Here is a 129,035-nt window from a genome sequence, read left to right as displayed (position 1 = left end):
GGCGAGCAGCTTCCCAAATGTGGGGGGCATTTTTCAAAGACCAGTCTTTGACATACCCTGTGCTGCCGGAGGATGCATCTAATTTATGACAAGGGTCACACCTTGTCATAGATTTGGTGCATCCTCCGGTATTTTGTGCGGAATTTAATCCTACATTTCAATTCTCATTTACGTAAATGATAGTGAAAGTGAAGGCTGTAAAACAGAAACTATTGAAAAAAAAATGAATAAAGAGCAACTGAAAAAAATATTTTTATCCCAAAACAATTAAAATGCAAAGATAAAAAAAAAAATAATCCTCTGACGGTGTCCATAGCCTTTACCTATTTTATAACAGTGTAAGATCATGTGAGAGGCAGATGCTATATCTTTCCTTGTAGCATCCTGTTCTGTATGCGCAGTGTCAGGATCACCCTGGGGCTGTTGTCCAGAGCAAACAACCGTAAGCAGGTGAGTCACATGGGACAAAAGATGGGAATGAACCTGAATTGTGAAATGCAGGACACAAGGACACATAGGTGCTGTTTTTGCTTTTGCTACTGGTGCTTTTTTTATTTTGTTGCATTTTTTTTTGTTTTTTTATTCAGGATTTTGAAGCAATGATATGAAAAAGGTATTTTTTTTTTACCTGTATTTTTGTATCAGTTAATTACAGCATTGTAAAACATTGATAAGGGTGACTTCACATCACCGCTATGGCTGGGTTCATACGGGCGTTGCGGGTGTGTTGCAGGAAAAGATGTGGGTGCGTTGTGGGAACATGCGTGATTTTTCCCTGCAAGTGCAAAGCGTTTTAATGCGTTTTGCACGCGCGGGAGAAAAATCGGCCTGTTTGGCACCCAGACCCGAACCCGGACTTCTTTACAGAAGTTCAGGTTTGGATTAGGTGTTCTGTAGATTTTATTATTTTTCCTTAGAATGCTTAGTAAAATAGTGATAGAGGGGTTAATTTTTTCTTTTTTAATTAAATTATCTCACCTTAATCCACTTGTTCGCACAGCCCGGCTTCTCTTCTGTCTTCTTCTTTGAGGAAAAGTACCTGTGGTGATGTCACCACAGGTCCTTTTCCTCCTGGACAGCAAAGAAGAAGACAGAAGAGAAGCCGGGCTGTGCAAACAAGTGCATGAGGTGAGTTAAATATTTATTTATTTTTTTAACCACTCTAGCCCTATTTTACTTAGCATTCTGTTGTAAGAATGCTATTATTTTCGGAAAATAATAATTATCGGGTCCCCATCCCGATCATCTCCTAGCAACCATGCGTGAAATTCGCACCGCATCCACACTTGCTCACCTCACGCATTGCACCCGTGCGGAAATCTCGCCCGTGTGAAAGAGGCCTATGGATTCCATTATTGCTTTCCGTTATAACATGGTATACAATAGAATCCATAAGACGGAAGTCAAAATGGAATCCTTTAAGAGGCATTCCATTTTGATCCATCATAATAGAAGTCTATGGGAATCATAACGGATCCCTCTGGTTTCCGTTATGACGGATCAACACAGAATTCCTCTTAAAGGCTTCCGTTTTGACTTCCGTCTTATGGATTCCGTTATTTTCCGTTATAACCATGTTATAACGGAAAACAATAACGGAATACATAACGGTGATGTGTACTCACCCTAAAAAATGTATTTTTTATTTTATTTTTGTTCAGTTTGTGTGAACGTGATTGAGAGATTTGAGTTTTTTTTTATACTGTATGTTGTGTAGTCTTCATAGAAGGCTGATATTTTATTTTGTGAAAAAATTATATAGATATAGTGGCTCACCCGACTCCCACTATAGAGTCTCAGAAGGTGCACCTCAATTGGCTAACCCACTGCAAACTAATGCATATCATAAAACAAATATATAATGATAGGCACACCCCCATCTCGAAATTCAATATCAATCAAATAATAGTTGTATATAATATATGTTAATTTATTTATTTAGTGTTCAATTAATAATTCCAGAAGGGCCTTAATGGATAGACTTACAAAACAAGCTGTAAAAATGTATTTAATACAAATAAAATAACAATAAATTGAATTGATAACAATATATAATATCATAGGCATGTATTTTAATTCATTGTAATCTCTGATGATGTTACTTACAGTTAGGCCTCATGCACGCTACCGTTCCATTTTTTGCGGTCCGCAAATTGCGGATCTGCAAAACATGGAAGCCACCTGTGTGCCTTCTGCAATTTTCAGAACGGAACAGGCGGCCCATTGTAGAAATGCCTATTCTTGTCCGCAAAATGGACAAGAATAGGACATGCTATATTTTTTTTTGCCGGCACATATAATGGAGCAACGGATGCGGACAACACGCAGAGTGCTATCCGCATCTTTTGCAGCCCCATTGAAGTGAATGGGTCCGCACCCGAGCTGCGAAAACTGCGGTTCGGATGCGGACCAGAGAAACGGTCGTGTGCTTAAAGCCTTAGGTTCACCTTAACCCCTTAGTGACCACCCATACGTGTTTTTACGGCGGTCACTAAGGGGCCTTAGGCTGGGCCGCCGCGTTTTTACGGCGGCCCGGTCTAAGCGCTGCACGGATCCCCCGTGCAGCAAGGAGCACGGACCCGGCTCTCACATGAGAGCCGGGACCCTGCTCTATCAGCCCGGACCGGCAGAAGTGCCGATCCGGGCTGTTTAACCCTTTACATGCCGGGCGCAATGGCGCCCGCTGCATGTAAAGTGGTGACAGAGGGAGCGGACTCCCTCTGTCTCCCATCAGCACCCCGAAAATAAGATCGCGGGGTGCTGATGTGTTCGGAAGCTTACCTTGCTTCCGATCAGGGCCCCGAGACTGTCTTCCGTTATCTCCAGCAGGCTGTGCCTCTCTGGCGCCACCTGCTGGTAAAGGTTTGAATAGCATTGCTATTGAAATGTAATGCCTTATAGAGATAATGCATTAATTTTAAAAGCAATCAAAATACTGTATATTATAGTCCCCTTGTGGGACTTTTAAGTAGTACATTTTTTTTTAAAAAAATACACATTTATTAAATAAAATAAATTCCATAAAATAAAAAATATGCTTTTTTTCCATTGAAAATACGCTTTTCAATGAAAAAAATTGCAAAAAGATAATATCCCCCATATGTTTGGTATTGCCGCGTCCGTAACGACCCGGACTACATAAATATTACATAAATTGGTGAACGCCGTAAAAAATAAAAATAAAAAAAAAACAGAATTTCTAATTTATTCTTAGTTTCCACCGAAAAAAACGTAATAACAAGCGATCAAAAAGCGCCATTTACTCCAAAATGATACCAATGAAAAATACAAGTTGTCCCTCAAAAATCAAGCCCTCACACAACTCCATAGAAAAAGAAAAAAAAAGTTATGGGTCTTGTGAAGTGGCAATGCAAAATCATTTTTTTGGTTAATAAAAGGGGTTTTATTGGAAAAAAGTAGTAAAACGTAAACAAAATTATAAGTATTTAGTATCACTGTAATCGTACTGACCCAGAGAATAAAGATATTATGTTATTTGTACCGAAAAATGAACGCCGTAAAATTGATAATGTAAAAACGCAGTGGCAGTTTTGCTATTTTCCCCCATCTCCCTCCCAGAAAGAGTTAATAAAAGTTAATCAGAAAGTTATGTGTACCCCAAAATGGTGCCATTAAAAACTACAACTTGTCCCGTAAAAAACAAGCCCTCATAAAGCTATATAGATGAAAAAATTAAAAAGTTATAGCTCTTGGAACGAGACCATGAAAAAAGGAAGAAAAACGCTTGGTCATAAAGGCCCAAACTGGCTTGGTCACTAAGGGGTTAATCACTTTGATGATGTCACTTATAATTGTCCCCTATTTATGTAGTCTGCAAATTGTTAAACAATATGGGACGATGTTCAAGTCTATAGATACCTCTTAGTCATCCAAATAGGGAATCGGAGAAATATGGAAAAATGGGAAAAAAATGTGGAAAATTATACAAATATAATAGTCTCTTACCTAGTCATTCAAGTGATAAAATCAGTGTGTCCCACTGTAGTAAGAATATTCCTATGGTATTATGAGTAATATAAGGTTTTGTATAGAAGCGACAATGTTTGGAAACAAAAAATGTATATTAAAAATGATAATTAGAGATAAGCGAATCGAATCTAACGAAGTGGAATTCGATCAAAAATCATACTAACTTGGGCCATTTGCTCACGATGGGCCAGCCGCCGCCAATCTTGACTGAAGATCTCGCCTGACATCCTGTGCGTAGCGATGTATGGCGTTGCAAGCAAATCCGTTCCATCTCCATTCCGCTTTGGAGGCGGACACCAAAACGCTGCTTGTTGTCCGTCTGACGAAACTGAGCCAAACGATGACACAATAGAAAATGGATCCGTCCTCCATTGACTTTCAATGGTGTTCAAGACAGATCCGTCTTGGCTATGTTAAAGATAATACAAATGGATCCGTTCTGAACGGATGCAGACGTTTGTATTATCTGAACGGATCCGTCTGTGCAGATCCATGGTGGATCCGCACCAAACGCGAGTGTGAAAATAGCTGCCCATACTAACGGCAGTATAAAGTAGAGACAGGTGAGTTGATTTCAGCGATCTATCATTTATAAGTTATAAGTAAGGGTTGCCGAGAACCAACATCACAAACATTGCAGACTGGGCCTGGAAAAGAGTCATGGCCACCAGAGAAGAGTCATAGCTGGTCACGTGTGATGTTGAGGCCCTTTACACGTCGTTATGCCACAACCATGGGATCAGAGCCTGCCAATACTTTTTACGTATGGCAGATTTAGATCCAGATATTATTGCTTTTGTAACGGAGCTTCTGGACTTTATTTTGAGACATAACTATTTCACATTTAAGGACCGCCTCTTCCTGCAGCTCCGGGGAACAGCGATGGGGCGACTTGTGCGCCCTCTTATGCTAACCTGTTCCTCGGACTGTGGGAAAGAGAGATAGTCCAGAACCTCCCTAATTACGGCTCTGTGGTCTCGTGGTCGCGGTATATCGACGATGTTCTTTTCATCTGGCAGGGCACGGAAAGCCGGCTCTTGTCCTTCCTCCAGCAACTTAATAACAACATTATTTTACATTAACATTAATATTAGGCTAACATGGCATTATAGCCAAGATAGGATGGAATTTTTGGACATCCTCATTTCTAGGGAGAGGGACGGCCGGGTCTCCATGGACCTAATCAGAAAGCCCACCTCCACCAACACCTTGCTACATGCGAAATCTGCACACTAACCGCAGACAGTGAGGGCCATTCCGGTCAGGCAATTTTTGCGCCTCCGACGAGTTTGTTCCAATGATTAAAAATTTGAGACACAATCTGGGGAGCTGTCTAGGAGGTTCCGTAATAGGACCTAAATTCAGGCTGACATCAAGAAGGGCTATACAGGGGCCAAATCTGCAAATAGGGACTCCCTCCTAACTAGTAGTAGATCTAAAATTGACAATACTGGTTGCCGTTTTATTACCCCTTTCAACATGCAGTGGCGCAAAATACGCGAAATTCTATCAAAACACTGGCCAATACTGCTCTCGGATAGTGACCTGCGGGCAACTCTTCAGGATTATCCCCAGGTGACATGGCGACGCTCAAAAAATCTAGGTGATTTGCTTGCCAGCAGCTACTATGTATCCCTTCACCATCTTACATTTTTGGCAGCAAAGGGCCAAAGTGGGGCTCCTATCCGTGTAATAATTGTCAGGCGTGTAGATATATGATCTGGTCTTCTACATTCGGGGACTCCGAGGGCAGACGTGAATACCAAATTGTGCAACATATCACAAGCAGGACTGCCTCTGTGATTTATCTTATCACCTGCCATTGTAAGCTCCTTTATGTTGGGATGACCACCAGGGAGTTGCGAGTTAGGATTTTAGAACATGCAAGCAAAATCCGGCAGGCAGCCACCACTACACAGGAGGAGGGGAGCCAGTTCCAACCCATAGCCCTACATTTTAGGGATCACCACAGGGGGGACCCTCGTGGGCTACAATGTATGGGCATTGATAGGGTGTCTTTGGGCTGCCGTGGAGGGGATGAAGAAACATCTTTTGCAGCTGGAGACAAAGTGGATTGTGTTGCTTAAGAGTGAGAACCCTAAAGGTCTCAATGAGATGGCTAGCTTCAGGTCCTTTCTATAAATTGTGCTTTTTATTTTACTACAGTACAGACCAAAAGTTTGGACACACCTTCTCATTCAAAGAGTTTTCTTTATTTTCATGACTATGAAAATTGTAGATTCACACTGAAGGCATCAAAACTATAAATTGACACATGTGGAATTATATACATAACAAAAAAGTGTGAAACAACAGAAAATATGTCATATTCTAGGTTCTTCAAAGTAGCCACCTTTTGTCATGTTATTTGTATTCTCACAGTATACTTGATTGCTGTGATGGTGTGGTCCTTTTGGAGGCTTTCTTTGTGTCATGATGCAGAATAGAATATGCCCTATGGAACAACGGACACTGTTTATGGGGTTGTGCATATATCGCTAATGGTGAAGGCTATAGGGGGCTCTATACTATGCTGCTCTGCCTGTATATATTACCCTGATATGCTGTACGATTGAGCTGACTATTGGCAATTTTGATCTTTGTGCCCCCCATATATTGTCCTACATATGTGGTTATCTCTCCACTGTCCTCTATACATTGTCTCCACCTGGCCTATGCGCATCGCTCCGGTGCGCTGTCTGGCTGGCATTGTAGTGACGCTCCTATACCTGGCTGTCTCAGGGCTGGCCGACGTGCGTGTCATGTGATCGGACGCGGGGAGGTGTGGCTGCGTGATGTCAGATGCGGCTCCCTCCCTCCTCCTGGTCTGGTCATGTGACACGGTGGGCGTGCCTTGCTCTGTAGGCTGGGTGGCGCATCTTTATGATGTCATCCCTGCAACACTGGGCGGATGCGCTAATCAGCTGCCAGCTGTGGACCACACCATTTAAGGATGAACTCAGTTTGTTACTTTACCTCCTGACGAAGCCTCTCCAGGTGAAACGTACGTCGAGGTGCAGCTTTTGGTCACACGCTCTGGGTCCAGCATATCATGGGTAATACATGTTTTGTTGTTTTGCACAGTTAGTTGTTACATTTCCTTTTATATCTCTATTACCACCTGCACTTGGCACACTTGCCTCTGTCTGTATTGTACAGTTCAATGGCTATGTGCGGCCATCCCAGGTTTTTGGGTGGGCTAGTTGGCCTTGTGCTATTTGTACATTTTTTCATTTATCTTTCTGTGCATGCAACATACCTACCAGTACATGTTACTTTGAGTGAACCTACAGTTCTCACAATTTTCACATGCTGATGAATACCTAGGGCTGTGACATCTTTGGGTGTTTGTGAGAGAGGTTGTATTTGACCGCCTTACATGAGGTCTCCCCCCCCCCCCCCTGTACACTTGAGCCTTATGTTTCATATATTGTTTGTTATGTGATCATGTCTTAATAAATTACATATATTTTATATGTGCGTCTCCCACTTTCCTTTGGGGTTATTGGTTTTGTTCAGTCGGTAGTGATTTGAGTCCATCGTCTACGTAGAAGTCCTTTTCTACAAAGTCTCTGGCATCTTTACCGTACTCGGATTCTCCCTCTAATGCAGTGTGCCGAAGGCCGTAAGTTGCCATGGCAGGTGAAGGGCTGTTTCCAAATACGTGTACCCTCATTCGATATTCCGCCATCTCTGCGTTGGTGTCATTATTCTTGTACCACAGAAACCTGAGGAAATTCCGGTGGTCCTCTCTGACTACGAAACAGTGGAACATCTGTTCAAAGTCGGCGGTGATGGCAACGAGCTCTTTTCTGAACCTCATCAGCACTCCAACTAGGTTATTTGTCAGATTAGGACCTGTGAGAAGGACATCATTAGATACACCACGATGTTTGGCGCTTGAGTCAAAAACAACCCTAATTTGATTAGGTTTCCGTGGGTGATACACTCCAAATGAAGGCAAGTACCAGCACTCGTCGTTCTTCCCTAAGGATGGAGCTGGTTCTGCTTGGTTGCTACAGAATATTTTGTTGATTAAGGCAACAATGTGTTCTCTCATCTCAGGCTTAGTTAAATCTAGACAGAGCTTGTTCCCTATTGTTCAGGAGTCTAACCCTGGTAGCTCGGAAGGGTAATGGAGAAACCCAGTGATTGGTTTAGTCTTTAAGGAACTCATTGTCCATTATCTTGATAAATTCTCTGTCTTCTACTGACAAAGCTACTTTATCATCGTCCTTGCTTGTGTGAAAGACTAATCTTCCCAAGTTGTCGACAAAGAAGAGAGGAATGTCGTCAGGTGGTTGTATGAGGTCTGGAGGCTTCTCTTTCACCTCATAGTGATGAGGGCAAGGCTTAAAGGGAGTCTGTCACCACATTTTAGCATGTTAGACCGTTAAAATAGGGTTATGTGATCCAGCCAGAACATAAAAACTGTACCTTTGTGGTAGAAAACGGACTTTTCAATTTGCAGAAAACGAACTTATAAGATTATCTTCTGAGCCCTCTCAAGTGCCCAGGGCGGTCTCTCAATCCTCGGAGCCCCAGGCAGGCACCTCCTAAACGGCTGATAACTCCGCCCTCCGTGCGCCTCTGCCCGCCCGTTTACTCCCCTCCCCTGTCCCTTTCCACTGTGGCTGTGCGGTACAAATCGTAGCGGGCGCATGGGCAATGCGATGCCCGCTCCTGGCAGAGCATCGCAATACCTATTGCGCATGCGCCCGCTACGATTTGTATCGCACAGCCGCAGTGGAAAGGGACAGGGGAGGGGAGTAAATGGGCGGGCTGAGGCGCACGGAGGGCGGAGTTATCAGCCGTTTAGGAGGTGCCTGCCTGGGGCTCCGAGGATTGAGAGACCGCCCTGGGCACTTGAGAGGGCTCAGAAGATAATCTTATAAATTCGTTTTCTGCAAATTGAAAAGTCCGTTTTCTACCACAAAGGTACCGTTTTTATGTTCTGGCTGGATCACATAACCCTATTTTAACGGTCTAACATGCTAAAATGTGGTGACAGACTCCCTTTAATGCAAGTTGTGCGTCCATCTCCATGCACGTACGTTTTGAAAGAGCGGATGGTGCATAGTCCAGTCTCTGGGCGTATGGTGCATAGTCGGGACCAATACACTGTTGACGCACCTTGTGTACCCTTAGATTGTCTCTGCCAAGCAGGAGTTGAATCTCGGCGTTGTTGTCCATAGGTGGGATAACGTTGGCTAGGTGCCTTAGGTGTGGTTGGTGAAATGCAGCTTCCGGGGTAGGAATTTCATCCCTATGGTTGGGTATTTGATCGCATTCGATCAGCGTCGGTAGAGGTATTTCTGTATTCCCACTGACGGAACAAGCGATGAATCCTTGTGCCCTCGTGCCGCTAGTCTCTATGCGACCCGAGCAGGTGTTTAAGATGTAGGGTTCTGACGGTCCCTTTATTCCAAAAGCTTCAAAAAATGTAGGTCCTGCTAGGGAGCGGTTGCTTTGGTCGTCAATGATGGCATACATTTTTACTGCCTTTTCTGGTAGCCCCTCTGGGTAGACCTTGATTAGGCATATGCTGGCACAACATTTCTCATTCTGGCCCTCCCCACATACGTCCAAGCATGAGCAGGAAACAGCAGTGGCTGCGTTAGCGTGATTCTGGGGCTCCCCGCCATGACTTTGAGCAGGACTGGTGGTGACAACAGCCGGTGAATCCCTTGTGAGTGGAGTTGGGTGCATAGCTGAGGCACGTCTTTCACTATTACACTCCTCACACTTGATAATGGATTTACAGTCCTTAGCCATGTGCTCCAATGAAGCGCAGCACCTGAAACATACCCCAAGCTCGGTGAGGACTTTCTTGCGCTCCTGTATGGTTTTGGATCTAAATCCTCTGCATTTGTTCAGTGAGTGTGTTTTTTTTAATGAATGGGACATTCACGATTGAAGGCCTTGTTTCCTGATGAGGAAGTGTACTGTTTACCAGTGGGTACTGCAGATGATGGTAGGTTAGTCTTTCTAACATTCACGCTGCTCTTAAAGTCTCTGTGTTTATGCACAATACTTTCATACCTTGATGATGGTGTCACTGAAGCTGTAGTATTGAACTCCAGGAAGTCGAGGCTGGGGTCATTCCTCATCTGGGACTGTTCGTTGATGAACCTACAGAAATGAATAAATGGGGGAAAAGTGACGTCATGCACTCTTTTGTACCTTGAGACTGATGCCGCCCACTTCTCTTGCAGGCTGTATGGTAACTTCACGACAATTGGGTTCACCCCATGGGCTGTATCCAGGTAGCACAGCCTGGACAGACGAGGATCTCTTTTGGCGAGCTCCAGTTCCATGAGAAAATCACTTAAATCCTGAAGCTTATGGACATCCTTGAGACTGATCTTAGGGACGTTCTGCAGTCTCCTGAATAGTGCCTTCTCTATTGCTTCTGCACTGCCAAAAGGTGCATTTGAGTCTCTGCCAGGCTGCAGCGAGACCTGCTTCTGCTTGTCCCACATAGACAGGTCTAAGGCTCTTGATGCGATTTGTGGAGCCTGGGCCCAGCCAGTTGATCAAGAGGTCGAGCTCCTGCTCTGCGGTTAGGTTGATGTTGGCGATGGCGGATTTATAGGTTGCCTTCCAGGCTCTGTAGCTCTCCGCACGGTCATCAAAATTTGAGAGACTAGTGTTAATTAGCTCTCTGCTCACCATAAACCTGGCAAACTCAGACATATCTGATCTCTCACTGCTTGTTGCCATGACAACTTGTGATGCCCCTGGGGCGTATAGGCTGCGTGGCGTGAAAGGGTGAGATGCTTCCGTGTAGAATGATGTTGCTGCAGGGTTGAGCTGTGGTCTAGCCTCTGTAGATTCTGATGACTGCTGCTTGAGCTGTGGAGGTAGGCCAGAAAACACCTGGTAGCCATCTTGCTGTAATAGCTGTCCTTGAGAGGGCGCATCTGGGCAACTGTTATTGGATTGCTCGGGTGCTGTGGGTGTCACTGGCACTGCGGGTAGAGCTGGCTTGGAGGTTTCAGTGTTATTGGCTTGGACAGTACTGCACACTGGGGGTGGTGCAGATAACTGTTTCAGTACATAGTTGCTGGTGCGATCAACTGGATCGTCTATCTCCTCTGGTGGTAAGCAGACTGAATCAAGGCCTTGGCTCAATGCTTGCTCAAGTAGTCTTACTTTTGCTAATGCAATTTCCTCTTCCCTCTCTGATTCAAGGATCTTTATTCAAGCCTCTGCCTCTGCCTTCTTGGCTTCTGCCTCCACTTCTGCCCTCTTGGCCACCGCCTCTGCTTCTGCCTTCTTGGCTTCTGCCTCCGCTTCTGCCCTCTTGGCCACCGCTTCTGCTTCTGCCCTCTTGGCTTCTGCCTCCGCTTCTGCCCTCTTGGCCGCCGCCGTCTGTGCTTCTGTTCTCGCAAGGACTTCTTTTTCGGTGAAGGAACGCCTCACTTTGGATAGCTCTGCATTTATGCGAGCCTCTAGTAATCTGTCGCTCAGGGCGGAGCTTCTAGAGCATGATGATCTGTAGGACCGCGAGGAATGTTTGGATGAATGCGATCTGTGTGATCTAGTTTCTTGCAAATCAGAGATGCAGAGTTCCACTTTATCTTTAGCATCCAGCACCATGGCGTCTCTTTGTCTGTCTATTGATTCTGCCTTGCACAATTCTGACGGGGGCTTCTTCAATATTAGAGTCTTTTAGAAAAGTTATATACCTTGTGGACAGTCTCTTGTATCTTTCATGGGCTGCGTTCAGCCGCCCGACGGCAACTTGTTAGCTGGTGGCATCGCTTGAGGAGGACTTAAGTCCTGATATGGAGGGAGGAAACTCGTTCCCATAGCTCTTCAGGTTGTCACATAGCTCATCTTTCCTGGTGTGATAGTTTTCCATGATCTTTATAGTTGGTTTGAGAGAGCGCCTTGGTCGTGTGACTTGGTCCACTGGAAGTGTGGGTTCTACCTCCTGCTCTTCGTAATGATCAGTATCAGGTTGCATTTGCTTTGTTTTATAACTGGGGAACTGTACGAGGTCATTTTCGGCCATTTTGATTTAAGGTGCACTGTCTCTTTAAGAAAATGAACTTTTTAATTGGGGGCTGAAAATTGCAGTGTGGCTCGGATGAGGCACCCCGATGAGGTTCCTGAAGTGTTTTGAGTGAATTGCGGGGTTTTAGTTTGAGGGAGGCCCCGTGTGTGTGAACAGTTCTTATATCATGCGAGCAAGGGTTAACATAGGATGTAGAAAATGGCTTGGCGAGTAGTGGAGGACTTCCAGGCGAGAATATATCTACTGCGGACACGCCGTGCTTCCCCTTGGGCTTATGGGACGTGCACTGTTGCCGGGCAGATTTGCTGCGAGTGGGCCTGTTGCAAGGGAGGTTCCTGAGTGTGGCACTGGGCTCTGAGGGAATCTGTAGCCGGGCATTGGACATTGAGACGGGTATTGACTGGGGTATAAGGCAGTATTTGACTGTTCTGTCCCCACATAAAGGCGAATGAAGGTGTAACTGATAATGACTTTGTGACTGTCCTACCTTCGTATCCAAGCAGTGGAGCAGACCGGACCGGCAGATGCTCAGGTTAGATGGATCCAGACGAAGACATGAGGATGCAATCAAACGTGGGTTTATTTGATCCGGAGCAGCAACATACGGTTATACAATACAGGGATGCAGTAGCAGAGTAGATGCTGTCATGGGGATGTCTTTCCTGAGGCTAACTGCTGGTCAAAAACTGATGCCTTCACAAGCCAAGGTGTGTGTCTCCAGTCACACAGGAGTGTAGCACTGAAAAATGGCTACAGGAAGTGACAAGGACCAAGGCTGCTAAAACCACGCCCAGCAGAGAAAAACTTTATAGACAAGAACAAGGCGTGCAGCATACGAATTCCGGCCAGCAGATGGCAGCAGAGAACAATACACAGAAACAACATAGTAAAAGAAAAGATATAATAATACAGTGCATGAATTAAATTTGAAAGAAACGGCACAACCTGTGGTGACGTCACTGCGCTCATCACATGGTCCATCACATGATCTATCACCATGGTGATGGATCATGTGACAAACCATGTGATGAGTGCAGTGACATCACCACAGGTCCTTTTCCTACTGCACAGCAAAGATGAAGACAGAAGAGAAGCCGGGCTGCGCTGCATAAACAAGTGGATTAAGGTGAGTTAAATTTTAATTTAAATTTTTTTTAATCCCTCCAGCCCTATTTTATTAGCATTTTGTATTAAGAATGCTATTATTGTCCCTTATAACCATGTTATAAGGGAAAATAATAAAGATCGGGTCCCCATCCCGATAGTCTCCTAGCAGCCGTGCATGAAAATTGCACCGCATCCACACTTGCTTGCGGATGCTTGCGATTTTCACGCAGCCCTATTCACTTCTATGGGGCCTGTGTTGTGTGAAAAACACACAAGTAGACCCTGCTGCGATTTTCACGCAACGCACCCGCACTGAAGTTTTGTCCGTGTGAAAGAGGCCTAAGGCCCCTTTCACACGGGCGAGTTTTCCGTGCGGGTGCGATCAGTGCGGCGAACGTATGACACCCGCACTAAATCCTGACCCATTCATTTCTATGGGGCTGTGCACATGAGCGTTGTTTTTAACGCATCACTTGTGCGTTCAGTTGAAATCGCAGCATGCTCTATATTGTCCGATTTTAACGTGACGCAGGCCCCATAGAAATGAATGGGGTGTGTGAAAATCGGATGGCATCCGCAAGCAAGTACGGATGCCGTGCGATTTGCACGCACGGTTGCTAGGAGACGATCGGGATGGAGACCCGATCATTATTATTTTCCCTTATAACATGGTTATAAAGGAAAATAATAGCATTCTGAATACAGAATGCATAGTAAACCAGCGCTAGAGGGGTTAAAAAAAATAAAAAATAATTTAACTGTACCTTAGTCCACTTGATCACAAAGCCCGGCATCTCCTTGTGTCTCCTCTGCGCTGAGCGGCTGAACAGGACCTGGGGTGAGCTGCTCCATTAAATATCGGTTAAGGACCTTCGATGACGTCACTCCGATTATAGCACTATATTAGCTAAATTGCTCTATATTAGTTTTTTTCGAATATTCGCTATATTGCTATAACTTAGTTTTTTTGAATATTCGTAATATTCTAAAACAAGAATATATAGCAATATAGCGAATATTCGAAAAAAAATAATATAGAGCAATTTAGCTAATATAGTGCTGTAATCTTCTTTGTCTAATAGTTGTAATTTTTTTCTCATCTGAAGTTCAGATTGGAAAAAAATTACAACTATAAAAAAAAAAAGATTATAGCACTATATTATCTAAATTGCTATATATTCGTTTTTTCGAATATTCGTAATATTCTAAAACAAGAATATATAGCAATATAGCGAATATTTGAAAAAACAAATATAGAGCAACATTCGCAAACACTACTAAAGTCAAGTATATTGCAGCCTTCTTATTGGCCCACAAGCTAGAAGCAGGGAGGGATCATGTGTACTGATAAAAAATAAAAATCTAATAAAAAATAAAAAAGGAAAAAAATATTCAAAATAACAAATATATATAACTATTCAAAATATTCGTAAATTTTCGAAGTACCTACATTCGCGATAAAAATTCGAAATTCGAATATTGGTGATCAACACTAGTCACTGTCTCACACTATGTATTATAGAAATAGAGAAATTGAAACTTGGAAATGTGCAATTTTTTTACAAATTTTGGGTGAATTTGGTATTTTTTTATAAATAAAAATGATTTTTTTTTTACTTCATTTTACCAGTGTCATGAAGTACAATATGTGAGGAAAAAACAATCTCATAATGGCCTGGATAAGTCAAAGCGTTTTAAAGTTATCAGCACTTAAAGTGACACTGGTCAGATTTTAAAAAAATGGCCCGGTCCTTAAGGTGAAATATGGCTGTGTCCTAAAGGGGTTAAGGACTATTGTGTGTGACAGCAGCAATATATGCTTGTAGTGCAACCAGCGCTAAATTGTTCAGTCTTACCCTGGGATCACACCTGAGCGTTTCTGAGACGCGCGTTTTATGCGCGTATTTGTCGTGCGTTTTTATGCGCGTTTTTTGCAATAGTAAACGCGCATTTGACGCGCGTTTGTGTGATTGACTGCAGTGTTGTCCAATGAGTCTATGGGCCAAAACGCGCGACAAACGCCCCAAAAAAAGCTCAAGAACTTGTTTATGCGTCGGGCGTTTTACAGCGCGTTCAAACGCGCTGCAAAACGCTCAGGTGTGAACTAGGGCGATAGGGAAGCATTGGTTTTCACGTGTTGAGCATTTTACAGCGCGTTTGAACGCGCTGTAAAACGCTCAGGTGTGAACTTAGGGTTAGGGAGAGCTGTGCATATGAAGGGACAGACAGTGTAGGAAGTGCTATTGGAAGATTTTTATTAGAAAAACTTTTCAGAGACCCAAAAGTCCTTTTAAGGTGTGACAGCAGCAATATATATTTTTTGCGCATCCTGCACTAAATAGCGTCTAATAGGCCGCTGCGGACAGTTACATTTATCCATGTCACTATCTCCTGACCTGAGTATAGTGTGCGCATCCAAAAAATATCTGTGACATCCGGTGTACTTTTTTAATAGACAGTGTCCACTGTGGACAGTGTCATTACCAGTGCCACATCTCCAGTGTAACGTGTGCGCCTAAAATTTTTATCTGTGTTACTTTGGACAGTGAACTTACCGGTGCTACCTCTCCTGTATAACGTTTCCTCATCCCAAATACCCGTGACATTCCCTGTAATTTTTTATTAGCTGCTGGTGCTGACAGCATTGACATTATCTGCGTGATATCTCCTGTGTGATGTTTCCACATCCCAAATACCTTTATAAAAAAAATTGCGCATACACTTCCAAATCCTACACGCATATATCACATTTAAAATGAATAAGGCAAGCAGTGAGGGACGGGGAAGTGGCCGTGATGGTGCACGCAGAGGCCGTGGCCCTGGGCGCTGTGAAACTCTGCCTGCTGCCAGAGTACAAGAAAAACAGTCATCCACGATACCTAGCTTCATGTCCCAGTTTGCAGGGCGGTGCAGGACACCACTCTTGAAGTCAGACCAGTGCAACCAGGTGGTCAGATGGATTACAGCAGATAATGCTTCCAGTCTTTCACCAAGTCCAATCTTGATATTTCTTCCTCCCGCTATGGAGAGTCTGGCTAAATAAGTGATCCCACACTCGGATATTCTGAGGACCTCTTTTCCTCACCATTCCTTGATTTGGCCCTCTCACCAAGCACGCTTGAAAAGAGACAGATCTTGTGCCCTGATTCCCAAACTCTTGAGCATCCACAGTCACAAGAAGATGATGGTGGGGAACGGCAATTAATGTTTAATGAGGTAGCTGATGATGAGACGCAGTTGCCAATAACTCAACAGCAATTACTGTCTCACTTCTGTGTCTACTCAAACGCTCACTGGTCACAATTAAAGACGATGCTTTGCGTGTGGAATAGGTGGAAATGGGCGAAGACATTACACAGGGTGATAGCCAGACCACCGTCAGTTCGTCTTCTCAGCGCGAATTGGATGATGAAGAGGAGGAAGAGCAAGAGACGGTTGCCTCCGCTACAGAGGGTAGTACCCATGGAAGTTTAATTCCATCTGTTTAGCGTGGGTGGGCAGAAGAGGAGGAAGAGGATGAGGAGATTGAGAGTCATCCTCTTGATGATGACAGCGAAGTCTTGCCTGTTGGTACTCTGGCACACATGGCTGACTTCATGTTAGGCTGCCTTTCCAGCGACCTGCGCGTTATAAGCATTTTAAACAACAAGGATTACTGGTTGTTCACCCTTCTTGACCCCCGCTACAAAGAGAACTTCTCATCTCTCATTCCTCTGGTGGAGAGGACGAGCAAAACGGTGCAATACCAGAAGATCCTTGTTGAAAAATTGCTCCAAAAATTTCCATCTGACAATGCTGGCAGAGTCCGTACTTCCTTGGGCAACCGAGGAGGGGAGACAAGGGGAACACACACCAGTTCCAACAGAGGCAGGGCAACACTCTCCAAAGCCTGGGACAGTTTTATGACACCCTGCCCACACCCTCACCCTGATGTGCGGCCTAGCGTCACAAGGAGGGTAAAATTTTGGAAGATGGTGAAGGAGTACATAGCAGACTGTGTCAGCATCCTCAATGATCCCTCAATGCCTTACAACTACTGGGTGTCCAAGCTGGACACGTCGCACGAACTGGCACTCTACACCTTAGAGGTGTATATATTTTATAGGGTCAGCTCAGCTGCAGGCCCTCACATGTAATGTTTTACAGGGACAGCTCACCAGCAGGCCCTCACATAAAAGGTTTTACAGGGTCAGCTCACCAGCAGGGCTGCACCTAAATCATTTTTACAGGATCAGCTCACCAGCCAGCCCTCTTATATAATATTTTACAGGATCAGCTCACCAGCAAGCCCGCAACAATAATCTTTTACAGGGTCAGCTCACCTGCAGGCCCACGCTTATAATGTTTTACAGGGTCAGCTCGCCTTCAAGCCCTCGCGTATAATTTGTTAGAGGGTCAGCTCACCAGCAGGCCCTCACCAAGTCCAGTCTCACTATCCAAGAGTCTGGTCAACACAATCCTCACCGCCGGGGGTTGTAGTTATCACGGAGAAGTCTCGTTCGTTATCGAAATTAACCAGAAAAATTGCTCCACCAACTAAGAACGTCCATGCACCACCACCCACAGAATCGAGAAAGAGCTATCAATCTGTCTATTCTTTCCGTGTCCAGGCTGGGTGAGGTATCCCGTGTTGAGTCAAATTAAGCCACAGGCTCGACTCCTGGTGGTGCCCTTCTGTCAATTAGTTTAAAGGGAATCTGTCACCTATTTTGACCATATAAAACCGTTAACATAGCAATGTGGAATAAAGGACCTTCTTACCTACACGTGTCTTCTTTTTTTTATTCAACTTTTCATTCTTATAAAAAAGCGATTTTTCTGATATGCAAATGAGGTTCCAAGGTGCCAGAGGGGTGTTATTACTCTGCTCTAGTGCCCAGTAATGCCCCCCTGCAGTGCCCAGCCGGTCTTTCTTCCAAGCCCAGCACGCCTCCTAAGAAATAAATGTCCTCCCACATACTTGCCGAACGGCGCCGCCCCCTCCCCACTACGTCATTTCATGTATTCATTGCACCATCGTGCTTCCTCCTCTCTTGGCCTATGGAGCCGCCCCCTCCCAATTACATCATTTCATTTATTCACTGCATTGGGCGTTCCTTCCTCCTCTCTTGGCCTACGGTGCCGCCCCCTCCCCATTACGTCATTTAATTTATTCATTGCATCGGCCCTCCCTTCCTCCTCTCTTGTCCTCCGAAATCCCACGCAGGCGCAGTAACGGTGAGTGCCTGCACGATTCTCCTGTTCCAGAGGGCAACAGCCTCTGATTACGTCACTGGGCTCGACGCATGTCCAGTGACACTATTGAGGCTGTTGCCCTCTGGAACTGGAGAATCGTGCAGGCGCAGGCACTCACCGATACTGCGCCTGCGCGGGATTTCGGAGGACAAGAGAGGAGGAAGGGAGGGCCGGTGCAATGAATAAATTAACTGACGTAATGGGGAGGGGGTGGCACCGTAGGCCAAGAGAGGAGGAAGCACGATGGTGCAATGAATAAATTAAATGATGTAGTGGGGAGGGGGCAGCGCCGTTCGGCAAGTATGTGGGAGGATATTTATTTCTTAGGAGGCGTGCTGTGCTTGAAAAAAAGGCTGGCTGGGCACTGCAAGGGGGCTTTACTGGGCACTAGAGCAGAGTAATAACGCCCCTCTGGGCACCTTGGAACCTCATTTGCATATCAGAAATCGCTTTTTTATAAGAATGAAAAGTTGAATAAAAGAAAGAAGACACATGTAAGAAGGTCCTTTATTCCACATTGCTATGTTAACGGTTTTATATGGTCAAAATAGGTGACAGATTCCCTTTAAGTTTCAGCTTAGCATAGTAACCCAAAAGTATCCCCGGAACCCAAAGACTTTGGTTTCCCGGAAGCTGCTCGGCGGGTCTTGGGAATAATGCCACCGGATCGTTTATGGTCGGAACTATGACGGTATTTGATCGTCTTTGAACCTCCGACTTTCGTTTTTGATTAATAAAAACATTCTTGACAAATGCTTTGGCTTTGGTTCGTCTTGCGATGGTCCCAGAATTTCACCTCTAGCACAATACGGATGCCCCCGGCCGTCCCGCTTATTTATGGCGCCAGTTCCGAAAACCAACAAAATAAAACCAGAGTCTTATTCCATTATTCCCAGCTGAAGTATTCAGGCGACCCAGCTGGCTTTGAACACTGTAAATCAGCTAAGCAGCAGGCTTTCTCCCATAAGCTTTTAAATGGTCAGCTCTGCAGCAGGCACTCTCATATTATTTTTTAGAGGGTCAGATCATCTGCAGGCCCTCGCATATAATTTTTTAGAGGGTCAGCTCGCCAGCAGGCCCTCACCTACAATCTTTTACAGGGTCAGCTCACTTGCAGGCCCTCACCTAATTATACCTAATAGGTAATTTGCGCGCATGCTGCCTTGCTTGGAAGTGGTAGCCATAGCTGTTTCTCAGACTCCCTCTCCGGAATCAAACCCTGATTCCCCGTTACCTGTGGTCACCGTGGTTGGCAATGAAAATAACATCGAAGGTTGATAGGGCAGATATCCAAATGGATCGTCGCCTTTACGGGGAAGTGCGATCCAGCCCAGGTTATCTAGAGTCACCAAAGCGTCAGCCGACCCTCGCCCATAATGTTTTAGATGGTCAGATCAGCCATATCAGATGTCATTTAACTATTACAATGTCCATGTCATAAACAGTATATAGGAAGAACTGAGACCCTTTAAGAAAAGGGTAGCCGAACACATTTCAAACATTACAAAAGGCTATATGAACAACACTCGGTCTCCAAACACTTCAAGAACCATCATAATCAAGATCCATCAGCACTTACATATGTGGCCTTTGGGAAAATTAGAAGACACTGGAGAGGGGGGAACCATATAGCAAACATGTCGAGAATTGAATCTAGGAGAATCTTCGAATTTGATACTATGATCCCTAAAGGCTTAAACGTGGAAATGGAACTTTTCGGTTTCCTGTAAAATTGGGGTGGGTGCCCTCTGAGGATGGGACTTCGAGTGTCTGACTGCTTATCAGCACCTCGTTCTCCTCTCCTTGGAGGGCTCTCATCCCTATTTACTACTATCTACTATTTACTACTTCATCACCTTTCCATTATATGCACATGCATATCTACAATATGAGTAATAAGAGCAATATAATAGTTGATCACATTATCTCCCTCATGAATATTTCCTATTATTATCATTATTTGTACTATATTTTCGGACTAATACACAAAACCCACACTGCTGTCTATGCAGTCTATTGAAATTATTATCAAATTTTGTATGCATTATATACACATATATCTATATATCTTATCATATATATATTTAGATATCTATCGTTGACCATGGTTATATTTTTATGAATATATTGATATAATTATATTTTTATGTTTTTTATATATATATATACATATTTTTTTACATTTTTATTTTATTCTTATTTTCATTTTTTTTCTTATTCATGTGTATACAGTAAGGTCCATAAATATTGGGACATCAACACAATTCTAACATTTTTGGCTCTATACACCACAACAATGGATTTGAAATGAAACAAACAAGATGTGCTTTAACTGCAGACAGTCAGCTTTAATTTGAGGGTATTTACATCCAAATCAGGTGAACGGTGTAGGAATTACAACAGTTTGCATATGTGCCTCCCACTTGTTAAGGAACCAAAAGTAATGGGACAATTGGCTTCTCAGCTGTTCCATGGCCAGGTGTGTGTTATTCCTTCATTAACCCAATTACAATGAGCAGATACAAGGTCCAGAGTTCATTCCAAGTGTGCTATTTGCATTTGGAATCTGTTGCTGTCAACTGTTTGTTTCATTTCAAATCCATTGTGGTGGTGTATAGAGCCACAAATGTTAGAATTGTGTTGATGTCCCAATATTTATGGACCTGACTCTATATATATATCTATACCTCCATTTTATATGTTCCTTTTCCGATACATATTTGAAATATGAGAGTTTATATCAGGTGATTTATATAGGAATGCTCGGTCCACAAACTAGATAAAATCCGGTCCAGTGTTTAATTACATCCGTTACGGACCAATAACCTCCGGACCTTTATATACATCTACCAAACAAGATAGCTAGCAATACCCACTGAGGAAGGAGCACGCATGCTCTGAAACGCGCTTGAGGGACTACGATAGCCAGCACGCCACATATGATGAACAGAGACTGAAAGTTTTATCTATGCAGCGTATGCACTAACCATCAGCCGAACAACGATCTGAGATATTCAAAAAGTACTACTCCCCCACCTATTTCTTAATCAACTAGAGGGTAAGCTGAACCCCTACACAAGCCCGGCCCAACCCTGAACAATCCACCACGTGGGACGCCACGTGGGATGCCGAGAGCAGGGGGATTTGTGATTAAGCCGCACCGCCAACAGGACAGGGGGACTCGCAGTCAAGCGGACCGCTAACAGGAGAAAGAACATCACGGAGGAGAGTGAGCATCTACAGATCAGCGAGTGGTAATGTATGAAACATAGTATTACATGTTTCAACATTGAATGTCACCACTTTTAGCTATATGTGCCAATACTGGATGTCAGATTCTGTGATTACATGACCACGGTTTATATACTAAAGGAGTGACTTTAACTGAGGATCGAACACAGGATAAAGCCGACAGCTCACTGAGCAATATTAGAACTCCTTCATACCTGAATAGGATATCTACATATATGAACTTAAATATTTATTTATTTATTTAACTTATATACAGTGACTGCGCTCTTGAGGAGGATTGAACATAGACATTTCTTCATATATTTTACAATTTTTTCTACTTTTCCATTTTTTGCACCTGCACTTTTATTAGATATACATTTATTTATTTACACTCTCTTGGTCTGGACCAAATTTAGAGAATTGATTGATTTGTGTTACACCCATCGAATCATTATTACTATTGTGAACTGCTGCCATCTAGAGACAGCTATGTGTATTGCTATTTTCACTGACACCTTTTTGAATTAATATGAGGTGCAGAGATTTCTGTTAACACCAGTACCATTACCGTCTATTAGTATTACCAACACTGTGCTTCTAGTTACGCCATTCTTCACAATACTATTATCCACGTGGGAGTCTATACTAGTATTATTTATTGTGTAATAGAATGTATTATATTTTATAATTGATAAGAATTTTTAACAATTTTTCCTTTTTATGCAATTTGGTGTACTGATAAATTATTGAGATACCTTTAATCCTTGCGACACCAGATATTAGTATGCCATCCATCTTTTCTACTTTTACTGTTTATACATAATATATTGGCGACGGGTACGCCTAGGATTGAGCACCTATATCCTACGGTCTGAATTAAGTGAGCTGCCAACTTTTTATCTGATTTACTATAGTTATACAGTGCCAACATTACAACCATTGGAATATTCTCTAGATGTTATTCACGCTGTTTACTTGGGCATTGATTTTTAACCTAATCTTTTAAGTATTGTTTATCTCGGCAATGACTAATAATCCAGGATCTGGGCTTTGCTGGAGAGGAACCACTGGGCCGCTACATCCTGTGTGATTGACAGCTGACCCACAGGGGTTTGAAACAGTGATGGCCAGTTCGCAGTGTTCGCCAGCGAACTCATGCAGGCTGCCATCTTGACTCACAAGTCTGGCGATGCACAGGTAAGCCATTACCTGTGCCTGTGCCGTGAGCCGGTCTGAAATCAAATGCGGTCACCGGGAGCAGGCAGTTTCGAGAACAGCTGCCGGGGGCCTTCATCGGGCTGTTCTCGGAACTGCTTGCTCCCGGTGACCGCATTTGTCACAGACCGGCTCCCGCCACAGGTAAGGGCTTACCTGTGCATCGCCGGACTTGTGAGTCAAGATGGCAGCCCGCATGTGTTAGCTGGCGAACACTGTAAACTGGCCATCACTGGTCAGAAATACCATTGCATAGTACAAAGACATAAAAAGGAGGAATGGTAAGAAATAGGCACGCTAAGAATCTTTTGTTCAGTCACTAGTAGTGCCACAGGGTTGCCAGCCAAAGATAGCACATACACCCTATGGGCAGTGGAGAAGAGTCTTAACCAGCAAGCTAGTTTCAGCCTTTGCATAGGGACAGAGCATATCCAGCAGGAGAAAACAGTGGTAAGTGGGTCTGGAACTCCAGGGAAGGTGAGCAGAGTTCTGTCTACACTGTTTGTATGGTAAATGGTATCATTGTTTATTTTGTCACTATTAATCTGGGCACTGTCTATGCTGTATATATGGGTAATGGTACCAGGGCCGGCCTTTTGGGTGCGCGGGCTGTGCGGCCGCACAGGGCGCCATAGCAACAGGGGCGCCGGGCGGCCGACAGCCCGCCGTGACGCGAATCTTTATTCTGCAGGGCCTGCGGCGGACTTACACAGTGTGACACAGGTAGCGCTCTGGTCCGGACAATTGAAGGAGTGAGGAGGGGGCGGGGCTCGCGGCTGCTCTGAGCTCCGCTCTCTCTGCTGCCTGGCTGGCCTGCCTGTCTCTTTAAGAGAGCAGACGGCAGACCAGTGGCTGCTGGAGACGGAGCGTAGCTGCCGCACTGCACAGGCACGTCTTTCCTTTTGACGTTGCCACTGAGCTCCGCCCCCAGAGAGAAGACGGAGCGCGCCCAGCAGACACAGCAAGGCCCACGCGGCAGGCGGCAGCACTACAGCGCTAGAGGAGGCTAGAGCTAGTAGTCGTCTATCTACAAGAACAAGTATGTATTTATTTGGAGAATGAGAAATGTGCCAACAGTGCCATGGGGGATGGGGGGACGGGACAGAGATGTGCTGATGCTGCCCATCTGGAGGGGACAGGGAGAAATGTGCCAATGCCATGGTGACTGGGGGGGGGTGCTGGAGTGGGAAAAGTGTGCAATGGGTGAGGTGGGGTCTCAGAGAGGACTCGGGGGGCTCATAGAGGACAGGGGGACAGTGTGCTTTCTTGCTACTACATCAACCCCCCCCCCCCCAGGGATTTTGGGGGCCATTAAGGGTTGGACTTTAACTCCTTGCTGCTGATGTTGAGTGGGCACATAGCCACCAATCATATTCCTCTCCCCCAGCACATCAGTTACCTTTAGGAGGGGGATATGATTGGTGGCTATGTGCACAATCCGCATCATCCAACCCCTAATGCCCCCCAAAATGCCCGATGTGGGGGGGGGGGTATGACAGGCAGGAGGAGTAATGTGTATGCGGGCCCTTGCCCTGCACTCGCTCAGCTGTGCTTGCATACATATTGTGCCCTGTGTCCACTGTGCTGTGCCCACTCTGCTAAAGCCTGGCATAGCCCAGCTATGCCCAGCTTTACCAAAGCAGACAGGCAGGAACTGTGATGTGATCATATTTATTGTATGTATGTGTGTGTGTCCATCCCTGTGTGTGTGTGTGTGTGTCTTCCTGTCTGTCACCATCACCATGCCCCCTGTTCCTATGTCTTGACGCAGCTGCATCAGGACGTTCTGTACGGAGGAAGAAGAAGGAAGAGGAGGCAGCGCCGCCAGCAGGGAGTCCGTGCGATAGACACAGGAAGGCACACTAAGGACTAAGGTAACACTACCACATGATCTACACTAGTGTTATCTGTGGTTTTACATAGGACTGCAGGTAACACTACTACATGATCTACACTAGTGTTATCTGTGGTTTTACATAGGACTGCAGGTAACACTACCACATTATCAGCACTAGTGTTATCTGTGGTTTTACATACAATCGGTTTAGATATCGAAAGAATTTCTGCACAAACTGTCAGAAACCATCTCAGGGAAGCTCATCTACATGCTTGTCATCCTCATCGGTGTCTGGACCTGACTGCAGTTCGTCATCGTAACCGACTTGAGTGGGCAAATGCTCACATTCGATAGTATATGGCATGTTGGAGAGGCGTTCTGTTCACAGATGAGTCCCGGTTTTCACTGTTCAGGGCAGATGGCAGACAGCGTGTGTGGCGTTGTGTGGGTGAGCGGTTTGCTGACGTTAACGTTGTGGGGCGAGTGGCCCATGGTGGCGGTGGGGTTATGGTATGGGCCTGCATTTTGCATATGTTATGGACAACGAACATGGGTGCATTTTATTGATGGCATTTTAAATGCACAGAGATACCGTGATGAGATCCTGAGGCCCATTGTTGTGTGAATTATCCACGGCCATCACCTTAGCATGACAATAAACTGCCCCATATTGCAAGGATCTCTACACGATTCCTGGAAGCTAAAAACATCCCAGTTCTTGCATGGCCAGCATACTCACCGGACATGTCACCCATTGAGCAGGTTTGGGATGCTCTGGATCAGCGTATACAACAACGTGTTCCAGTTCCTGCCAATATTCGGCAACTTCGCACAGCTATTGTAGAGGAGTGGACCAACATTCCACAGGCCACAATCAACAACCTGATCAACTCTATGCGACGGAGATGTGCTGCACTGCTTGAGCCAAATGGTGGCCAAACCTGATTCTGACTGGTTTTATGATCCCCCCCCCCCCAATAAGGCAAAACTGTGCACATTTCAGAGTGGCGTTTTATTGTGGGCAGTCTAAGGCACACCTGTGTAATATTCATGCTGTCTAGTTAGCACTAGTGATGAGCGGCAGGGGTCATATTCAAATTCGCGATATTTCGCGAATATTTTGTAGAATATATATTCGTTATATTCTACGATTTTTTTTACTCGAAAAATCGGCAAGGTAATGGTTGTGTAATATGCAAATTTTCGAAATTCTAATTTTCGTATTAGACAATGAAGATTATAGCACTATATTAGCTAAATTGTTCTATTTTCGATATTTGCTATATTGCTATAACTTTGTTTTTTCGAATATTCGTAATTTTCTACTTGTATACATGAAACTTGTGCAACACGCCAGACCTGCAGGGTATAGCGAAGTGAGGTCACGGTTATGGGCAATCGAGGGTTACTCACTGTATTGGAGAACCCTGGGCAGGCGCGTGGCAGTGAAGGAGAGGTAGACACGGTTCCTCTGGGGCACACTCTGTATGTAGGGACCAGGCTTGATGGTGGATGAGGTGCCCTGGATGTTACGGGTATTTTTAGTGCCTGGGGCAAGGTCCCTGTTGGATTCGTGACGCCAGTGCCTTTGGACGGTGGCACACCGGTTGGTAGTTGGAATGATGGAGGTACACAAGTAGTATAGTGAACCAAACGTTACTTTTACTGAACAGTCCAACTTTGTACAGCAGGTGGTAACACAGTCTTTCAATCACAGTTCCACAAGTAGGCTTATTCACAAGACGGCAGGTAATAATTATGCAAGATACGCAGAGGGTAAATTCACAATGCACTCAGAAGCAGGTTGTACCTTTCCTCAGAAACAATGTACACTGTCCTTTCTAGAACTCCTGTTCTGGCTTTATATCCCAAGGCCCGGATGCCTAACAGGTGGCTTAAATCCTTGGTAATTATATCTTCCTCTGGTATTAATTAAATCCTTGCTTTCCTTTCTATTTGCATCTGCCCATCAGGGTTACTTATCTGTCCCTGGCATTTCTTTACTCGGCTGGTGATTGACTGTGGGTTTCTCCCAGGAGGTTCTGTCCTGCAACTGGGGTATCTTCAGAGCTAACTAAGGCTCTCTTGGCTTCAGGCAGGCTGGATCTCCTTACTAGCCTCCTGGTCATAGCTAGCAGCCAGGGCTATCAAGCTGCATGTCAGGAGCAGGCTTTCTAACCTCTGTCTTCTCAGACTCCTGACTCTGCACTGCACTAACACTCCCTGTCTAGACCTGGACATTTATACTAGGGGCTCCCTATCTCCCTCTAGTGTCTGGGATGTCTAGCTACACCCAACTAGGCCTGCTAATGCATCATACAGGGGTACATTGCATATAAAAACACATTAGTACATACATTAAATGCACAATTAAATATGACATTTATGTCCCTTGTGAGCAGGAGTAACGCGCGCACCAATTGACCCTTGTGTAGTGCCCACCCCTACCTAGTGGGACACTACACTTGTATACATGAAATATGTTTGCACCTTGATGTAAGTTATTTGGATGCAGGAGATGTGATAGATAGATAGATAGATATAGATAGTTGCACGCCTATGTTTTCCTGTTTATATCGGCATTACATAGTACCATTTCTGTATATATGGACTTTTTATTAGAAAGCTTAACAGAGATCTTACAGAAATCATACAAAAACATTTCTAATAAAATAACAACCCGACCAGTCACCCTTCCCCTCCCTTCCCCCCACACTCATAATATCCACTCATACTCATCCATACACTATTTACATATTTAAATATATTTACATACCCTTCACCCACCCACATATAGCACAAAAAGACGATCTCCCAACAGAAGTTCAAAAGAGGAAACCTCGAGCTTCTTCGGTCCCAAAGTTCAATTCCCCAGTAGGACTTGGTTAATCGACTTTATAAACAGACATAACAAATATAATTATTTTTTTATTAGAATTTTTTATGATTTTTATTTTATTTATTTAATTTATTTTTTCTCCTTCCCCTTTTTACCCTCTACCCAACCTAACTAGCCCCCAAAAACACTAGACCGTAAAACAAACTATCTATACACAATTTATAATACTATATAATACTATGATATATATATTATTTTTTTATTGTTTTTTATAAATATATACATATCGTACACATGTCATACCATTATCTTATAATTAATTGCCAAAACATAGACAATACCTAAAGCCAAAATCAACTTTACAGCTATGGTTCAGTGCCTGTAAACCAAACCATAATGTTTAATCTCAAAACAAAACAAAAGTCTAAGAAAGTGTCAAACTAGCCCACCACCGGGATTGAGGACTACTGAGTTAGGGTACCCCGTAACAAAAGCCCCTCCACAGTCAAGAGGCCTTGGGGGGACCCAACCTTTCATTCTCAAGAGAGAGTACCTTATCCAGGTCACCTCTGATGCTCTTATACACCATCTCCACTGGGAGGACTTTATGACCTGTCGATACTAAACACCTTGCGCACCAAGTGTGATACCTGACCACTGCGCTGACTAGGAATAAAGTGCAACGGTCCCGACCACCTAAGTCTCTAAACGCACCATAGGCCCACTCTGCATATCTGCATAGGACAGGGTAGCCAGCCTAGGCCAGCCGATGGAAGCTCCCACCCTTTTGTAGACCTCTATATTGAAAGGACAGTGAAGTAAGAAATGGTCCATGCTTTCCAGCACAGCACTACACTCCTCCCGGGGACAACCCTTTCCTCAGAGTGTCTACACTTCACATTATCCCTTACATATAGCTTACCATGGAAGCAATTCCAAGCCACATCCCAAACTTTCAAGGGGATCCTTGCCGAATTTAATAAGGTCAACCCACCCTCTAGATCCTGACTTGGGCAATCCCTCAAGGCCAATGGAGGTTGAAAGAAAGTAGACAGAACCTTAAAATCAAGGGTGAACCTCGACCTGGTCTCTATCTCCCCTCTCCCAAGCCCCCATCACCTTATTATTCTCAGAACCGGGGCAACATAAGCCGGGAGATATCCCTGCCTTAACGAGCGTAGGTCTTTCACATGCCCGCCTGTCTCCCATTCCTGGAAGAAGGGCCTAAACCATTCCCTACAGGAATTTACCCACCAAGGAGCCCTCTCCATCCAGAGGTTTGCAATGTTGGCTTTCAAAAAAGTATTTGTTAAGAATACTACTGGGTTAACCATATCCAACCCACGTAGTCTCCTTGGTCTGTAAGTGACCTCTCTCTTGACTAGGTTCAGCCTGTTTCCCCATAACATCTGGAAAAAGAGGCTGTAGACCGTTCCCCAGAGAAAGCCTGGCAGGACACAAACAGTGCCCAAGTACAATAGTACCGGGATCAGATAAGCTTTACACAGGTGAACCCTTTCCCTGAGGGTCAAAGACCAACCCTTCCAGCGGTCCACCTTTTGAACGACATCTTTCAGCCTGCCTTCCCAATTTTTTTTATGATAGTCCACATCCTGGCAAAAATTGATGCCGAGAACCTTTACTGTTTTCTGAGGCTCTGGGAGAGTGCCCTGGAGATCAAAATCAGGATCTACTTCTCCCAGCCATAGAGTCTCACATTTATCACGGTTGATCCGAGACCCAGAAACCTCTAATTAGAGGTCCACTTCCGACATCACCCACTCCACCTCCTCACTAGAAGAGGCGAAAATAGTGACATCATCCGTGTACGCTATCACCCTCAGAGGCGGCCCCCTTGCCCCTGCCAGTTCCATCCCCACCCCCGCCAATGGTCTGCGATCTACCCTTCTAATGAAGGGATCAATCGCAAACACGTATAGCAAGGGGCTTAAGAGACATCCCTGACTGACGCCGGAAACCACCTCAAAAGGCTGCCCCAACCAACCATTGACCAACGGGAAACTCTCAGCCCCCTTGTACAAAACTTTCAGCCAATTTACGAAACTCCCCGGCAGACCATACCACAAGAGGACGGACCACAGGTACTCGTGATTCACCCGGTCAAAGGCTTTAGCCTGATCTAAAGACAAAAGAAACCCCTTCCAAAGGCCTACCCTGCCCTGCTCCACAGCCTCTTGGACACTGAGAACGGCGCTAAAGGTGCTCCAACCAGGAACTATGCAGTGCTGAGCCCCCGAAAGAAGCTTCGGTGCAAACTTCACCAATCTATTGAAAAGTATTTTTGCCAGGATCTTTCTGTCCGTATTGAGAAGCGATATGGGTCTCCAATTCTCAATACGGGATGGGTCTTTAACCTTTGACAGAATAATCAGAATTGACTTACCCATTGACTTTGGTAAAGTGCCTGAGGAAAAACACTCATTAAAGACCTCAGTCAACAGAGGAACTAACTGTTCCTTGAAAGTCCTGTACCACTCAGATGTTAAGCCATCTGGACCTGGCGATTTCTTGGGCCTAAGCCCTTCAATGGCCAGTCTCACTTCCTCTTCCCTGATTGGTTCAGAAAAAAACTGCAAGAGAGGGGTCCATTCCTGCCCTGGGAACCGCCTCAGCCAAGAAAGCTGAAAACTTGTCCCAATCTAGTTCTTTCCTACCCAAGAGGTGAGAGTAGAAATACCTGACAACCTCCAGGATCCCTGATTTGGACTTATTCAGGGATCCTGTACTATCAATCAGGCCTGTCACCAACTTACGTCTTACTGACATCCTGCAGTTGCCATAAGGGTCGGGCAAGCGGTACTTCCCGAAATCCCTCTCAGCAACCAAAGATGCGTACCTATCATACTGACACCTCTTAATCAAGGACTTCACACGGGAGATATCCTCGAGGCTACCCTTCGAGATGAGACTTTCAAGTTTCTTCCTCAGTTCCTGGTACAGATGATGTTTGTCCTGGCTCCTGAGGTACGAGAGCTCTCGGAAAAACCTTGCCGTCCTTGTTTTGTACATCTCCCACCACTCTGACTTACTGTTACAGAGGTCCACCAATGGTTCCTGGCCCTGAAAAAACTCCTCAAAGGATTGTCTTATTGCCGGATCTTCCAGGAGAGATTAATTCTCCCCATACAGGGGGTCTCTGCAACATTCAAAGAAAAACTAATTAAACAGTGATCGGAGAAAACCACTTCCTCAGTTTTTAAGACCGAAAAAACAGCTTCCTCCTTCAAATAAAGCCTATCTATCCTAGACCTTTTACTACCTTGATGAAAGGTGAAGTCCACGTGGTCTGGCTTATGCCTCAAAAGAGCATCCATCAGACTAGCTTCCTCAACTATCTTACTCTGTGCGACGCCATCAGAATCCAGCCTTAGGAGCCTCCCCTTTCATAGACTCTTATCACATTGTTGAAGTCTCCACCAAAGATCACCTGATGGCTGGAAAAAAGGTATGGTACGAGAAGACATTTGCTGTCCCACATGGTTTGTGGACCATAGATGTTAATGAGCCTCAGCTCTTGTCCTCTCATGAGCACATCCAGGATCAGGCACCTTCCCATTTCTAGTTCGATTACTTTCCTGCATTCCACTCTCCCAGCGTTTTTAAAAAGTACCGCTACCCCGCTACGTGGCTCGGCCGCAAGAGACCAGAAGGATGGACCATGGCGCCACTCACTCCTTGCTTTCTCTATTAACTCTGTGGAAGTCAACCAGGTCTCTTGCAAAAATAAAACATCAGCATCAAGACGGCTGAAAAAATCAAAAGCCACATAACGAGCCACGTCTGACTTAATGCTAGCAACGTTAATGCTTGCTAGCGCCAACGGGGTGAGTTACGCCATCATAAGTGATTGAACTAGATACCTTTCTTCTTACCCCTCCCACGACCCTCACCATCACCATCATTAGACCCCTCGCTTTCCTTTTGTCTTTTTAAGCAATGTGAAACATCAATTTCACACTTATCTTTGCCCGCAGGATCTGACTTAGCCCCCCTCCAGAAGATGGAATATCCCCTGAAGGGTCAGACCCGGCAGCCTGCGAAGAAACCCTATCGCCCCCCGGCCCTGCATCCCTCGCACCCTCCTCAGCCAAGTTAGCCGTAGAGGTGTCACTCAGGACACACTACCGGTTGGAGACCTCCACAAGAGGGGCCCCGGCCAAAACCTCCCTCGGTATCTGGTCTAGGGAGAGTGGGATGGATGGATCCCACTCAAGAGAGGCCTTCCTGCCCTCTCCCTTCTTGTTTTTATTCTTACCCCGCTTGTTCCTCCTCCTCTCCAACCATTCACTGCGCTCCTCGCCCACATTCTCCCCACCTGAGGAGGAAGAAACAGCAGACAGGTAAGCCTCTTCAGATTGAACTCTGTGGTCCCCATCAGCACCGCTGTCACCCGAGTCACTATTGACCAGATCCTCAGCCAGGGGACCAGTTGAGGGATCAGCTGCCGCCTGCTCCATCATCTTTCCCACCACCTGGCCTTAGCTGCTGTAATTCGCTTATTCTTACTAACCGGATCCTTTTTGCTTCATCCAGTGCCAGGTGCCCTAGAACTTGTCCTCTTGCCAGCCTGCCCAGTCCTGGCAGCAGACTCTTCCCCAACTACAGGCTCAGCCTTGCGGCTAGTACCTGCCTGGTTCTGAGTCTGTCCCTGAGCCTGGTTGGCAAAGGCAAGCGGACAGCGGCTAAACGGATGACCGAGGTCACCACACAGATTACACCTGATCCGCTGGCAGGTTTTGGTAAGATGGTCATTCCCCCCGCACTTCTCACACTTCTGGGGGGCCCCCACTGCTGAGGCGAGTGCTGGCGAAGGCGACAGGGCAGTGGGGTCGATGAAGAGAAAAGACAGCCCGTCCCAGCAGAGATGGAGGGAGAGGTGTCAAATGGAGAGGGGGCAGGTGGAACCCTGTCCTAGGGTGATGCCTGTGCCCTCCCAAGAGAATGCCTCTCCTAGAGCTGAGACCCTGGGGGATATTGAGGTGAGTGAGGAACTCGGGAGACTAGACCGTTCCGAGGTGACTCTGTCCTATTGCTACGAGAGTGCAACAGAGGAGAGTGAGACAGAGTCTAAAAGAACAAGAAGGAAACGTCTGACCAAAAAAAGATCTAGCCCGACTAGGGTGCCTGTGGAAGGCAAAGCCAGCTCCCCCCTGGACCTCTCTAATCCTGACTCTCTTCCCCTGGATCTTTCCAACCGGTACCTCACCTTGGATGAGATCTCCGCCTCCTCTTCTTCCGGGGAGGAGGTTGATGGTGGGGAGCCGGAGGGGCAAGAGAAGGAGCCTCTGGAAGGGCCCGCGCCTCCCTCCGGTGAGGATGCAAGGTCCTCGGGAGGTGGGGCGGGTCCAGACACTGGGAATGGGAATGACAAGGGTGGTGCGAAGGAGGAGGCGGTGGTGACTAATGAGATGGACACCACTGTCTCTCTCAAATGAGATCGTGCCACCTTAGGGGGTAGCCCCAAGAGGGGTAAGAAAAAGAAGGGGAAGGGAAGAAATAAGGCCGTCTAACTTAATCACTCTATATGGCGGCACTCTTTCCGTTGACGCTGGCGACCATTAATGTCGCCAGTATTAAATCGGATGCGGCTAGGTTTGCAGCCTTTGATTTTCTCAGCCGGGTTGAAGCTGACATTTTATTTTTGCAAGAGACCAGGCTGCCAGATTTGGCGGCTGTGTATAAAGCAAAACACGAGTGGAGGTGTGGTCCATCATATTGGTCTCTTGCGGCTGAGCCGTATAGCGGAGTGGCGGTTCTTTTTACCGCACCAGTAGAAAGCCGACGAGTGATTGAGTTAGAAATGGGGAGGTGTTTGATTTTAGATGTCCTCATGAAGGGTCAAGAGCTTCGCCTGATAAACATCTATGGTCCCCAAACCAGGTGGGATCGGAAGCGTCTCTTTATGAGGAGCAAACCTTTTCTTTTTACGAGTCGGCAGGTGGTCTTTGGTGGGGACTTTAATACAGTCACAAGGTCCCAAGACCGGGGAGGCGCCAGAAACCGGCTGGCTTATGATAGTGTATACCTGAATAGCATAGCTAGCGAGGCTCGCCTGGTGGATGTCCACATTAGGCACACCCCAGGCCACGGTGGTTTCACTTATTATAGAGGTAGTCAGATTAGGTCTAGAATAGACAGGTTTTATTTAAAGGAGGAGACTACTTTCTCACCTTTAGAGGTGGTAGAGGTGGAATTCTCTGATCACTGTCTGATTATGTTCTCTTTGAATGTTGCAGAATCCCCACAAATGGGAAGAGGCTATTGGAAGCTAAATTCGGCCCTCCTGGAGGAAGCAGAGGTGAGACAATCCTTTAAGGACTTTCTTCAGAGTCAGGTAGAGTTGCTGGATCTTTGTGACACTAAGTCTGAGTGGTGGGAGATATTCAAAGATCGGGTGGCAAAATTCTTCCGCCAGCTCTCGAGCCTCAGGTCCCTGGACAAGTACCACTTGTATCAGGGTCTGAGGAGGAAACTCGAACAACTGGTCTCGACTAGTGATGAGCGGCAGGTGCCATATTCGATTTCGACGAAATTCGCGAATATTCGATAGAATATTCGTTTTATATTCGTCGAAATCGAATATTCGTCATTATGCTAGTTATCGCGAATAATATGCGATTTAAAAAAATCGCATATGCGATTTATATATTTTTTTTTTTTTTTAAACTTAAAGGCTACTCTCCTATTGAAATCGCAAATGCGATTAATATAACACGAAATAATCGCATTTGCGATTTCAACGTAATTCTCAAATCCGACAGTACATTCTAGTATATGGAGACGTTACCATGGTGATGGGGACGCTCCATGAGCATGGAATATAGCAGGGATCAGCAACCTTCGGCACTCCAGCTGTGGTGCAAATACAACTCCCAGCATGCACACCTCCATGGCTGTTCTCAGGACTCCCAAAGAAGTGAATGGAGCATGCTGGGAGTCGTAGTTTGACAACAGCTGGAGTGCCGGAGGTTGCTGATCCCTGGAATATAGCATTACTAAGTAAAAATCGCAAATGCGATCATTTCGTGTTATATTAATCGCATTTGCGATTTTTTTTTTTTTTTTTTTTACTATGGTTGGCTTCAATGGTAGAATTAGCGAATATGACGAATATATTCGTTATATTCCACAAAACGAATATACGAATGTATTCGTCATATTCCACAAAACGAAGATAACGAAGTATTCTGCGTCTCAGTTATATCTACCTATTCATCAACTTCGCTAATTCTAGCAATCATATAGGAAAGTTTACTATAGAGACAGCTAAGTATAATTCGCTATGCGATTATATGACTGCTTTTTTTTTAATATAAATAGAATAATTATAATACCTGATAATTATTATAATCTATTTATATAAAAAAGCAAAGTAATATAATCGCATAGCGAATTATACTTATCTGTCTTTATAGTAAACTTTCCTATATGATTGCTAGAATTAGCGAAGTTGATGAATAGGTAGATATAACTGAGATGCAGAATACTTCGTTATCTTCGTTTTGTGGAATATAACGAATATATTCGTCATATTCGCTAATTCTACCATTGAAGCCAACCATAGTAAAAAAAAAAAAAAAAAACGCAAATGCGATTAATATAACACGAAATAATCGCATTTGCGATTTTTACTTAGTAATGCTATATTCCAGGGATCAGCAACCTCCGGCACTCCAGCTGTTGTCAAACTACGACTCCCAGCATGCTCCATTCACTTCTTTGGGAGTCCTGAGAACAGCCATGGAGGTGTGCATGCTGGGAGTTGTATTTGCACCACAGCTGGAGTGCCGAAGGTTGCTGATCCCTGCTATATTCCATGCTCATGGAGCGTCCCCATTTCCATGGGAACGTCTCCATATACTAGAATGTACTGTCGGATTTGAGAATTACGTTGAAATCGCAATTGCGATTAATATAACACGAAATAATCGCATTTGCGATTTCAACGTAATTCTCAAATCCGACAGTACATTCTAGTATATGGAGACGTTCCCATGAGCATGGAATATAGCATTACTAAGTTAAAATCGCAAATGCGATTATTTCGTGTTATATTAATCGCATATTTTTTATTTATTTTTTACTATGGTTGGCTTCAATGGTAGAATTAGCGAATATGACGAATATATTCGTTATATTCCACAAAACGAATATACGAATATATTCGTTATATTCCAAAAAACGAAGATAACGAAGTATTCTGCATCTCAGTTATATCTACCTATTCATCAACTTCGCTAATTCTAGCAATCATATAGGAAAGTTTACTATAAAGACAGATAAGTATAATTCGCTATGCGATTATATTACTTTGCTTTTTTATATAAATAGATTATAATAATTATCAGGTAATATAATTATTCTATTTATATAAAAAAAAAGCAGTCATATAATCGCATAGCGAATTATACTTAGCTGTCTCTATAGTAAACTGTCCTATATGATTGCTAGAATTAGCGAAGTTGATGAATAGGTAGATATAACTGAGATGCAGAATACTTCGTTATCTTCGTTTTGTGGAATATAACGAATACATTCGTATATTCGTTTTGTGGAATATAACGAATATATTCGTCATATTCGCTAATTCTACCATTGAAGCCAACCATAGTAAAAAAAAAAAAAAAAAAAAAAAAAAAAAAATCGCAAATGCGATTAATATAACACGAAATAATCGCATTTGCGATTTTAACTTAGTAATGCTATATTCCATGCTCATGGGAACGTCTCCATATACTAGAATGTACTGTCGGATTTGAGAATTACGTTGAAATCGCAAATGCGATTATTTCGTGTTATATTAATCGCAATTGCGATTTCAACGTAATTCTCAAATCCGACAGTACATTCTAGTATATGGAGACGTTCCCATGGAGATGGGGACGCTCCATGAGCACGGAAGGCGGCAGAAGCGGCAACGGGCACTGACTGGAGCAGCCAGGAAGCCAGGAATCCAAAGGACAGGTAAGAACAACTTTAGGGAAGTGGGAAAGGAAAAAATATAACAATTAAAAAAAAAAAAAAAAAAACGAATATTCGAAATAGCGAATTTATAGCACTATATTCGAAATATTCGCAAATTAGCGAAGTGCCGATATTCGCGAAAAAAATTCGCTATTCGAATATTCGCGCTCAACACTAGTCTCGACTGGAGGTAGCCGAGAGGATATCTCCAGGGTGAAATCTTTGCTTAAGAGGTGCCAGTACGATAGGCATGCATCTTTGGTTTTTGAGAGGGATTTCGGGAAGTACCGCTCGCCTGACCCTTACAGAAACTGTAAGATGTCAGTGAAAAGTAAGTTGGTGACGGGACTGGTCGATGGTACAGGATCTCTGGATAGGTCCAGATCAGGGATCTTGGAAATCGTCAAGTCCTTCTACTCGTGCCTCTTGAGGAAGAAGGATCTGAATCGGGACAGGATTTCGGCTTTTCTGGCTGAAACCATCCCTGAGTCAAGAGTAGACCACTCTCTTGGCGTTTTGATAGATGAAATCAGCCTGGCGATCGAAGTGCTTGCCCTAAAGAAGTCGCCAGGCCCAGATGGCTTAACATCCGAGTTTTATAAGACCTTTAAGGACTCCTTGGTTCCCCTCTTGACTAAGGTATTCAATGAGTGCCTTTCCTCGGGTGCTCTGCCGAAGTCAATGAAGAGGTCAGCTCTGATCCTTATATCAAAGGGTAAAGATCCGAGCCGTATTGAAAATTGGCGTCCCATAGCGCTTCTCAATACGGACAGAAAGATCCTGGCCAAGATACTGTTTAATCGGTTGGTGCAGTTTGCACCCCGGCTCCTTTCGGAGACCCAACATTGCTCAGTTCCAGGCCGAAGCACGTTTAGTGCTGTGCTCGGTGTCCGAGAGGCAGTGGAGCAGAGTAGGGCGGGTAACTGGAAGGGGTACATGCTGGCTTTAGATCAGGCAAAGGCTTTTGATCGGGTTAATCACAAGTACCTCTGGGCAGTCCTTCTGAAATATGGCCTGCCGGGGGGAGGTTTGTTGATTGGTTAAAGATCTTGCAGGGGCAGAGAGTTTCCCGCTGGTGAACGGTTGGTCTGGCAGCCCTTTTGAGGTCGGGTCTGGAGTCCGCCAGGGTTGTCCATTGAGCCCGCTCTTATACGTGTTTGCGATTGATCCTTTTATTAGGAGGATTGATCGAGGACCGTTAGCGGGAGTCAGGATGAGTCTGGAGGAGCCAGAAGCCACTCTGAGGGTGGTGGCGTATGCCGATGATGTCACTGTTTTCGTGTCCTCGGGAGGGGAGGCGGAATACGTGATGTCGGAGGTAGAACGTTACTCGGAAGTCTCTGGGTCCGTGATTAACCGGGATAAGTGTGAGAGTCTCTGGCTGGGAGGGGGTGATCCATCTTTCGGTCTCCCGGACACCCTCCCAGAGCCCCAGTCGTCAGCCAAAGTCCTAGGCGTTCAATTCGGCCATGGGGATTATCCCACCCAAAATTGGGACAGCAGGCTCACGATCACCGATCAGAAGGTTGACCAGTGGAAGGGTTGGTCTTTGACCCTCAGGGAAAGGGTGAACCTGATCAAGACTTACCTTCTCCCTTTGCTTATCTATTTGGCCAGTGTATGTGTCTTGCCAGAACCTCTCTGGACTCGGGTTTACAGTCTGTTCTTTCAACTGTTATGGGGGAAGAAGGGACCCATGCACAGCTTTTGTAGTTAGCATAGTGGTCAGGTACTTCACATGGAACGCACAGTGTTTAGTTTCAACCCAGCAGAAAGTCCTCCCTGTGGAAGAGGCGTGTAGGAACATTCTAGGTGACCTGGCAAGGGTTCACTCTGTTGAGTGTGAGAAGGTGGGTACGGATGGGGTCTCTTACCTCTGGAGAGGCTTCACCTTTGATGTGCCTTAGCCTCAGTAGCACTTTTCCTGGTGTTGGGCTGAGGCTTTCACATTAGGTTTTTGTTTTGTATTTAAGATGTGTTTTTGAAGAAAGGTTTGCAAATGACTGAACTTGGGCCTTCGGGTGGATTTTAATATTGGTTTGTATAGATTGATATGACTGTTATAAGATGTATATATTGTATGATAGGGTAAGTGGGGTGTAGTTAGGTTGGGTTGGGTGGGGTTCATATTTTTTCGTGTGGGGAGGCCTGCATCCAGCCCTGGACTATGCGGACATAGGAGGACATGAGGCGAGGGGCTGGGTGTGGGTGGTGGAGGAAGGGCTGGCCTCATGGAGGGACAAGAGGCGGAGGTTGGCCCTGGGTGAAGGTGATGGGATAGATAGATTGGTAGGGTTCGTATAGGTTTGTTTTTTCTCATATATGTGTGTGTATACCAAAAAAAAAACAATATATATATATATATATATATATATATATAAATCCAGAAAAAGGACGGCACTCCGGTCTTGAAAAGGTAAAAGTGGTTTTAATCAACCACTTTTACCTTTTCAAGACCGGAGTGCCGTCCTTTTTCTGGATTCATTGATTGGGGTAAGGAGTCGATTCCCCTGGAACGTGCACCCTATTTTTCCTGTATAGTAGTCAGTGCCGCCATTTTTCACATCTATATATATATATACAGTCATGTGAAAAAATTAGGACACCCTTTGAAAGCATGTGGTTTTTTGTAACATTTTTAATAAAAGGTTATTTCATCTCCGTTTCAACAATACAGAGAGATTAAAGTAATCCAACTAAACAAAGAAAACTGAAGAAAAGTCTTTTCAAGATCTTCTGTAAATGTCATTCTACAAAAATGCCTATTCTAACTGAGGAAAAAGATAGGACACCCTCACATGTATTCCCTCTTAAATTGGCTCAGATCTCACACAGGTATATCACACCAGGTGCACATAATTAGTAGATCGTTACTCTGCATGTTGAATGAGGCTTGCCCTATTTAAACCTCAGACATTTAGTTTGGTGTGCTCCTGACTGTTGAAGTGAGAGTGAGCACCATGGTGAGAGCAAAAGAGCTGTCAGAGGACTTCAGAAAAAAGATTGTAGCAGCCTATGAGTCTGGGAAGGGATTTAAAAAGATCTCAAAAGATTTTGAAATCAGCCATTCCACTGTCCGGAAGATAGTCTACAAGTGGAGGGCTTTCAAAACAACTGCCAACATGCCCAGGACTGGTCGCCCCAGCAAGTTCACCCCAAGAGCAGACCGCAAGATGCTAAAAGAGGTCTCCAAAAACCCTAAAGTGTCATCTCGAGAACTACAGCAGGCTCTGGCTACTGTTGATGTAGAAGTACATGCCTCTACAATCAGAAAGAGACTGTACAAGTTTAACTTGCATGGGAGGTGTGCAAGGAGGAAACCTTTGCTTTCCAAGAGAAACATCGAGGCCAGACTGACATTTGCCAGAGATAAAGTTGACAAAGACCAGGACTTCTGGAATAATGTTCTTTGGACAGATGAGTCCAAAATTGAATTATTTGGACACAACAGCAGAGGACATGTTTGGCGTAAACCAAACACAGCATTCCAAGAAAAGAACCTCATACCAACTGTGAAGCATGGAGGTGGAAGTGTCATGGTTTGGGGCTGCTTTGCTGCAGCAGGACCTGGTCAGCTCACCATCATAGAATCCACGATGAATTCTACTGTGTATCAGAAGGTGCTTGAAGAACATGTGAGACCATCAGTTAGAAAATTAAAGCTGAAGCGGAACTGGACCATGCAACATGACAATGACCCAAAACATACTAGTAAATCAACCAAAGATTGGCTGAAAAAGAAGAAATGGAGAGTCCTGGAATGGCCAAGTCAAAGTCCAGATTTGAATCCCATTGAGATGCTGTGGGGTGACTTGAAAAGGGCTGTACGTGCAAGAAACCCCTCAAACATCTCACAGCTGAAAAAGTTCTGCATTGAGGAGTGGGGTAAAATTTCCTCAGACCGATGTCGAAGACTGGTAGATGGCTACAAGAACCGTCTCACTGCAGTTATTTCAGCCAAAGGAGGTAACACTCGCTATTAGGAGCAAGGGTGTCCTATCTTTTTCCTCAGTTAGAATAGGCATTTTTGTAGAATGACATTTACAGAAGATCTTGAAAAGACTTTTCTTCAGTTTTCTTTGTTTAGTCGGATTACTTTAATCTCTCTGTATTGTTGAAACGGAGATGAAATAACCTTTTATTAAAAATGTTACAAAAAACCACATGCTTTCAAAGGGTGTCCTAATTTTTTCACATGACTGTATATATATATATACCGTATTTATCGGCGTATAACACGCACTTTTTCCCCCTGAAAATAGGGGGCAAATGATGTATGCGTGTTATACGCCGATATAATGTTAAGAAGGGAGGAGGCGGGGACACTTATGGCGGGGCCCGGTGCAGTGACTCTAATACACCGGGCCCCGCAACTGTTAAACATTCAATTTGATCTCTATCTCTAATTGTAGATGCGCTGTACGGTACTTACTGTAGTACCAGAGGTATAACATTAAGACGGTGCAGCGCCTGCCGCAGCTCCCTCCTCATGCGCCGCTTGTCCCAGCTCCCTCTGTCATGCGGCGCCTGCCCCAGCTCACTCTGTCATGCGCACCTGCCTGTTCATTCATAAAGTGAGATAAGCAGGCAGGCGGCGCATGAGGAGGGAGCTGGGGCAGTCGGCGCATGAGGAGGGAGCTGAGACAGGCGGCGCATGACCGAGGGAGATGCCGGTCTGCGCCGTCTTAATGTTATACCTCCGGTACTCAAGTAAGTACCGTACAGCGCGTCTACAATTAGATATAGAGATCAGATTGAATGTTTAACAGTTGCGGGGCCTGGTGTATTAGAGTAGAGTCACTGCACCGGGCCCCGCCATGAGTGTCCCCGCCTCCTCTCTCCACACTGATCCATCTGATGGGGGATCTGTAGATGACACTTATGGGGATCTGTGGATGACATAAGTGTCATCCACAGAGCCCCATAAGTGTCATCCTTTTACATTATTTACCTTATAAGTGGTAATAATATTAATAAAAAAAAGTTCTGAGCTACCCTTATTTTGCTTCAAAGTTCTTTATTTGAAAAACATTTTCCTGAAATTTCCCTCTTAAAATGAAGGTGCGTTTTATACGCCTGTGCGTGTTATACGCCGATAAATACGGTATATATATTTTTTTTTTTTTAAACTATATATATATATATACATATATATAAAAACATTTTTTTGGGTTATTTGATATTTTTATTATGATTATTTATAGTGACAAGTTGTCACTTATTTTCTGTTATAAACAATTTGTATAAATTTGTATATAGTTGGGGTTCAGCCGGATCGGATGTTTACGTTAGGCTAGGTTTCATTTTCTCTTTTTAGTAGGTATGAATAAGATAGTATGCATGTAGCTGGGACAGTAGGGTAAGTGTATATACTTTATACCTTGTTTTATATCTTGTTTGGAAATTTTATGGCAAAGTTTTTGTATTTTTGTATAAAATTAAAAAAGAGTTCCTCAGTATCTGCTCTTAGGCCCCATGCACACGGCCGTTGTTCACGGCCGTGTGCGGGCCGTGGAACCGCGGCCTGGATCCCTCCTGAGAGCAGGAGAGCACGGCGTCACTGGTTGCTATGACGCCGTGCGCACCCTGCTGCCGGCACAGTACAGTAATAGTACTCCAGCCAAATATATGAACATTAGCACATCTTACATCTGCTGCCATCAGGCTTAGACTGATTTTGTAGTAAAGAGGTCACAGAGAGGCACGGAGCATTATCAATCATGTTAATGCTCCGTGCTTCTGCAGTCTGCATCGGGTCTTGGCTGTCATTCACGGAGCGGATGTCACGCACGGCATCCGCTCGTGTGAAACAGCCCTTAGGCCTTGTTCAGATGTCAGTTATTTGATCAGTTATTTCCATCAGTTATTGTGAGACAAAACCAGGCGCGGGTCAAAAACACAGAACAGTTGCAGATCTTTTCATTATACCTTATCTCTGAGTAGGCTCCACTTCTGGTTTTCGCTCACAAAAACTGATGGAAATAACTGATCAAACAACTGACGTGTGAACAAGGCCTAACTCTTTAACTGTTCTGTCAATGTACCTATATGAGGGCTTTTTTGTGGAATGAATAGGAGTTTTTTTTATTGCTACCATTAGCGAATCAAAGTTTCAGAATCCAAATTTTAGGTAAAAATTGATTTGCCGCAAACCTGAATTTCCTTGCGGTTTGTGGTATTGAAACTGCTTTTACTGAAATGGCGGATAAAAACCAAACAAGCCCAAAACATACACAGCTCATCCATTTGCGCACAAACAGGCCGTTGAGGCCACCTTGATTGCAGAAACCTAAAAATCTTGTGCAGGATGACGAGTCATCGCGTTGGTCAGGAGTGGTGAAGTTATCATGTCATCACGTCACCACACAAAATTTTGTGTTTTTTCTTCTTCTCCAAGATAAAATGGATAAGGTATGTTTTTTTTTGTTGTTTTTTTTTAACCGGATTAGCCCATGAAAGGCCTTACGCTGGGTTCACACCTGAGCGTACTGAAAGGAGCGCTCTGTATGCGCGATTGTACAGGCGTTTGCAATCGCGCATACAGAGACAAGCGAATGCCCATTGTGCCGGCATACATACATAATTCCTCTGGGTAGCAATCTTATATGCTTCTGGCCTATGTAAAAAACTGTGAACTCTCATCTTCATGAAGCCTGGGTCGCCTATGATATAGACGGACACTTTTATTACCACTACTCTTTGAGGCCAGCAATAAAAGGTCATAAAGGCTACACCAGGCCCAGCTCATCCTGTCCTATGAGATAAGATAAGCTCGCTGTCAAGCCTGGCTGGAGCGTGACGTCATTAATTTCCAGGTCTGGTTTGAGGAGAGCTAATAGCCCTTAATTAGCTCTGGGCATAAAACCAGTCCACTTTCATATTTCATTTATGAATCAACTTATGCCCTTTCTGACACCAGATCCAGGCTCTACAGACTATTGTGGTTAATTGGGTATCAAATATGACTAGAGGATGTGATTCCTTAGCTGACCTATGGGTGGTAGAAGAACTACAGGTCCCAGCATTACCGTGTGTGGTCTCATTCTGTAGGTAAATAAATAAGGATCGCAAATATGTATTCTGTATAAAAATATGCTGATGTATCAGGGAGATACGGGCTTAAGTATAATCCTCATTGTAGGAACTGAACTTTGATGGGGTCATAAAACACTTGGGGGCAATCCCTAGGATTGACAGTCACTCTGCTGCCATTGGCTGACAGAAGTAAGTCTCCTGCCCATGGGAGAGTTCATAAAAATCCATGCACAAGGACAGAGGAGAGAGACCCATGGAACATCACCAGACACTTCATTGGACATTGACGGCATATCCCTGTATCAGAAGAACTTTGAGGGTCTCCCCTGATACATACTGAAAAGGGGTTTGCAAGGATTCAAAAAGGACATATGAACGACCATCTGAAACCCAGAGAAACTAAGTATTCTTTCATCTTTTTCCCTTTCATTTGAACTGTCGTGATTATTTATATTGTTATTATTATTCTGTAGATTTATAGTCATTTTCATTAGATTTGTATGCACTGCTTTTTACCGCTTATTAAAGATTATAAAATCTAAATGGCCAAGTCTTCCATATTCTAAGCTGCTGAACAACGTACCTTGCCTTTGAGGAGACGTTACCAGGTAGTTAGTTAAATTGCATTTAGGAATTGTAGCTGGGGGTGATTGACTGCGGTTGGTCAGTAAGTGATATCCGGTTCATCCACTGATCTGTGTGATAGTGAATTACCCGGATAGTCGGCTCGTGGACCGGGAACCCACGTGGTGGCAGTTACCGAAGTGTAGTGGGGGGTGTTAGCCGAGTGGTAATACCCCGGTCACGTGAGGTCTCTGTGTGTGCGCAGACTCCGTCACAGACCACTACGTCACAGCTGTGGGATCCGGAGCGGTCGGATCCATAGTTCGTGACATTTTTATGGTGGCAGCTTACGGGATTCTGTATGCTTAGAATATTAGTGCATGAAGTTATGTCCATAACTCTGTACTAAAGGATTGAAAAATTCTGGAAGACGAAGCACAGTGCATTAGTTTTGATAGAATAATAATTCGCGACAGTACCCTCCCCTCTCTCTTGTTTTCTGTCCTATCTTTTATTTGGCAATAATGTCCGAATCCGTGAATTATGACGCCCTGAGCGTGGCTGATATCACAGCTCTGTGTGAGCACAAAGGCATCCGAGTATATGGGAAAAATAAGACTGTCCTCATCCAGGAGTTATGTGCACGGAGGAGTCAAGAGTCATCCCTGCAGGATTCAGAGAATGGAGGAGACTCTGGGGCCCCTGAGCCAGGTGACCCCTTCCAGAATGAGGATGATGAACTGGGAGGAGGACAGCATGCTGGGGCTTGCAGTCCTCTAGCTGGACATAACTCTGTCTCTATGCCATCCCAAAATGGTCTGGACCAACTAATGCTCAGTAACCCGGACTTATATTTTCGGCTGCTGGAGGCACGTCGGGCAGAGCGCCAGGCTGAGCGCGAGGCTGCAGAACGGGAAGCTGTCCGCAGGCATGAACTGGACATGGCCCGAGTACAGCTTCAGGGGTCCGACCGGCATGCTACATCCACAGGCCCATCCCTGATGGTCAAGCCAAAACTGCCTGTGATGGAGTCTGAGAACTGTGACATTGATCTTTTCCTGCATGCTTTTGAAACCTCATGCCAGCAGTACCATGTACCAGAGCCACAGTGGGCGGGACATCTAATGTCCGCACTGAAGGGCAAAGCTATGGAGGCCCTGGTCGGACTACCATTAGCAGAGCGTACCAGTTACGCGGTCATCAAAAAGGCTATTCTGGTCAAGTACCAGCTGACTCCAGAGACTTACCGTTTACGGTTCCGGTCCCTGCGGAGAGGGCCCGGAGATACTTTTATGGACCATCTGGGCAAGTTGCAGACCACCTTCCAACAGTGGTCTGATCCCCTCACAGAGGACACCAAGCAGTCCCTGGCGGATCTGATGGTCCGAGAACAGTTTGTCTCCAATTGCCCCACAGATGTGCAAAAATATGTATGTGAGCACAAGCCGAAGAGTGCGCGAGAGGCGGCCGAGCTAGCCGATGAATATGTCGCCATGCCCAGCACTCGGGCATTCAAAGACACTCTGTTCCGCCTGGGAGGAACCACTTCATCTGCTTCTTCCTCCCGGCCAGCTTTGTCGGTTCCTGTCCAGCGACCCTTTCACAGGCCTGCACAAAGACCGGAAGGAGTCAAGCCAGCACCGACAGACGCGCGCAAGTGCTATGCGTGCGGCAAGCCAGGACACCTCAGCCACTCGTGCCCGGAGAAGAAGACAGCACCCCCTGGCAAGCTTGCCCGCAACCCATCATCTGTGCTGTTAGTGAATGGAGCTGCAAGACACACCGCAGACAACCTACAGTCGGTTACTGTGGGCAACCGGTGCACCACAGGCTTCCGCGATACAGGAGCCGAAGTCACACTAGTTCGGCCTGAACTAGTGGATGACGCAGACCTTATTCCCGGCAAAAGCCTCACCATCACAGGAGTTGGGGGGGTGAGCCCTAATGTCCCCCTAGCTCGTGTTTTCCTTGATTGGGGGGCTGGGAGTGGAGTAAGGGAGGTGGGAGTCTCTGCGGAGATCCCCACAAATGTTTTATTAGGCACTGACCTAGGACGATTGGTCTCGTGCTACGTGCCCCCTGGAAGCACACAGGACTCACCCGTCCCTATGGAGGTCCCGGGACATCCCGAGGTACTGTGCAAGGATGTTTGCGTAACATCAGATAACCTTGGGGATGGACCGCGGGAGGTGGGAGGTGGGGTGTGTGGGAGCAGTTCTCCTATGACAGGAGATGTAGAGGGGATGGCGGGTGTATGTACACAGGTAGCAAACATGTGTTTAACTGATTCAAGTTGTGCAAATGTTAAATGTGATGACATTATTGTGCCTGTGTTGCCCGTCACTCGCAGGGCTGCAAAAGCCGCAGCGGAACGCTCCATTGGGGAAGAGCAAGTGGAAGTGTCCCCTTCCACCGGTTCGGACCCCGTGGACTTAACCGCGTCAGAGCCTCAGCCACTGTCCCTGTTCGCCACAGGACAGCTGGCTGGGACTTGTAGTGCCGCCTTTGAGCAGGCCCTGCGAGATGACCCTACCTTGGAGCAGCTAAGAGGGTTAGCTGCCAGCCCTCCCACTGAGGGGGCAAATACCGAGTGTGTTGGGACAATGGGAAACTGTATAAGGAGGACATCTCCCACAGTGACAGTAGGGTGGGGCCACTCAAGAGGCAGCTCATTGTACCTGTGCAGTTCAGGGAACAATTACTGCAAGTGGCTCATGAGATCCCCTTAGCTGGTCACCTGGGAATAACCAAAGCTCCATTGAATCCCTTACCAATAATTGATGAACCCTTCAGGAGGGTGGCCGTGGACATCATTGGTCCACTGGCCATCCCCAGCAGTTCGGGTAAATGGTTCATATTAACCCTGGTGGATTACACGACGCGCTACCCGGAAGCAGTGGCGTTATCCTCCATTAGGGCGGACAAGGTTGCAGACGCCCTGCTGGGGATCTTCACGAGAGTGGGGTTCCCAGCTGAGCTTCTCAGCGACCAAGGACCTCAGTTCATGTCTGAACTAATGCAGGGGCTCTGTAGGAAAATACAGGTGAACCATATCGTAGCCAGCCCTTACCACCCACAAACAAACGGCCTCTGTGAGCGCTTCAACGGGACGTTGAAGCAGATGCTGAAGACGTTTGTGGAGGCGCAAGGGAAGGACTGGGAACGATATCTACCTCACCTGCTATTTGCCTACAGAGAGGTTCCCCAGGAGTCAACCGGGTTTTCGCCCTTCGAACTCCTGTATGGTCGACGAGTAAGAGGTCCCCTAGACCTAATCAGAGAGTCTTGGGAAGGCAAGGTTGCCGGAACTGAAGTCTCTGTAGTAGACTATGTCCTCAGGTTCCGAGACAAAATGGAGTCGCTGGTAGGTCTGGTACAGGAGAATATGGTGCAGGCCCAAAGCAAACAGAAGCAGTGGTATAACCGCACTGCCCGAGAGAGAATCTACCAGGAGGGGCAGAAGGTCTATGTCCTGCTGCCAATGCGGCAAAACAAACTGCAAGCTGCATGGGAAGGGCCGTACCCCGTTGTCAAATGTCTGAGTAAGGTAAATTATGTGGTGGGCCTTGGAGAGGGAGGTAGGAGACAGAAGACGTTTCACGTCAACATGCTCAAGGAGCATCACGAGAGAACGCCACATGTTATGCCGGTTTGCAGCCTGCCCGAAAGGGAGGAGGCCGACCCCCTACTAGATCTGCTAGCTGACACTCGAGAGTTGGAGGTGGACTTAACCCTCAACCCTCAACTCTCGTCCCAGCAGAGATCTCAGCTCTTAGAAGTGTTGACGGCTCACCGTGACACTTTTACAGGGAAACCCGGGAGAACACACCTTGCAGTCCATCATGTGGACACAGGTACACATGCTCCCACAAAGCAGTCCGCCTACCGTGTCTCACTGGAGGTCCAGGCAGACCTCAGGAGAGAGATCGAGGAGATGAAGCAGCTCGGGGTCATTCAGAAATCCCACAGTGCTTGGGCCTCACCGGTGGTTCTGGTCCCGAAGAAAGATCAGACAACCAGGTTCTGTGTGGATTATCGGAAACTGAATGCCATCACAACCTCGGATGCTTACCCCATGCCCAGGATTGATGAACTGTTAGATAAGTTGGCAGGAGCCAGCTACCTGACAATCATGGACCTGAGCAGGGGGTATTGGCAGATTCCCCTGACCTCGGAGGCTCAGGAGAAGTCGGCCTTCATCACCCCTTTCGGCTTATACGAATTTACTGTAATGCCGTTTGGGATGAAGAATGCGCCAGCCACCTTTCAAAGGCTTGTAAATGACTTGCTGGAAGGACTAGAAGAATGTGCTGTCGCCTATTTAGACGACATTGCCGTGTATAGCCCCACGTGGAAGGAGCATCTGGTGCACCTGTCGCAAGTACTGGACAAACTTGCTGCGGCTGGACTAACTGTTAAGCCTAGCAAGTGCCAGCTGGGCATGAATGAGGTCACTTACTTAGGCCACAGAGTAGGAGGAGGCACCCTGAGGCCGGAAATAGAGAAGGTGAAAGCCATTACGAGATGGCCAACACCTCTCACCAAGAAGCAGGTCATGTCTTTCTTGGGAACGGCCGGGTACTATAGGAAGTTCATCCCGAACTATAGCGCCCTGGCCAAGCCTCTGACAGACTTGACCAAGAAGAAGCTGCCCAGGATGGTGTCATGGACGCCGGAATGCGAGCAAGGCTTCCAGGCCCTGAAGGATGCACTAGCCAGTGCTCCTGTGCTTCAGGCCCCAGATTTCACTCGGAAGTTTGTGGTCCACACGGATGCTTCCGCCTTTGGTCTGGGTGCAGTCCTGAGTCAGGTGAACCAGGCCGGGGAGGAGCATCCTGTACTATACCTGAGCCGTAAGTTACTGGCCAGGGAGACCAGCTACTCCACAATAGAGAAGGAGTGTTTAGCTATTGTGTGGTCCCTGCAAAAGCTACAACACTACCTGTATGGACGCAATTTCACAGTGGTCACTGATCACAATCCCCTCAGCTGGTTGGCACGTCTCGCAGGAGACAATGCGAAACTGCTGAGATGGAGCCTGATTTTGCAGCAGTACAACTTCACCGTGCAGCACAGAAAAGGTAGTTTACATGGAAATGCCGACGGGTTGTCGCGGCAGGGAGAATCGTCCGGAGACGGCTGGGTTGCTGGGGAATAGGCTTGTGGCCATTTCCCCAGGCAACCTTTTAAAATAGGGAGGTGTGCCGGCATACATACATAATTCCTCTGGGTAGCAATCTTATATGCTTCTGGCCTATGTAAAAAACTGTGAACTCTCATCTTCATGAAGCCTGGGTCGCCTATGATATAGACGGACACTTTTATTACCACTACTCTTTGAGGCCAGCAATAAAAGGTCATAAAGGCTACACCAGGCCCAGCTCATCCTGTCCTATGAGATAAGATAAGCTCGCTGTCAAGCCTGGCTGGAGCGTGACGTCATTAATTTCCAGGTCTGGTTTGAGGAGAGCTAATAGCCCTTAATTAGCTCTGGGCATAAAACCAGTCCACTTTCATATTTCATTTATGAATCAACTTATGCCCTTTCTGACACCAGATCCAGGCTCTACAGACTATTGTGGTTAATTGGGTATCAAATATGACTAGAGGATGTGATTCCTTAGCTGACCTATGGGTGGTAGAAGAACTACAGGTCCCAGCATTACCGTGTGTGGTCTCATTCTGTAGGTAAATAAATAAGGATCGCAAATATGTATTCTGTATAAAAATATGCTGATGTATCAGGGAGATACGGGCTTAAGTATAATCCTCATTGTAGGAACTGAACTTTGATGGGGTCATAAAACACTTGGGGGCAATCCCTAGGATTGACAGTCACTCTGCTGCCATTGGCTGACAGAAGTAAGTCTCCTGCACATGGCAGAGTTCATAAAAATCCATGCACAAGGACAGAGGAGAGAGACCCATGGAACATCACCAGACACTTAATTGGACATTGACGGCATATCCCTGTATCAGAAGAACTTTGAGGGTCTCCCCTGATACATACTGAAAAGGGGTTTGCAAGGATTCAAAAAGGACATATGAACGACCATCTGAAACCCAGAGAAACTAAGTATTCTTTCATCTTTTTCCCTTTCATTTGAACTGTCGTGATTATTTATATTGTTATTATTATTCTGTAGATTTATAGTCATTTTCATTAGATTTGTATGCACTGCTTTTTACCGCTTATTAAAGATTATAAAATCTAAATGGCCAAGTCTTCCATATTCTAAGCTGCTGAACAACGTACCTTGCCTTTGAGGAGACGTTACCAGGTAGTTAGTTAAATTGCATTTAGGAATTGTAGCTGGGGGTGATTGACTGCGGTTGGTCAGTAAGTGATATCCGGTTCATCCACTGATCTGTGTGATAGTGAATTACCCGGATAGTCGGCTCGTGGACCGGGAACCCACGTGGTGGCAGTTACCGAAGTGTAGTGGGGGGTGTTAGCCGAGTGGTAATACCCCGGTCACGTGAGGTCTCTGTGTGTGCGCAGACTCCGTCACAGACCACTACGTCACAGCTGTGGGATCCGGAGCGGTCGGATCCATAGTTCGTGACACCCATTGTCGCGCGTTCCCACTGAAGTCTATGTACGGGAACGCGCGACAAGATGCCCCAAAGAAGCACCTGTACTTCTTGGGGCGTCGGGCGTTTTACAGCGCGATCGTACGCGTTGTAAAACGCTCAGGTGAGAACCAATCCCATAGGGAATCATTGGTTCTTGCTTGTTGAGCGTTTTACAGTGCGTAGGAACGTGCTGTAAAACGCTCAGGTCTGAACCCAGCCTTAATTGTAATCTCAGATGCTGCATCAGTGATGAATGTGACAGTCTGAAGGGTTCAATGACAGGGGGCATTGCCGTCGCCGTTCCCTGTCACTGTGTCAGCTACATACAAAGGAATGCGCTTTGTATTTTTTTATGGTGAACAATTTTAAAAAATAATTAAAAAAAGGGGGTTAATTTCACTATACGGTACACCAGGCCTCTCTAGGTTTCTGGGAAAGATAGATATTCAAATTAGCTTTACTAAGCCTATGTTATGGCAGCAGATGTAAACTGTGCTAACTTTCATATGTTTTTGCCAAAAACCCAAAGATACATTGACTGGCTTATTACTATACTCCTCATTCATACTCAGCACCCTCCATAGACAGCAATAGTACTCCAGCCAAATATATGAACATTAGCACATCTTACATCTGCTGCCATCAGGCTTAGAAAAGCTAATTTGAATATCTATCTTTCCCAGAAACCCAGAGAGACACAGCCTTGCCTACAATACTCTGTACACATACTAGGTGCTCTCTGTAATAAGAATGTGTACCCACCAGACAACACAGACTTTCCTGCTCTGGTCCTAGAGTCTTTCCAAAAAAGATATAAATCTTAGGAGACCAGAGAGTGCTATATAGAAAATCTCAGGGCAATTGGAGAGTATTTGACTTGCAGTGCTCCAGACTAAAAAAAAAATATCAAGGAGCCATTGGCTCCTAACCTGAAAAATTTAGGAGCCAAATGAAATTTTTAGTCGCCAAATTTAAAATACATAATATAGCTGGGATGCTTAGGAGCAGGGTTTTTTTCTAAGCTACAGCCCACGCAGTTTAAGGAGTTGTACACTCATTTCCATGACCTGTCAGACTAGCCAGATTTGCGTTGGTAATCCCTAGGTGCTGGGTCCCAGCTCATTCGCTTCCCGGCCTCCGATGCTTGTCTTGGGTTTCTCCATGAAAACGTTTGGCTGCAGTGGCATCAAGACAATCTCTGGTCACAGTGGAGATCTGCTCCCCTAGCATCCCATGACCATTTAACATAATGCACGGGAAGCAGTGGTCCATCATTGGAGGTTTTCATGAAGGGACTCAAGACAAGCAACAAAGGCTGGGGAGCAAACGAGCCAGGACCCCACACTGGGCATCAGGCAAGTATGATCACCAACAAAGGTCCTGCCAGTCTCAGAGGGCCAGAAATTAGTGTATCCAAACCCTTTAAGCAGTAATTTTTATATTTTTCTTTAAGGGGTTTCAAACCAGTATTATTCTATATGTGACACAGAATTGGTTCAAATAAACTATCCCCACTGCACTCCTTAAAAGACAATCACTTGAGAGTCGCCACTGCAACCAGTGACCACATCAGCGGGCATCACGTGTTGACAGGACCAGCATGACAGTGGGGGTGGGGGGAGGGCAGCTTTTTTTTTCTTTTACATTAAGAAAAAATATAACAGATAAAAATATAATAGTTCACGAGCTTTACTCTTTATTCTCAACCCCTCTGCTGGCCGGTCAGTGACTTGAATCTTTATTCTGCAGGGGGCAGGGCCTGCGGGGCGCGGGCGGGCGGCGGACTTACAACACAGTCACACTCACAGTGTGACACACACTGCGCTCCGGTCCGGACTGAAGGAGTGAGGAGGGGGCGGGGCTCGCGGCCGCTCTGAGCTCCGCTCTGCTGCCTGGCTGGCCTGCCTGTCTCTTTAAGAGAGCAGACCAGTGGCTGCTGGAGTGTAGCCACTGAGCTCCGCCCCCAGAGAGAAGACAGAGCGTCCCCAGCCAGCAGACACAGCAAGGCTCACGCGGCAGCACTAGTCTACAGCTAGAGAACAAGTAGGTATTTTTTATTTGGAGAAATGATTATGATTTATGTGAATGTGCCAACAGTGCCATGGGGGATGGGGGGACGGGACAGAGATGTGCTGATGCTGCCCAAGTGGAGGGGACAGGGAGAAGTGTGCCAATGGCATGGTGACTGGGGGGGGGGACAGAGTCTCTGTTGTCCCCCTTCCCCCAGTCACCATGGCATTGGCACATTTCTCCTCCAGATGGGCAGCATCAGCACATCTCTGTCCCCCCCCCCACCCCCGCTCCTCCAGTCACCATGGCATTGGCACATTTCTCCCTGTCCCCTCCAGATGGGCAGCATCAGCACATCTCTGTCCCCCCCCCGCCCCCGTGTCACCATGGCATTGGCACATTTCTCCTCCAGATGGGCAGCATCAGCTCATCTCTGTCCCCCCCCACCCCCGCGTCACCATGGCATTGGCACATTTCTCCCTGTCCCCTCCAGATAGGCAGCATCAGCACATGATGTGCTGATGCTGCCCATCTGGAGGGGACAGGGAGAAATGTGCCAATGCCATGGTGACTGGGCGGGGGGATGTGCTGCTGCCAGCCCACTGGCCCACCTGGAGTGGGAAAAGTGTGCAATGGGTGAGGGGGGGGGGGCTCAGAGAGGACCAGGGGGGCTCATAGAGGACAGGGGGACAGTGTGCTTTCCTGCTACTACATCAACACCCCCCCCCCAGGGATTTTGGGGGCCATTAAGGGTTGGACTTTAACTCCTTTCTGCTGATGTTGAGTGTGCACATAGCCACCAATCATATTCCTCTCCCCCAGCACATCAGTTACCTTTAGGAGGGGGAGGGATATGTTTGGAGGCTACGTGCACAATCCGCATCATCCAACCACTAATGCCCCCTAAAATACCCGGTGGGGGGGGGTATGACAGGCAGGAGGAGCAATGTGTATGCGGGCCCTTTCCCTGCACTCGCTCAGCTGTGCTTGCATACATATCGTGCCCTGTGTCCACTGTCCTGTGCCCACTCTGCTAAAGCCTGGCATAGCCCAGCTTTACCAAAGCAGACAGGCAGGAACTGTGATGTGATCATATTTATCATATGTATGTGTGTGTGTCCGTCCCTGTGTGTGTGTGTCTCTTCCTGTGTGTCACCATCACCATGCCCACTGTTCCTATATCTTGACGCAGCTGCATCAGGATGTTCTGTGCGGAGGAAGAAGGAAGAGGAGGCAGCGCCGCCAGCATGGAGTCCGTGCGATAGACACAGGAAGGCACACTAAGGACTAAGGTAAAACTACCACATGATCTACACTAGTGTTATCTGTGGTTTTACATAGGACTGCAGGTAATACTACCACATTATCAGCACTAGTGTTATCTGTGGTTTTACATAGGACTGCAGGTAATACTACCACATTATCAGCACTAGTGTTATCTGTGGTTTTACACTCTATTTTAGTTTGACATTTATTGTTTACCACTTGATTGTCTACTGTTATTTTATTTAATATGAATGATTATATTGTGCTTACATGTTTAATACCTTTTGAATAAAAGTTGTATTTTTATCATAGCTTGTAATCTGTTTTTTGGGGACTTAACGGAATGGAAGGTTTTAAATTGAGCAGATATTGGAGAAACGGGTGTGACCACTGAAAGGGTGTGGTTACTGAGGGGCGTGGTTACTGAGGGGCATGGTCACTATGGGGCGCTGTAAAGCTTTCTCGCACAGGGCGCCTAAAGGCCTAAGGCCGGCCCTGCCCCCGTGTCAGTAAGGAGCCGCGCACGGACATCGCCCTCCTTTTCTAGAACGTGCGCACTATAGGCGGCAATCTCTCCTTGTCAATCTGCGTGCCTTGGGACTGCTGAGCCGGGGAGTCCCATTGTTTCATCATTCTGCCAGCAGTAACACGGACAGACGAGAAGGTTGACATCAGATTGCTATTCTTTATGTGGAAGTGAATATTGGTCTTGCTAAATAAGGGGAATAGATTATATGATTTATGATCAGAAATGGTTACTAGTCTGTGCATTGATAGGATTGCGCTGGTTTCACACCGGAGTCTGTCTGCAGGAGCTCTGTACTGCCGGGGTTGCATAGCATTATATTGATTTATTATGCTTTGTAACCCTTACTGTTCAGGAATGTATTGGATAACACTGGCAGCATTAGGTCAGTGTTATCCAGTACATTCCAGACCTCTAAGGGTTACATAGCATCATAAATCAATATAATGCTATGCGACCCCGGCAGTGCTATGCAGACCAGGACAGCGAGTGTTAAAGCAGCACAGCCGGTGCTTATACTTGTTCTTACGGATCTCTGGCTTCTCCTTGTGACCCCATAAGGACCCAGTCCTATAATGCACACTAATAAATCTGCATACGGGTGACTCGCCTCGTGTTATCAGCCGTGGACTGTGCGGCCCTAGTTGAAGTGTCTCTAGCAGCTCAGCGTCACAGCACAGACTCAACTCCAAAACTTGCCAGACTGCTGGAAGCGGGAGCACAAGCCACGCCCACCCTCTATGCCGGGTAATCTGAGGGGCGGATCTTCACCCAGCAGAAGTCTGCAGCGTGTGTCTATCTGCTGGATGAAAGCCTTTTTTTTTCTTAGAGGCAGAGCAGCGAGCGGAGGGTCTAGGCGCAAATGGCGACAAGACTACAAAGTCTTGTCGCCATTTAGCAGTTCTAAGTCACATTGGTCGCCATCTGGAGCCCTGACTTGGGTAGCATCTATTCATACCCAAGTCAAACTTTTAAAAACATTTGGTGAATCAAACCCAAAACAAATGTTGTACTCTAAAAAACTCATATAGGTGAACACATCATAGGAGCTTGTTCAGATGTTGTGATTTATAGCCACAGTCTCAGCATTTTTGGGATATATATTAAAGGATGATCCAGGCGTTCATATTGATAACTTATTGTCAGGATAGGTCATCAATATCTGATCGCTGGGTGTCTGAGCACCCAGCACCCTCTCCGATCATCTTTTTGAAGAGGAGGCAACAGGGGCGTAGCTAAAGGCTCATGGGCCCTGGTACAAGAGTTCAGCTCGCCCCCCCCCCCCCTCCTCCCTCCTCCTCCTTATTTCAGCGCTTTGTGGCCAAGGGCAGGGGTGCACCTAGCCTTTCTGCTGCCTGAGGCAGAAATTTCAATGACCCAACCATGCCAAATTCTCAATCTAACCCCTTCCCTCCAGTCCTACTGTTAAAGGGGTTGTCCTCTTTTTACTACTGATCCTATGCTCAGCTAATCAACTGTTTGAAGAGAGGGCAGCGCTCTTAGAAGACATACTTTGAAGACATACTTAGAAAACATTACATACAGAGCTACAGAACATACATGGTAATACTACATATGTACCTTTTGCACCAAGTGACATCTCCTATGATGTAATTATTCTCTTTCCACATCTTCTCCTCTCTGACCACACCACCACTTTCAGCCTTGTCTCGTCTCTGCAGAGTTTAACAAACAGTTTCTTACTTTTCCATCCTCCTCCCACCTTCTCAACACCCCATCCTACCACCCTCAATACTATCCTGTAGAAACAATCCCACTGAAGATACTGGCACCACACAGATAGTGCATCGGTACAAAAATATTGCTTTATATTGTGCACCAGAACAAAAAATACCCCATTATCTTTCAGATCAGACCTTCATATAAAACTCTAGATGAAACCCCCATCTCAGACCAGACCTATATGTCAGACCCCTGTTTTAGACCTCAGGTCACACCCCCATGATAGACCCCGCCCTAATATCAGAACTCAGCTAAGACCCCCATTAGACCTCCAGACCCCCATATCAGAGCTCAGACCAGACCTTCAAACTCCCTTATCAGACCCCTATTAGACATCCAGACCCCCATCAGACCTCCAGGCCACCATTAAACCTCTCAGATCCCCATATCAGACATCAGATCAGACTGTAAAATTAGAACTTAACTTACCTCTCCGGTCACCATTTTCCTGGTCCTGGTTCCCTTCTTTTCTCTTCTCAGTTACCTGACTGCCTGCAGCATTAAGTCACAGTGCATCTTTTAAAGGGAAATATACAGCACCACCAGCAAGAGGCTGGCTTAGAGGCCCAGTCGCAAGTCTGGCCTCTATGGCTAAGCCAGTGGGAGGCAGTGCTCAATGCGACTGTCGCTTCCTGCTTATTATGCTGCACTTCGCTTTGGAAGTGCAGTCTACGGTAATACAAGTATTCGCTTCATTCAAGTGAATAGTGATTACCATAGCGAGGAGGTGATTGGAGAGAATTGCTTCTCACACGTGCGGCTCATTGGATCTTCAATTTAATTATGGTCAAATCTTATGGCAGAAAAATTTGACAAATGAGTACAGCTCACCTTCTGTTTTTTTGTTGTTTTATTTTTTAGATGTACGGAACCACTGCTGACTCTACTACTTCGAAATATTTTGCAAATGCATCAGTTCACATTATATAATCTTCTAAAAGTTTTTGTTAATTGGTTGTGGTCTCTACCCCGTGTTCTCAATGTAGTATGTTATTGCACGGTGGTCTCATGGAGGCAGAATTATATATTTAATAATTTGTGATTGCATCTTATGTATTTATTTGTAGGCTTTTGCCATTATTGTTATACTAGTCTGAAACGCGTCAGATTGTTACGATGTGCGCATCTTGTTTTTAAACACTTTTTTTTCTCCAATAAAGCCTACATGATTTTATCTACACCATCGGTTGCTTGATATTTTTCCTGTTGAATACTAATCATTAGGTCTTAGACCTCCTGCACACAACCATATGACTTTTGGGGTGTTTTGCGGTCTGTTTTTCACGGATCTGTTCTGTTTTTTGTTTCCGTTTCGTTTTTTCCGTATGACATATACAGTATACAGTAATTAAACAGAAAAACTGGGCTGGGCATAACATTTTCAATAGATGGTTCCGCAAAAACGGAAAGGATACGGAAGACATACGGAGTACATTCCTTATGTGTTCTGTTTTTTTTGCAGACCCATCGACTTGAATGGAGCCACGGAACGTGATTTGCGGGCAATAATAGGACATGTTGTATCTTTCAACGGAACGGAAAAATGGTAACGGAAAGCATACGGAGTACATTCCGTTTTTTTTTTTGCGGAACCATTGAAATGAATAGTTCCGTAAACGGAAAAAAAAAACTGTCGTGTGCAGGAGGCCTTACTTGGGAGTAGGCCTGGAGTTCTCCGGGCAACATCTTCCCTGCATGAAGTGATTTGATAGGAGTTAAGCTGAGAACTTTTTTTTAGCCTATGTATCACTATTAGACATGTTGCTTTACTAGTCTAGCTGTAGATGACCCTCCCTCATTAAGTCATCCATTGCAAAATCATATGCATGTTACTTATCCAAGTGCCAGTTACTTTTCTCCAGAATAATGCTTCAAGGAGAGCTGGGAAATGTAGTTCTGCTACCTCCCTCTACAGCTGCAGAGAATTCTTCTTACTGACAGGCTCGGACTGGCCCACAAGGGAACAGGTGAATCTTCCAGTGGGCCCCTGAACAAGGTGAGCCCCTAGTCCCTCTGCACAAGTGGTATATGGCACAGTAGACTGACAGCACTAGATAAAGATAGGCAGCATAGTGTCTCAACCAGCCAATGTTGATATGAAAACCTGGGCACGTTATTTAAGAAAGTACCCAGTTTATTATTATAGCCAGATTGGGTGGCCGAGATGACTTTTAGGTATAGCCCACCCATGTTCTTTTTCCCCAGGGACTTGCCCTCTTAAAGTCACTGCAAGGGCCCCTATAATCCTATTGTAGCGTCTTGCTGCTGTTGCTGCCACCCTACACGGCTTACTGATGACCATCTTCTGTAGCACTAACTGCTCTTATAAATCTCTTAAGCCCCATTCAAATTTACTGTGGAATCCAGACATTTTCTGGAGGTTACCCAGAGCGGCTGTATGTGTGAACGCAAACATCTGCAATATCAGTCCTGGACTTTACCCAGACCTTTTCTCTCCAGAATCCTAGTGCTAACTCCAGGTTTTGTTCACATGTGTGAAACCAGAAGTAAATGTTCCACAAAATCACAGTTGGTCATGCCTAAAGTTCCTCTCCTTGCCTAGGGACCTGGAACATTTCCTCTGTAGTGAGAACACACCCAACATGGTAGATCTCCAGGGTGATAGCTAAATGTGTGATAAGCCAACTTCAGCAAATCTCCGGACCTGATAATCTGAAAATATTCTGGAGTTTAGGTGTGAAAACTGATTTTTAGATGTTACATTTAGTTTGCATGTAACTCGGTATAATAGGCAAAGAAAAAGATTTGCAAAAAAAATAAAAAATATCAGTCTTGCTACTGTGATCTAGATCGATTAGATGTACTCTGCAAATGAAGTGTTTAATTCTCCTACAGTGCCACCACAGGCAAAATGAAGCATTGCATAAATCTCATAGAAATCAATAAGATGTCCATGCAATGTCCAAACATGTCTTCAGACTGATGTCCTTTGTAGCTCCTCTACAATTGGTCTAACAGGTGAGACCCTAAGAAAAGGATTCTGCTCCATTATTGCCGAACTCGGGTGTTTGAATCAGGCGAATCAGATAACTGCTTTAATTAATCCCTTCTAAACTAGTCCTCATCTTACATCTTTTTAGGCCATATGGATGGCATAAAGGGGAAGGTCTGCTGAGAAGCTCTCTTTATGGACCAGCAAACAGTGTCCTATATGGGATCATGTTGGTTTATGTTTTTAATTTTAAAAAGAATACAAAATCCAATAGAGCGGACTGTTTGATACCCCCGACTTAGCCATACTTGTCACTGACAAGTTGACATTACTAATGCTGACTTGGTGTTCAAGAGCTTGAAAAGGGTTCAGTATACTCCTAGAAGACCTGAGAGTGTGATACACAACTTTTCATGGCAATTAAGGCACTTTCAATTCAATTTATTTGGACCAAATCTGACCACCTAATCTGTCCCAAAATGAAATTTAGGAAATTCGCTTATTGGCACCCAGCACCTTCTAAGTATATATCACCAAGTACTGACACACAATTTCCCCCCAACATCACAAGGCCAGGTAGCATCCTGCAGAGAAAGTAGTTGTGTGATTGGATCAGATCACCTGTTTTCCAACATAAATCGGTTTTGTCGGAAAGGATAGTGAAGAAGAAAGAACGGAACAGTATCCAGCACTCGAGTTAATAACATTTAGGTTTTTTTTCTTTCCAGGACACAGAATACACAGTTAAAATCAGAGAATTCTTACATGTTCCAAGTGAATAATCATTTTTATTCATAGCATAAACTAATAAGTAATACTACTAATCTTTTTTACCCGGAGCAGAATGTATACCTAAAATGAATAGGCAAAAAGGTATCTCCCAAGAAAAAAAAAATAAAACATCTCTCTGGCGCCCCCTTGTGGAAATGGTTCCTTACAAATCAAAATACAAGCCTTTGAATATAACAAGGGGAATTCCAAGCCAGATAGCCTTCCAAATTAATTACACAGTGAGTAACAGATAATAGACCTAGTTCTCATTGCAGGATGTCATATGTTAGTGTATAGTACTTATTTTATTTGTTTTTATAAATGAAATAGGGAAAGGGATGATTTTGGATTTTACATTTCTTTTTATACTTTTTTTTTCTTCTCTATTTTTAGCACTCCCTACACATAAATTAACCGTGCAACATTAGATTACTTATGCCCTGGTTGAAGCAAGGTTTCACAGTAACTTTACTATGGCAAGCCTGGGAGCCTTCACAATGTTTCCCTCGACCATAGCAACCAAATGATTCCCATGATCTGATTGTGCAGAGGGAAGGTGTTCAGTAACCGGAGGGATCCCTTCAAATGACAGCTCAGATACTACGTTCTTAGTTGACCACGGTATCTGAGGGGTTAAATGTTTCTGATTGGAATTGTCTCCAACTATGGACACTGAGGTAAGGTTTTTACTGTATAACACAGGAGGCAGCTGCCTACAGGAGCTGAGCAGGTGCCATTTTTAAAGACCCAACATCCGCCGTACATGTATGGCCGCCACTGTCCATATAAGAAGACATCAGTAATATAAATGGCACCTGGAATGTGGGAGCCCTGTAGAAGATTGTACACTTGGCCTCTGCGGTTGCAAATTATGCATCTGCCTTAACTGAATATATTTGAAGCCTCGTTGTTTGATATGTAGTAGCTTGAATATGGAAGGAGCAGCTGAGCCTGTGAGGATACCTAAGGTTGAGCTAATCAAGCTTTGGATCATAGATGCTGTCTGTGTACAGCATTAAAATGTTTGTGTTCCATGTAGGAAAACGTCATCTCGGCTGAAGTTGCGTGAGACTTTGGTAAACTTCGGTATTCCTCTCTGCGTATTTAAAATAGGAATCCGAAGTGGGCTTTGGTACCATTGGACCTGCCAGTACCGAAGCCAACTTCGGATTCTGATTTTAAAATGTTTTTAAATATGCAGATAGGAATACCAAAGTTATTCACCAAAGTCTTACACAACTTCGGCCGAGATGAAGTTTTCCCACACGGAACAAATACATTTTAATGCTGTATGGAAACAGCATTACAAATTAAGTATTTTTAACAAATCGACCTCAGACCTATGATCTGAAGCTCGATTTTCTCATCCCTAATGATATCATAAGTAGAGTTCAGACTCCCATTGGACAATGCCACTGAGCTGGAGTCAATAATCATACAGTTGCTGTGTCCTACTGGGAAAAAAAATGCAGTAGTTAAATTACAATTAATAATATTAAAAATAACCTAGACCTTCCTTTTAAAAGCACTAGCACAGTGGTGGCGAACCTATGACATGGGTGACAGAGCCCTCTCTGTGGGCACCTACGCCCTGGAAAAAGTCTTTGATGTACCAATATGCCTTTGACTTTTCCTGCCATTCATCAGTGCAGGGCTCACTATGACCAGCACAGGCAGCACACTGAGTGCAGGCAGGCTATTATAGCTAAATGATAAAGCATATAGAAGATATACTATATTGGTATTCAGGGTAAATTGCTGTGTTGGCACTTTGCGATAAATAAGTGGGTTTTGGGTTGCAGTTTGGGCACTCTGTCTCTAAAAGGTTCCCCATCACTGTACTAGAATATCTAAAATAGTTAACTTTAAGAACCCTAATAGACTTATGGTCTACAGCAGCGATCTCCAGCCTTGAGTCTCTGGAGAACATTGGTTAGCAGTACAGATTCACTACAAAACAACTAGAATAGAACATTTTTTCATTTCCTCATTCACGGCTTTCCTATAAAAACGAGTCCCTAGGCACGAGGTATGGCACAAATCAAATGAGGCACAGGAGGTGTTGTGAAGCCAACAGCTGGGGTTAGATCTAACTCGGTGCCAGAAGGAGCCTGGAATGTGAAGTTCTGCAGTAATCTTGTAAAGAAGAAGAAGAGCTCCATTTTAGCCAAGTTCTCCCCGGCACAACTTCTCTTCCCTAGAGAAAGCAGACAAATGCAAATTTGCATAAAGTTCAGTTTTTACTGTGTTACATATACTTTTATACGATTGTCCATATGCCTTTACAGAAATGTCTTGTTACAAACGGCTCTTCTCGGGAGTCATATTAGTCCTGACCTTGGGCACATGAAGACGAAGTTACATGTTAAAGACTGTAGACTATCTCAGTCGAAGGGGAGAACATATCTAGGGAAACACTTCCTTACCATTTTGCAATTGAGATTTCTGGGCTACATATATGCTCATATTTTGTAGTGAATAAAGCACACGATTTATGGAAATATGGTTATACGTTATCAATAATTGTGTCTACGTGAGCTTCTTTGCAAATTGGTTGGCTCATGGTGGCTGGAACAGGTGAGAAATTGTGACAAACAGTTGGTGACACCCTGCAGTTGGTATTGTATAAAAAAGCACATTGCGGGATGCACTAGGAGCCACTGTGTCTGGCATGTGAGGGCACTTTAAATTGGACATACTAAATCAGTATCAACCAATCAGAATACATCTTTAATTTTCCAAAGGAGCTCTGAAAAATGAAAGGTGGAATCTGATTTGTAAGTTCGGCAACTAAGCCAGTTTTCTGTTACATCAGTTTTGATAAATCTCACCCCAAAATCTACTTTTAGTACCAGAAGATAAAGTTCTAAGTTTACACAGAGGCACACAATGGATATGTACTTAAGCTTTCCTGTATAATTTTCTGCTATCCAATGGAAGTTTTACAAAATTACCTGCAGAAAAAGGCAAAAAGGCTTCATTCTTCACGAAATTTCCTTTGGAGTCAAGGAAATGCTGTGGGTAAAACTCATCTGGTTTCTTAAAATAGGCCTCATCTCGAAGGACAGAGGTCAATAGGGGCATGACATATGTGCCCTGAAAGAGAATGCTCATAATGAGTGTACCACCAACACATGCCTGAAATATACACTGTAAAAACTGTCATTGTAAGTCGTAAATACAATTATAATTATTATTTTCTGTTTTCTGTTCTCTTTTATGGTATACCTAAAGAATATGTGAAAAATGGTTAATAGGTAGGGGCACGCATCTGGGATCCTAACCTGACCCCCTGTTGATAATTCAGGTTGGCCCCTCTCTTTAGATGTCAAAGGGGCAATTCTAATACAGAAAACAGTGATTTCTCCAGCACTCCTTAAAAAAAAAATCAATGCTTTATTCTAAATGCATAAAAGTATTGTGTACAAAAGGTAACAAACCCCCCCCCCCCTCCCCCCAAAAAAAAAAAAAAACGTTTTGGACACAGTAAGACATGGTGACTGGTTTGCAGTCTTGTCTATTGTGTGTAATCTTGCTTGACTTTTTCTCAATTCCATTTCGATAGAAAGGGCCATGTTCAAGCCTGAATAGTCACACAGTGCCCTGGTGGGAGTCCTAAAGGTTCACCACCACCCATCTAGCATGTATGGCATATTCTATGGATTTAGATCTCTAGCTATAGCATCATTAGTATAATTGAATTTCTTATACAATTCACAATTGATCACAATTTTCGACTGTAATTTATAAGACACATTTTACTTACTTTCGGCAGGAAATAACCTTTGAATGTGACATCCTGAGCAGTGGCATGAGGCAGATTAGTTGGAATTATGTTGGCAAATCTTTGAATCTCATGGATGACGGCATCTGTATAAGGTAATTTTTTCCGATGCTCTGACTGAGGTTCGGAGGATCCAATTACTTTTTCTATCTCATTTTGAACATTTTCTGGAATCAGGATGAAAATTGACAAATCAATTAACTTTTTCTATTTGAAGAAAAATTTTGCACATCTTATTTAACTTTCTTTTTTTTTTAAATGAATTTTTCCAACATTATGGTATTGTTAAAGATGTGTGAATTTTATTCTATATTTTGTATATCTAGGATTGTAATGAGTTAACTTTTTCTACTTCCAAGTGCCCACACAAACCCCTCTTTGTTTCAAGACTGGAGAGGAGAGAGAGGGGGGCAAAGAGCTGTGCTGTGGGAAGTGTCTGATTTATCATCTTTCTTTGAGGTTTCCCATAGAGTGTGGTGGAATGCGTAAGCCAATCATATGGCTTGATGATATGTATATATTATTCACTGCCTATAGAGAAGCACCTCTTTGAAGTGTCACATATGACGTAGGCAGTATTCTTGTTAGAATAAACTCCATTACAAAATGGCGATGGTAACCAGATGTTTACATTAGTTCACATTCCAAAGTAGGACCCAGTGCGCAGATGCAGGTGTATTATCTCCTCTCTCTTATCTCTTCTTCCTTTTTGACCAATGAAACAATGTTTTAGCCTCAGTGAGGACTGCCCTCTTCTGAAAATGTATATACGCTTACCCCCATGTAATTAAAAGTTAGAGATTGCTTTGACCAACTTCTGTGTCAGTGTCTAGTCTCTCAGCCACGCATGGATATTAACCCCTGGGGGGGGTACATTGATTTTGCACACCAGAGTGTATCTTAAATGCCCTAATTTAGGGCGGCTTCATCAGTATGAAAGTGTAGTGGGCATAATGTGGGAATTGTTCAGAGCAGGGAGAGGGCAGATGAGGTGGGCTGTCTTCATCGCCTACATTGTTCACTACCGAAAGGCAGGGAATTGATATGTCCTAGGTAGCCCAAAAGAGATAGCCTTGGAAGCACCAGTATCATAACTCCCTAGCTTCAAGGGGTTATCCAAATCTCTGATGACCTGTCCTCTGGATAGGTGATGAGCATCTGAACGATTGGGGTCCGACAGCTGGAACCTCCGCCTATCAGCTGTTTGAGAAATCCCAAAGCCTTCTCACAGCTTACCCTAGGTCATGTGAATTCACAGTCATTGGTCACATGGTCTAGATGCAACTCAACCAAATTTACTTGAATGGGGCCTTTTCAAACAGCTGATCAGATTACTCATTTCATTCTGCACCAACATAAAGGGCACCCCCCAAAATACAGCTACCATTGTCATCACTGGCAGAACCTCTCATAGTCACTGCACTGGTCTAGGGACTGAGAGGGATTAGTTTCCCTGAAACACACTGGCCATCACCGTGACCTTGCAGCAACCAACTTGGGGCCTAGTTACCATCCTTCCACTAGTCTCTACCATGGAGCCCTGAGTTGCTGCATATACTATTTAGTGATGAGCGGCAGGGGCAATATTCAAATTTGCGATATTTAGCAAATATTTTGTCGAATATTTGTCGAATATTCGCGAATTCGAATATTCATTATATTCTACATTCTTTTTTTTTTACTCGAAAATCTGCATGGTAATGATAGCGCAATATGCAAAAATTACGCAATCAATACAGGCGTGGGTCAAAAACTAATATATAGCACTATAGAATATAGTGCTATATATTAGTTTTTCGAATATTCGTCATTGTTTCCATCTGAACACATGATTCCTCCCTGCTTCTTGTTGTGGGTCAATGAGTGATTAGCCCAAAAGCAATTTAAGCGGGGAGGAATCATGACTTCAGATGGGAAAAAAATTACGAATATTCTAAAAAACAAATATATAGCACTATATTGAATATAGTGCTATATATACATTTTATAGAATATTCATAATTCTTTTTCCATCTGAAGTCATGATTCCTCCCTGCTTAAGTTGCTTGTGGGCCAATGATTCATTGGCCCACAAGCAAGAAGCAGGGCGGAATCATGACTTCAGATGGAATAAAATGACGAATATTAAAAAAAACAAATATACCGTATAGCACTATATTCAAAATATTTGTGATATTCGAGATAAAAATTAGCTTTTTTAAATATTCGCACTCAACACTAATACTATTCCCCCTGTTTCTTTTCCACCTTTCCTTGGAATGACATTTATTTTCCCTCTACTACCTTCCATCATCCCTAGTTATAAGTGGAGATGGGCGCCCTTAGTCTCGGGGACCCATAGCAGTTGGTTTGCCTGCTACACTGGGAGTTACATCCATGTCCCTAATGTTGATGAGATGCTGAACATGTTTCCAGTTTATGCAGTACAAGCTAAAAAGTGAAGTCTAGAATTTAGAAAGTGTCTTTTGCAACATTTACCATTAAATCAGACATAGATCAATTCTGGAAAAATAAAAATATATATATATATTTTTTTTTAATAAAAGGTGAATCAAACTTAATAATTTCAACCACAAGTAGCTTCTTACTTTGAATTTCAGGATATTTCATCATTAGAAGTATACCCCATTGCAGAGTGGTTGAGGTGGTGTCCATTCCAGCAGCGAACAGGTTACTGACGATCATTGTTAAATTTTCATTGTGATAATAAGATGCAAATTCTGATTTTTCCTGAAATAATTAGTATAATGCTCTCATAAAAAAAAAAAATAATGAAAAATTCTCATATTAACAACTGTGTATTTGCCACAGTCCCTGGAGGGAGCCTTAGGTGATGACGATGTAGTATAGTATGATAATCTCTGGGTTCTGAATTTTCTCTTTGTGAGGGGATTATCCTGTGGAGTTAATATTAGATGTACAAGAATATCTTGCTTCCTTCATAGAAGTCAAGCAGCAGTACTTTGATTGGGAGCTTGAGAAATGGGGGTGAGGGAGGTTGGGGCCAAGTCTAAGACTTTGGATCATGTCAAGTAGTAACTTCATACTCTTTATGCATTTTTTTGGTATGTATTTCTATTACAATCAATGCAACTTGATTGAATCCTCACTGTGGAGTTTCCACAGTATTGCCACGCTATGCATTGAACTTTCTTACTTTGGATTTTCCTGGCTTTTTAGATCATATCAGTCCATGATGTCCATTAACTCCATGCCATCCAAATGACACAGAGATCATTGCAAAGTAACTAATCACCTGATTTTCATGGACTACTTCAAAAACTTTAGAAGGCCCTGATGTCTTCAATGTCAAGATTAAAGGTATAACATTAGAAGCTATATAAGTGACAACCCCAAAAAATATTTGAAAATAAAATCTGGTTGTGACACTCTCTTACTGTGGAGAGGTTTCACTATAGCAGACTCTGGAAGGTTTGTGGTGGAGGATAAAGGTAATATAAGGTTTGGGTTACAACGCGATCTTGGTTGTGGCACTATTGTACAACTAAAGATCTCTATGTAGCCATTGGACAGAATCGGGTAACAGGGTGACTCACAAAGTTGCCATAGCTGGATTTTTTGAGATTCCGAGGTCGTGGTTGGGACAAATTCCAAGTCACACTACAACCCAATCCAGTTCAATGGCAGCACAGCTACACAGTGATCTTTGATCATGCAGTGGTGTTGAGGCCAAGATCACTGTGTAGCCCCAACCCAAAGGAGATCATGGAAGAAAATCTGCTGTAGAACTGCCACTGGATTCCGTTTTCATTAAAGGGGTTATCCCATCTTAGACAATGGGGGCATATGCAAGGATATGCCCCCATTGTCTGATAGGTGCGGGTCCCACCGCTGGGACCCACACCTATAAGGAGAACGGAGCAGAGAAAGTGGAGGAGGGCGCACTGCGCATGCGCAGCTGCCCTCCGTTCATTTCTATGGAGCCGCCGAAAATAGCCGAGCGCTGGCTCGGCTATTTCCGTCCGCCCCATAGAAATGAATGGGAGCGTTGGCCGCACATGTGCGGTGCGCTCCCATTCACTTTAATGGGAGAGGCGGGGAGCTGTGCATGGTGGTGTTCGGACCCTGGGAAACCCGGGGTCCTCCAGCCACAACTCCCCCCGGCTCCATTCTCGTTGTAGGTGCGGGTCCCAGAGGTGGGACCCGCACCTATCAGACAATGGGGGCATATCCTTGCGATATGCCCCCATTGTCTAAGATGGGATAACCCCTTTAAAGATGAACTGTCACCTCTACTGTCAGTTTTAGTAACTATTTGCAGTCCCCATGTAATAATAGTGCTGGGGGTGAGAATGTTTCCTTGCACAGTCTGCCATTGGTAGTACTGATTGGATACTGATAGTAATATTGAGTTTGCTTGGTATAAGAGTAATTGTCTTTTATGGAGTTAGTAGATGTGAGCTCTTGAAGTCAAGATGTATACACCTCCGCCCACTGCACATGTCTATATTATGGCAGCGCATGGAAATCTTCTGCTCCAGCACAAGGTTTTGATCAGCCGGTGCTGACGTCAGGAAACAAAAGGGGACATGTGGCAGAGGGGAGGCGAGATCGAGAAGGATGTGAGAGCAGGGAGAGGACACATGACTCCCCCAAGGCAGAGCAATGCCGCGATGACTACATGAGGTCATGATGTCAGAGACATTTTCAACGTTTTTTTTTATAGTTTAGGAATGATTGGATGAATAATTAATCAGCTCTATATGTGACTCGATAGCAATTATTCAGTGAAACTGACATGTTAGGAGCCGTCGAAGATCCACTTTATCATCACAAAATTATTATTCCAATGGATCTCTCATAGAGATAAGTAAGTTGATTCATAAAAATTCCTATCAAGCAGAGTTAAATGAGAGGACCTGCTCCATTTCTCTAAGTAGCAATGCAAGGAAGCGCTACCCGGTTTGGTGCAGAACTTTGAAGAATCATTTTCTCATCTCTTATCTCCTGCATTTTTAAATGTACTGAATATTAGGATCTACCCTGTGTTAGGAACAAGTCACGTAGATTATGTACCTCTTGCTGCTTGACAAGAAACGTGTCTATAAGAGTCCTCTGATCGTTTACGTCCAGCCGTTCCTTGTGCTTTGTGAAGGTCTCTTTAATAAATTTTTGTGTTTTTACAGCATTTTCTTGCACTTTTTTGTGACTTCCCGGAAACCAGCGAAATATAGAATTGAAAGTATTGTACAACTGCAGAGGAAAAGATAAAGGATGAGTTATTCCCGGTATGCTTTTCTGTTGCTAGACACGTGGGCACGTGAAGCCATTGCCTGACAACAAGTGCAACAACGGGCAAGAGTAGGGTCTAAATGAACAAAATGTGTTCCATCTACAAAAGTAGAAAATAAGTACTTGGGCACTACCAGAGCGACTTGTTAAGAGGTGCTACAGCTTAGTAGTGATGAGCGGCATAGGCAATATTCAAATTCGCAAATTTTTAGCTGAATATTCGCGCTTGCAAAAATCGGTAATGTAATATGCACGTATGGCACACACAATTTAATTACCTATAACAATCACACAAAGGCTATATACCAAAAGCCAGGTATGTGCCAGCCAGCAACCTATCTATGAGACAGATACAGTCAGCTTACCTTATAATGGCAGCCTTGTGTGCAATGAGACATTCAAGACCAGCTCTCATCTGACTGAGAACCAGTATGTAGCCAGTATAGCTTGGTTTGAGTTTGATGGCATGGGAATGACATGCAAATTAGCGGAATCTGCCAATTTTTTTTTTTGGTTTTTTTTCAGTTGAAACACTATTTGCATGTCTTTCCCATGTGACCATGTTTATGAAAATGAGTTAACAAGACAAAACAATATAGAAAGGTTATTGAATATAATATTAGGACAATTAGAAAACTGAAATGTGTTATGCAGCCCTCCTAAGCAGTGAGAGAAGAGCTGTCACCCCCCCCAAAAAAAATCTATTTTTGTCTCCCTAATTCTAATAATCTAGATGTGCAGGTCCCCCAAGCCATCAAACGCAAATGAAGCAACTTTGAGGCTTAGGCCTCATGCACAAGACCATTCCTGTTTTTGTGGTGCCTTCCACAATTTGCGGAACGGAACGGAACGGAACGGAACAAGCGGCCCATTGTAGAAATGCCTATTCTTGTCCGCAAAACAGAAAAGAATAGGACATGTTCTATTTCTTTTGCGGGGCCACGGAATGGAGCAACGGATGCGGACAGCACACGGAGTGCTGTCTGCATCTTTTGCGGCCCCATTGAAGTGAATCGGTCCGCATCCGAGCTGCAAAAACAGCGGCTTGGATGCGGACCCAGACAACAGCCGTGTGCATAAGGCCTTAGGCTAGTTTCACACTAGCGGTGGGGACTCCAGAAGGTGAACAGCGTGCCAGATCCGCCCTGCCGCTAGTTCACGTGTGACCCTGGACTGTCACTTTTAGTCCGGCTGCCGCCGGATCTCCGCCCCCATTATAGTCAATGGAGACTGAGAGGCAGTCTGGATGTGACAGGTTGTTCAACTGCCGCTAGTGTGAAAGTACCCTTATCAGTTCTCAGTCAGATGAGAGCTGGGCTTGAATGTCTCATTGCACACAAGGCTGCCATTGTAAGGTATGCTGACTGTATCGGTCTTATGGATGGATAGATTGTTGGCTTGCACATACCTGGCTTTTGGCATACTGCCTTTGTGTGATTTTTTGCTATATGTTGTCTATTGTATGTTATAGATAATGATTTATAAAAAATTAAAATAAAATTAATGATAGGTAGGAAAATACTTATAATAAAAGTTTATTAAAGGGAACCTGTCACTGGGATTTTGGGTATAGAGCTGAGGACATGGGTTGCTAGAGGGCCGCTACCACATCCGCAATACCCAGTCCCCATAGCTCTGTGTGCTTTTATTGTGTGAAAAAACCCGATTTGATACATATGCAAATGAACCTGAGATCAGTCCTGTATGTGAGATGAGTCAGGGACAGGACTCATCTCAGGTTAATTTGCATATGTATCAAATCAGGTTTTTTACACAATAAAAGCACACAGAGCTATGGGGACTGGGTATTGCGGATGTGCTAGCGGCCATCTAGCAACCCATGTCCTCAGCTCTATAGACAAAATCCCGGTGACAGGTTCCCTTTAATGATAAGTAAAAAATAAATATATGGATGATAAATAGCATAATAAGGATAAAGAGAAGTTATATACAATAATTGAAAACAGATTATAGGTGTATTTAATGATTTAAAAAAAATCTAAAATATTCTCGATTACGAAGATATAGCACTATATTCTTGATCTTCGCAAATTCTCTAAATGCCTATATTCGCGCTCAACAGTCAACAAACACTACTGCTTAGCACTTATTACAAAATAGTGCGCTGGAGCTGACCCTTAGGTTGTACTCTTGATCCATGGACACCCGTCATTTGTGTCATAACATTGTTAATTAAAGGGGTTATCCCATCATAATGATCACTGTTAAATCTGTTAATGATTTGACAGTGATCATTTTTGTAAATATACTTTATTAACAAATCCCCACCGATTAGGATAAAATTCATACCCACTTACCTTATTGTTGTGACTCGGTCTCCCCTGGTTACGACCATTGTTCTCCTCCAAAAGCCGGAAGGTCGCGCTTGCCCAGAAGACGACTCCTTTTCTCCCGGCCGGTCCGCTCGCTGTTCTGAACGCGCACGCTGCCGCGCATGCGCGACAGTGACTTCTTCCCAACCAGAATAGTACAGAGCTGCGAACGCGCACGCCGGCTCTGTAGGAATAAGTCACCATTGCGCATGCGCGGCGGCGTGCGCATTCAGTCCAGCGCGCGGCACGGCCGGGAGAAGACTTCAATCAAGATGAAGCCCGCCCCCAGCCAGAATCCAGGAAGTGAACGCGCGGCGGCAGCAGGTAAGTATGAAAACGCTTAGTGGGATAACCCCTTTAATGTATTGTTAACATGTCTTTATATTACAGGTACTATGTATTTAGCATGTACCGAGGTGCGAAATTTGCATTGTGTACTGAGGTCCTGGTGGGCTGGCATGGTCTTTGGTGATGTGTATACAGGCATTAGTGTCATGCTATATGGACTCTATGCTATGGCGGTGTCAGACTACATATGAGGTTTGTTTGTGCACCTTCTGGTTCTTGTAGCCACTACAGTGTGTGATAGAGAGAGCTTGTCAGGTGCCAGACAAGTCCACATGGAACTGACACTGTTTTGATACCAAAGGATCTGTAGATAGGAGTTGGTTACTGTCATCATTCACGGCTGCAAAGGAAAAGACCCTAAGTATTCTGCTAAGGAGATGGACACTTCCAGATCCTTGAACTCACCCCATATTGTTGGTTCTGCCCAAGTGAAAGTGCTCTATGACCAGTAAAGAAGGCCCTTTGTTTCCCACAAATGATTGCGGACCGCTTCCAGAGTGATTCTGTACGGAGTGCAGTTGGTAGTGACCAGAGACTGGGCCATTACTGGGCCCATGGACGCCCTGTATGAATGTTGTAATGTGAATTGTTCTGTGACAGAGACTACAACCATCAAGTTTTGTGCCATTACTTGAGCTACCAAGTAGAGTGCCCATAAGGGGCTGTATCCACTAAGCTTTTTACTCATAGAGACTGTAACTTTTAAGCTGTGTGCATATTAGAGACTGCAATTCCTAAACTGTGTGCCAAACTTGGTAACCATCAAGTTGTACACCAATTGTAACTATAACCACAAGCTCAGTGCCACAGTTTAGAACCACTACCCTTGTTGGCCAAGGAGGAGTAAAGTTCTGTTCCTTAGAAATGTGTTGTGTCCACCTACATTGGCTTGTTGGCTGAAGCTGCTCATCGAATCATGAGTGCAATATTCCTGCCCTAAGAATGCATTGTGTCACATAGATCAATTACAGAATGATATATATATATATATTGCAATGTATTGTATCAGTCACAACAAGGGGCAGCTGGCAACTATGGAGATACTTAGGCAGACCATACACATAATATGGAGTTCAACTTCCCCATGAATATGATATGCACATATGGATTGGCAAAGTTTATATGATTATTTCAAAAGGGAGGAAGAAAGATCTAGCTAGGGCTGCAGCTAACAATTATTTTAGCAATAGAGTACTCTTAAAGAAAAAATGAATTAATAGACTGTTTTCCTTTATAAAAACTCATAAGACCCCCTGCCATCAGTCCTCAACACCCTTCGTTCCCCCTGTGTGATCAGCCAAAGTGCATCAGTTCCCCCCAGTGCCATCAGCTCAACTCTCCCCCCAGTGCCATCAGCTCCCCCCATGCCATAATCTCCGTTCCCGCAGTGCCTTCAGCTCTCTCCCACCCCAGTTCCTTCAGCTCGACTAAAACCGGGTCCATCAGCTCTCTCCCACCCCAGTGCCATCAGCTTTCTCCCACCCCAGTGCCATCAGCTCCCCCCCCACCCCAGTGCCATCAGCTCTCCCCCACCCCAGTGCCATCAGCTCTCCCCCAAACCAGTGTCATCAGCTTTCCCCCACCCCAGTGCCATCACCTTTCCCCCACCCCAGTGCCATCAGCTCTCCCCCACCCCAGTGCCATCAGCTCTCCCCCACCCCAGTGCCATCAGCTCTCCCCCACCCCAGTGCCATCAGCTCTCCCCCACCCCAGTGCCATCAGCTCTCCCCCACGCCAGTGCCATCAGCTCTCCCCCACCCCAGTGCCACCAGCTCTCCCCCACCCCAGTGCCATCAGCTCTCCCCCACCCCAGTGCCATCAGCTCTCCCCCACCCCAGTGCCTTCAGCTCTTCCCCACCCGGTGCCTTCAGCTCTCCCCCACCCCTGTGTCTTCAGCTCCACTCCCCCTTGTGCCATCATCTCTCCCCCCTTGTGCCATCATCTCCCCCCCTTGTGGCATCGTCTCTGTTCCCCTTGTGCCATCTTTCCCTGGCCGGGCCAAACTTCAGTTAAACCACGGAAGCACGGTCCGTGAAAGCCCAGTCTGCCCTCCTCCTGACACCTGGAGTTTGTCTGTCGTTTATCTAATGTGTATGCTCATTTCTACACCTGTGTGACAATATAGCATTTACCATTCAACCAATTTTCAGAGTGCCTTTCCAACATCTGCTCCATGGAAGATCATTCCTCAAAAGGTGAGAGTGCTGCATACTGTAGGTCATTGCAATTTACTGCATCTGGATAGTACTTAGGAGACAAGGACAAGCCACATTAAGAGGTGCCCTGTCTTGGTCTTAGGGCAACATCACGGCTACCATAGCACTGCGTCTCAAAACCAGGGTAGGGACAAATGAAGTATAAGTTGCAATGCCAGACACAGCCATTGAACAATAGTGGCGCTCTTTTTCAAAGAGAAAAATCATTAGGTTTTTTTTCCAATCTTTATCAACCCCTTTTAAATACTTCTTGAAACATCCAGTACAGAAATTCATTTTGTAAAAAATTTAAGCAGCCAAGTAGTGTCATTATATTTTCTGCTCATATTTATACCACAGTGAATACGTATACGAATGGTTAAGGGTACAAGAACTTACCATGACCATCGGGGATCCCATCAGCCTTATGTTCTCATTTATAAAACCCATTAGCCTTAAAAACACTGGATCATTGTAGTCAAAGCGATGACCAAGCATTATGGAGACAATGATATTGGCGACAGCTGCATTTAGGATCACAGGATCTGCAAATGGTTTACCTGGGAATTGGAGACAGAGAATAAATTATTCTCAGGACACCCACACAAGGGGACTGAGGCACGGGAAGCTCACTAGAGATGTCCCGAACTATTCGCCGGCGAACAGTTCCCGGCGAACATAGCTTGTTCGTGTTCGCCGCGGCGGGCGAACATATGCGATGTTCGGTCCGCCCCCTATACGTCATCATTGAGAAAACTTTGACCCTGTACCTCACAGTCAGCAGACACATTCCAGCCAATCAGCAGCAGACCCTCCCTCCCAGACCCTCCCACCTCCTATCAAAAAGCAAGGACAGCATCCATCTTAGATTCATCCTGAAGCTGCAGTCTCACAAATTTGACTAAGTTGTAATCGCAATGCGATTAATACAGGTTATATTAATCGCATTGCGAATTCAACTTAGAGCTGCTGGGTTCCTAATGGTTGTATTGCTAGAATATAACGACGATTGAGAATATAGTGCTATATTCATTGTCAATTCTAGCAATACAACCATTAGGAACTCAGATCTAAGTTGTAATCGCAATGCAATTAATGCAGGTTATGTTAAATCGCATTGCGAATTCAACTTACCACACTCTGCGTCAACTACGTAATTTTCCATGGGAGTTTTGCCATGGATCCCCCTCCGGCATGCCACAGTCCAGGTGTTAGTCCCCTTGAAACAACCTTTCCATCACTATTGTGGCCAGAAAGAGTCCCTGTGGGCTTTAAAATTCGCCAAGTCTATGGCGGTTCGCCCGTTCGCGAACATTTGTCGAGATCCGCGTTCGCGACATCTCTAAAGCTCACATGGAAAAATTTGGTGCAACATGGCACAATTAGCGGTAATCCACATACAGATTCATTGGCTGGACAGCACCAGGTGCCTTCGCCCTCACAAATTAGTTCCCCATTGCACATTACATATACATGCAATTTTTACGGTCTTAAAGGCTGTTGTCTGGGTTTTAAAGAAAGATAGGCAATCAATATCAGATTGTGGGGGTACGACTCTCAGTACACCCACCAGAAAATACACAGCAGAAGGAGCAGACAGCAGCATCCACTGTGTAGTGGCCATGCTGGGTTCCTTCACCACAGCTCCCATTCATGTGAATAGAGTCTGAGCGACAGAAACCCAGCGCTACTGTATATAAGAGATGGGGCTTTCTGCTTCTGGCTCCATCCACTGTGTTATTTCTGCACCGGCGGCTGATGAGAACAGCTGATCAATGGGCCTGCAGGGTTTCAATGAGACATGTCAGAAAATGTTATCACTGGTGGCCCATACCCGGTGATGACCATCAATTACCAGTATAAAGAGAACACAGCACTTCTCCAAGAATGATGCCCCTTTGTCTTCCAACTTGGTGATCTTAAGAATTCAAGTCTGTTGTCAGAAGTCTCCTGTTCCCTACCATGAGACGGTAATGCCCATGCCCCAAGGACCCATCTTCTGACTAGGGATGAGTCAACTTGTGTTTTCAAGTTTGGCGTACAAAGTTCGTGATATCTAAGAATTCCGTTATGGATTCCGCTACCACGGACCATGGCTCACTCATTCCTACTTTCTGACATCTCAGTGACTTCTCAGGAACCTTGCCTTTACACTCAGCACTTATGCTAAGAGCGTAGATTGCATCATTATAATTCTTTGTGATGACATCACTAACCTCCATATGATTTAAAAGTCTTCACTAGGAAATCACTTTCTTCATTAATCTTGTTTTCAATGGATTTCTTCCCCATCCCAAAATCTCTTAGTGTTGAAAGTGTAAATCTTCTCATCACTTTCCAATTCTCACCTCCAGAAAAAAGAATACCTGGAAAGAAACTGTCCGACAATGTCAATATATAAAATTAATAATTTGACATAATTTACACTAAATAACACCGCCCAGGCATTTGGTGGCGTCACATACTGTGCACTCTATTTAAAGCAAATCTACACCTTTAGAACACCATGATGATACACAGCAGCACCTAACCTCCACCTAGTGGTGGCTGCAGGCATCCGTGAAGTTATAATTTAACCCCTTCCCAACGTCCGCCATACATGTACGGCACATGTAGGGTTTGTAAAGATGGTGCTCGCTCCTGAGCGGGCCAAGTGTTTCATACAGCAAGCACCCATGGTTAATGTCCACAATCGGCGATAATGCCGACCGCTGACATTTATCCACTCAGATGCCGTGGTTAAATGTGGCCACGACATCTGAGAGTGTTAAAAACCGTAAGCGTGCACTTCTGGTTCAGACGCACTTTCACCTGGCAGAGATCAGGAAAAGCACCCTGTTCTAATAATGAGCCAGAAGCCTGTACTAGGCTTCCAGGCTCATCATTAGTATTTCCCAGGTCAGGCCTCAAGGTGGCAGCACTGAACTGTGATATAGTGATTTCTATACAGAATAATGGAGCAATTTCTATTATTCTGTGTAAGTTGCAATCTGATGATTGGAAGTTGTGGTGCACTTGGGGATGTAACAAAAAATAAATTGAAATGACCCCCTTCCCCCCCAAATCAAAACAAATAAACAATTAAAATAATAACATCATGATCATTGCCACGTGTGAAAATCTACATACTATTACAATATAAAAAAAGTTAGCCCATATAGTGAATGGAAAGAAAATGTCCGATTTAAGTCAGTTTTACTGCATAGTGACTACCATAAAAAAAAAAAAGAAGTAAAACTGTGGCAGATTTTTTAAATTTGTTTCCTCATGTTTTGCTCATCTCTACACATAATAGGAATATTAGTATGATGGTTCAGTTATGGTTTAGTATGTAATCTGTATGTAAAGTCTCATACATTTCAGCATTGAAAATAATTCTCCAATGAACATGCTCATACCTTTCATCAATGACTTGGTGCTTCATCAAATGTCCTTGAAATCTCATGTCGCAGAAGAAAAAGTAAAAAAAAAAGTTATTTTGTCTTTAGGTTGTTTTTTAATATGTCATGTTTTTTAACAATCATCGTGAGGAAACTCTTCAAAAGGTTTGATACACTAGACAGTGTTGGGAACTTAAAGTGGCCCTGAATAAAAAAAGTTAAAAGTGGCCCCAAAGTGGTCAAGTCTGAACTGACAGAAGGCGGAGCAACACAAGTAGGCAGGGCCAGCAACATCACAGTACAGCACAAACTACCACCCCAGTAAAACCAAATAAGGGTTCATTCACATGTCCGTAGTGTATTGCGGATCTGCAATACACGCGGCCGACACACCCAAAGAACTGCCTATTCTTGTCAGCAATTGCAGACAAGAAGAGAACATGTTCTATATTTTTCAGGGGCCGTGGACAGGAAGAATGTGGCCACGCTCTGGAAATGCAGACAGCACACTGTGTGCTGTCCACATCTCTTCCGGCCCCATCGAGAATGAATGGGTCCAACATAATACTGCACAGTGTCTGAGTGGCAGTGCCAAATATTAGGGGAGTAAATAAATGCATAGTACCACATAGTAACGACATACTGTAGCGTGACCAGACAACAACTCCATACATACAGTCTAACCTAATCTCCATCTAAAGAGGGACAAATGGTTTATTGCATGCAGTGTCAGACTGGGGTTCTAGGTGCCCACCAGAGAAAATGATTCTTGCGGTACAAACCCAATATCCGCAATAAAGTTTAATAGGCTTTGAATCAAAAGAATAAACCCTTGTGGCAAATGATTGGTAGCCATTTTGTTTTCTTCCGGATCTCTGTGGCCCATTATGGTATCAGAGCCTGGGCCCACCAAAGCATCCTCTGGTAGACTGGTGGGCCAGTCAGACCCTGATTGTGTGCAGAACTGTACTGTAGTTATCATATACACAATGGAATACAAATCTTCTGAATATAGTCATTCTTAAAGGGGTTTTCCACGATTTTCATATTGATGGTCTATCCTCAGGATAGGTCATGGGAAGATCTTGGGACACATATTGAATGATCAAACAGTGGACTAAATGCACGAAATATACTGAAGCAGGTATACTAATGCTGGCATGATAAACACCAGTCTTAGGCTACTTTCACACTAGCGTTGTTTGAATCCGGCGTTCAATTCCGACACCGGAACTGCCCGCCGGATCCGGAAAAAAGTGTGAAAACTGATTACATTTGAATCCTGATCAGGCTTTCGATCACAATGGAAAAATGCATTGGAAAAAACGGATCCGCCATTTATGGACTTTAACTTTTTTTTCGGGTTTAACATGCAAAAGCCGGATCCGTTTTGACTGAACACACGGCGCCGGATTCGGCGTTAATGCAAGTCAATGGGAAAAAAGCCTGATCAGGCGTTCAGTCAAAGTGTTCAGGATTTTTGGCCGGAGGTAAAAATACAACATGCTACGTTTTTCTGAAAAACCTGATCAGTCAAAAAGACTGAACAGAAGACATCCTGATGCATCCTGAGGGATGGACTCTCCATTCAGAATGCATTAGGATAAAACTGATCAGTTCTTTTCCGGATTTGAGCCCCTAGGACGGAACTCAGCTCCGGAAAAGAAAAACGCTAGTGTGAAAGTAGCCTTAGTATAAAGTCTGTCAGCACAGAGTGGACAAAATGTATTAAAAAGGCACAGGCCTCTTTTGGTGCATTTCCAGGAAGTTCAAATGTACATCAGCTATCATCTAGGCCTGTTTCTGGCTTAACCGATAGCAGATATATCGAGCCACAGGAGGCCATGGCCCTATGGAGTGTCGAGCAAATTAAAGCCAAACAAACTGACTTAAATTTGAATTTCAGGAAAAATTTGATTAGCTACGAAGCCGAATTTCATTGCACTTCGCTTCGTGTAACAAATATATTTTTCCTGAAATGACGTTAAAAAAAAGGCTAAAAAAAAAGGGAGGGCCCAAGCCACTCTGTTAGGGCTCTAACCCTCACCCCTCCTTTTTCATCTGCCAGCCCCTCTTTCTCTTTCCCGATTGACCATGATCCTGCATAGTCGTCTCGGCAGTGGCTGGCATGCAGGCTGGTTCATTTTAGGTGGTTGACAGTGAAAATATTAAAGACCAAAAATAAAGTTTACCATTGCCCTTCGCTATATCATGAAATATAGGGACATATGGTCGTTCCGAAAATTCTTCTGCATAGTTGACAAGAGCGTCCTTCACAGTCTCGTATCCGCAGAGTAAAACCATCTTCTGGCTTCCTATCTGTACGCTGAACACGGGGCCATACGTCTTAGAAAGCTGTGAGGCGGAAAGGAGCAGGGTTAACACACAAACTCTTAACTCTTCGCGTTATCTTGAAACAAAAGCCATTGAAAAGCAATTGAAGGTGTTTGCTTAACGCATTTAGTTAAGGCTACTTTCACACTAGCGTTGTTGGATTCCGGAACTGCCTGCAGCATCTGGAAATCCATATGCAAACGGATACCATTTCTTTCCGGATCCGGCTGACAAATGCATTGAAATACAAGATCCGTCTCTCCAGTGTCATCCGGAAAAACAGGTTTTTTTTATTTCTTTTACATTTCTGAAGGTCTGCGTATGCGCAGACTGGAAAAACGGATTCGTCAATGCGGCAATTTTGGTACCAGATCAGGCATTAATACATTTCAATGTAAATTAATGCCGGCAAGTGTTCCAGAATTTTGGCCGGAGAAAATACCGAAGCATGCTGCGGTATTTTCTCCGGCCAAATATCGTAAAAGGGAAGGAACGGAAAACATCCTGATGCATACTGAACGGATTGCTTTCCATTCAGAATGCATTAGGACCAAACTGATCCGTTTTTTTCCCCCGGTATTGAGCCCCCAGGATGGAACTCAATACCGGAAAACTTTAACGCTAGTGTGAAAGTACTCTTAGATAACATGTCTCATAAAGCATTTGTGTTAACTCTACTACATCTGTATGTACAGGACATAAATATCTGTACTACATCGAGGGGGTAGGGGTCTATTCAGCGAATTAAAAATAAGTAAACCTTGAAAATATGCATTTGGCAGTGACATTTTTTTGCAACCTGTAAGTTCAAAAAGTGCATTAGGGAGTTGCTATTTTTGTGCATATAAGGCCTCTTTCACACAACCGTATGGCTATTTCAGTGTTTTGCGGTCCGTTTTTCACGGATTCGTTGTTAGTTTTTTTTTGTTTCCATTGTGTTTCCGTTTCCATTCCGTTTTTCCGTATATGGCGTATACAGTAATTACATTGAAAAAATTGGGCTGGGCATAACATTTTCAATAGATGGTTCCGCAAAAACGGAACGGATACGGAAGACATACGGATGCATTTCCGTGTGTGTTCCGTTTTTTTTGCGGACCCATTGACTTGAATGGAACCACGGAACGTGATTTGCGGGCAATAATAGGACATGTTCTTCCTTTCAACAAAACGGAAAAACGGAAATACGGAAACGGAATGCATACGGAGTACATTCCGTTTATTTTGAGGAACCATCCGTTTTGCGGGCCGTTTTTTGCATTTCATATACGATCCGTATATGAAATGCAAAAAACGGCCTGCAAAACGGAAAAAAAAAATATGGTAGTGTGAAAGAGGCCTTAAGGGCACATTTATTAGGACCAGTGTTTTAGATGCCGGTATTAATAAATCCCCATAGCTGGTGGTGGATCCACCAAAGTTATGAAGGGGCACAGGCCTCTCCATAACGTCGGCGTATCTAGCGCCAGTTCTAAATATAAGGCAGCTTCCTTGCTGTCTTACATTTATACCATTTTCTGCACCTAAAACAGGCATAGTAAATAAAAAAAAAAAATGAGTCAGGGCTGCTGGCCCATTCCCTTCCCTGACCACATCATGCCCACAATTTTAGATTTTGCGTGAGCGGGGAGAAGTCACAGATAGCAGCGCAACCAACTGCTGCCTTGCCATCTGTGCCTAAAATATATGCCTAATTTATGCATATTTCAGATTAGTAAGTGACCCCCGAAGTGTTATAGTACCTCTATAAAAGTGTTGTACGGCCTCTTCAGGTTTAATAGGTGCATGTTTCCAATGATCGGTAAGGGCTTGGGTCCAGGTGGGAAGTTTTTGAAAAGATTATCCTTCGGCTCATAGAGAATTTTTATTAAAAATAGGCAAAATAAAATCACAAGAAGAGCTGTGACCGGGTCAATAGCGAACATGATTCCGTCAGTTCTGAAACGAAACATAGAAACTTTTAGCCAGTCAAACTACAAGATGTCTCCTTAGATAAAGCAAGGATGCTCCTTAAAATATAGTCTCTCTCCCTCTTCTAATTCAGATTTAGGCCTCATGCACACGGCTATTGCCGGCCATGACTGTATTGCGGCCCGCAAACAGCGGGCAACGGCTGCGTGCTCCCCGCTTCACGGATGCAGAGCCATTCACTTGAGCTGTGGGGGCGGAACGAAGGCGCTACGGAGTGCTTCCGTGGTGTTTCTGTCCGTGCTTCCCCACCGCCCAAAAGATTGAGCATGTTCTATTTTTTTACGGTGCGGTCCCCAATGCACGGAACGGATGCACAACAACTGTGTGCATGAGGCCTTAATCAGATTCCATACCTGAAAAACCCTGGTTAGGGTGGTTGGAATTGGATTATTTTTTTTGATTGTATAAATAATTCTGAGACCATAAAAAGATAAACTTCTAAACTTAAATGAGTGATGAAACCTTTTGTAGAGGGAGCAAATTTGCCCACATGTGCACAGTGGGAGGAGGACTTCGGGAACAGGGATGATCTACGGTGGGATGGTGTTTTTAAGACAATGTAGACATCAACTTGTAATTACTCTCATCCTATAGCACAATAGTTTATACTAAATTGATGACTTCTCTCGCCCAAGCTGTCTTCCATTATGGGATCAGTGATGGCCAGTTCGAATTGTTCACCCGCGAACATATGCAGGCTGCCATCTTTTTTCACAAGTCCGGCGAGGCACAGGTAAGCCCTTACTTATGCCTGTGCGCGAGCCAGTCTGAAAACAAGTGCGGTCAGCGGGAGCAGGCAGTTCCGAGAACAGCCACCGGGGGCCTTCATCGGGCTGTTCTCGGAACTGCCTGCTCCCGATGACCGCATTTGTTTTCAGACCGGCTCGAGGCACAGGCACAGGTAGGGGCTTATCTGTGCCTCGCCAGACTTCTAAAAAAAGATGGCAGCCCGCATATGTTGAGGGCGAACAATGCGAACTGGCCATCATTGTATGGGATTAAGGGATTCAAGTGACTGCCCAAAATGTCAACACAATGACACCACCCGTCCCTAATCCATTTGTACTGGAGCTGCCCAAAAGTTATTTAGATACTTTGTGGATGGTGGTGGAGCAAGTTGGTTTGACTCTGAATCCATTGGATTGGTAACCTTGTAGATCTTTTGCCCAACAGACGGTTGAAAATTTGTTCGTATCAGTACGAATTGTACAGCTTTAAAGCTGGTTATTCCAGAATTTACCACTATATTCAGTTTGAACATAAAAATATTTTAAATGTTCCTCTATGTGAAAGGAATATGTTCTAATAATTGCTGATAATTTCCAATGTGTTGTTGGAAGATTGTATTATGTATGCGCACACCCCCCCCCCCCCCCATCATATGTACAGCGGTTGAGAAGAGTGCTAGTGGCTATGATGGTGGTAGTAGTACTCACAGCTCACAGTGGCAGCTCTCACCCTGGCTCTCCTCGGGTTGTGTAGAAAATGGAGGGCGCACCCTTTCTTCCATTGAGGCACTACCTGGCATCCTGGTATTGGAGCTCCTTCCTAGTGGTAGTTGGGGTGCCCTTGAAGATGGATGTTTGGCAGTGTACAAGGCAGGAGGGCAGGGGCAGGATTTTTGGTTGCAATAAAGTTTCTTTTTACTGAATTGATATTATAAGTAGTATCGCATATAGCAGCAAAGGCATAGTTGTAAGTATATCACGGTAGGATTTTTTTCCCAATAGTGTTATATAGCCAACAATGATAGTAGTAGTAGTACTCCCTGTCTTTTTGTCAAATACACTTTAGGCTGTGCCCACTGCTGCTACTTTATATAATGTGCCATCCTTCCCCCATTTAGTTATTTTATGCACTTATATAGCGCTACTATATTCCGCAGCGCTTTGCAGCACACGGTGGCTCAGTGATTAGCATTCGTGCCTTGCAGTGTTGAGTGCTGGGATCCTAGGTTCAAAGCCAACATTAGCATCCAACTGTCCCCAATGGGGCTCACAATCTAAGGTCCTTGTCATTATGTCTTTGGAGTGTGGGAGGAAACCAGAGTACCAGGAGGAAACCCACGCAAACACGGGGAGAACATACAAACTCCATGCACATGTTGTTCTTAGTCGGATTCGAACCTAGGACCTCAGTACTCAGCACTGCAAGGCACGAATGCTAATCACTGAGCCACACCTCAGCTGCTGCAGAACTTCCTAATACACACCTCATCTGCTGCAGAACTTCCTAATACACACCTCATCTGCTGCAGACCCTCCTAATACACACCTCAGCTGCTGTAGACCCTCCTAATACACACCTCAGCCGCTGCAGAACTTCATAATACACACCTCAGCCAATGCAGAACCTGCTAATACACACCTCAGCCGCTGCAGAACCTGCTAATACACACCTCAGCCGCTGCAGAACCTGCTAATACACACCTCAGCCGCTGCAGAACTTCCTAATACACACCTCAGCCGCTGCAGAACTTCATAATACACACCTCAGCTGCTGCAGACCCTCCTAATACACATCTCAGCTGCTGTAGAACCACCTAATACACACCTCAGCCGCTGCAGAACCTGCTAATACACACCTCAGCCGCTGCAGAACCTGCTAATACACACCTCAGCCGCTGCAGAACCTGCTAATACACACCTCAGCTGCTGCAGACCCTCCTAATACACATCTCAGCTGCTGCAGAACCACCTAACACACACCTCAGCCGCTGCAGAACCTGCTAATACACATCTCAGCTGCTGCAGACCCTCGTAATACACACCTCATCCGCTGCAGAACCTGCTAATACACACCTCAGCCGCTGCAGAACTTAATAATACAAACCTCAGCCGCTGCAGAACTTAATAATACAAACCTCAGCCGCTGCAGAACCTGCTAATACACACCTCAGCTGCTGCAGACCCTCGTAATACACACCTCATCCGCTGCAGAACCTGCTAATACACACCTCAGCTGCTGCAGAACCTCCTAATACACACCTCAGCCGCTGCAAAACTTCCTAATACACAACTCAGCTGCTGCAGAACCTTCTAATATACACCTCAGCTGCTGCAGAACCACCTAATACACATCTCAGCTGCTGCAGAACCACCTAATACACATCTCAGCTGCTGCAGAACCACCTAATACACACCTCAGCCGCTGCAGAACCTCCTAATACACACCTCAGCCGCTGCAGAACCACCTAATACACACCTCAGCTGCTGCAGAACCTGCTAATACACACCTCAGCTGCTGCAGAACCTCCTAATACACACCTCAGCCGCTGCAGAACTTCATAATACACACCTCAGCCGCTGCAGAACCTGCTAATACACACCTCAGCTGCTGCAGAACCTCGTAATACACACCTCAGCCGCTGCAGAACCTGCTAATACACACCTCAGCTGCTGCAGAACCTCCTATTACACACCTCAGCCGCTGCAAAACTTCCTAATACACACCTCAGCTGCTGCAGAACATAATGATGCTGTTGGACATATAAGGCTTTGATCACTTCTGTGTTGGGGCCTCACTAACAGATCAGGTAACAAATGCTGGACACAATTTTATAGCCTGGCAGATGGAAACCTATCAGATCTCATCATGGTCAGCGGGATCCATCAGGTGTTGTTGTCCATGAAGCGCCAACCGTAACTATGGCGATTTTCGTTGTAGTGCTCCTATGACGGCAGAACAGCGAACGTCACCAGCACAGATGTGAACAAAGCCTAATACACACCTCGCTGCGGACAGAAGAAGCACGGAGCATTAACATGATTGATCTCTTTACTACAAAATCACAGTGAGATACTCACTCAATACTAATCAGAGTTCAGAGAGCTGAAGAGCCGACTGCACTGAGTCTTCAGTTCACATGCGCACCGGCACCTAGAGTCTTCAGTTCACTTGCGAGTCAGCTCAGCAGTCTGACTCACCAAGCGAACCGAAGACTTGATTCATGAATCGGTTCATTTGAATGAGCTGATTCAAATGAACCGATTCACCTAAAAGATCCGAACTTCCCATCACTATTTCTCTGTGCCTCTATTTCCGCATCTTCCTAAGATGGCCTCTGCTGCACTTCCTGTGGTGGTGTTTGCCCTGTCCTTGAGGCCATCCTGTATTTCCCTCACTTCCCAGAAGCCCTTGCTCTCCTCACATGAACTAGCAGGACCAATCAGAATGCAGATAACCTCCCCCACTACCCCAGAGCAGTGTGTATCCTCTCCCATCCAGCTAACCAGAGAGAAAAGAGCCCTGCAATTACATTTGTTTTAATAGTCTTTCTGCTATTGTAACCTGAGCTGCTTTCCCTCTGATGCTACCTACAGCATGATCCCTATAAAGTCCAGGGAAGCAGGGCAATAGGGGGCTAGTAACATGCACTCCAGGAGCTTTGACATTAGGGCCGTCATACATGCAGTTGGAGGAATATGTGGGTAATATTTGGCATTATCAGTGATTACATACCTGGACTTTTGCAGGTTGTCAGGAGCAAAAACTGAGTAAGGGCTACTTTCACACTCGCGTTTGGTGCGGATCCGTCATGGATCTGCACAAACGCTTCCATTCAGATAATACAACCGTCTGCATCCGTTCAGAACGGATCCATTTGTATTATCTGTAACATAGCCAAAACGTGTCTTGAACACCATTGAAAGTCAATGGAGGACGGATCCGTTTTCTATTGTGCCAGATTGTGTCAGTGAAAAATACGTTTGGCTCAGTTTCGTCAGATGGACACCAAAACGCTGCAAGCAGAGTTTTGGTGTCCATCTCCAGTGTGGAATATAGGCGGAACTGATGCGAACTGATGCATTCTGAGCGGATCCTTATCCATTCAGAATGCATTAGGGCAAAACTGATCCGTTTTGGACCTTTTGTGAGAGACCTGAACGGTAGTCTAAGGCAGTGTTTCCCAACCAGTGTGCCTCCAGCTGTTGCAAAACTACAACTCCCAGCATGCCCGCACAGCCAAAGGCTGTCCAGGCATGCTGGGAGTTGTAGTTTTGCAACAGCTGGAGGCACACTGGTTGGGAAACACTGGTCTAAGGAATGAAGGGGCAGGATGCAGAGGCTTATTTAGTTGCAGTGGCTTTATTCTGGCTACTTTTTACTGCTTTAGACCTAACTATGCAAGAAGTGTAAAGTAGACTGCCAGACTGTGTAGTAAAGGGTGTTCCCTATGTAGTATTTATACATCCAGTGTCCCCTATGTAGTATTTATACAGCCAGTGCCTCCTATGTAGTTTTTATACAGCTAGTGCCACTATAAAGTATATATTCAGCCAGGTGCCCCTATATAGTATTTATACATCCAGTGCCCCCTATATAGTATTTATACATCCAGTGCCCCCTATATAGTATTTAAACAGGCAGTGCCCCCTATATAGTATTTATACAGCCAGTGTCCCTATATAGTATTTATACAGCGAGCACCCCATTTACAAGGATCTTAAAGGTAGACAATTATATGCCCACGTACCTAAGCCTGTGTGACACCTGAAAACCCTATAATAGTGAGGCGACACGACCACCGGCTCCATGCACTTCATACGGAGTGAGTCAGGGTCACCTAGAATCAAGCCAGCAAGGAAACACAATACATGACAGGACTTATCTGAACAAGCAGCAGCAGAAGCCTCCAGCAGTGAACACTTCAATCCAGGAAGCAGTATAAGCCGCAAAGTGAGGCAGTATGGGAGGGAATATAAAGGAAAGATGATTAGTCTAAATAGGTGACATCTGGGAGAAGGAAATGAGATGAAAAAGTGAAACCAAAACAAAGAACATCATGCAAGAGGTAGAGAAGGACGTCTGTCAGACCTTCTCACAGAACTGGCGGTGACAGTACCCCTCCCTCTACGGGTGGACTCCGGACACTCAGAACCCACCTTCTCAGGATGAGACCTATGGAAAGCCTTGATGAGACAAGTGGACTTAATGTCCGCCACTGGGACCCACATCCTCTCCTCAGGACCATAACCCTCCCAATGAACAAGGTATTGGAGAGAACCGCGGATAATGCAAGAATCCACAATCCTAGAGACCTGGAATTCAACATTACCATCAACAAAAATCGGAGGAGGAGGCAAAGAGGAGGGTACAGTGGGTTGGACATAAGGTTTTAATAGGGACCTGTGAAAAACATTATGGATCTTCCAAGTCTGAGGAAGATCAAGACGGAAGGCAACAGGATTGATGACGGACAAGATCTTGTAAGGCCTAATAAACTTAAGACCCAACTTCCAGGAGGGAACCTTCAGTTTGATATTCTTTGTAGACAACCACACCAGATCACTCACATTCAGGTCCGGACCAGGCACACATCTCTTATCCGCCACACGCTTATATCTCTCACTCATCCTCTTCAGATTACTCTGAATCTTTTGCCAAATAAATGACAAAGACGAGGAAAATCTCTCCTCATCAGGTAAACCAGAAGAACCCTCTCCAGAGAATGTCCCAAACTGTGGATGAAACCCATATGCACCAAAAAGTGGTGACTTATCAGAGGACTCCTGGCAACGTTTATTTAAAGCAAACTCGGCAAGGGGCAAAAAAGAATACCAATCATCCTGATTCTCCGCCACAAAACAGCGCAGATATGTCTCCAGATTCTGATTGACGCGTTCGGTCTGACCATTCGACTGCAGGTGAAAAGCAGAAGAAAATGACAACTGAATCCCCAAGTGAGAACAGAAGACCTTCCAGAATCTGGAAACAAATTGCGTGCCCCTATCAGAAACGATGTCTTAAGGAATGCCATGCAATTTAACAATGTGATCAACAAATGCTTGCGCCAACGTCTTAGCATTGGGTAACCCAGCAAAGGGAATGAAATGCACCATTTTGCTAAAACGGTCCACTACCACCAGAATCACAGTCTTCCCCGAGGAACGAGGCAGGTCCGTAATGAAGTCCATAGACAGATGCGTCCAAGGACGGGAAGGAATGGGTAACGGGAGGAGTGAACCCGATGGCCGTGAATGAGGAAACTTGGCACGAGCGCAGGTCTCGGAGGCTGCCACAAAACCCTCAACCATCTTACGAAGAGCCGGACACCAGAATCTCCGAGCAATAAGATCTACTGTGGCTCTACTCCCCGGGTGCCCAGCAAGGACCTTAAAAACCTTGTCGCAAAGCGAGAGGCACAAACAATCAGGAGGACACATATCAAACACAGCACAGACCTTCTCAGGGTCCATGCGAAAACCAGAAGCGGAGAGAAGAAAACCAAGAAATTGAATCTCCGGAACCTCCCAGTGCTCTTCCGTGCACTCAGGGCTGTGCTCCTCTTCTCAGTGCTCTCCCGTGCACTCAGGGCTGAGCTCCTCCCAGTGCTCTCCCATGCCCTCAGGGCTGTGCTCCTCTTCACAGTGTTCTTCCGGGCACTCAGGGCTGTGCTCCTCCTCCCAGTGACAGATCATTAAGCAATGCGCCGCACAGACCTGTCACTTACCAGTAGGAGGAGCTCCCGGCCGGACACAGACATCGCAGCTTGCAGGTAAGTATAATGCTTCTACAAATTGCTAAGTAACCATGGCAACCGGGACTGCCGTAGCATCCTGGTTGCCATGGTTACCGATCGGAGCCTCAGCGATTAAACTGGGACTCCGATCGGTACTCTCTGCTGCCACCAATGATAGGGGGGAGATTTTAATTAGGAGGGGGAGGGAGGGCCCACTGGCCACCAACGAGTTAACTACAGGGGAGGGAGGGGGGGCCGGCCGCACTGGACAACAAAGAGTTAACTACAGGGGAGGGAGGGGGGCCCACTGGCCACCAACGGGTTAACTACAGGGGAGGGAGGGGGGGGGCCGGCCGCACTGGACAACAAAGAGTTAACTACAGGGGAGGGAGGGGGGCCCACACGCCACCAATGAGTTAAAAACAGGGGGGGGGGGGTCTGCCCCCTGCTGCCTGGCAGCACCTGCCAGGCAGCAGGGGGCAGTCATGTACACAGTTTGTAGTATATTCTAACCTGAAGCGTCCCCATCACCATGGGAACGCCTCTGTGTTAGAATATACTGTCGGATCTGAGTTTCACGATCTAACTCATATCCGAAAGTATATTCTAACATAGAGGCGTTCCCATGGTTATGGGGACGCTTCAAGTTAAAATATACCATCGGATTGGAGAAAACTCCGATCCGATGGTATAAAAGGGACTCCTGACTTTACATTGAAATTCAATGGGGACGGATCCGTTTGCAATTGCACCATATTGTGTCAACGTCAAACGGATCCGTCCCCATTGACTTGCATTGTAATTCAGGACGGATCCGTTTGGCTCTGCACGGCCTGGCGGACACCAAAACGACGCCTAAGGCTGAGTTCACACTTCAGTTATTTCTATCAGATATTGTGGGCCAAAACCTGTAGTGAAGCCTACTCCGAGGTAAGGTGTAATGGAAAGATTTGAACCCGTTCCGTACTTTTGAACCAAACCAGGTTTTAGCTCCCAATAATTGATGGAAATAACTTACCAAATAACTGAAGTGTGAACTCAGCCTTATTGGTATTGAATTCTTCTATTAATCATTTTCAGCAGCGCTGTCCTTAGCGCATGAGCGCTTGTCATGTCTCTCCTTTTGGTCAGCTCACAGGACAATAATGGAGACTGCGTGGGATTAGGGTTTTATAGGGATATCTGCCGATTTGATGGCTGCACAGCATTATGATCTTGGTTCCCAGCTTGCCTTCTGTAAACATATTTTCTCTTTGTAACATGTGCAGCCACCATTTTAGGAAAACCTGATTCGTAACCATGAAGCGCGAGAAAAATTGGATTAGTTGTGAATCGAATTCTGCTTCAGATGCTTCACGTTGCTCAACACTACTGGTAACCTGTTCCAGTCTGCCAGTATTAAAAGGTCGGCCACTTTGTAATATTTACTGTTTCCCTGTCCCTGCTCCTGGTATCTTCAGTAACCTTCTTCAATAGTATTTCTGCCTTGCTGGTGTGAGACAGTGACAGGTCTCACTCAGGTTAGAGGCAAGGAAGGGGTGGATAGTTCGGTCCACACCCCTGTTCCACCACAGGTGAGAGAAGCTGGAGGTAATCAGCCTGGCACAAAGCACCTCCCAGAGTGTCAGAAAGGGGCGAGTGTGGTACCTGTGGACAGAGGCCTGGAGGCTCTGTCTGTGTGGTCTCAGCTGGGCAAGGCTGAGGGACCACAAAGCTGGGCGATAGCCTGGAGTTGGGGGACACAGCGACGCCTGGGAGGGTCGCAGGGCCATAGTCAGGCAGACTGCTGAGCCCCAATCCCCCACAAGAAATACTGAACTGGAGACAGTGGGCGTACTGTGCTCTGTACAGCCAGGAGGCTGTGGGACATTGGCTGACAAAGCCGCACGAGTTCACAGGGTGTGAACTGGGACCTAGGTGAGTCTGGAAACTTTATGTTTAGTTAGAGCCTGGACGGGCGAGTGTTTATTATTTTGCCATTTTATTGTTGCTGGTGTTGAACAATAAATACACTGTTTGGACCTGAAACTTGGTGTCCTAAAGGCGTATCTGTGAGAATGACCCCCGGAGAAGAGCTAACCCCCCACAATTGGTGGAGGATGCGGGCAGTTGTCCCTGCTGAGAAGTAAAAGTGCTGGAAGCCTGCTAGTTTGCAGAGCAGAGACTGCTGGTGTTAAACTGGACATTTATTTTTTCTGTGGTGCAAACAGTGCAAGATTTAAAGGGCCAGAAGCCCAGTACAAGAGACTGAGCAGTGGAAATGGCTGAAAAATGGTATAGCCCGTGGGAGAAATCCTGCGAGTTAGCGATCGGCGGAATCCCGCTGGGGGTCATTCTAGACTCCCGCCAGCAAGTGTCTCGGGTCCTGCCTGAAATTCTGGACTTTGTAACAAGGGGGCCAGAGACAAAAACTACGGTGTCACTGACCTTTGTGACGGACTATGGCTCTGTGCAATGGGAGCTGTTAAAATGTGAGACACTGGAAGTGGAATTTGTACTGGGCAAGGACTTTCCATTGTTTGGGCAGTTGTGGAGCGGAGTTCCTGATAAAAGGCAAAGATATGCCGTTGCCAAGGGCAACCATCGGGAAGACAAAGAGGTGGAGAGCAGTGCGGTTCTCAGGAGTGCATATCTTCCCTGCGACTGTGTCCGGAGTCCTAGAGAGGAAGTGCGGAGGTGCAGTAAGGCTGTTGCTAGGAGCAACCACAACCTTGATGAGTCCGCGGGAGAGAATGTCACTGCTTTACCAGAATGGTTGATTACAAAGGGTAAGACTGTTCCTGTTATTAACTATGTGGCAGAGCCAGTGACAGTGAGCCGGCGGCAGGGGATATCTGCTGGGCCGGTAGGTGATAAGTCACACAGAGAAAAAACTGTGTCTGGACAGGCGGATAAGCCTGCTGTGATTGCTCCCTCGCAGAAACCTGCAGGGGAGAAGGTTTCTGTGTTACCTCAGTTGCCCATGACCAAAGCTAGACATGGGATGACAAGGATCCGGGATCCCATGCTAGCCCGGGTAAGAGGTAGCACAATATTGAAACCTGAGACTGGTAAAATAATAAAGGTGCTGGACAGTCGTGCGGAGAAGGACTATCCACTGATTTTCACTGAGCGTGAGACTCCAATGAGAACAGAGACTGATGAACTTGATGTTACAGATAAGCTCATGCATGAGGGAGTGTTGGGCCGTGATATCGGTTTGTTGCTGTGGGGTAAGGTAGACACTTCTGCAGATAGTGACGAAACTCCTGCAGAACCTGTACCTGTCCCTTTAAGTGAGGGTCTAAGGGAGCTGCACTTTGACCTGCATGGGGAAAGAATATTGACCATTGGAAACAATGGTGCTGGTCAAGTGCAAGGTGATGGTGACAAAAGTGCGGAAATGCATAAGGAAAATATGATGTCATATGAAATATGTGGTGACAGTGATATAACTTTTTTTACGTTGCAGGTTGTGGTCAGGGGAGAAGCGCCCCCTGGTGGTAAAAATGTAAATGATGATGAAACTTTATTTTCTGCATCTGCTATGTTTCATGAAGCGCGATATGACGTAATCAAAAGGTTTGAAGACATGCATATAAGTAGTGTGGAGCAAAGCCCAGCTCCAGCTCAGTGTTTGAAGCTGCAGGAAAATATGATCGGGTTAGAGGGTGTACCGCACGTACCAGAGGTGGAAATGCAGTCTCCACAATGTTGGTCGGTTACTAAGGAAGTGTCCCAGGTGGGGATTAGCTCATCGGTGCCCCTAGAGGTCAGAATTAATAATGACACGAGCGGTATAGGTGACGTATGTGCTGTGACCGACTCAGAGAGTGAAGCTACCATGTCAAGGTCCTGCGAAACAAAGGTGGTTACTAGTAGCGACCAGACAGTTATATCTGACGAGATGGGAATTGAGTCGGGTGACATCAGCCTAGGTTCTGAAGCCCATATCCAGACAGTTGTAGGTGACCTGACACGACCGTACAGCTGCAAACAGGAGGATGATCTCTCTCTCTCCTCACGCTCCCTAGAAACGTTAGAGACGGGACTAGCTGTCTTCACAGAGCAACTGAAGAAAATTTCAGAAAGGGCAAAGAAAGAGAATGGTGATACTCCTACATCTGCTGCAGCAGAGCCGAGCAAGGAGCAGCTGGAACCGGAGGCCAAAAAGCGGGGCACTTCCCACAAGCTTGTGCAAAAAGCTGAAAAGAAACTGCTGAAAAACATGGAGTTGGTGGTTCAGCGCCTGGAGAAACAGGGTGTGACTTACAAAAAGGTGGAGAAAACAAAGAACAAACTTCAGCGAGGATTGGAATGATCTGATGGTGGACCTGGACCACCAGAAGCAAGTTATGTCTAATCCAGCGAAGAAACAGGAGAAGTGTGACTGGCTCCTAGCTGAAGAGAAATGCATCTCTGCTCGATATGGTGAAAAAAGTGACCAAACAGAGACTGATGCTTGGGAAAAGGAGACCAAGGCCCTCTCCTTGGCTAAAGCCCTGGAAGAAGCGCTTGAGGAGCATGCTGAATTGGAGAGGCTGAACAAGCAACTCAGAGCAGAGACTGAAAATCTCATGAGCTTAAAAGATGAGTTGGAGAAATCTAAGTGTGCTCTCGAGCAGCAGGTAGAAGGTGAGAAACCTGAAGAGGAGAGTTCTCTGGAAGATGTCAAGAAGCCAGAGCCTGTTAAAAATGGGACTGGAGAGGGTGGCACTGTGGTGCTGGCTGTGGCAGAGAAGATGGAAGATGCTTCTGCTAAACCAGTTGATGGGGCTGATGTGGATGCCGAAGACCACAGACCCGTGGTAGCGTGTAGCCTAGGCCTGGAAGATGTCCCCTCTGCATACAAGGCCTTCCAAATAGCCAGCAGGCTGCTGGGGAAGAAGTACAAGGAGGTGAACGATCAGTTTTCGGATCCGGGCTATTACAATGGCCTGTATCTCATGACTCCTCCACAAAATGAGAACAGGGTCCTGGGTGAGCCTCTGGAGAAAATAAAAGAAGACGAGGAGTCTGCTGAAGACCCTGGTGCCTCCTGCCTCAATGAGAAAGAGGGGGAGGGGTTAACAGGGCAAGTGTATGGTGCCATGTCCGAGAAGGATGAGAAGGCGGTCAAAGAGACTGGAGACTTCAAGAAGACAAAGACTGAAAAAGTTAAGGCCGATATGTTGGTTGACATGAAGTCCCCAGGTTCTACAGAGACCAAAGTTAAGCCAAAGGGAGCCGCGGCCGAAGTGGAAAAAGCCGCTAAAGAAGCAGAGGTCTCTAAAACTGCCATAGTAGCTGGGGTAACTACTGTTGGAAAGAAGGAACAAGTGACCCAGATGCACTTAAAAGAAGCGAGTAGGGGCAAGCATGCTCTGCTGAAGGAGCCCTGCAAAGCAAAGGAGAAAGTCTCGGGATATGACCATGACTGGGAACAGTTCAGGCAAGAGCTGCAGCAGTCCCAGAAAGGACGTGAGGCGCATGTACAGGAGCCAGAGGATCTAAAAAGAGAGAGAGATCAAAATATACGACAGCGCATCATCACTCGAGAAAGAGTAAGAAAAGAGTATCTGGCCATGAGATGGGCACATGAGGCCTTTAGGCAGTTTCTGTTAGGCAAGATGTTGGTTTTGGTGATAAACCAAGCTCTGATGGCGTGGGTCTGGCAGAACAAAGGGAAGGTACGTGTCACCGAGGTTCCTGGCCTCAGTGAAATAAGAACCGGTAATTTTCTGTGTCAGCGGCAGCTAGTGCTCGCTGACACTGGGTTACTTAGTGTGGCTGTAAAGCCAATCTGGGCCGGTTCTTATTGGGAGCAGCCAAAGAGCAGGGTGGGTGGCTGTTCCCCACGTCCAGGCCAGGTCGATACCCTCTCACCAGCCTCCCGTGGTTATGCAGGTGTTCACCCTCACGGGCTTGAACAAAGGGGGGGGGGATATGTGAGACAGTGACAGGTCTCACTCAGGTTAGAGGCAAGGAAGGGGTGGATAGTTCGGTCCACACCCCTGTTCCACCACAGGTGAGACCAGCTGGAGGTAATCAGCCTGGCACAAAGCACCTCCCAGAGTGTCAGAAAGGGGGGAGTGTGGTACCTGTGGACAGAGGCCTGGAGGCTCTGTCTGTGTGGTCTCAGCTGGACAAGGCTGAGGGACCACAAAGCTGGGCGATAGCCTGGAGTTGGGGGACGCAGCGACGCCTGGGAGGGTCGCAGGGCCATAGTCAGGCAGACTACTGAGCCCCAATCCCCCACAAGAAATACTGAACTGGAGACAGGGGGCGTACTGTGCTCTGTACAGCCAGGAGGCTGTGGGACATTGGCTGACAAAGCCGCACGAGTTCACAGGGTGTGAACTGGGACCTAGGTGAGTCAGGAAACTTTATGTTTAGTTAGAGCCTGGACGGGCAAGTGTTTATTATTTTGCCATTTTATTGTTGCTGGTGTTGAACAATAAATACACTGTTTGGACCTGAAACTTGGTGTCCTTAAGGCGTATCTGTGAGAATGACCCCCGGAGAAGAGGTAACCCCCCACACTGGTTAAGGACGGGACTAGCGTTGAAAGATATGGAGTGAAAAATCGATTTGCCACAAGGCCAAATTTCCTCGTGCTTCGTGCTTGAAGAGCCGGCCGCCACCATCGTGATTGAAGATCTCACATGAAATCCCGTGCGTGGTGATGTATGACGTCATCACGCTGACTGACGTGATGACGTCATTACGGGCCACATAAGATTTCACGCTAGGTCTTCAATCATGATGGTGGCGGCCGGCACATCGTGAGTAAATAGATGGTAAGAATAATTTTTTTCACATTTTATTTTACACTGTAATATTGATGTCAGATGCCACGATCAGCTATGAACATGGCATCTGAGGGGTGCAATGACGGGGAGTGGAGCAATCGCCATTACTCGTCATTGCGCTGGCTAGTTACAAAGAAATGCGCGTTGTGGCTAATTATTTTGTAAAATTTAGTGAATTTAGCCGAATTGAATTTTCAAATACTTTGATTATCTCTAGACGGGACCACTGCTACTGTAAACAGTGCCTGTGAACCGTTTTGGCTGTGCTGGCCCCTCTAGATGACGTAAAAGAAGATTAGCAAACCCCGTCCTGCCAGCTGTGTGTTCTCCAGGGCTCGGTGTCTGCGTATTAAAAACCATCCATGTCTCCAGTGCCCTGTCTTCGCGGCTGCCTTGAGAATCAAGCGTGCTCACTGGAACTGTCTTGGCTTTCATCCTGGTGAGGCTTTTTATTATAATTCGGACTACCATTCAATAAAATATCTATTTTTGACATTTTGTCCAGTTTATATACTGTGAGCTGTAGCATTTATATGTATACATACCTGTGTATTGTGGGGATTCACTCTGGTAGGCAGGTTAGCGGACGCAGTATAGAGGCAATAACAAAGTCTTTAACTTAAACAGTTCAGTGTTTATTCATACATTAAGTAAGTGACAAAAAAAATCAACTGCCTGGGTGCTGGGCCTAAATTTCTGAAAATGGACTCTTACAGTGGTGGGTGACGTGAAGCCTGATTCTCTGCTATGATATGAAGACTGATTCTCTGCTGACATGAAGCCAGATTGTCTGTTACGGGACCTCTCTCCTCTGCCTGGGTGCTGGGCCTAAATTTATGACAATGGACTGTTGCAGTGGTGGCTGACGTGAAGCCTGATTCTCTGCTATGACATGAAGACTGATTCTCTGCTGACATGAAGCCAGATTGTCTGTTACGGGACCTCTCTCCTCTGCCTGGGTGCTGGGCCTAAATTTATGAAAATGGACTCTTACAGTGGTGGGTGACGTGAAGCCTGATTCTCTGCTATGATATGAAGACTAATTCTCTGCTGACATGAAGCCAGATTGTCTGTTACGGGACCTCTCTCCTCTGCCTGGGTGCTGGGCCTAAATTTATGACAATGGACTGTTGCAGTGGTGGCTGACGTGAAGCCTGATTCTCTGCTATGACATGCAGACTGATTCTCTGCTGACATGAAGCCAGATTGTCTGTTACGGGACCTCTCTCCTCTGCCTGGGTGCTGGGCCTAAATTTATGACAATGGACTGTTGCAGTGGTGGCTGACGTGAAGCCTGATTCTCTGCTATGACATGCAGACTGATTCTCTACTGACATGAAGCCAGATTGTCTGTTACGGGACCTCTCTCCTCTGCCTGGGTGCTGGGCCTAAATTTATGAAAATGGACTCTTACAGTGGTGGGTGACGTGAAGCCTGATTCTCTGCTATGATATGAAGACTGATTCTCTGCTGACATGAAGCCAGATTGTCTGTTACGGGACCTCTCTCCTCTGCCTGGGTGCTGGGCCTAAATTTATGACAATGGACTGTTGCAGTGGTGGCTGACGTGAAGCCTGATTCTCTGCTATGACATGCAGACTGATTCTCTGCTGACATGAAGCCAGATTCTCTGTTACGGGACCTCTCTCCTCTGCCTGGGTGCTGGGCCTAAATATATGCCAATGGACTGTTGCACTGGTGGCTGACGTGAAGCCTGATTGTCTGTTACGGGACCTCTCTCCTCTGCCTGGGTGCTGGGCCTAAATATCTGACAATGGACTGTTGCATTGGTGGCTGACGTGAAGTCTGATTCTCTGCTATGATATGAAGACTGATTCTCTGCTGACATGAAGCCAGATTGTCTGTTACGGGACCTCTCTCCTCTGCCTGGGTGCTGGGCCTAAATATCTGACAATGGACTGTTGCATTGGTGGCTGATGTGAAGCCTGATTCTCTGCTATGACATGCAGACTGATTCTCTGCTGACATGAAGCCAGATTGTCTGTTACGGGACCTCTCTCCTCTGCCGGGGTGCTGGGCCTAAATTTATGAAAATGGACTCTTACAGTGGTGGGTGACGTGAAGCCTGATTCTCTGCTATGATATGAAGACTGATTCTCTGCTGACATGAAGCCAGATTGTCTGTTACGGGACCTCTCTCCTCTGCCTGGGTGCTGGGCCTAAATTTATGACAATGGACTGTTGCAGTGGTGGCTGACGTGAAGCCTGATTCTCTGCTATGACATGCAGACTGATTCTCTGCTGACATGAAGACAGATTCTCTGTTACGGGACCTCTCTCCTCTGCCTGGGTGCCGGGGCCTAAATATCTGAGAATGGACTGTTCCAGTGGTGGGTGACGTGAAGCCAGATTCTCTGCTATGGGACCTCTCTCCAATTGATTTTGATTAATTTTTATTTATTTAATTTTTATTTTAATTCATTTCCCTATCCACATTTGTTTGCAGGGGATTTACCTACATGTTGCTGCCTTTTGTAGCCCTCTAGCCCTTTCCTGGGCTGTTTTACAGCCTTTTTAGTACCGAAAAGTTTGGGTCCCCATTGACTTCAATGGGGTTCGGGTTCGGGACGAAGTTCGGATCGGGTTCGGATCCCGAACCCGAACATTTCCGGGAAGTTCGGCCGAACTTCTCGAACCCGAACATCCAGGTGTTCGCTCAACTCTAGTGTCACTGTGTTTTGATACCGTTGGACTTGCTAGACCTCCTATTCTGCACTTTAGTAAGGAGAGACATTTGTTTTCTACCTCTGGCCTGATAACTGACTCCTACAACATATGCCAGCCATTACACCTTGAGCTCCTGCCATTCACCAGCACCAAACCTAGCACACATCAAGGGCACCCAACTACCATCAGGCAGGAGCCCCAACATCAGGATGTGCCCCAAGGGAGGAAAGGGTGCAACCTCCTTTCACTGCCCTCATCCTAGGGAGTATCGGTGTGAGGATTACCACTGCTATTGACTCTTATAGCCAGAGCCACTACCACTCCCATCCTCCGCTCAACTACTCCCGGGCCTTGGAACATGTTCCATGGATGGCTGCATTTCCACTGCTTCCCTGGTCTGAACTCATAATGACTTAAGATGCTGTGAGTTCCTACCTGGCTGTGGGTCTTCTGCGCTGTACTTATATATCTGGAAAAAAACACGGCACTCCAAGTTCTGTGCATAATAGTATGCAGGATGGCTTGTGCATACTGATCGCTACCATGACTAAGGCTGTGAACAAGGTCTAGGTTTAGACCGAAACGTTGGCCAGTGGCTAAAACATAACCTTATCCGGATGGATTGAAAACAAAATAAATAAGAAGTTCATATAACAGAACTTGGAGTGCCCGATTTCTATGTATCCAATTTACCACTGAGCGCCGTCTTCATCTTGTGTGCCATTCAACTCTCTTCCTTAATTCTGCACTGTACTGACATAATGCACAGCAGACCCAAGGTCAGGCCAGAACTCAGAGCATCTTAAGTTATGCAGTCAATGGTGTCAGTTTAGTTCAGTCCGGTAAATGCAGCCACCATGGATGTTGGGTTTCAGCTGCAAATGTAGAAAGCAGCCAGCACTTGGGGACAAAATAAACGTATTTTTTTTTTACTCCAGTCTCCAAATTGACTGGAGAGGTACAATTTCCAGATCATTACATATTATATATGTGATCCGGATCTGCAATACAAAGGCACCGTTCCGTGTGCATTCCGCATCACGGATGCGGACCTACTCACTTCAATGGGTCTGCAAATCCGGAGATGCGGAACGGAAGCATGGAACGGAACCTTACAGAAGCACTACGGAATGCTTCCATGGGGTTTCGTCCCGTACTTCCGTTCCGCAAAAAGATAGAACATGTCCAACCTTTTTGCGGAACGGCCAGATCACGGACCCATTAAAGAGAATGGGTCTGCGATCCGCTGCGGGTGCCCCATGGCCACGGGGCGCACACGTTCGTGTGCAAGAGGCCTTAATCAGAACTTACTGGAAACGGATTAAAGGGGTTCTCCTAAAATTTTTGGGACCTCACGGTCTGGCTGGACCTGCAGTAATGATCATTCTTACCTGATCCTCACAACTAAGTTCCAGCTCCATCATCAGCTCTGCAGCTCCTGCCTCTCTCTGCATCAACATCCTGTTAAAGGGGGCACGTGACCGCTGCTGCCAATCGCTCACTGCATCGGTGACCAGTCACCTGCGTGGCACGTGACCCAGCGACATGTTGTATGGGTTGCCGCTGCAGGCAATGATTGGCTGCCATGTTTGCATGCCCCCTTTCAACAAGATGTTGATGCCAGGCTAGATGAGAGATGCAGAGCTCACGACAAGGCTGGCAACAAGCAGCGAGGAGGATGATCACCAACACAGGTCTGGACACTCTGTGAGGTCTGAAAAAATGTTGGATAACCCCATTAAATAGTAAAATAAATGGGTAAAGTAGTAAATAGTGGATGCTATCTAGAAGGAAAGGTATTATGTGGTGTAAATAAATGCCACGGAGAATAAAATAAGGCGAGTCCCCAAATAACATTTTTCCCCCTTTCCCATTACTATATCCTCAAATATTGAAAATAATTTAAAACAGTCTCCCTATTGTATCCTGACGCCATCACTAGGGAAATAATTAAAGGGTTTGTCCCACGAAAAACATTCTGCAATTTTCTAAACCAGCGTTTGGATCTGAATACTTTTGTAATTGGATACAATAAAACATGCCGTATAGCCGCAGAGCTTCTCTATGTAACGTAATCTGTATAGCGCCACCTGCAGGGTTACAGATTTGTGAACTGTAACCTGAAACTATGTGCCTGCAATCTGTGGGTTGTAAAACTGGTGAGTTCAGAAAAAGGATTAATGAACAGCTTGAGTTGTGTCGCCCAGTATTCTTTACAAATGCATAATGGTTATACAAGGTCTTTAAAGAAGACCTTTCATGGGTCCAGAGATTATGAAATAAGTAGCAGGTTATGTAGGGCATAGAGCAGGGATCTAGAAGCGCTTACTATTTTTTCTGGGCGCCGCTCCGTTCGCCCGCTGTGCCCCTGATGAATTCTCCCGCCTGGTATGCTAATGAAAAGCATCGGTACAGGGAGGAGGAGACTGTCCTGTTTCTCAATGGGCGTCTCCTTCTCACTGACTGTAGCGCCGTCCAATCACAGCGGAGAGCATCACAGCCAGGGAGGAGACGCCCATTGAGAAACAGGGCAGTCTCCTCCTCCCTGTACCGATGCTATTTATTAGCATACCAGCCGGGAAAACTGCAGGGGGGCACAGCGGGGGAATGGAGGGGAGCCCAGAAAAAATAGTAAGCGCTCTTACATCCATGGACTATGCTCTACATAACCCCCTACTTATTTCATAATGTCTGGACCCATGAAGGGTCCTCTTTAAAGGTTAATGCCATTGAAAGGGTTAAAGGGGTTGTCCTACCTCCGATTTTCATTGCTAAGATGGGAATAACCCAGAGAAAGTGCCGTCCCGCGATGGGCAAAGGTATGGAAACAGAGTAGCGCCCATTGACTACTTTGGGGGTCACGAGGGTAATGTATCAAATGCCTGTTGTGTAGGTGGAGTAGGCACTTCTTACAAATGTATGATGTACTGTATTTGCACCATTTTAGGGTGGCTTGAACTGTGCCCAGCTGTTTGCTTTCACTAAGGGGCAAACAGATGTTTTGTGGGCGGGGCTACATTTTTTGCCATATTCATTATTGTGACTTTTTGAAAAAAAAAAAGTCACAAAAAAGTCATAAGTGTACCCCAGTCCCCCGGTGGAATACAGACTGATGGAAATTAAGTGATAAATATGATCAGACGGGAAAATACATAGGTATTTTGTGCACAAATAGGGTGTGTTATTTTGTAAATCTGCAAAAAATTAAATAAAAAAGCTAAAAATCCCACAAAATGAGGGCACAAAGTTTCACATGAATACATTACCCCGTTAATCTATCCCCCGCTGTCATCAGTATCACATGCATCTTATTAATTGTGTCACATCTGTGCAAGTCTGTGCGACAAAACGGGAATTTACAAAGGCAAGGGAGTCAGTGCAGGTTTCACTATGAGCTACCCTGCTGGCGGATATTATAAAAAAGAAGTATCGGCTATGCCTTACACTGCTGACATCCTGCTCTGCTCCCCCAGTCTTTTTAGAAAAGTTGCAAGCTGGGCTCTAAACTTTTGACCCCAGTTTTCTTGCATACAAGGGTTGAGAAATGTCTCCCTCAGTGTCTGTAGACACACACACCTGCTGTGAGGTCATTAGACACACCCCTCTGTATCTGCTGATGTTAATATACACACCCTCTTTACATACTGTTATGTCATTAGACACACCCCTCTGTACATGCTGTGATGTCATTAGACATACTCCTCTGTGTCTGCTGTGATGTCATTAGACACACCCCTCTGTACATGCTGTGATGTCATTAGACATACTCCTCTGTGTCTGCTGTGATGTCATTAGACACACCCCTCTGAACATGCTGTGAGGTCATTAGACACACCCCTCTGTATCTGCTGATGTTAATATACACACCCTCTTTACATACTGTTATGTCATTAGACACACCCCTCTGTACATGCTGTGATGTCATTAGACATACTCCTCTGTGTCTGCTGTGATGTCATTAGACACACCCCTCTGAACATGCTGTGATGTCATTAGACACACTCCTCTGTATCTGCTGATGTCAATAGACACACCCTCTGTACCTGCTGTGATGCCATTAGTCACACCCCTCTGTACCTCCTATAATTAGACACGCCTCTTTGTGCTACTGTGATGTAATTGGACACACCCTCTGTACCTGCTGTGATGCCATTAGACACGCCCCTTTGCACATACTGTGATGTAATTAGTCACACCCCTCTGTACGTCCTGTGATCTAATTAGATTAGTCCCTTTGTGCTGCTATGATTAGACACTTTCCTCTGTACCTCCTGTGATGTCATTAGACACATGTCTCTGTATCTCCAGTCAGGCCGGACGAGGAGCGCAGCGGTGGGGGAGGCCGTTCATGAAGAGGTGATGGCAGTGAAGGGACAGGTGAGGTAAGGGTTAAGTGGGAGACAGGGTCAGTTAAGCGCGAGTTGTCAAGGGAGCGGGAGGGGGTGGGGGCGTGGCTAACGCTTGCGAGGGGAAGAGGCGGGAGAGAGAGGACAGTGCGGCCAGGGCAAGCGAACGGAGCGGACCTGTGTTAAGATGGCGTCTCATGGGATGTCGGTGGAGCAGCTGCTGGAGTGGCTGAGGAGTGAGGCGGAGGTGCGGGGGCCTGGCTGGCTGCAGGAGCAGGTGGGTGCGTGCGGAGTCTTGCCTGCTCCTGTGGCTACCCCTCTTGAACGGGCGGCACGGCCGCGGCGGGGTCACCCACCGGCGCGCCTCAGCCCTGAAAGCACCCCCCTGGCCCGGCGCCGAGTAGGGAGCCCCTCTGCGGACCCTCCGCGGCGGAGGGCGGCCGCTCGGCCTGCAGTGAGTCGCCCTCGCCGCGGGAGGAATCCCACTACACGGCGGGGCCCCGAGAGGAGCGGGACGCCCCCTCCCCCGCTCCCGGCGGCAGTCTTGGTGGATGCGGGACCAGGAACGGTGGACCGGCCTGGGCCTTCTTACAGCGGGCGGTCCACTCGGCGGCAGAATGAGTTCCAGGTGCTTCGGGCTGCATGGGATGGAGGGGATTCCCCGTGCAGGCCCAGAGAAGATCGAGGCGGTGAGGTAGAGGGTCCCCTCGTCGACACGGACGCCGCGGTTCCGGCCCGGGGGCCTTCCAGTGTGGTCCAGAGGGTCGTCCAGGTGGTCCAGGAGGAGCAGCCGTCGACGTCCGGGAGCTACGCCAGTGAAGTGTCGGTGCGGCGGGAGTCTGGATCAGCGGCAGCGGGAGTCACAGCGCCCGTGGTGCCTGGTGAGATTGCATGGGGACCCATTTTAGCGCAGGGCTTCCCGGTGGGGGGGGCTGGGGGTGGGGCGGCCATGGGTGAGTTAGGTAAGGGGTTGGGGCAGTTGTTGGGGGGGCTGGCGGGATGGTTGTCTGGGTTGGGGTCCGGAGGGGGGTCGCCATTGCAGGGGTGGGGAGTGTTGCCGGGGTTGGGGGCTGGGGCGTCGGGGGGGGCGGCTGGGTCAGTGTCGGTGGAGACGCAGGTTGGGGGGGATGCGGAGGAGCAGAGGTTGGATGACAGGGCGCGTGGCGAGGTGTATGTGTGCTTTGAGGGCCCTTTGGGGGCTCATTTGAAGCGGGAGGTGCGGGAAAAGATATGGAAGGGGGAGTATGTGGAGATTTTTTCGCTGCTCCCGTTGGAACGGTTTAACTTGGACAGGGGGAAGAAGGATGAGGGTAAGAAGGTGGAGGAGGAGGAGAAGCGGCGGCATCGGCTGATTCCGCGCACATTTGCTAATTGGCTTCAGGCGTTTGCCATTTTAGCTAGTGTCATTGGGGAACGGTCCCCGGAGTGCTGTTCGGCTCTGTTTTGCTATCAGGACGCCATAGGGGAAGCGTATCGGGTTTACGGGGGGGTGGGCTGGCTCCGGTATGATGAGCAGTTCCGGCAGCGTAAGGCGGTTAGGCCTGATATCCGGTGGGATCACAAGGACATCGGGCTGTGGCTGAGGGTGACGGCGGCGCCTAGGGCTGGGCAGTCCTTTCGGGGGGAGCCGGGTGGGTCCTCTCCGGGAGCGTTGGCGGCTGCGTCGGCAAAGGGACTGTGTTTCCTCTTTAATGAGGGAAACTGCAGATTTGGGGCGAAGTGCAAATTCAAGCATGAATGCACTGGGTGCGGGGGGCCCCATGGAGCTAGCCGTTGCTTTAAGGGGGGACGGCAGCGGGGGGGTGAGGGGGCTGGAAAAGGGACTGACTCCGGTGCGGGTGGACGTGATGCAGGAGTTTCTAGATGGATATCCAGATCGGGAAGCGGCTAGGTTGTTGGGGGACGGTTTTCGTTTTGGTTTTCGCATTCCCTCTGTGGTGGCGGCGGGGCCTGTTGTTCACAAGAACCTCAGGTCTGCGCTTGAGCATGGGGGGGTGGTGGGGAACAAGTTGCGGAGGGAGGTTGAGTTGGGGCGGATGGCGGGTCCGTTTAGGGAGCCACCGCTTCCGAATCTGAAGGTGTCTCCTTTGGGGGTGGTGCCGAAGAAGGAGCCGAATAAGTTTCGGCTCATTCATCATTTGTCTTACCCCAAGGGTGCGTCGGTCAATGACGGTATTGATCCTGAGCTTTGTTCGGTGGTCTATACTTCCTTTGACGCGGCTGTGAGGTGGGTGAGGAGGTGGGGGCGGGGGACGTTGTTGGCAAAGGTTGACGTTGAGGCGGCTTTTCGTCTGCTTCCGGTTCACGTGGAGAGCATGGGGTTGTTGGGCTGTTTTTGGGAGGGGGCGTATTTTGTTGATCGGTGTTTGCCTATGGGGTGCTCTCTCTCGTGCGCGTACTTTGAGACTTTTAGCTCATTTTTGGAGTGGGTGGTGATCGAGGTGTCGGGTTGTACGTCAGTTATACATTACCTGGACGACTTCTTGTGTTTGGGGCCGGCTGATTCGCGGGTTTGTTCTTTGTTGTTGCACACGTTGCAATCGGTTTTTGAGCGTTTTGGGGTGCCGTTAGCGCGGGAGAAGACGGTGGGTCCGGTGACGGAGTTATGTTTTTTGGGGATTGTCATAGATACGGAGCGGATGGAGTGTAGGCTGCCTGAGGATAAGTTACTGGATTTGCGCTGCGGAATTGAGCGGGCCATAGGGAAGGAGAAGATCAGGTTGCGGGATTTGCAGTCGTTGTTAGGGAAGCTCAACTTTGCATGTCAGATTATGCCGATGGGGAGGATTTTCTGCAGGCGGTTGTCGGCGGCTACGGGGGGGGTGTCGGCGCCTCATCACTTCATACGGTTGGGCAAGGAGTTAAAGGGGGATTTGAGGGTGTGGGCGGAATTTTTGGGGCAGTATAATGGGCGGACGCTGGTTATGGGGGGGTTGTGTGATTCCGTGGATTTCGAATTGTATACAGATGCGTCGGGGGGGGGTGGGGTTTGGGGCTTATTGCCAGGGACAATGGTGTGCGGGCAGGTGGCCGGAGGCATGGGTGACCCGAGGATGGGTGAGGAATCTGGCGTTGTTGGAGCTGTTTCCGATTGTTATGGCGGTAGTGTTGTGGGGTGAGAAATTTGGGAATCGGAAGGTCCGGTTTCATTGTGACAATCTTGGGGTGGTTCCGGCTATTAACAGTTTGTCAGCGTCTTCCCCGCCAGTGGTTCGGCTTTTGCAGTTTTTGGTGTTGCGTTGTTTGTCGATTAATGTTTGGGTGGTGGCGGAGCATGTTGCTGGTGTGTCTAATTCAGTGGCGGATTCTCTTTCTCGTTCGCAGTGGGAGCGGTTCCGGCTTCTAGCGCCAGAAGCGGAGGAGGAGGGTCTGGAGTGTCCGCCGTGGCTCTGGGGGATCCTGGAGGAGAAGTGATGGGGTTGTTGAGGGATTCGCTGAGTCCTGGTACTTGGAGGGAGTATGGTAAGGCGTGGACGACCTGGGAGTGTTGGAATGAGACCAGGGGGACGAGTGTTGGGGGCGGGGAGGTTAGGCTGTTGGAGTTGCTGGGTTGTTTGAAGAGGGAGGGGTGGACAGTGTCCAAAGTGAGTCGTTTTATGGCAGGGGTAGCTTTTGGGTTTAGGTTGAGGCGGCTGCCTGATTTGACGAAGGGTTTCCTGGTACGGCAGGTGTTGAAGGGTTGGCGCAGGGGGGAGCCCAAGGTGCCGGATCAGAGGAAGCCGGTGTCTTTTGAGTTGCTGTTGCGGGTGGGCGTGCAGTTAAGTATCATTTGTAAGTCTGGGTGGGGGCTGGGGTTGTTCAGGGCGGCTTTTGCATTAGCGTTCTTTGGAGCGTTTAGATTAGGGGAGTTGGTGAGTGGCAGTGTTCGGAGAGCGGGGGGGTTGCGGTGTGATGATGTTGAGTTAGCGGTGGACAGGGTTGTGGTTCGGATTCGACGTTCAAAAACGGATCAGGAGGGCAGGGGGCGGCAGTTTGTGTTGTTTGCGGTCCCGGGTTGTGGTATGTGCCCGGTGCGGTGTGCGGGCGCTTATGGTGCGGGGATTACCAAGGATGCGCTGCCATTTCTTAGGCATGAGGATGGTTCCTTTTTGTCCAGATTTCAGTTTCTGGCAGTGTTTAAGAAATGTTTGAGAGGATTGGGCGTGCCGGCGGAAGGATATGCTGGGCATTCGTTTCGGATTGGGGCCGCGACTGAGGCGGCTAGGTTGGGGGTCAGTGAGGAGGGGATTAGGAGAATCGGGCGTTGGGAGTCGGCGCGGTTTAAATCGTATGTTCGGTTGGGGTTTGTGTAAGGGGGGGGGTGTGTTGGTGTGAATTAATTTTTTCCTTTGTGTTCGCAGGTGTTGCGGCGGCCTTGGTGTGGATCTTGGGTCACTCCTATGTTTTTTGGGGGGCGGTTAGGGCGGATGTGCGGCCGTGCGGGCGCCAGTTGGGTTTTAGTCCGGAGGTAGCTACGGTCCGGTGGTTAGGGGTTCGGGGGATGTTGTGGGGGGGAGTGTTGCGGGAGGTTCATCGCTTTGCGCGGTTGGATCGCCCGCCGGATGTGTTGGTGCTTCATGTAGGTGGCAACGATTTGGGTAGGAGGCCGTTTAGGGAATTGATTAGGGACGTCAAGTTCGATTTGTTGAGGATTTGGGCGCTGTTTCCAGGTATAGTGACGGTTTGGTCGGACATTGTTCCGCGGTCGGTTTGGAGGGGGGCACGGTCGGTGGACAGCATTAACAAGGCCCGGATAAAGGTGAACAGGGCGATGGGTCGTTTTATGGCAAAGAATGGGGCTGTGGTGGTGCGACATGTGGAGCTGGAGAAGGGTGAAGGGGCTTTTTGGAGAGCAGATGGGGTCCATTTGAATGCGGTGGGAACAGATTTGTGGTCTCTGGGGCTCCAGAGTGGTGTGGAAACGGCGTTGGGGATGTGGAGGGACGCGCAGGCTTGAGGAGGTCAAGCTGCGCGTTCGTGGAGGCGGGGGAGGTCCTTGAAGTGGAAGAAGATGGTGGTACCTGAGGATGGGAGGGCCCCGCGGGAGGGGCTGGACTCTCATTGAGGAGCTGGTAGTAACTAACTACGCGTCCATCAGTTGCTGCCTCCGAGCTGGATTCAACGGCTGGGGGCAAGATGGAGACGCAGGTTTTAGTGGTGTTATGAGGTTATTGGGGCTTCTAGGACCTCCCCTCGTCCTGGGTTAATTTATATGTTAATGATGTTATGTATTTATTTAATAAACGGCTGCTGTGGCCGATTAAATCCAGGCAGTGGTGTTGCGTATTTATTTCTATGGGATTAGGAGGGTAGTTCTGGTATGGTAGGTGGTGTGGTGGACCGAGCGTATTGCCATTGCCCTCTTCAAGTCAGGCCGGACGAGGAGCGCAGCGGTGGGGGAGGCCGTTCATGAAGAGGTGATGGCAGTGAAGGGACAGGTGAGGTAAGGGTTAAGTGGGAGACAGGGTCAGTTAAGCGCGAGTTGTCAAGGGAGCGGGAGGGGGTGGGGGCGTGGCTAACGCTTGCGAGGGGAAGAGGCGGGAGAGAGAGGACAGTGCGGCCAGGGCAAGCGAACGCCCACCCTCCCGGCCCTTTGGTGATAGGGTATGGGGGGGGTCTGGGTTGGTTTCCTTTGTTATTTTGTCGCGGCAGTCGTGGAGGCGGGGGAGGTCCTTGAAGTGGAAGAAGATGGTGGTACCTGAGGATGGGAGGGCCCCGCGGGAGGGGCTGGACTCTCATTGAGGAGCTGGTAGTAACTAACTACGCGTCCATCAGTTGCTGCCTCCGAGCTGGGTTCAACGGCTGGGGGCAAGATGGAGACGCAGGTTTTAGTGGTGTTATGAGGTTATTGGGGCTTCTAGGACCTCCCCTCGTCCTGGGTTAATTTATATGTTAATGATGTTATGTATTTATTTAATAAACGGCTGCTGTGGCCGATTAAATCCAGGCAGTGGTGTTGCGTATTTATTTCTATGGGATTAGGAGGGTAGTTCTGGTATGGTAGGTGGTGTGGTGGACCGAGCGTATTGCCATTGCCCTCTTCATGTGATGTCCCCTAGACAGTGAAAGGAGTTATCCCATTATTAAAGGGGTTATCCAATTTCTCAAACCCCCCCCACATATGCCCGGCCCCTCACTGGTAATATACTTACCCTGCTCCTGGTCCCCGCACTGCCGCTGCTGCTTTTCCCTGCACACAGATGAAAACATTCGGTGTCGGGGGGAGCAGGTGGGGACGTGGACTAGCCACCCTAGTGTCACCCACGATGCTAGGGAGGCTCGTCCTCGTCTGCCATTGGCTGCTCCCCCCGACACCGGATGTTTTCATTCTTGTGCAGGGAGAAGCAGCAGTGGCGGTGCGGGGATCAGTAGCGGTGCGGGGATCAGTAGCGGGGTAAGTATATTACCGTAGTGGGGCTCAGCATATGTGGGAGGGGGGTTCGAGAAATTGGATAACCCCTTTAATGTATATCATGAAGATAAGACATCATATAGTAAATGACAATCTCTTTCTAACAACGCTAGAACCAGCCCCGTACCTCACATGGAACCAGGGATCTCCACATTCATTGATCAGATTGTTCTGCTAGATGTATTTAAGGCTGTCAGCTAAGGGAGTGTGTCCTTTCTCGGGGGGAGTGTCCTTTCTGCTGCAGTTGAAGAATGGAACTGAGCATGTGCTTCCATCTCAGTGAGCAGGACAGAGAAATTAGAAAAAGAGCACACAGCAGGTGGCGCTATACAGATAGATTTCATGCAGTTACTCAGTAGCTAAAATACATTTTTAATTACAAGCAATCACAAAAATATTCAGATCCAGCTGCTGCTTGGAAAGCTGTAGAACATGTTTTATGGGATGACCCCTTTACACTAAAACTGCTGCAAAGAGACTAGGTGAAGTTCTAGCCTAAAGAGATATCAGATGTAGCAGAGCTGAGCTGGTCAGTCACTGGTCACACATGTGTTTTACTGAGCATAAAGGACTTCTAGAGTGCTGCCGAGCAAACAGTGCAGCCGGAAGTCCTCTAGTAACAAACACAGCTCCACAACATGTGTGCTGAAGCCCGTGTTACAGACGCATAATCTGCCCCATTCCTCACTTACCTGAATTAATTGGTAAAAAGCCCTTTCTGCTCCTCTCAGCAGGCACAGCCTCACCTTGTTCTCTTCCCGTCACTCTGTTCTCAGGAAGTATGCTGCTCCGCCCTGTCATGTAACCGTAAACCCTTCTGCTTTTTATTATGAAGGTGGTTCCAAAGTCATATTCAGACTGGTTCAAGGGGAACATGGTTGTGAAATACCTCCCCAAAAAAAGCAAAAAAGCATTTTAAGGACAAAGTACAATAGGCTTTGGATGTGCTGCTGACGCGTTTTATTTAAAGCTACAGAAAGCTAAGAACATCCGCAAAGCAGCAATCACAGGGTCTCCTCTGTGCCGTCCAGGAGGAAGCGAAGGGAGAGATTTATCATCAGTCAGTTTTCCTTGAGGCTGGGTTGTGTAATTGTGTAAAATGTATCAAATTTTACACCTTGTATTATAAATTTAAATCATCGATAACACTTTTGCTTCGAGATCTTACGCAAGTCTTTTCATCATCCTCTGATGTAGTGTGATTGCAAAAGATTTACAGATTTTTATTTGTGTGACTTTTTTGTGATAAATTTGGCGTACACTTTCTTACCCAGCTACCGTATTTTTTGCTCCATAAGACAAACTGGTGTAGAGGAAGAAAATAAGAAAAAAAAAATTTTTTCATCAGATCTGCAAATTAGACCCCAATATCAGACCCCCAATCTTTATTAGACCCCAATATCAGACCTCCAATTTGGAACGCCCTCAGAGTGGCATTACCACCCCTACGCCCTGCTTCTATAGGTGTATGCTGGTACAGTGTCATCCTGCGTATTTATTGCCAGGTCCTGCATAATGTGAATCTGTATTTCTGATTTTGTAACTGTTTAAGTGTAATGTTCCTGGTTCACCAGCAGATGGCGGCACCTAAGGCAGAGCTAGTTTTCCTAGAATGGAACCTTTCTTTCCATTCTAGCCCCATCTCTAGAGAGGGAGGACTTCAGATAGTTAGAATTAGTTTTAGAGTACCCCCTGCAAGGGGAAGGGTGTGTGCAAGCCAGTAGAGCAGACCTTCAGCTCTACTGGACATATAGGACCAAGCTGCACGCTTCAGAAGCCAGGAGGAGAAGTTCCCTGGATAAAGATAAAGATACAGAAGGGGCATAGATGCAGTGATAAGAACATAGTCCTACCACTTTACAAATCGCTAGTCAGACCACACATGGAGTACTGTGTACAGTTCTGGGCTCCTGTGAACAAGGCAGAGATAGCAGAGCTGGAGAAGGTCCAGAGGAGGGCAACTACAATAATAACTGGAATGGGGGAACTACAGTACCCTGAAAAATTAGGGTTATTCACTTTAGAAAAAAGACGACTGAGGGGAGATCTAATTACTATGCATAAATATATCAGGGGACAGTACAGAGATCTATCCCGTCATCTATTTATTCCCAGGACTGTGACTGTGACGAGGGGACATCCTATGCGTCTGGAGGAAAGAAGGTTTGTACACAAACATAGAAGAGGATTCTTTACGGTAAGAGCAGTGAGACTATGGAGCTCTCTGCCTGAGGAGGTGGTGATGGTGAGTACAATAAAGGAATTCAAGAGGGGCCTGGATGTATTTCTGGAGTGTAATAATATTACAGGCTATAGCTACTAGAGAGGGGTCGTTGATCCAGGGAGTTATTCAGATTGGAGTCAGGAAGGAATTTTTTATTCCCCTAAAGTGGGAAAAATTGGCTTCTACCTCACAGGTTTTTTTTTTTTTTTTTTTGCCTTCCTCTGGATCAACTTGCAGGATAACAGGCTGAACTGGATGGACATCTTTTTTTCGGCTTTATGTACTATGTTACTATACAGATCAAGATAAGGACAGAGTCATACTACCAAGCTAAGTATAGCAGAAAGGAAACCTTTCTATTTAATCTGACAGCACAGCAGAGCTAAAGAAGTTCAGATGTAGCAGAGCTGAATGTGTTTGCCTGCCAAAACTTATGCCAAAGCTTGCTGGTGACCAAGATAAAGTTGGAAGATTGTTCTCTGATGCAAGTTTATTCAAGTAAGGGCTCATGCACACGACCGTATGTATTTTGCGGTCTGCAAAACACGGATCCGCAAAAAATATGGATGATGTCCGTGTGCATTCAGTATTTTGCGGAACAGAACAGCTGGCCCCTAGTAGAACAGTACTATCCTTGTCTATAATGCGGACAATAATAGGACATGTTCTATTGTTTTTATGGAACGGAAATATGGAAACGGAATGCACACAGAGTAACTTCCATTTATTTTTATTTTTTTATGAATGGTTCCGTATGCGGTCTGCAAAAAAATAATGGAACGGACACAGAAAGAAAATATGTTCGTGTGCATGAACCCTAAAGCTGTCACCTATATACAAAGTCAGTACTCAATTATTTCTACAAATCCCTCAACTATTCCCCTGTTTGCACTGCTTCGGACGACGACGCCTGGGGTTCCAGGTTATCCGGGTAGGAGCACCATGACACGTGCACATCCACAACTCCTAAAGGGACATTATAAGCTACCCTTGCCCCACTCTGGCATTCCTACACCTGGATACCACCTATCACCAACACCATCTACTTAAGGGGACTCTGTTCCCTGTTGCTGAAATGCAACTGACGTCAAAACAAAACTCCTCACTTCAAGGGACCCCTGCTAGTATCCCATCCATTGCAAATTCTCATCAGAACTCAGATCAGACCTCCAATTCTCATCAGAACTCAGATAAGACCTAACGATCCTCATCAGAACCTAGATCAGACCTCCAATCCTCATCAGAACTCAGATCAGACCTTCAATTCTCATCAGACCTCCAATTCTCATCAGAACTCAGATAAGACCTCCGATCCTCATCAGAACCTAGATCAGACCTCCAATCCTCATCAGAACTCATATCAGACCTTCAATTCTCATCAGAACTCAGATCAGACCTCCAATTCTCATCAGAACTCAGATAAGACCTCCGATCCTCATCAGAACCTAGATCAGACCTCCAATCCTCATCAGAACTCAGATCAGCCCTTCAATTCTCATCAGAACTCAGATCAGACCTCCAATTCTCATCAGAACTCAGATCAGACCTCCAATTCTCATCAGAACTCAGATAAGACCTCCGATCCTCATCAGAACCTAGATCAGACCTCCAATCCTCATCAGAACTCAGATCAGACCTTCAATTCTCATGAGAACTCAGATCAGACCCCAGTTTGCATTAGTGTCAGGATCACGTTTTAGACTTAGGATGGGAGCTTAAAGGGTCACCCAGATTTCAACATCATCCTCCCACTCTGCTACTTTGATCCACAGGGTTACGTTAAAACTTACCCCTTTAGCTATTTGAGACCCACATTTAAGAGATATTAGCTGCCACCACTTGTCATATTAAGCAGACAAGATGCCTTAAACTAGGTCACACAATTACCCACCTCAACCCACTACTGTCTCTAGCATTCACAGGGTTACTACACCAATATACATAATGCTTAGGTCGTGAAATTGTTTAGAACACAAGAAGGCTCTTATTAACATGAAGGTTTAATACCCACAGGACAGTACGTACAAAACATACAGTTAGATGAATGTAAAAATGACAGACAACTACAATGCAAAAAAATTGCAGTTTGAAAATAAAAAGGATAATATAAATTGAACTTTAAGAACTTTAGGAGACTGTAGAAGTCTGGTTGCCTGGAGTAGAGTGAAAGTCGGCCAGATCATCAAACGAGTTGTTCCCTAAAGAAATGATAATTTGCTAAAGGGACACACACCTTGAGTAGGTCTTCAGAGTGCACAGCTATCCCCACTTCCTCTGATGTCATGGAGCAGCTAGTGTGTATGCTAATGGACTTTTACGACTGCATTTTATGAGGTTTTAGCTCAAAATCTGTCCACTAAGATATATTTTCTTGTGGACATCATAACGACTTCATGCTACCTTTTTCCAACCCGTCTATACTAGAGAGGGGATAGAGGCAGTACTGGATAACTGTTGTTTATCTTAGCTTTTTGTACACTGTTTATCTGGACACTGACTGGTAATCTGGGCACTGTGCAGTGTCCCACTCCGTGACAGTACTGGGGCCCTGTATCTTTAAGCATGTCATGTAATCCCTTATGTGTATGTAGCTGCAAATCCCTGAGAACAGGCTGGTAAACAACATAACACCTTAGGGCCCTTTCACACTTGCGTTGTCCGGATCCGGCGTGTACTCCACTTGCCGGAGTACACTTGCCGGATCCGTCTTCAAAATGCTTTCAGTGTTACTATGGCAGCCAGGACGCTATTAAAGTCCTGGTTGCCATAGTAGGAGCGGGGAGCGGGGGAGCGGCATACTTACAGTCCGTGCGGTTCCCGGGGCGCTCCAGAATGACGTCAGAGCGCCCCAGGCGCATGGATGACGTGTACATGTGATCACGTCATCCATGTGCGTGGGGCGCCCTGACGTCACTCTGGAGCGCCCCGGGATCCGCACGGACGGTAAGTATGCTGCTCCCCCGCTCCCCGCTACACTTTACCATGGCTGCCAGGACTTTAGCGTCCCGGCAGCCATGGTAACCATTGAGAAAAAGCTAAACGTCGTATCCGGCAATGCGCCGAAACGACGTTTAGCTTAAGGCCGGATCCGGATCAATGCCTTTCAATGGGCATTAAATCCGGATCCGGCCTTGCGGCAAGTCTTCAGGATTTTTGGCCGGAGCAAAAAGTACAGCATGCTGCGGTATTTTCTCCGGCCAAAAAACGTTCCGTTCCGGAACGGAAGACATCCTGATGCATCCTGAACGGATTTCTCTCCATTCAGAATGCATGGGGATAATCCTGATCAGGATTCTTCCGGCATAGAGCCCCGACGACGGAACTCTATGCCGGATCCGGACAACGCAAGTGTGAAAGGGGCCTTAGTCCCCACTAGGTTGTGCTAGCACATATATATATATAGGGCAGGGTAGAGATGGGAAACAGGAGAACTGAAGTAGAGTAGAGACTGAGATAGATAGTGATGTGTGATGAGGAGAGTCAGAGATGTCCACCATGTAGCTGCCAATTCAGCCCCTTAGCTCTGGCCAAGTTGAGGGAGTTTGGAGAAGATTTCAGAAGCTAATGACCACAGAGCAGAGTAAACTGTGGATATAGAGGAAGTCTAGTGGAGATAGCAGCAGTCTTAGCTTATGGACTCCACAGCACCAGTGACCGGGAGAAGCCTCCAGCACCTGGACACAACCTGACAACTAAGTGCAAAGTTGTCTATTACCATAATTCTCTATGGACCGTGTGGATCAGTTTCTGATGGCAACCAGTACAAAGAATGGAGCAGACGATGGATGGCCGCCATTAGGGAGAACCGCACTGTAGGTTGCAGAAAACAAGTAAGAATTATATTATATCCAGTACCTGTCTGTTAGCAAGTGGACCAGTGACCCAGTGAGTACAGATAAAAGGACTCTCATACCATCTAAAAGAAGCCTGTTAGAACCAGAAACTAAGCCTGTTACCAGGAATTGCAGCCCAAAGTGAAGTGAAGTGAATATGCTTTATATGGATTCCAACTATCTCTGTTATGTCCATGAACCTGTATATCTACCTCAAGGCAACTGATTATCAGTAAAAGTTCCCGATATTTATAAGAACTGACTCCTCTTCATTTCTACACCTCATTTGCACCCAAGGGTGCTGGCGTCATGAACACCAGAGACCCTGCCTTCCATGCACCTAAAACCCATACCATGAAGCAGGGGCTGACTGGCAACTTTTGGCCCAGGGGGCAAGTAACACCCAGAGGCCCACTGAGCCCCCCTCCTGCTTTCCCATTTCCCCTGCCTCCTCCTGACCCCCCTTGCCACTTTCGACAGCCATGTAAATTACAACACAGGAAAACAAAATAAATTAGGGATGCTCCGATATATCGGCCGTTGAAACATATCAGCCGAAAATTGCATTTTTGGTATAATGCCGAAAGTGTCATTTTCTGGCTGATACAGTGTTGCATCCGTGTATTCTCTCCTCCCTGCTGGGTGCTGCTCTGTGGTCCCCCCCCCACCCCCCATGACACTTGATGACTTTTGCAGAAGAAACTGTATATTGTGTGGCACGGTAAATGCTTTATGTGTATAACATAAACATATTTCATATGAAAACTTACAATTACTTGGCTTGACCCTTGGGGATCTTGGACACCACTTCCACACTTTGGCCGGGGGCTCGGCGGAGCTGATGTGTTTTATCCTAATGAGAAAAATATCATAATAAGGATTTGAAGAAGAGGCAGAGGGATAGCAGAGCAGGGAGAGGCTGGTGCTGCTACTAGGGGGCTCAGACCATGGGGGAATAATAAAGCCCACCATAATGCCCCCCCCCCCAGTAGAAATAATTCTCCTTATAATAGACAGTGCAAAAAATACCCCCTTGTAATGTCCCCAGTTGAGATAATGTCCCCATAGTGCCCCCTATAATGTGCCAGTAGCCAATAGCCCCCCCTATAATGTGCCAGTAGCCATAAGCCCCCGTATAATGTGCCAGTAGCCAATAGGTCCCCCTATTATGTGCCAGTAGCCATAGGCCCCCCTATAATATGCCAGTAGTTATAGCCCCCCAATATAATGTGCCAGTACCCATAGCCCCCCATATAATGTGCCAGTAGCCATAGGACCCCCTATAATGTGCCAGTAGCCATAGGCCCCCCTATAATGTGCCAGTAGCTATAGCCCACCCATATAATGTGCCAGTACCCATAGCCCCCCATATAATGTGCCAGTAGCCATAGGCCCCCCTATAATGTGCCAGTAGCCATAGGTCCCCATATAATGTGCCAGTAGCCATAGCCCCCCCCCATAATGTGCCAATAGCCATAGCCCTCCTATAATGTGCCAGTAGCCAGATAGGGCCCCCCTATAATGTGCCAGTAGCCAGATAGGGCCCCCCTATAATGTGCCAGTAGCCATATAGGCCCCCCTATAAAGTGCCAGTAGCCATAGCCCCCCCTATAATGTGCCAGTAGCCAGATAGGGCCCCCCTATAATGTGCCAGTAGCCAGAGAGGGCCCCCTATAATGTGCCAGTAGCCAGAGAGGGCCCCCCTATAATGTGCCAGTAGCCAGAGAGGGCCCCCCTATAATGTGCCAGTAGCCAGATAGGGCCCCCTATAATGTGCCAGTAGCCAGATAGGGCCCCCTATAATGTGCCAGTAGCCAGATAGGGCCCCTCTATAATGTGCCAGTAGCCCATAGGCCCCCCCACTATAATGTGCCAGTAGCCAGATAGGGCCCCCCCTATAATGTGCCAGTAGCCAGATAGGGCCCCCTATCAGTGACAGAAATTAGAAAAAAAAAAAAGTCAGTCAGTCAGACTTATACTTACCTCCTACCTCCAGCACCTTCACTGAAATACTCCTGTCCTGCCTCCAGCGCTGCTGTCGATGTCCATACTTTACGGCCGCGCAGCGGCTCATTCAGGCGGGGCGATGACTTCATCGCGCCGCCTGCGCCGGTCCGGCGGCCTCTCTGATAGGCTGCCGGCAGCACGCCTCCCCTGCTCCCCGTCTCCCTCCGCAGGCCGCAGTGCTGAGCCTGACAGACTCAGTCACAGATCATTCCGGCCCAGCCGGCCGTCCGGCCAGGACAATGAGCTAACAGAGAGGCCCGGGGGGCAATTGCCCCCCTGCCCCCCGGCCTAGTCCGCCCCTGCCATGAAGGGCACCTCAACCAACATCTGGCAGGAGATCCCTCAACACCAGAGTGTGTCCCAAAGGAATTTGGTGCCTTCCTTCCTGTCACTGCACTCTGGCCCAGGGAGTTTCAGTACCAACTACTATACCCATCAGGCCACCGCACTCAAACATTTCACCCCTGCGGTCCCAGTTGTTGCAACTGTATACACTGTTATGTGTGTAATGGTAGGCATTGTTTATCTGGGCACTGGCTGATAATATGGCGACTGTCTACACTGTTTATATGGGTCATGTATGCATTCTGAGTACTGCCTGGTAATCTCAATGCTGTACACAGTGTTTATCTGGGCATTCCCTGTTTGCATTTCTTTGCATTTTAGACACTGTTTATCTGGGCGCTGACTGTTAATCTGTCCTATCCAGCTCTCTAGTTCTACTATGTACAGCCACAGATACACCACTGATAAAGGTTGAACATGACCAAAACATCCAGTGGCTTTGTTATGTATATAGTGACCTGGATATCATTCTTTTTTCCTGTATGTGAACAAGTACGGTACGTGAAATTACAAAAGTGTTCAGATAAGCTAATAGGCTAATAAGCCCCTTTTTGGGCGATTATCTTTCAGCTGGCAACAAGTTATTTACCCCAACTGGTGCAATGAGTTGCTTCTCATTTCTTAAACAACCATGTCGAAAGGAACATCTCGTGGTCGTAGAGAAACATAGAATGTGTCGGCAGATGAGAACCATTTGGCCCATCTAGTCTGCCCAATATACTGAATACTATGAATAGCCCCTGGCCCTATCTTATTTTTTTTTTTATCAATAAAGTTTTTATTGAGAGATGATTTTGCAATTTAGGTAGATATACAGAAATAAAACATTAAAGAAATTAATAAATAAAGAAAAGGTTCCATGCAAAAATACATACTTCTTTGACAGACTGAGGGTACTACAGTGATCATAAGCAGTATATGTTAATCAAATGCAATATACAGTAGTCATATGCAGTGTACAGTAGGCAGTGTTCTTGTGCATCAAAAACTGTTACAAACAACTAGCTAGCTTCCCCATAGTTTTCCAATTATAGGAGACAGTAAGGGAGCGGATCAGCATACGAGCTAGACAGCCATAATAGCCATGTGTTGTGCATTGCTATCCTATGTTTCAGCGAGTAGGCGAAGATGAATTCACATTGCATATGGTAATTTACCAACTTGAGGACTTCACTGATTGAGGGGGATTGTATTCCTTTCCATTGGCGTGCAATCACCTTTTGTGATGCAGAAAGGATATGTGCTACAATGCCTCTGCTGTTGTGGGGGACTTCTGGCAAACCAATGCTTAGAATCGCTAGTTCCGGGCTTAGTATTCCTTTTATCCCGGTTACCTGTTCTATGACCCTAGAGATGGACGTCCAGAAACGTGTAAGTGTAGGGCACGCCCACCACATATGTAAAGGGGAGCCTATTTTACCACATCCCCTCCAGCACAATGGAGAATAGTTCGGGATAGTATGAGCCAATCTGTTTGGCGTTAGGTACCACCTTAATTGAACCTTCCTATTCTGCTCTGTGTGATTTATACATCTTGAACAGGACCAGTACATAGCATCTGCCCAAATATCTAGTGAGAATTCTTTTCCCATTTCAGCCTCCCACTTAGTCATAAAAGTTTTTTTTTGCATTCTTTGTTTACTGACAAAAGAATTGAGTACCAAAATGAAAGGCTAGAGTGAAGAGTGGTGCCTTCTTTGAGTAGGCCGCAGAGTGTGTAGCATTTTCTCTCCTCCACAGGAGTTGGGAGAGAGGAAAGAAAGTGGCGGATCTGCAGGTACTGGTAAAAGAAAGAATTAGGCAGGTTATATATGGAATGTAATGTCTCAAAGGGCTTCAAGATGGATTGGTCAAATAAGCTTCCCAATGTGTCTATCCCACAGTTTAACCAATTCGTAATTAGGAGTGTAGGAATTTGGTATTCTATGACTGAGATAGGAAAATGTTTCTGCTCTAGGGGGAAGGGTGTTTTAGGTTTGAACACATGTGCCCATGCAATTATGGTGGCTTGCATTGTACTTAAAGGCATGGAGAAGGTGAAGGGTTTTAATAGGTATGCTGCCAGTAGTGACTTTAGGGATCTCCTTCTAACATAATGCTCTTCAATGCGTAGCCATTGATGGGGCGAGGATGGGGACCACCATTCCATGGCATGATCTAGCAAGTTGGCTAGGTAGTAATTGTGCAGGTCTGGAACCCCTAGACCTCCTTTACGAAGAGAGGGATATAGAAAATTCTTGTTGACCCTAGACCGGGTGCCACCCCATACAAAACTTAGCATGTCATCTTGTAATTGCTTGATACAGGTTCTGGGAATCTTAAGGGGTATACATCTGAATACATATAGGATTTTTGGGAGTATTAACACCTTAACTGTATTAATTTTTGCTATCCACGAAAGCTGTACCTTATTATATTTAGAATAATCTTCCTGAAGTTCAGCCCTCAGATTCTTAAAGTTGAGGGAGACCATGTCAGTTAATGAGCTTGTTAGTTCTACCCCTAAGTGTCTAATTGATTCAGTTGCCCAATTAAAGGGAGGACGCTCGCTTATTTCATGCTTCAAGCTTTCTGGTACATTAATGGGAAGTACATTAGTCTTGCTGATATTTAGCTTGTAATACGATACCAAGGAGTATTGGTGAAGTATCTCATGAACTGCCTTTAGTGAGGTTAAGGGATTTGAAAGCGTTAGAATAACGTCATCAGTGTACAAACCAATACAATGTGAACATTTCCCCACCGTAATCCCTGAAATTTGAATACAGTTACATATATTTTCTGCCAATGGCTCCATTACCAACGCAAAGATCAGGGGCGATAGTGGGCACCCCTGTCTAGTGCCATTGGTGATCGAGAAGGGCTCTGACAGGAACCCTGATGCCAATACATTTGCCGATTGTGCTGAGTATAATCCTAGAATAGCTTGCAGAATATGCCCATTAAACCCAAATTTCCTAAGGGTCTGGTCCAGGAACCCCCAGTGCACTCTGTCAAACGCTTTTTCAGCGTCTAAGGAGACAAAGATCGTGGGGGTCCTGGACCTCTCCGCAATCTGGATTAAGTTGATCATTTTTCTAGTGCCGTCCCTACATTGCATTCCTGGCACAAAACCTACCTGATCAGGGTTTATCAGGGCAGGTAACACTTTATTGAGGTGGGAGGCTAAAATTTTTGCAAATAACTTGAGGTCGGCAATCAACAGGGAAATTGGTATGAAAATCTCAGGGGCATTAGGAGTTTTCCCAGAGGTCAGAATTCCAATGTATAATGGTTTATAATATTGTACTGGAAAGCCGTCTGGCCCAGGTGCCTTATTTAGATGGAGTAGCTTTGATGGTAGTGAGAATTTCTTTGGTGGTGATTGGTCTGTTTAATACGCCTAAATCGTCTGAGGACACTTTGGGGAGAGTAAGGGAACCCAGATATGCCAAAATGGCCTCCGCAGATGGCTGAGTAGTGTTACCGACAAGCCGTAAATTGTATAAGGAGGAGTAGTATGATGCAAAGGCGTTGGCTATTTCTTGAGGATGCTTTGTTATCGTGCTTAAGACTAGTTATTCTAGCTGCAGCTTTCCTGCTTTTTAGTCTACGCGCCAATAATGCTCCTGCTCTATCGCCTGTGTGATAAAAGTTTGTCTGCAATCGCATTCTTGGAGGGAGGCTAACGTTAGGGGGTTATTAAGTAGTTTGTGATTTTTTTCTGCAGTTTGTAGACAGGATAGGGCGTCTTGGATTGCTCTGTTCCTACATCTATTCATTCTCACAGCTGACTGTAACAGAATCCCTCTGATAAATGCTTTGTGTGTAGGCCATAGTGTGTTTACATTGGTGTCGGGTAAATCATTAAAGTGCAGAAATTCTTGCAGTTTAGCCGTAATTTCTTGAGAAGATAAGTGTTCATTCTCCATTGTGGGCGTGGAAGGTTAGGTAGATCATCTTCAATGACAATGCTCACCTGTGCGTGGTCTGACCACGTCGCTTCACCAATGTCGGACCTCAGGACCCTATGCAAAAGGCTTTTTGAGACTAGTATATAATCAATACGAGACTGAGATAGGTGTGCTGTCGACATGAACGTGTAATCCCGCTCATCACCATGTTGATAGCGCCAGATATCATGAAAGGCAGACTCATGCAGAATTGTTTGCAGCTCTGTACGGCGACTCCCATGCACAGATTTGCAGTCTCCTCCCACTATAACCTCGCCCACTGCTATTTTTTCCACTTTATTAAACAGCCTTCTTTAGAAGGCCACTTGTCCGACATTGGGGGCATATACAGACACAAGTGTGAAAGGTTTACCATCTAGTGTACATATCAAAATAACATATCTCCCTGCTGAATCTGTTATGCAATCCTTTAGGGAAAAGGTGATTATAGATTTTATACCCCTGCTTTTCTCTTTTTCCTTGTATGGGAGTGGTGTATTACAGGAAAATTCTTATGTGTACATCTATAAGCATCTTTTTCCAACAGGTGTGATTCTTTTATAAAAACCACATCACATTTAGCTTTAAGGGTTTCTGACCATAGTTGGGTACGCCTATATGGAGAATTTAACCCGCGGACATTAAGTGAGAGAATCTTTATCCCCATTTCCTATAGATAAAATCACTCTGTGATATGTATTGCCGCACTCCAGTGTAGAAGCCATTAAAAGCTAAACTGTACATTACACTTAGCACATTCATAGTATTTGCTGGAACCAACATAGAAAAAAAACTCAACACATTGAAAAGGAAAATTAAAGCTGAACACAGTAAGGTCATCATGGCGTAACAAGCCTGACCAAATAATTAACAGTCAAAGGACCAAAGGAAGTCCAATTGGGACAGAGAACAAAAGCTCCCTGCTACGGACCAACACTATTGATTGCAGTCAATCAACTACTCCCTACTGAAGACAGACTTACGTATCAGGCAGCATCCCAGTCTGGAGGAATCTTCTCTGGAAGCGGTGCGGCTTCTTTCGGTCGGTGAGATTCTTCAGCGATGAGAACCCATTCAATCAGACGGCGAGTCGCCTCTTGTGGTGAGTTGAGGACCTGCAAGGCTCCATTATAAGTGATAGCCTCTATTCTCCTGGAAATCACTTAAATCTTATCAAGTGGTAAAGAAGGGAAACTATCCATCTGCATCTGAGGTCTCCTCCTCTGATATTGAGTTCTCAGAAAACGAGTCCACTGGGAAAGGAGATAAGGGTGGTAATAACCTCAACAGCATCATCCTCCTCTGGGGCATCTGGTTTGACGACTGTACCTACACATCTCCCTCCCCCTGCTGTTCCCACAACATCCACATTGCTTCCTTTTTTAGGGCAGGGTCAACCACCCTACCAACTGCAGGACAGAACCAAGTAAATAGTATGATCCAAAATAGTGAAGACTTGCAGATTATCAACTTGTCCGTGCGGAACCTAAACACCGCCGAGATCTCGGTACTGAAAAAGGGACTTTCATTTGTCCCCACGACCGAGTTTAGGATCTTCACTTGGATAAAAGACCTTGATCTATTCTGCAGAAAACTCAAATGGAGGAAATATTTTGACATCTCAAACCAACAATCTCATGATAGATTAGGGATACAGGACTGCGACCTGGCAGATCTTGCAATCCTAATGGACTTATGGGAGGAGGGTTTTAAAAAAACAGGAGAAGGTCCCTTCACAAAACTTCGCCCAAAAAGTAGGAAAATGCCCCCACCACTTAATTATGAACACATCGACATTTTCCAACGATTGGTTACCACAGAACTGGAAAAAATAAAAATGCCCCCCTCACATGGCAGAAACCTGACTAGAGGTGAATTTAAGGCCTTAAGGGCACTGGAAAAAGACAATTCCATTGTCATCAAGCCCTCTGACAAAGGGGGTAACCTGGTAATCATGAATCATGATATGTATAAAAAAATGTGTATGGATCTTTTGAGGGACAAAAGTGGATATCGAATTTTGCCCGGTGACCCGACTGATGCTTATCTAACAGAACTCCAACAAATCCTTGAGACAGGATTGGAGCATAGGGTCATCGGAAAATCAGAATACCACTTTTTATTATCAAGTAGCCCGCAGATTGCAACCTTTTATGGACTTCCCAAAGTCCATAAAGGGACGACCCACTTAAAGGGTCGACCGATAGTATCCGGTGTTAACTCCATCACACAAAACTGCGGTCTTTACCTTGACCAGGTATTGAAAGATTTTGTGGTGTCCCTTGCGTCATACACAAGGGACACCATGGATTTTCTGGGTATTGGACCTTCCTGCTTACTAGCCAGCATTGATGTTGAGTCCCTGTATAGCAGTATCCCGCATGATAAGGGCCTTCTGGCGGTTACTTACTATCTAGGCACAAGAGGGAATCACTTCCAGGACCACAACCATTTCATCTTAACCCTGCTTAACTTCATTCTAAGGCACAATTTTTTCCTGTTCAGCGGCTGGTTTTACCACCAGCTCAGGGGGACGGCCATGGGATGCCCCTGTGCCCCCACATATGCCAACCTCTTCCTGGGCTAGTGGGAAGACAATATTGTCTTTCCAGGCAACCACACTTGGTGGAGTGAGAAGGTGGCCTTCTGGACAAGGTACATTGACAACATTTTTGTGCTTTGGAATGGGAGCAGGAGGGAATTCGCTGATTTTATGAATGTCTTGAATATCAATGACATAGGTCTCAAATTCACGTCTGAGATACAGGAAGAATGTATTAATTTCCTGGACGTGACAATACGTAAACACGGTGAAAAACTGGTCAGTACAATTTTCAGAAAATCAACAGCAACAAACTCAATTCTACACTGCGGAAGCCACCACCCCACTCCACAAAAAAAGAGGTATCCCAAGGGGACAATACCTGAGGATTCACAGGAACTGTTCGGGTTTAACCGACTTTCACTGCGAATCTAGGAAACTTTACAAAAGAATGACAGATAGGGGGTACCCAAAAACTACACTTAGAAATGCGTTTCAGCAGGCCCTAGCAACAGACAGGGAAACTTTACTTATCCCCAAAACACGTGGGGATGATAGTGGGGCAGTGACACGTCTTATTTCCACATTTGATATGGCCAACACTCAAATAAGAGCCATTTTAAATAAATATTGGCCAATCCTACAGATGGACACGAGTGTCTCTAAGAACATCTCATCTCACCCAAGCATAACTTATCGAAGGGGTCAGAGCCTCAGAGACAGATTGGTACACAGCCACTACATGCCCCCATCTCCACCGGGAACGTGGCTTGATCGTCATCCCATCGGCATGTTTAAATGCGGGACCTGCAAAATATGCCCGTTTATCTCTACAGGCAAGACAATTACATGCTCGGCCACCCAAAAGGTGTTCACCATCCGGGATTTTATTAATTGTAAGAGCAAAGGGGTAATTTACATATGTCATTGCCCCTGTCCCAAGGACTATATCGGAAAGACCTTTAGGGAACTAAGAAAAAGGGTTGGGCGAGCATGTAAATGACATCAAGAACAGCAGAATTACACCAGTGGCGAGTCACGTAGACGAATATCACTCGTCATGAGTACATGAGTACATACAGACGTGGACAAAATTGTTGGTACCCTTTGGTCAATGAAAGAAAAAGTCACAATGGTCACAGAAATAACTTTAATCTGACAAAAGTAATAATAAATTAAAATTCTATAAATGTTAACCAATGAAAGTCAGACATTGTTTTTCAACCATGCTTCAACAGAATTATGTAAAAAAATAAACTCATGAAACAGGCATGGACAAAAATGATGGTACCCCTAGAAAACACAGAACATAATGTGACCAAAGGGACATGTTAATTCAAGGTGTGTCCACTAATTAGCATCACAGGTGTCTACAACCTTGTAATCAGCCATTGGGCCTATATATATGGCTCCAGGTAATCACTGTGTTGTTTGGTGATATGGTGTGTACCACACTCGACATGGACCAGAGGAAGCAAAGGAAAGAGCTGTCTCAAGAGATCAGAAAGAAAATTATAGACAAGCATGTTAAAGGTAAAGGCTATAAGACCATCTCCAAGCAACTAGATGTTCCTGTGAGTACAGTTGCACATATTATTCATAAGTTTAAGATCCATGGGACTGTAGCCAACCTCCCTGGACGTGGCCGCAGGAGGAAAATTGATGACAAATCTAAGAGACGGATAATCCGAATGGTAACAAAAGAGCCTAGAAAGACTTCTAAAGAGATTCAAGGTGAACTTCATGCTCAAGGAACATCAGTGTCAGATCGCACCATCCGTCGTTGTTTGAGCCAAAGTGGACTACATGGGAGACGACCAAGGAGGACACCATTGTTGAAAACGAATCATAAAAAAGCAAGACTGGAATATGCCAAACTACATGTTGACAAGCCACAAAGCTTCTGGGAGAATGTCCTGTGGACAGATGAGACAAAAATCGAAGTTTTTGCCAAGGCACATCAGCTGTATGTTCACAGACGAAAAAATGAAGCATATCAAGAAAAGAACACTGTCCCTACTGTGAAACATGGAGGAGGCTCTGTTATGTTCTGGGGCTGCTTTGCTGCGTCTGGCACAGGGTGTCTTGAATCTGTGCAGGGTACAATGAAATCTCAAGACTATCAAGGAATTCTAGAGAGAAATGTACTAGCCAGTGTCAGAAAGCTTGGTCTCAGTCGCAGGTCATGGGTCTTGCAACAGGACAATGACCCAAAACACACCGCTAAAAACACCCAAGAATGGCTAAGAGGAAAAAATTGGACTATTCTAAAGTGGCCTTCTATGAGCCCTGACCTCAATCCTATTGAGCATCTTTGGAAGGAGCTGAAACATGCAGTCTGGAAAAGGCACCCTTCAAACCGGACACAACTGGAGCAGTTTGCTCATGAGGAGTGGGCCAAAATACCTGCTGAGAGGTGCAGATGTCTCATTGACAGTTACAGGAAGCGTTTGATTGCAGTGATTGCCTCAAAAGGTTGCGCAACAAAATATTAAGTTAGGGGTACCATCATTTTTGTCCATGCCTGTTTCATGAGTTTATTTTTTTACATAATTCTGTTGAAGCATGGTTGAAAAACAATGTCTGACTTTCATTGGTTAACATTTATAGAATTTTAATTTATTATTACTTTTGTCAGATTAAAGTTATTTCTGTGACCATTGTGACTTTTTCTTTCATTGACCAAAGGGTACCAACAATTTTGTCCACGTCTGTAATGTACTCAATAAAATATATTAGAAGGGTATGAGCTATATCATGCTCTACCCAGTTATAATATCTTAAACTATCTCAACAATTTTTATTTGATCTGATCAGCTGATAACGTCTATCTTATTTACGTATCCACTGATCAGAAAAGCTACAGCCTAGAAACAATTATGTCCTGTTAATATTCTGCTGTTTTACAGTAAAGTAGGGCCTATTGAATCTGGGTAGGTGTGGGGATTATGTACATAATGAAGTGGCTCCAATTGGATCACATATTGACAGTGACCCTATGTAGCTGCTTCGTATGATACTTTTTGATCTGTCCAAATTAAATACATCAGATTAAATTATCCACCGTCCCTCCTTTTAAGACCCCTGTGCCAAAGAGCGTCTTAATAAAATAACTACATGAGGGTAATCTGGTGCCAAACCTTGATGCACCGTACCCACATCTCAATCACTAGGGGAGGACCTGGAGCGCTGAAACATCACTAATCCGGAAATGACGTCTGCGGTTCAGCAGACCGGAAGCGAGGCTTGCATTCCAGGTAACCGGAAGTAGCAGAGCGTGCGTTCCACCGACCGGATACGCGGCTCCCGACAGCGAAAGGCGCGCCTGCACTTTTCATTTAAAACTGGACAAACACAGGGATGCCCCACTGCCCCATCAAGCTCGGCAGGCGGCAGTCCAAACTTTAGGGGGACACCTAACCTGTAAGTTATCCTGAACTTGGGACATAAAAGAGCGAGATAACCATATAGGTAAATACCAACAGTGGGTTAATTTATGATATTTTTCCCTCAGGTGACATCTCCTTCTCATCAGGAGAACAAGCGTGAGTCCTCTCTTCCTCCTACATAGCCTGCCCCATGGCATCTACCAGGACACAGTAATTATATCTATCATTATCTGTTTTATCATCCTGTTATCTGATCCATGATGTTATCTATTACAATTACTATCTCTTAACCGACCCCCTGATGAACCATAGTGGGGAAGCGCGTTGGGGTAAAAAATTGACATCATTTGTGTAAAAAATTCCAAATGTACAGGGTTGTACAGGGCTAGACAGGGTAGGTACGGGGACAGGGTGATCCCACCATCAGGGTTTATCCCTGGGCAGAGGATTATCTTAGGGCGGGTACAGGGAGAAAACCATCCCCAATACCCATAATAAGGTGCCCAACCCTCTACCCATTCCCCAACCTCCAATAAATGTCATTAATGCCCCTGAAATTTATACGTATCTTATTCATCTTGTTTATTCACTTTTTTTCACCAATTCACCGTGGTAGCTGGGCAACATCTTGTCCTGTTATTATTTTGGATACCCAGTTATCAGAGAGTGTATGTATATTTCTGCTTTTTAAAGTAAACCTAATAAACGCGATATTTTAAAAGGGTCCAATCTCCAGGCTAATATCCATTTTAAGTGACCAGTAACTTTACTGGGAAACCCCAGCGGTACTTTATCTGTTGCTGCCTTAACGCAGTGGTAATCGGAGCGAACCCTTTCCTTTTAACAAGCGATGCTGCAGAGAGATCTGTGAAGACTGCTATATCCTTGAACGCCTCCGATGGGGTTTGATTTTGCCTCAGGACCCTCAGGAATGCCTCTTTGATGTTGTAGAAGTGGATCTTAGCCCCTTAGGTTTAGGGAGCCCCTTAGGTTTAGGCACTCTGTGGATGCAGTCAATTATCAAGTCCCTGTCTGTGGACTCAGGTAGTGCAGTTTTAATAAGCTGTTGGAGGAGTGGTTCCAGCCCTCCTGCTTCTACAGATTCTGGGATCCCTCAGATTCTGACGTTATTACGTCTGTGTCTGTCTTCCAGATCGTGTAGCTTGGCTGTTATTTTAGCAAGGTCTTCCTCCATAGCCTCATGGGCATCAATGAGAGTGTTATGAGAGGTGGCGAACTCGGCCATCTGAACCTCCAAGTGAGACGTGCGTTCTCCAATACTTTGGATGTCTTTCCGGAGGTCTTTCAAAAGCCCCAGCATGTCCTCTTTCATAGAGGTACGCAGATTATCCAGCATGGATCACATAATGTCCGCTGTAAGCTGAATAGGTTTCCCGTTCAGTCCCTCGTCTATCAGCAGAGCTGTGGAGATGCGGTAATGGCGTTCCTGCCGAAGAGGTCAGCATGCATGCTGGTGGTGGAGATCGTCTCTCGCCTGTCTCTGCTTGCGCTGATTTACCGAAGAATTCGGTCAATTTTGCTGGAGCAGGGCGCCTTCTGACCTTCCCCATGGCTGAAACTCAGTGCAGGGCTTCAGTT

General features: G+C 45.8%; 1 protein-coding gene across 3 annotated transcripts; it reads right to left on the bottom strand.

Moving 5' to 3' along the window:
* Positions 1-61,613: 61,613 nt before the first annotated feature.
* Positions 61,614-110,013, bottom strand: LOC122935956 (cytochrome P450 2K6-like). 3 transcript variants are annotated; one of them, XM_044291922.1, is made up of 10 exons: positions 109,911-110,013; positions 81,279-81,474; positions 79,395-79,557; positions 76,039-76,188; positions 74,222-74,382; positions 68,731-68,907; positions 66,282-66,423; positions 63,676-63,860; positions 62,864-63,005; positions 61,614-62,106 (listed from the first exon to the last, which is right to left on the bottom strand). In XM_044291922.1, exons 2-10 carry the CDS (start codon positions 81,459-81,461, stop codon positions 61,928-61,930), a joined length of 1,482 nt encoding a protein of 493 aa, XP_044147857.1. In that variant the 5' UTR covers positions 81,462-81,474; positions 109,911-110,013; the 3' UTR covers positions 61,614-61,927. The 3 variants fall into 3 exon arrangements, with proteins under 3 accessions (XP_044147857.1, XP_044147856.1, XP_044147859.1); XM_044291921.1 differs by having other exon boundaries at positions 109,857-109,996; XM_044291924.1 differs by lacking the exons at positions 79,395-79,557; positions 81,279-81,474; positions 109,911-110,013 and adding an exon at positions 77,221-78,331 and having other exon boundaries at positions 76,039-76,199.
* Between the last annotated feature and the right edge of the window lie 19,022 nt (positions 110,014-129,035).

This window comes from Bufo gargarizans, chromosome 4, assembly GCF_014858855.1.
Source record: "Bufo gargarizans isolate SCDJY-AF-19 chromosome 4, ASM1485885v1, whole genome shotgun sequence".
NCBI lineage: Eukaryota > Metazoa > Chordata > Amphibia > Anura > Bufonidae > Bufo > Bufo gargarizans.
The sequence above is the reverse complement of the archived record's forward strand: the minus strand, read 5'-3'. Positions and strand labels throughout refer to the sequence as shown.

Excerpts from the sequence above, each read along its gene's own strand:
- LOC122935956 (XM_044291922.1), bottom strand. The coding sequence starts at position 81,461 with ATGTTCGCTATTGACCCGGTCACAGCTCTTCTTGTGATTTTATTTTGC. Across the intron at positions 79,558-81,278 it reads CGTACAACACTTTTATAGAG|CTTTCTAAGACGTATGGCCC; the intron begins GTACTATAACAC and ends TCCGCCTCACAG. Across the intron at positions 74,383-76,038 it reads GACTTTTAAATCATATGGAG|GTAAACCATTTGCAGATCCT; the intron begins GTTAGTGATGTC and ends TCCAATTCCCAG.